Raw genomic sequence first — 118,075 nt, 5'->3', positions numbered from 1 at the left:
AGAAATGATGTTACAAAAACTATTTTTAGAAATATATTTTTTCGGTTTCAGCAATACTTCCTCTCTGTCTTTCTCAGCTTAGCCCTCTATATTAGATTCTTTACTGCCACAGTTAACCTCACTTTTCTTGACAGTTCACTTATACTGTTTACATGGACTTAGAAAACTTGGCCTTCGTAGCAAATCGCAAAAAAATCTCCATGTAAACAGTACAAGCGAACTGTCAAAAATGAGTACCCGAGTTCATTTGTAACGTCAGCGTAAAATATTCAATTAAAATATATCTTCACTATTGAGAGTGGTCGCTCACTCTGAAAGGTAAAGGTTTGTAATACACTCAGGTTAGCACCCAGCAAACGCCTGGATGAAGTCTACTTCCAGAAACATTAATTGTAATGCTCGGCGACTTTGTTAATTCTCAATTTTTTGTCTGAGAATTCGACAGCTACATTGGTCGACTTAATGTATAGAACATTATATTTCAACAACAGTCGCTCAATGAAGAAGAAAATCATTTTTTACATTGCGCACATTGCTCTTTATCAAGTTTCTGGATGTAAAATATCAGAACGACTTGTAGTGTTTTTCTTATGAAAATGTAAACATGTATGCTTGAATGATTTAAACCACAAGAATTAATATCTTCGATAGATAATTCAGCAAAAGGTTAAACGACTCAACTGATTCGATACAGATATCGATACAGATTTTTCGAAGAGTAAATACAGGTGAAAAGATTTTTTAGGACAAAAATACAGATTTAATTTTGGCAACCCTGGTTTGAAGTATTCGTCAAATATAACGCTGTTTTTCCATTTCATATAGATTAATGCACGTATGATTGTATATATCCAAACACATCAAATCGACATAGATTTTTCATTAGGGCTTAAATCGCAAATGTAAACAAACTGCGTTTTCGCTATTACGACATTATGCAACAAAAATACTACAAGATTGAGGTGAAAATTAGTTAAAATGGTTTTTAGTTCGATGTATAATTAAAGAAAACAAAACGGCGAAACATGCATTTTCTTCGAGATTTCGACTTAGGCCCTTCTTCTCATATGGAATATAAAGGCCAAACTTACATTTTTAGACAGAAGCGGGCGTACGGTTATTATTCACAAATAAAAGAATAAACGGCGATTCTGTTATATAAATGATAAGCAATATCTACTATGATCATGTCTACTCGATAGTTGTTGCACATAAACATTCGAATATTTCGATATTTTCATGAAATTTGAAGAAAAGATTCACGCGCCCTTTCTTTTACATTGGGTTTCTATGCGCCTATTTGCTGAGCCCTATTAAAAAGTATACTGTCAAGCTCGCCCATTTACCCAGCCCTACCCAGCAAGACATAGTCAGTTTAGCCCATTTACCGCGCCCTTCTGAAAATTATGTACACGGTTTAGCCCTTCCGCAAATGGTGGTTGCTGAAGGGCGAAATCACGACTGGGATGCAAATTGGGCGTAAGCATTTTTTTAGTTTCTACCCACTAAAAGCACATAGGAATTAAATTCTTTGTTATATTGTCATAAGGTTTAACGAAAAATGCTTCCGGAAAAACACGGTCATAAAGTCATTTGTACCTACAATAAAAACTACATTTAGAAAACCTTCGCCGAATATTGAAACTGATTTTTCTCCATTTGAGTACATTGCGACTTAGGCCCTAATGAAAGATCTGTGTCGAAATATGTACACGTTTCGTTGGCATCAAATAACTCAATTGATGTTTGATAACCCGGTTGTCAACGACTACTCGACAAAATGAATACTCTGTCCGACCATATCCGTGAAGATCCGATATTTCGATTATTGTATCGATTTAGTGGGCTGTTTTCGGCAAATTTAAGACTAAGAGAAACGAAAGCAATGAAATTGAAAGATAGGTATTCTAGAGCGAATCAGTTATAAACATAACACAGAAAACTAGGATTAGGCAGGCTCTTATGGTCATGATCGAAAGGAAGTGTGAAGAATCCATTGCATTCTGCTGGTAGGAGTTGGGCTTTCCACCCAATTTTACAGCATGGTCGTTGATAGTACATAACTCAACATCATGTCACAGAGAACAGACATACATGATCGAACAAAATATTCAAAAAACGTGTGTAAACATTTGAATTAATATACGATAAACACTAGCGCCGCCACACCAACCTATCCCAACTATCCGTCAAATCCATTCCGGAACCGGTTCGAAATCCTGAATGGATTCAGTATGGAATCTTGCTCAAAGAAAACAACCGATTCCGACACTATCGGTTGATGTATTTGAGCTGTAATTCATGCTGGAAGCACAGACTAACAGACATAACACTATGAGGGAATTCCCTCAAAAAACATCGATCCGACAATTTTCCTAGAACACTAGCTCCACCTTTTATTCACAGTCCCAAACACTCATATACTGGTGGGTTACCCCTCAGGTTTGCGAACAATTTTTCACTAGTGATCTATCCCCCATATGCTTGTTCATATGTCAGTGGCGCCATAATTTCAAATGTGGCCACAGTCCCAACTACAAATATATTTAAAATGACCGTTAAAGCGGGCGAAGCTTTGTTTTTGAGTGTTATGTCTGTTAGTCTGTGCTGGAAGTCCGAACCAGTTACGGACTAGTTTGACTGGGTAGAGGAATAACCGCTGTCAATTCAGGCTAACTCAGCCACAAAAAACATGACGACAGTAGCGCAACTGGCTTGGATATCCCAACTACCTTCGAAGCCGTTAGAGATTTTACACAAGTTGAATGCTGAAGATGGACGTCTGTTCTCTGTGATCATGTTTTACCGCCGACGCCGCGAATTAAAATGCACACTACATTTTCAATGTCACCGTGGTCGTGTCCTGCACACAACCCTTTCATTTTTTCCGGCTCACAGCGAGAATTTTCTTTTACGTTTCTTTTTTTCTTGCGGATTTCACACTTTTTATTTCTAACATTCACATCAAATACAAATTTGTATTTGTTCACATGTAGATGGCGCGGCAGTAGAATTTTTTTTCTCCTGCTCGTTAGACCGAAGTTGGCCATTATCACACGGTTAAATAAAACAACCTGCAGAAAAGTTGTTTTAACTTACTTTTGAGTTGTGCTTCGCTTTCGCACTTATTAGTGTTGTCAAAAACAAAAAGAGAGATTCGACTCAGTCGAGGTCTTCCGTGGAGGAAGGTACTTTTGAGTTGTTTGGGTTGAACTCAAAATTAGGTAAATTCAATTTAAATTTGAGTATAAAAAACCTATCAATGAGTTGTAATTTTTGCCGTGGTTAAATGGAAACTATCTTCAACACGGTTTACCTAATTTTAAGTTCCCCCACCATACCACGAGATTGAGTCAAAGGAACTCAATTTTAGGTAGTTTTTCGTTTCCGTGCAGGTAGTTTGATCGGGAGCGTCAACGATGTCAACAAATCCAAGTGTCATCTTAATTTCCCGATTCTTTCCAGGTATCTTTTCATACCAATATTTTTTCTAATTTATTGTTTTATTGGTTACGAAAATCTGTCAGTACAGGACTGTATATCAGGTCAAGGATATAAGTTTAGGAAATCACATCGCATTCTGACATAATAAAATTTATATTTTTAGATCCGGTTTCAACTGAAACACAAACTTCTAGGAAAATATTCCAGCATGCCGAACGTATGCTGTGCTTGTGGAGCAACCAAACCTGTAGCTAGCGATAACACGATCCATTTCTACCGTTTCCCAAAAAGTCCTGAACGATCCTATGCATGGCTCAAGCAGTTGAATTTAATTGATGTAAAGGTGAGCCTAAATCATTCACTGGTCTGTAGTCGACACTTCAGCGATGAACAGTACGAACTCAATTCAGCAGATTCGGCGAAGAGTAAGTTAATTTTTGTTATTTAGTATTATATATTAATTGTTGATACTGTTATTTTAAAGGATCTGTTGGCCGACGTTTAAAAAGTGATGCCTGCCCAGATGTCCGTGTTATTCAACTAGAAGATGAGTTTTTAAGCATTGATAAAAGTTGCATCAAAAAAGTTATGGTATGAAAAATTAGAAGTTTTGCATGTCTGTACTACTACGGCCAATATTTTTGATGTTTTATTCAGGCGCCTCCCATTGAAACGAATACGCCTGCGACAGCATCCCCGAAGAGGAATGTAGAGTTTCGATATCTAGGTGATATCAATGAAGAACGGTTAGATTGTTCAAAAGAGGTTCAAGATGCGTTCAGGGTACTCAAGAAAAGTATTCAAGACACTAAGGCGAAAATGAATAGCTGTACTGCTCGTAATGCTCGCTTATTGAAGCAAAACCTACTTCTGAAGGAAACCATTAAGCGAACTCATGGCGATGATTGTGTTTCCGGGGATATTGTGGAGGAAGTGGGTACTTGTTCATAACTTATTGGAAAATAGACAATTATTTTTTATTTTTATCTTCTGAGCAGCTTTTCGAAAAGGATTTAAAGGAGGAGCAATTAAAACCCATTGCAGACAGATTTGAGTACAAACCGAAAGTGAGTGGCCCAACGAAAAAATTAACACTAGATTGGCTTGGAAAAATTAGCTGTCGGCTGTGTTTGGGTACAAAAAGCGGCACCCAACAGAGGTCAGCATTCGGTTCATTTGCAGGAGAAAACTTTTTGTCCGATGTAATTTGGGTTTGTTTTGGAGTTGTCATCAAAGAGGATGATTTCTGCACGGAGGTCTGTGAACAGTGTTTAGTTAAGGTAGACCTAACCTGGCGGATGTTTAAAACCGTGCAATCTAACTCGCAAGCTTTAGATGTTTTCTTCCGGTGAGTGAAAGTCGCCTAATTTTACAAGTTTTTAATTTTACACATTACAGTTCATTAAAAAATGAGACTAAGCCGGTGATAGTTGAAGCAAAACCAGCGCCAAAGAAACCACCGATTTCCAAGATAGCATCAAAAGTGACTACAAAAAAATCGAGGCGCAAATTGGCATCAAAATTGACTACGGCAGAGGGTGAAAACTCAGATCAGGATGGTGATGACTCACTAGATTCTAGCAGACGGATGAGTATAGAATTCGAGACTAAGCCTGCTATAGCGGAAACAAAAGCGAGTTCTAAGATGGCATCAAGGTCAACTACAGCAGAATCGGAAGACTCAGACCAGGATATAGATGACTCACTGGGTTCTTGTAGCCGTATGAGCATAGAATCCGAACCGTTCGATAGTTCTAACGGTGATGACGACAGTTACAGTTTGCCGGAACATCCATTCTTTACTGACTTTTCCACCTCAGTATACTTATGTCACCTGTGCCCGCTCCAATTCGAGAAAGCCCAACCATTACATTTCCATCTGAGCGCCGCTCATCCAGTCGAAGACGAAAACACGCTCTGCCACTACTGTTGCAAGTTTATTCATCAGAATGCGCTGAGGAAACATCTTAAGTCCCATGAAGACCCCAAACCAGTTTGCGAGGTTTGTGCTCAGTGCTTTTCGAACGAAGCAAATCTTCGTCGCCATATGTTGATTCACACCAACGAGAAACCGTACGCTTGTATGCAATGCGAAGCCGCCTTCAACCAGTCGACGTTGTTAAAGTTGCACGTTCGAAAGGTTCATCTGGGAATTAAATTATCGTATGCGAAAAAACCTGGCAAGACTCGTAAACCGAAGAAGTTGCCGAAGAAGGATAAATCTAATATCATCGAGATTAGTGATTAATTCACTTGACACTAATGATACACAAGGTTAAATAAAAACATTAACCTGAGAGAAACAGAAATTATTGTCGCGGAATTTCGAAGAAATGTTCTGCGTTCATTTACGTGATGCATAATGTCGAGCATATATTTAGTTCTAGTCAAAAATCCAACTGACAACTTACCTTTGAATCTCAATGGCTCGATTTCCATCCGTGTTCCTTCTGTTTGTGCTTGTGAAACGAACTGGGATCCACAAAACGCCGGCTACAGTACTCACACTGGTACGGCTTTTCTCCGGTGTGCAGCCTTAAATGAACCTTGAGCGTTGGTTTCCGCTTGAAACTGAAATGGTAGCAAAGCTAGATAACTTTCTAAGATTCTGGTGTAAAAATCAGAGCTTCTTTACCTCTTGTGACAGTATTCGCAGGTGAACTGTTTCGTATCGCTGTGAACAACCTGCATATGCCGATCGTAGGTACTTTTGTACGTGAAATCCTAGATAAAGATTTTTAGATAGGTTTCAAATACTAATAAACTATTTGGACAACATACCTTATTGCAGTCTAGGCAGTGATACTCCTTTATTCCGCGATGGATATTCTCGTGATCGCGCAGTCCCAGCTTCTTGTTGAAAACTCGACCACAAAAGGAGCAGAAAAATTGCGGCTGTTTACCCTGGTGTGTATTGTAGTCGTGCTTGAGCAGCTTCGCCTCCGAGGTGAACTTTTTGTCACATTTGAGACATTGATGGAATTCCACACCCGCGTCGGCATGTTCTGATTCAACGTGAGCCAACAGTTCCTTGTTAAATTTGAATACTCTCGAACAAATCATACAATCATTGCGCTCTACTGCCGGAATCTTCCGTTGCTTCATTTCATTACTCTTTTTGTGAACTAGCCGGTGGACTCTTGCTGCTAGTAGATCAGTGAATTTTCGCGGACAAATATCGCATCTATACAGCTGTAGCTGAAAGTTGCCATGCTCACGTTCAAAGTGTTGCGCTAAGCGACAATTTTTACCGAAATCTTCATTACACATTCCACATGCCTGTGGAATAAAGCGACCCTGATTGCGACGGCTACCGATCATTGTATTGATTCCAAACATCCGTGACGATTTGCTAGCCTTGCATTCGTGCTCTTTCAAATCATGCAGGAACTTGAAATGACTAGAACACTGCGGACACTTGTAACCGAGGCAAGATTCTTGATGCGTCAACAAATCATCTTCCTGTCCGAAAAGAGATTCACAGAAAAGACAACCAAAGGGGTAATCGTGCGTTCGGTAGTGATGGTTGATAGCCAATAGATCTTCCATCCCTATCAGACATCTGTCACAATAGTAGGGCGACAACGTGCTGTGCATTTCCTTCAAATGAACATTGAGCAATTTCTCAATGCCGGTAAATTCTTTGCATATAAAGCATGTGAGCATTTTCAGATTGGATAATTTTTCATCATCGCTTGAATAGTCGGGATCCTGGAAGGAGTTATCACCTTCCTCGTGATCTTCATCTATTTCTCCACCACTGCTAGAATAGACGAGTTCCGACTCGAGTACTTCTGGCGTTCCTCTATCGAGTTCATCTTCCTGTACTGGTTCCTCTGAAATAACAATACCCATCTCATCATCCACTGCTTCTATAGGCAATACAGTTACAATCTCGATTGCTTCTTTTGTTTCATCTAAAAGGGGTATTCCTTGCGATGATCGCTTTAGCCTTAAATACAAACAGGATATTACCAATTTGTTATTTATCTAAAATTTGTTGCTACTCACTCCAGAAAGGAACGGAACAATTTATCCGAATTTCGAAATTCAGAGGAAATGTTGTACATTAGTTTAGCTTTCATCGCACATTCGTTGCACACATTAGTGTAGTCTTCTGAGTTGCTTATCTGAACAAAAAGAATCACTAATCAGTAACTTCATAGCATAGAATAGCTTATCGGATCGGAACAAACCTGAATACCAAGAAGATCCTGCAGAAGCTCGACAATTTCAGCTAAACTCAACCGTTCGTAGATGGGAAATGTTGGTGAATTAGCCGACAGGCATAGCCGGCAACTCTCCGGAACTATGTCCATTGGTTTATGCAATGAATTTTGCGATTTTGCAGCAGAATAAAATCTAAAATCCCAGAAGGCGTCACTTGGATGTTGAAAAGATGCTGTTTTGGTAGCTTTTGACGTTTCCATTACTTTTATTTTTTCTTAAACGCCCCTGCAGCAAAAGGTTTATCGAGTTTATCGCGAGCTGGGATGCCAGATGTGAAGACCTGGGACGGGACCTGCGGATTCGAGATGCATTATAGTATAGGTGTTCACATTTGTCATGTTTGAGTGTGTTGGTTTGTTACTAGTGAAATTAATCATGGCGGCCCAGGACCGCGAAGCACATAATCAACAAATCGACCAATCGAAACGAAGCTTGTAAGCACGTGGTAAAAATAAGTATGGCGTCCGGGACCGCAAAAGAGCAAATGTTTACATCACTAACCAATCAGAATGAAGTATGGGACCACGTGCTTCTGTTTTCTTCTTCGTTTCTTCTTGTTTGCCCGAAAAAAGTGACAGCTGATGCACACATAGAAAAAAATGTGTACACCTGTATACACCTCGCTGCGGATTCGTGTTTTCTTATTCTTTCTTTTTGTTTGTTATATCTTACTTCTTCGATTCACACACACTAATACTTGGTGTAGTTCAAGAAATGACATGACTTTTTTAAAGAACAAACAAGAATTGAATTTTCAAATTTATTTTGTGAATCCATTATCATGAAGTGCAAGGTCAAAAATTGCGGTCGTAGTAAAGCGAAAAATCCGGAGATGACTTCACCATTTTCCGGTGAATCCCGATTTGTGAGAACAGTGAGAGAAGTTCACAAGAATTAACGATCTCGAAATTAATGAAAGCACTATCATCTCCACTACCATTATTGATCTAATGATTAATTTATTGAAATATTTGAAAAAAAAGTTAGCATTTATTTAATTTCAAATAGAATACTCCCCATATTAATCACTCTGAGGACAGCCGGTTCAATCTGACATTTGCGTGCTGGATCAATTTGACAAGCGTTTTTTTTCTTTCCGCAGGTCCCGTCCCAGGTGAAGACATGTTTTCAGCTTGCTTTTAATTTTTAGGGCATCACCTGAAGCGAATTTTATCGAAAGATAGATCCTCGCTAGGATCCTCGTGAATGCACATGATCAAACAAAAGACATAAAACGTTCATATTTTTAGTTTGGATTATTAATTACTATTCTTTGGGCTAAGGATGTCATTCATGATGTCAGGTGATTCGCATTTAATGCTAAAAGTTCCTGACTCCTGCGATGCAGAAGACAAAGAGTTAAGTAGCCGGGAAACTCTAAGCTTGCTCATAAGACCCTATTCCACGCTTTTCTAAACTTTCTTATTTCAAATCCTAGCTCTTCCATGAGTTCTATGGCTCTTAATATTGAAAAATATGTCACACCTTAGGTTTCTTTTTTATGCGAATTTTTAAAATTATGCGTTTTTTATGCGGATTTTCAAAGTTATGCGTTTTTTATGCGGGTTTCCAAAGTTATGCGGATTTTTTATGCGGTACGTATCCCCCGCGTAAAAAAAACTTCAGTGTATTTAGGTTTTCGGGACCGTTGATTCTGACGTCGAAAATGTAAAATGCAAATTGGTCGATCCAAAATGGCGACTGTGTTGGCTAAATTTTGTTTTTTTTTTTTAATTTTGGCTTAAACCGTCTTACCGGTAACGTTTTTGGGGTCGCTTAAACCGTCTTACCGGTAACGTTTTGGGGTCGCTGATTCGAATTTTTACGTCGAAAATGTAAAATTCAAAATGGCGACTGTGTTGGCTAAATTTTATGTTTTTTTATATTGGCTTAAAACGTCTGACAAGGGGGTTTTCATGGTCGCTGATTCTGATTCTGACACCAGAATCGTGTAATCAGCGACTCCAAAAACTCTCATAAATCGAGTTTTACGCTCATTGTAACAAAATTCGCAAATTTCGAAAAAATTGCCATTGTGTAGCCGCCATTTTGAATTTTCAAATTCTGTTATCAGAATCGTAATCAGAGATCTCAAAAACCACATAATCTATTTTTATGCTAGTTCAGTTGGTTCAGTAGTTATCCCTGTCTCTCAGAATCTTTTATAGACGAACTTAATAATGAACTCCATTTTTGCATATCTTTATAATTTTTTTTTCGAAAAATTCAACAAAAAATGTATTATTTAGTTTAATGTTTGAGATACTCGTAAAAGTTTTTTTAGATCTCTAGGACTTTTAGTTCGAACACAGCAGAATATATAAAACGAAACTTTCGAGTTTTAATTGTGTATAACCACAGATAACAGACGTTTAGGCTAGAACAAAATTTCTTCAAAAACCTGTGTAAACTTTCAAATTGATATACGTTGAATATCCGTGTTTCACTATTGCCATCTGCGCAACTGTTTGCTACACGTGTTTGACAGCTGCATTCTAACTGCATTGTAGTGATCACTGCGACATCTGCAAACGTTTGCCAAACATGTTTCAGACGTCTGATTTATTCGGAATTTCAGTAGCGGGTATTTACACACGATTCAAATCGAGCCTAAACGTCTGTTATCTGTGGTATAACTAATAAGTAATTAACAAATTCACATAATTTTTGTGCTAGTTGTACTCCTTGCATCCCTAAGAGTTGATTAAAAGAATGAATTCATTCATCAACGCGCTAACTAGAAATCCAAGAAACATTTAGAAGAAGTAGGTGGGACGTATACGTCCCACTGAGTTGTAAAGGGTTAAGTACATTGCAGTCAACCAATCGAGCGCAATGAGAATCTACCTGTGATGGGATTTATTTTTCACCGTCGCTTAAATTGTAGAGCAGGTTTAACGATGCGGTATATACTCAAGTTTTTTTACGCGGGGGATACAGGCCGCGTAAATTTCAAAATCCGCGCAAATTTCAAAAACCCCTTAAACAAATACCGCTCATAAAAAACCTGAGTGTACTTGATTTAAAAGTTAACTGTCGGTGAAAAAATTGGTCGTCGAACTTGACATCGGATAATAAATATTTCACATATATCAAAGATGATAAAGCACAAGATATCCCACTGTCGAATTCCACGAACAAACCTTCGACAACATCATTTTGGTGATTCCAACACCATCTTTCGAGTTCGAGATAGGAGAACAATGAAATCCATTTTTACTTGATCGGAACTAAATTCGGAAAGTACACATGAGGCTTGCGATTGCGAGAATCATAATGTAATCAACAATATCTCGAATATTATATTCATGTTTTGTTGAGTGCAGAAATTATAATTTCCAATTACTACTTTTTTTGAGGAATATATTGTTCTAATGAAGCAAATTATAATGCTTTTACTTTGGAGAACTGTTTGTATCGTCCATGAAATCTCCGAGCACATCGTTTATAGCAATTTCTAAATGAAATTAAATCTAAAAAGGCCAAGTAGCTATTAAAGTGCTACAGATTTTGGAGGGAGCATATAATAATGGAAAGATTTCGACGTGTGGATCTTTTAGGATTTGACCGAACACTTTATTATTTTAAAAAAATAATGCGCACCCCGGCAGACTGACTAAGCCATGGATCTCTTCAATCTGTATTGGCAGCCGCACGATGCAAACGAGAACCGAAGTACTTTTCAAACCGATATTTTCAGTATACGTTTTCGAGTTGCTACCCGTCATTCTTACCGCATAACTATTGCGCTTTAGAAGGACGTGTCCCTTTCTCTTTGATGATTTCGTTTTATCTGCCATTCTCTTCGTTCTCATGTCGGTACGAACTGAACGACATTCTCAAATGCGCCGTGTGCATTGAAGCGAAGAACAGAAAAAAGGCAGCTCCCGCATATGCGCGCGCCTTGCGATACTCTACAGTAGTGTGGGTGTGTGAAAGGGGCAGATGATTAGTTCTATGTGAAGTCGTTCGATGGCGTTACTGAACTGAAGACTGAATTTTATCAAAGTGAACAGGATCTGCATATATGTCATCAATTCAATCAGGGGCCATGCATAAATGACGTAGCATTTTGGGGGGTAGGGGGTATACTGAATTTGTGACGAAGTGTGACGTGGGAGAGGGTAGGGGCAGAAGTTGTGCGACGTAGCATTAAGTTCAAATTTTTTAAGGGCATTAAAACCCATTGATTAGAGGAAACAATTTAATGTTCCTCCACTCCAAAGAGAAATAAATTTAAATTCCCCCAAGGTACTTTTCACGCGGTTTTTTATGTGGTAAATTTTACGATTCCCGGAATTGCAACCTCGCAAAAAACGAAACATTTTGCATGCGGATTCAACTTGCTACATTAGATAGCTTATGTTGCCAACTAGTTACTGGTAGCTGAAGTAAATTTTCTCTTCGAATTCAACCGTTTAGGTGAACGTATGCTTCTCAGAATCATCGTAGCTGCAGAACTTTTAACTGAGATAACTTCTCTTCATGCTCAATGAAAAAAACAAAACTATCAACACTATATTTGTCATGAAATGGGCTTATTATGCACGCATTTTGCTGTTATAATGAAAATGTTGTTGGCGTCAAACATGTTGTAAGGACATGTATTTAAAGAATTTAAAAAAACATGTAATTTTTTTCATTCCCCGGCCGCGTTGCGAACGGAGGGGAGGACGGAGGGGGGAGTGTAGGGAAATACTACGTAATTCACAAGAGGGAGGTTAGAGTTTTGTGACCAAATGCTACGAAGGTGGAGGGAGGGTTCAAAAACCGCAAAAAAGCTGCGTCATTTGTGTACGGCCCCTCACAGAGATTTCCCAGTGAGCAAATTTTCTAGCAGAGACCGCTCTGCTAGATTTCTGTGTAAGTCTTGGTTTGGCAGCCCTGTAAAATTTCTGCGCGTATCCTGTCGGGTTAGTTGAGGTAGGGCGAACTCGGTTTCGCTCGCGTTTTCCAGCAAATTTTGACAGGAACCGAGCAAAATCCTAGCATAACTCGGACATAAACTGTGCAAAGATCCTGGCAATTCCTACCTGGTAGAATTTAGCACGAATCGAGCAAAACATCTGACAAAGATGTGGCAGGAAGCGTGCAGAGATCTTGACTTGACCGTACACGGTTAAAAAAGAGCACCCATTTATTAGTTCCAATAGTACTCAGTTTCTGGTTCTATTCCAGCTCTCACGAATTGGGTACTTTTTCGAATAAGACACTGGGTCAAATATTGCCCATCTCATTATTCGAATACAGCAAGGAAAATGGGTAAAATAATACTCATAAATGGTTGAAAAACACTTAGTGGTTTTAGAATTTCGCAGAGTCGACAATTTTGGGTTGTATCTCGACAAGCACTGACTGTAGTCTAAGGACAGTAAGGTAAGTGTAAATGTTGTTTACATTTTTCATTCGCTTACCTCTGTATTCTTTCTAGCCCTAAAATGAACTTCAAGATGTTCTTCTTTGTGAGATTTGCTCGACTAGAACGACACAGTTCCCGAAATAGAGTACACCATGAAGGCATACGGTAGCAGTGCTGCTATAATGAACTTGTGTCCTATTTTAATATAATAATAAATCATTTCTATCGAGCGTGATTTCTCATTTATTAAAATCCTAATAAATTTTTCCAATAATTTTTATTTTTCTGAGTTTTTTAAATGGGTATATTTTTACTCATTTTCAGTTTCTTTCAATATATAAAATTGGGTATAAAATTACCCAGCTTTTGACGTAATCCAATTTTACTCATTTTTGGGTATGGTATGTTTACCCAAATAATGAGTTTTCCCAGTTTTGTCGGAGATGGGTAGTATAAAACTCATTATTGGGTACATTTTTTTAACCGTGTACATTTCTGACTGGATTCTGGATAAAAGTAAGCAGCATCGGTTAGTTTAACCCAGGAGGGTGTCACTCCTGTCATCCGCTATTGAGATATACAGACTTTGACAGTAGTCAACATATGTGGGCCTAGCCGGCTCTAGGCCCATGTCGCCCGTGCAATAGCATTGGGTTGTTTTGATTTCAACAAAGGCAGATGTTGGCTAGGACAAAATGGCTGCCTAGCAGGGACCTGGTTTAACCGCTTCTGTCAGAAACGGTTGTTGCATTTGAGCGAATTCGTTGCCAGAATTCTCGAACAAATCGCGCAAAATGCTCGCAGAAACTCTGCCAGCATCAATTTCGCTTAGCTCAACTTTTGCAAACTTTCTGCTTGCCGCGCTGACCGGGATTCAATTGAGAACACGCAACTTAAATTTAGAATAGTTTTGAATGAGCGTGCATATCCGCTGGCAACATTGTTCCCGGTTTGTTTTGTTTTGATTGTTCGTTCTATACAGTAGAATGTTGTGATGTGAATCAATTAAAAACTCACATAGTAATATTAGATATTATGTTATAGAAACCCATTATTGAAGTGAGAAAACTACCCACACTTCGTATCAAAAATGGTAAGAAAATTTTGAAAGCATTTTATTTAATATGATTACAAGTTAAGGTACCGTAGTTACGCGTGAGAATGGGCAAGAAAAAAATGTAATCACGCCCACAATATAGATAGAAATTGATCTCTTATTGTAAAGTATGCATTTAAATGCTGCCTTCATAGCTATCTAGAAAATAATAGATGTTTACTTTCAACTAAGAATGAATGAGCTTGTAACCATTCCCACCTCCTTTAGAGTGGGTGACAGTGGACCAAATCAATTGAAATTTTGACAAATTAATTTTTTTGTATTTGTATTTGTTTATTAACAATATTACGGTAACCTGTCGACATATGCCTTAACTCAGGTCAAGGAAGCAAGATTTTAGATTGTACATGTAGATTATTGTTTACTGGGTTGAAAAATAAATCAGATGAATAACTAAATTTTAAGAAAAAGTAGGGGTTTAAGCTAATATTAGTTCAAGTAAGTATACAGACTTTAAGCTGAGTTTTTCAGTGCTGTTTTAAAGGATGATAGAGTTGGTTTCTGCTTAATTTCTAACGGTAAGCTATTCCAATAAGAGGCTCCGTATATTAGTAGGCTTTTGCCGCTCGACGTTCTATGTGTTGGTATGGTGTTCGTTCCTGATGCCCTCGTTGCATGTGTTCCAAGATGTAATTAGGTTGATCGCCGTAGAATGCTTGCCTCATGAAGCTACCTATTCGTAGTTGGTAGTTGAACGGTAGGTCGTGCCCCATTACCGAGTTTCGAACAGCTACTGTAGAATCTCGACGACGGAGGCTGAAAACAAAGCGAACGGCGGACTTATAGCATCGATGTAGTTGCTCTTTGAGGCTGGCAGCGAGTCCGGGGTAGTAGACAACGTCAGCGTAGGTGAAAATAGGTACCACTACTGCTTGCACCAGCTTTCTTCTTGTCGTCAGGGAAAGCACAGTAGCAAACTTGCGAAGCGTACGAAGGGTGTTGTACACTTTCATTGTCACACTATTCACTTGGTGAGACCATGATAATTTGTGGTCGAGCTTTAATCCTAAATTCGTCACCATATTTGAAAGTGGTACTGTTTCTCCGCAGGACGAAATGTTGATTTGTGGAACCGTTTCTGCTTTACAAAATACTATTGCTTGTGTTTTTTTCGGGTTAGGAGATAAGCGGTTCATTCTGGCCCACGTAGCTATTGCTTCGAGATCATCGTTGATATACTGGACAAGGACGTCAATGTCGGCTGCTGGACCAGATACGTACACTTGTGGGTCGTCCGCGTAGAGGTGGTAGTTGCATCTGAGGAACAACGGCAAGCTGTTGATGTATAAACTGAAGAGCAGTGCGCTTAAACAAGAGCCTTGTGGTGTACCGTCTAGGACATGACGGTCGCTTGATATTCTATCACCTAAGCGCACTGACTGTTTTCTGTGTGCGAGAAAGGATGATATTAAGTTGCAGGCGGCTTGAGAAAAGTGGAACTCATCGCGGAGTTTTGTTTCTAAAATGCGATGATCCACACAGTTGAAGGCCAGCGAGAAGTCGACCAGCACCATGACGGTGCATTGGTTGCTGCCGAACCCGGCGTAAATGTCGTGAACGACTTTCATTAAAGCAGTGGTCGTGCTATATCCTTTTCGGTATCCAGATTGATACTTTGCTAACAGCGGAGCGTTCGGATTATCGAGATGATCTGTGATTTGCGCAAGTAGAATTTTTTCTAGAACTTTCGATAATGCTGGCAGGACGCTTATTGGTCGAAAGTCCTTAGGTTCGGTGGGGTTTGATAGCTTCGGGATCGGAGTAATTAAAACTTTCTTCCAATTTGAGGGGAAAGATCTGGTATCTATGATCGAATTGAATAAGTGAGAGAGGGCTGGGAGGATGAAAGGGCATAGCTGTTTGATGAATGAGATCGGGATTTCGTTAGAACCTGTAGCGTTGGTACCTATTTCATGAATCTTTCGGCAAATTTCATCAATATTAGTGTGGCGGAAGTTGAAATCGGGTTCTCCGTGGTGAACTGCCGTGCGGTGGGATGGTTCATTAGGCGTCCTGTGATGGCCTGCAGGTTGTAATTGTCTGTGTCCAACGCTGAAGAAGTTGTTCAATTCCTCAGCATTGATTTCTTCAACAGGTGTGTTATTTCTCGCATTGTTATGGATCCCCTCCCTTCTCAAGTTGCACCATAACTTTTTTGCAGGCAGATTGTGGTCGAAGTGTAGCTCGGCGTAACTCTTCTTAGCTGTAAAGATTAGGGAGTTGGCTCTGTCTCTCGTTCTGGTGTATTCTTGCCACTGGTTATCCCCACGCATCCTGTTCGGGTTTCGGGAGTATAAGGTATACGCTAAATTCCTGAGTTTCACAGCTCTTCTGATTTCTTCTGAAATCCAAGGTGTGTTTGTCGCGTACAGTTACATTGCGTTCTGGCGCGTGATGTTGCAGTAATTCTCTCAGCACAGAGGTCAGCTGTTCAGCTTTTGTGGTCGAATCCCCTGCAGCAAAGAACGGTCGCAGATCCTTTGATTGAAAATCAGCTTGCAATCGGAGAGGGTTGATGGAGTGTATATTTCTTACGCTAATTATTTGTGGGTTAGATCTCTGTATCCTGATGTTGGTCAGAAGATAAACCACGTCGTGATCGGAAATGGTGTTGCCGGTTGAAGTCTTCGATTTGATCACAGAGTTAGGCGAGTCTGTAATTAGCTGGTCAATTGTAGTCGAGGTGTTTTCGGTAACACGAGTGGGACCGGTTGGGAGAATCGTGAGGTTAAATGTAGAGTTGATGTGGTTAAGCGCTGCAAGGTTCGTTGTTTGGTGAAGCGTCTTAACGTTAATGTTAAAACCGCCTACGATGAACAGTCTATCGAATCCATAATCAAGCAGATCGATGAGAATTTTTTCGTACACCTGGCTGAAGTAGGGATTGGAGCATAATGGGTTGTAAAAAGTCACTACACCTAGGTTCAGGTCGTTAATTCTGATCTGGATAGCGAGAAATTCGATCCTTAGTCCGATGGGGGTTGTCGGGTCGAAGATTGATTTAAGTACTGGTGTTGCTTTTATCCCTTTTCGAACGTAAATCCCGATTCCGCCGCAGGTTTTAGTGCCACGACCTCTTCCACATGGTAGTGAATGCCTGACGAAATTGTAAGCTGGGATCCGGATTGGACCGATTGGACTAGATGGTTTATATTTGGTTTCAGTTACCGCGAAGATGTGGTATTGGTTGCTATCGAGTAATAGTTTTACGCCGTCGATGTGGCGCTCAAGCCCTCTAACGTTGTGATGGCCTATACGGAGATTTGAGAGGTTGCTTGTGGACATATTAGGTAATTAATCATCAGCGTATGGTGTGGATGATTAACGAGTTGAGGAAGTAGACAGATCAGCCGATATCGCGTCAAAAAAGATGGATGAGTCTTCGTGTTTGTTGCGTATGTTTTCAGTGAGCTTGAGAAGGTGATCAGTGTCGTTAACACGAGTGTTTCACCTGGAAGAAGGACAGCAATGGTATCGTTACGGACAAAGACTGACTCGACAGCTTTTCTTTGCTTAAGGCGAAGGGCAAGATTACGGATTCTAAAAGTCTGCACGGATAGCATTTCGTTGATAGTAAATCGGTATTCGAGATCGAGAGCATTTTTTAGGTGACATAATTTCGCGTCTTTGTGCCTGTCAAAGTATCGCTTCAGAACTTTATCCCGTGTTTGCTGATTGTCGAAAATAACAGCAATGGTTGGAGAAATTGTTCGGTCTGACCATTTCGATGGTTTCGCTTTGAAACGGAAGCAGTTCGTTACATTGGCTATACCTTCTCTGATGTCAAGGAAATCGAGCGCATTTTTTACAATGCTGCGCACGTTTTCACCTTCGCGAAACGGAATTTTATTTATAGCGAGCCTACGCTGCCTATAATCGTAAGTCAGTCCCATGTAGATAGGGAATCCCATAGAACATGGGACTGACTTGCTATTATGGGCAGTACGGCAGTTCACTGATTGAGAACAAGTAGCGGCTAGTTCTGCACCTGCTTCGAGAATTTCCAGCTTCTCTTCGATGCTGCTGTCCAAAGTGGTTTGAGCTACACATTTGGTGTCCCGCTGATTGTCATTGTTTACCTTGCACTGGATACGATCAATCTGCTTCTTGTTTGAGGACCGTAGCGTGTCGAGCTCAGCCTGAAGATTCACGATTTGCGTAGATAAATCTTGAACAGTTTTCCTCAGTAGTGATACCTCGTCACTGCCGGAAGTTGTATTCGATCCTTTCGCGATTAGCGTCCCTCGGACCGAGCAGTTTTCGCAGTAAAACGTGTAGCTCTGAACATCGTCGATCAACGAATCGTTGATCCGAACGCAGCTTAGATGATACCATGACGAGCACTTGTCACAGCAAATCCAGCCTACTTGTTGAATTTTTTTCCCTTTTTTCCCTTTACATTTTGTTGACGGTTCAACGCATCCGCATAGATTGCACTTTCCTTCCTTTACCATAGTGATAAAAACACCACGCCGACGAATTAGGGCTACGCTTTTAGTTCGAGAACATTGACAATGAGGTTATGTCAAGTTGGAAAATTGCTGATACAGTTTTTCGCGAGACGCGACACAAATTCACACAAACTCCACTTGTTTGGGAAACTTTTAAACGATACGACGAGACACAGACCGCCGGTTACCGGAAATTAACAAGAAAAACCGATAATTTAGGAAATTTTCACGAAGGGGAAATCGCGCCGCGTCGCCTGATCAGTGTTCCCAGTTTTTTTTTAATGTGAAATCGAATGATAATTAGAAAAAAATTTGGCAATATGTGCATGTGTTATGCTTTTCAGGTATAAAAATAATACTAATGTGTGTGTTTGTTAACCACCCCAACTACAGCGGTTTACAGAAAAGATATGTTTCCGCCCTTGACCTGATTATTGATTAATCCAACAAGTTACCGTGCGATTAATAAATTGCAATTACTATTCCATGTATTTGAAGACTTTTTCATTAGGTCCGATCTGCAAATGAGAGCCTCTCTTTGTTTACTTTCTCTTCTGTGAATTTCTGTAACAATGAACTAAAGTGGATAACATCCTTTAAATTCATCAACAATTAACAACGCTATAATCGTTCTAAATAATGCCAATATTTCGTGACGCGGATCGAACTCAAAATTTTGGTTCTTACACCTTGTCTCAGCCACATATAGTTGAATAATACATTTTAAATGTTATAATGAAAAGTAACTGGTAAAAGAACATCTTATGCTAAAAAGAAGGAAAATATTCAAATAATACATTCATACAAATATTGGGAACACAAGAATTCAAGATAATTCAATCACATTCAATAAATATTAGACGATCTTCATATTATTCTCTGTTACAATTATTCAGTCAAAGAAGGGCATTCGTTCAAGTAACATATTCGACAAAACAGCATTTTGCCAAACGGAATTCGATTAAATGACTTGGTAATTACTTCGGCTAAACAGCAGTCGACCAAATCCATATCAACATTTGAATAGGGCTAATAAGATTTGTAAACAAACTTTTGTTTTGCTGATTTCTCTTAATTTGTTATCATTTCAACATAGAAAACATTTGAAATTGATTCTACCAAGGGCAAAGATGTTGATTCATGTGTATTTTTCATAAAACTCAACTCTGTAGCGGAAAAATGAGCGAAATAAGTTTGTTTACAAAAGTCTCGTTAGCCCTTTTTAAGAATTACTATTGAAATAGCGTTCGTCCAAATGAGGACGACCCATTATCGCGAACCCTTAGAAATGTGAAATGTCTCATTGAAATAAAACAATTATTTCTCGTTGTATTTGCGCTTATTATCCTTTAATTATCAAATGTATATTTATGAATGAAACTGGAACATGCACTGGCAAACTGATGTAATATTTATTGCAAGAAACGAAACTCAACAATATGCTCTAACTCCCACTGGATACACGCGTCACCACCGGCAGAAGGTTGTTAGCGGAGCGCCTTAGCTAAACTAACCGCGCATGGCGCCTGGCTGGCTGCGTTTTCCGCCCCACGAATGAAAAGGGTTACGGATGACGACTTTCGGTTGTCGTGGAACACGGCCGGTTGGAAGGCTACGTTTGCCACCCCAAGGATAGAATACATGTGCGTTACTCCGTTTGCCACCCCACGAAAAGAATTTCTGCTTCGACACGTACTTGGAGTTGCGCTTTTCGATGGTTGACGTCGAATGTCGCGGATCACAGATCAGCTCCAGGTTGTTCAGTATCATCGCATTTAGAGCTGTGTCTTCGAATTGGCTTGACATACAGATATATAATTCCTTTGCACCTATGTCACAAGATGAATTAGTTAAGTGCGCAAAAGGTGAAGCGGGTGGTGCGCTGCTTTCTCGACTATTCTGTTTGTCATTTGAATCTGGAAAGATAGTAAAAAAGTGTGTAAATTGCATGCATAGCCCAATCAGTTTAGTCTACATTTGAGTCACTAGCATACCAGCTCTTTAGTCTGCAGTAAAACATAAATCTTTAATGTCGTTTTCGCTTGAAGAAGAAACTAACTCAGTTTCGGACCTAACTGCTGTCAAACCGTTTGTTTGAAGCCAGTTTCCAACCAAAGTTATGCGCCACTGAACTGAAAACCGGGTTGGGTTCCAACCTGAAATATATTTCGGGTTCGCTCACACCACCGCTGTTTGGCGAGAACCCAACTCAGTTTCATTAAAAACGTTCGTTTGAAGCAACCAACCTGGGTTAGTTTCTAGGTTCTCAATCGAAAACGACATAAGACATGAGCGCCGTAGAATATTATCTATGCAGTAATGCTATTAATAACAATTCGGTTTGAACATCCGTTAAATTCGCTTGATGGCTTTTCACTAGTCAGAGCTTTTTTAAGTGCGATAGTTTTTCTAAAGATTAGCTTATTTTTCCCCCTTTTACTCATTTTATGTATATAATTTTTATTCGATTATATTTTTTATACACTACATTTCTAATTCAATATATATGCCAAGAGAGTGAAGAGCTCAATGGATCGAAATGAAAATTGTGTCCCGTATAAATAAATACCATTCCAGAAATCTTCGGAACCATTTCCTAACTATTCATATAATACTCACCATATTGTACTATTGATACATTCCACCATTATAATTCAACTATTATACTACTATACTCATTTTAGTTACCATTTCCAATACCTTCCGTGTATCATTGGAGATTTGTATACTACATTGTACTTTTGCGCTAGAGGTTAATATTGTTCTGGTGGTCTTTGTTATTCGCATATCTGTTCACGGTGCTCCAAAAACCTGTAGTTTAACATGATCAAAAATGCTCGTCTTGCAATATTACGGCGATAGTTCAGTTGAATACCCAAGTAACATTTTAAGTTTTATAGCACACTACAAGTGTAACCTAAGTTTTAAGAGTGACTTCAAGAGTACCATAAAACCTAAATTGTTACTTGGGTAAAGCGACAGGCCAGTTAGTCTCAACCAAGCTCTCATCAGAAGATTGCGTGTAACAAAATAAATCTTAATTAATCGATAGAATTGAAATGTAAAGGGAATGAATTTTTTTTTCTCCACCTAATGTTTTATGCGTCGCTGGATCTAAAATATGCATGCCACCATAATCTGTATGGTTCTTGAAAGGTATGTTGTCAAAATGTATATGGAAAACCGCATATTTTGGTATGGTGACTGTTCTTAACAACCCGTTGTTTGTATGGTCGGTCATGGAAAAACGACACTGGTTATGTTCGATATTATACCAGGCAATGGTTAATCTATTGTTGAACGAAACATATTGAAAATGGTTTTTCGACGTTTCATACATCATTTATGGTACACATTTATGCGGGGTAGCTTCTGGTATAAATATTTCGGTAAAACTTTTTTATTTAAGATGTCAACCCTTAAACTTTATTGCACGATCATGTTACACAAAGTGTGGTTTAGTTTTAGGGATTTGCGTCAAGCCGGCGCTAATCTATTCCGACGAAAAGTTAGTGTCGGTTACTGATGAGACGAAGTCGAAACGCACCCATGTAATAAACGATAATATTGAAAATTTCATGTCTCAAACGATACATTAGATACTCTAATGAAATTCTGCACACTGATAGAATGATGTCTTATAGAAATATTACGGTACTCCGGTTGTCGTAGTCCCCTTCATTATTGGTTGATTGGGTAGTTGTTTGTGGTTTATCTGTAAGTATTAGATGAGTTTTAACTGGTTGGTTCGGCGCATGTTTTCCATAGTGGACTGTCTGGTTACAGAATTGGCATGTAGGGATCTGCCCGGGATAAGTGATCAGCATTATTTGCTTATAGGTTACGCCATCCTTCGAGGTATTGGTTTCGAAACTCGCATTCTCACAATACGAACGCCATTGGGAATACCAGTGAAAAATTTCTTCAACTTTCATTCTTAATAGATTCCACTTCTCCGCATTGCGACATAATTCTTTTGATGTAACCTGGCTTAGTGCGCTGTGCCAGATCATGGATGCGACCGTCTACCATGTCATTTTCCATATATACGGAGATCCTGGTTCTGATCTTATTAAATTCAACATCATTACAGATTGTTCTTTGCAATGAAGTTTTCTGCCTGTGCCAAATTTCTAAACGTAATCAAAACACAGTTTTTGACGTGATGTAGCTGAATGTATCCGTGAGATTAGGCTTCATTTTAACTTTAACTAGTTGTTCTACCTCCTGAACTGTGGGTATAACAAGAGTTTTCTTAAAGTCGATCGAAATTGTGTTATCTCGTAGCACGGGCACTTTTGTTTCCTTTGGCTGACTGTTTGGTTTACTGTTCGACCGGGGCTAACCATACAATACTGTTTGTGCACTGAGTATAGAACAAAGCGCTGCACAGTGGGAAAAAAGTATCAAAAACGCGACTTTACTCAAGAGCTTGATAGAAGGCTAAGTGATGTTATCAAAAAGGTATACTTCTTATGTAAAAATGTCTGGTGAATCGATTGCACGTATTTAAAATGACCGAAAAGTGCGCTATCATGCCCGTTTTGCCCCAATTCCCCTTTTTGTTTGAGTTTATGTTCAAAACTGAATATATAACTCGGAAGAAACACGAATACGGCTGACAAAAATTAGTATTTAATATGTACCAAAAGTCCAGAGAATCGATTGAAGATAATAAGAGTAATTTCACGAAATGTATACACCCATTTTACCCCAATTCTCCGCAAAACTAAAATTTAAAGTTAATCCTGGCTTTATATTTCGATAAATGGAGGCTATATGCGGCTGATCGAAAGTGGTAATTCTTATGAATAAAAGTACAGGTTATCGCTTGAATATAGTTAGACTGGGCGCCCGAAACGTGCGCATCCGTTTACCCCAATTCCTCCCATAACTCAAATATAAAGTTAAACTTGGCTCTACATTTCAGAAAGAGAAGAATGTGGATGATCAAAAGTCGTGTTTCTTATGCAAAATATTCTGGAGAATCGATTCAAGATAGTTAGAATGGCTGCACAAAACGTGTGTTCCCGTTTTACCCCAAATCTTTCCATAAGAAATCGGTTGATCAAAAGTAATTTTTTTATGCCAAATTATCCAGGAAATCGATTGAAGATAGTTCGAATGACCGGACAAAACACGTGTATCCGTTTTACCACAAATTATTCCCATAACTCAAGTGTGAAATTAAACCTGGCTGTACTTCTCGGATAAAATATTTAAAATAATCCATAAAGAATTGTTAAACGATCCATAAAAAAGTTGTTCATGTTCCCTAAAACAAAACTGAAAATCCATAAAACAGTGTGAATGATCCATAAAAAAGGGTGATTTGATCCATAGATTATGTAAAATTGAACCATGAAATAGTCGCAAAAGAGCACTAAAATAGTACTAAAAGAGCAATTAAAATCAACCAATGCCCCATAAAAATGTTGGAAATGTTTCATAAAATGTTACTTTTTGTGCCATAAATTAGCATAGAATATTAACAATGTACATTAAAACACGTCGATATGTTCCATAATATCGACAAAAATGTTCCACGGTATTACAAAATGGAGCAATAAAATGTTAGAAAAAGTTCCATAAATTTGATGAAAATGTTTGCTAAATAATTTTTCTTGGTCCATAGAAGATGAAAAAATGAACATTAGAAGTGCTATGTATTGATTCACATATCGAACGTTAAATTATGGTTCATGGATATTTACAAAACGATCCATAAGAAAAGAAAATGTAAAACGATCTATTAATATGTACCTATGCACTAGAAAAATTAAATTTAATGAATTCATGCGAAATTTTTGCTATTCGAACTAATAATAAAGTATATTACATTTGGTTGAAATTCCAAACTACAACAAACAATGCATACATTATAGTTAGAAAATTTAAGCTTCCGTATCCCACTAGTCAAGCAACTTACCTTCGCTAACTTGAAATCATTGTGGCAACTCTTTAAACGGCAGGGTATCTATGACATTAGCGCGCTGAGAGTTACTAGAACACTGATACAGGCTGGTATAAGTCGCAAATACCAACTATCTGAAGCGAAAACGGACAATATATATCACTTTAAATATATTTTTATCGGTAATTATCTAGTTTAAAGATTTTAGTGATAGAGGTCCAATTTAAATACGGATTTTTGCGATAACGGTTTATTTCAACCTAAATAAACCGAATCCGAGAGCGGAAATGTAAAATTATTAACCAAAGTATGGTAAACTGTGCTTAATAATACTCATAACAGTGATTGAACAAGTGAGCTTATACTGGGAGTTAACGTGATGCGGCTTGCCCGCATATCCGAGGCGACGGATCCGTTGGACGAGGCATTGATTAACCCGTAGCTGGAATTGCAAGCGAATCTGTGGTCTTCTCGTTTGCCCGGTTTACTTAACAGTTATGTGTCCAACAAAAAAAAACACCTTCAACAGGCCAACGAGGGTACCCGGGTACCCATAAATTGAAATGTTCATAACTATGGATTCCTTCAACCGATTTGGACACTTTTAGATATTTTAGATTCAGGAACTCGTCCACTTTTTAATTCTGTACAATAGAACCGGAATAATGGATCTGGTTATTGGTAATCCGGATTTTCCGGAGTATTGTTCCAGTACTAGGATATGATTTGTAAATTTTAATAATGTACTAGCAATATGAGTATCAAAACGCTTCAAATTGTCTCGGAAGTCTGTTTTTTTATTGTTACGGGACCCTATTGCAATTTGAAAAATGGAATTAGAATGGAATGGCCACTCATGGCCCCACGGGAACATGCTCCGGAATGTCCGTTCCGGGGTCAAATCACCAAATGGTTCCAAAACCACGAGATACAGCCCACTGCACAGTGGTCCCCCCATAGGCCAATAATACAAAAAAAATATTTCGGCGAAGGCGTGTTTTTATCTTGCGATTACATCGTTCTGGATGTATATTTTATAGTTTCATAATTAATTTTGTCAATACAGAACTGGTTTTCTTAGTATATAGAAAAATGCATAGGGTGGCTCGTTATTTACCGATAATGTAAATAATATCGATAATCGATTGCTCGCCAGAAAGATGTTTTTGTCGATCTGTAATTTTTAATATCCAAATTTTTTTCAGATAACACTACTATTAGCTTTGTATTGAATGGTAATTTTCAGTTTTTGGAGTGCCAGAAGAGCAGAAATATGGGATTATTTGTATATGTAATAGAAAAATTAACCTAAGAATTTTCAATATGACTTTAACTAACTTTGTCCCTCGATATCCTTACCGAACTTCTTTTCAAAATGGTCGTCAGACATTTCACTTCCACTTAAACTAGGGTTCAGCTGCGCATCTCTGCGCCCAGAATGCCTAGAAAATCTAAGATGGTGTACGTGTTTAACGGGATAATGCAAGACGAAAAATTTTATATCAGATTGTCAAACTATATTACGATAATAATTACTACTGATCTCGAAACTATATAGCTTAATTATTATTTTCCCAACATTTCTTATCGATCGAATCATTATACCTTGAGTTATATTGATTTATTTGACGCTTCTCTTTGAAACACATGTCACTACGGAATATTCGATGTACGAGGCAAATGTCTCACTCCACTTCGTATTACAACTACGTTCTCAAGTACGTAAATTGGCGAGATTTCCGCGTCACATATTTAAAATTCTGTAATGCAGCTAACAGTCTGCTCTTTTATGCAACGCATTCACTTTTACACGATCTTCTTAAATTAAAAACATAAAAAAGCCCAACACGATTAAGATTTACCAATAAACTTGAAATTATAAACTATTTCTCCATTTTAACCCTCTAGTGCCCAATTTTTTTTTTGGTTTGAAAAATTTTTTGGAGGATGGCTTCGTGATGAGAAAAACGAAAATAATGTTGAAAATTCATGAAAATGATGGATTTTTCATTAAAGCCTTAAAATAAGTAGGCCGCCTAGAGGCGGTGTTGGGCACCTGGACGAATAAAAATAAAAACTACGAATTCAGTTGGTTGCTTATATTTTGGACTCCATCATAACGCAAAATGCCTAAACTGTAAGGAGTATTTCTCTAGTGCTTTGGTTGTTTAATTATTGACTTCTAATTTACAGCAGGGGAGTCCAGGGTCTGCTGGCTATGGTTACACTTATCATGTTTTATGTTTTTAATTTAAGAAGATCGTGTAAAAGTGAATGCGTTGCATAAAAGAGCAGACTGTTAGCTGCATTACAGAATTTTAAAAATGTGACGCGGGAATCTCGCCAATTTACGACTATACGCACTATGATGCCACCTGGCTTTTTTTGATGATAAAGTATGGATCGCGTGAGATGCTTTTTGAATAAAACTGTAAATCAATCGAGACTTGTTATTATTTTTCAGCCTCAATGCTCCTGCATTTTAATTTCGGTGCACACTTTTTCGAAATTCTTCAGGTGAAATTCCGAAGTAAACAAACAAAAAAACAAATGTTGCTTGTGGTTACATATACGGCCAAGGAAAGTTGTTTTCGCGCTATCGAAAAATCTAGTCATTCGTGGAATAGCTTTAAACTAGCCCTAAATAACAAAAATGCTGAAACTTAAAAACTATACCTAGGGTAATGAGCCTATGTTCGCCCTAACCATGTAAAACCGTTAGTTAGAGCAGCGTTAGCCATCTTTGTTCTACGTATTGGTTCAAATGGCGATTTTTGATATCATAATGGTTCATAAGAAGAAAGCAAAGATATTGGTGCCAATTCATACGCATTGCATCAATTGTATTCCAAGTAATTAATAAAATGGTGAGGCACCCTTCCTAATACGACTATAGTAGGCCCTTCACTTTAATACGCTCGAAAACTCAATATCACTTACAACGTGTACGAAACAGAATTTAATGCAACATAAACACATTGGAGAATGGATTAAACAGTACTCGGCGTGCAGAACTAGAGACAGCACCATATGTATAATACAAAAGGAGAAAAAATATTCCGCCAGCTATCCCCAGACTCCCCTAAATATTATTAAATGATAAGAATATCCATATTCTAACAGCAACATTGACCCAAAGTTTTTAAAACATACTTCTTTTCAGCTAAAATTGCACATAATGCTAGTTTCGGTACGATAAGTAATAACTAAAGACTGAAATTTTTTTTCGCTCAGGTGCCCAAGACCGCCTCTAGGCGGGCAAAATATTTTAACAAAAAACCAAAACTTCCGAATTATTCCACTAAACGAATTCACATCTACAGTGAAATGCTAGTAACAGGCAACTCAAAAATATTTTTTTAGTTTTTGAAATTTCCAAAAATAGTTGAAATTTGTTTAATGAAGATTACCACTAAACACAAAATAATTTTTTTTCCACGTTTTCCTCGAGTTTTCAACTTTGAGCTTCAATTGCCTTTGACAGAAAGCTACGAATATTCAAATAATGTGTGTGTATGAAAGGTGTGAGCGTTGGGAAGAAATGATAGTGCGGATGACAACATACAATCATGTTTTAGTAGCTTTATTTAGATTTTTATAGAGACCGCCTAGAGGCGGTGTTGGGAACTAGAGGGTTAAAATAGCTGGTACGCGGAGTTTTTTTTTATTATGGGATAAATTTTATTGTAAGAAAACACATTTTTTATTCACGAAAACCATCATTTTAAAAGAAAAATAATACACGATTTATTTAAAATTCGAGATATTATGCTCACCGAAGACGATATCATAATATTTGCGTTCAGGTGCAAAAGCTACAATTTAGAGAACTTTCAATGATATAATGTAATGTAATAAGAAAGGCCGTCTCACACTGTTAGGTGAATATAACCGATTTTTTATTGCAAAATTTGAATTCAGCGACCCAAATTTACTATAGAAATGCAGTTTTGCATCAAAATTTCCATTAAATATATTTATGACCGCCTCTCTTAAGGAATGGAACCACTGTGCACTGATGCAATTCCAGGAATTTTGATACCCATATTCCTAGTATTCCATTGAAGTTCGCAAATAGTACCCCAGCACTGGAACCTGCTTCCGGAAACCCGGATTCCTGGGAATCGAATGAAGTAACACGATTCATTTTTACCAAGTCCAAATATGGATGAGTTCCTGAATCCAAAACGGCCAAAAGTATCGAAATCGGTTGGATATTACCTTAGTTACGGGCATTTTAGTTTTGTGGGTACCCGGGTACCCACGTCGGCCTGTTACGTAGTAAAAAAAATCAGGAGCCCCTCCTCACCATTACTATATCAACAATATTATTAACCCAAAAGCTTGACTTAGTGAAGTTCTAAGATGTCACAAAGTTTCAATTTCCAGCTATGGATAAAACATTGGAATTTAATTAATTGAAACTTAAAAAGGTACCCGGGTACCGCGTCGGACACACAACGGTTAAACATAGGGGCTATAGCTAGTTAAAAGCCGACTGAGCGGTAGCGAAGTCGGACAGTGCACTAGAAAGCGATGTAGCCACATTAGTCAGTGTTCGTATAAAGGGTCCGTTTTCGTTTCAGATAGTTGGTATTTGCGATTCATGCCAGCCTGTATCAGTGGTCTAATAACTCTCAGCGCGCTAATATCATAGATACCCTGCCGTTTAAAGAGTTGCCATAATGATTTCAGGTTAGCTAAGGTCAGTTACCTGACTAGTGGGATACAGAAGCTTAAGTTTAACTATAATGTATGCATTCCCGAGCAGAGTCTGATATCAAATTGAGAACTAAACTTGATGTTGTGATGTAGTAAATAATGATTGCTCAGGTTGTTATCGTTTTGGTCGTTTTAACTGATCACTGATAGCCCAATAGTTTTCTATTTGATGTCATAGGAAAATTTTTCTGCATTCGATTTTGATCTTTTAACCGTCAACCTGAGCAATCAGTGAACCCTGGCTATCAGTGAAAGCAAATTGAAAACTCATCGAGATGTTGAAAATTTTTAATGATAACAAAATAAGTAATCAATTTGATGTTTGCCAAAAAAGTAGAAACTAACATTTATTTCTAAAAAACACAAAGTATGTAAGCACATCAAAATGAGATCAAAATATGATGTCATATCTGAAAAAATTTAAACCGATACCAAAATAAGATTTCAATTTGATGGCTGATATCAAAATATGATGTCTGCTTGCTGTAATTATGATGTTTGACTTTGTTCGGGTTGTTTGTTGTAGTTTGACATTACAACCAAATGTAATAAACTTTATTATTAGTTCGAATAGCAACAATTTCGCACGAATTAAATTTAATTTTCTGGTGCATAAGCACATATTAACGGATTGTTTTGTAAATGTCCATGAACCATAATTTAACGTTCGATATATGAATCATTTCTAATGTTCATTTTTACTGCTTCTATGGACCAAGAAAAATTATTTAGCAAGCATTTTCATCAAATTTATGGAACTTTTTCTAACATTTTATTGCTCCATTTTGTAATACCGTGGAACATTTTTGTCGATATTATGGAACATATCGACGTGTTTTAATGTACATTGTTAATATTCCATGGATCAATGTCAGTTAATTTATGGCGCAAAAGTATCATTTTATGGAACATTTCCAATATTTTTATGGGGCATTGGTTGATTTCAATTGCTCTTTTAATACTATTTTAGTGCTCTTTTGCGACTATTTTATGGTTCAATTTTACATAATCTATGGATCAAATCACACTTTTTACATTTCTTATAAAAGAAATGTATAGAATTCGCTCAAACTTTCAAAATGTTCCCGGAAGGCCGAGTCTTATATACCAATTGACTCAGTTCGACGATTTGGGACAATGTCTGTGTTTGTATGTAACGGATCAACTCTCATTCGTGTTTATCAGCAATGACTGAACCGATCCTATCAAAACCAATTTTAAATGAAAGAACTATCAAACAGTAAGAACGCTATTAATTTGTTTTTGATTCTGATTTTTTTTATCTTAAAATACGTTTATTTAGGCCCAAATGCTGTAGCTTAACGAGGCCGATAATTCATTTTTTTTTATATTACATGTCACATGTTAGTGGGGGAAGGGAAAGCCGTATTTAGGGGCGGCTTGCTCCCCTCTTATGTAAGTAAAGGACAAAGGTAGGAAGTGGGATACATATTGTGTAATTGACATCGTCGTTTGCTGATTGATCATTGTGGCGGATATGCACACTTTGTTGTAGTGTTGTAGTTTCCAGCCTGTAATCGCAGGGGCGAGGGGAGGGTCGATATTTCGGATAATTATTGGCACTCTATATCATCTGCATGTGCGGTATGTCATGATGTTCTGGATAGACGGTTATCAAGAAGAGTGTGCACCGAAGACTCGTGAAGCAATGCCATATTGTAGATACAGGGATAGGTTGGTGAGATTCTACTGTGAATGAGAGAGGGTAAAATGTATTAAACTTGGACATCAATGGTTTTCAAAAAGATATAGATAAGAAAAATATAGGGGTGGTCACGGCTTGCCAGGACGTCCCGGACTGGCACATAGGGTGATCTACCTCGGGCCCGAAGGGAATCTATTAGTTGGGACCTGGCAACACAGTACTCTGCGCACAGCCAAACAACATGCTCGATGTCGTGATAGCCGTTCTCACAAACACAATGATTATTTTCAGCAAGCCCTATACGACGGAGATGCGCGTCAAACGAGTAATGGTTGGACATGATCCTTGACATCGTACGAATAAAGTCCCGGTTCACATCCAACCCCTTAAACCAAGCATTCGTTGATACCTTCGGGATAATGGAATGTAGCCACCGTCCCAGATGCCCATTGCTCCATGAGGTTTGCCAACTATCGAGCGTCCTCTGACGAGAGATACTGAAAAATTCGTTGAAGCAAATTGGTCTTTCGTAAGTGTCGCCTTCTAATGCGCCCACCTTGGCTAAAGAGTCCGCCTTCTCATTGCCCGCAATAGAACAATGTGACGGGACCCAAACCAAGGTAATCTGGTAAGATTTTTCAGATAAAGCACTCAGATATTCCCGTATTTTCCCCAGGAAATACGGTGAGTGCTTTCCAGGCTTCGCCGCACGGATGGCCTCAATGGAGCTGAGACTATCCGAAACGATGAAGTAATGGTCTGAGGGCAGGGTGTCAATGATCCCGAGAGTATACTGAATGGCAGCTAATTCTGCGACGTAAATTGAAGCAGGATCATTGAGTCTGAATGAGGCAGCAAGATTTTCGTTGAAGATACCGAAGCCTGTGGACCCGTCGAGAATTGATCCGTCAGTGTAGAACATTTTGGCGCAGTCGACTTGATGGTATTTGTTATAGAAAATATTTGGGACCACTTGTGGGCGAATATGATCCGGAATTCCACAAATCTCTTCCTTCATGGATGTATCGAAAAATACAGTTGGATCAGAAGTATCTAAGAGATGAGCACGGTTGACGTTATATGTAGATGAATTGATGTTCTGTGCCATGTAATCGAAGTACAAGGACATGAATCGGGTCTGAGAATTAAGCTCGACAAGCCTTTCGCAATTTGCAATCACCAATGGGTTCAGAATATCACATCGAATGAGCAATCGATATGAGAGGTCCCAGAATCGATTTTTCAGCGGAAGAACGCCCGCCAGCACTTCGAGACTCATCGTATGGGTCGAGTGCATGCAACCCAAGGCAATACGCAAGCAACGATACTGGATTCGCTCCAGTTTGATGAAGTGTATGTTCGCAGCGGAGCGAAAGCAGAAACATCCGTACTCCAACACTGATAATATCGTTGTTTGGTACAACCTGATTAGGTCTCCTGGATGGGCACCCCACCATGTTCCAGTTATTGTACGGAAAAAGTTGATCCTTTGTTGGCACTTCTGTTTCAGATACCTAATGTGACATCCCCAGGTACCTTTAGAGTCGAACCATACCCCGAGATATTTGAATGTTGAAGCCTGAGCAATAGTTTGATCCATTAATTGAAGCTGTAGTTGCGCTGGTTCACGCTTTCTAGAAAATACGACTAGCTCAGTTTTCTCCGTGGAGAACTCGATACCCAGTTGGAGAGCCCATGCAGACAAATTGTCCAAGGTATCTTGCAGTGGTCCTTGCAAGTCGACGGCTTTAGGACCTGTAATAGAGACCACACCGTCATCTGCAAGCTGCCTTAGCGTGCAGGAATTGACAAGACATTCGTCAATGTCATTCACGTAAAAATTGTAGAGGAGAGGGCTTAGACATGAGCCCTGGGGAAGGCCCATGTAGCTAAATCGTGATGTCGATAAATCGCCATGCGAGAAATGCATTTGTTTTTCAGACAACAGGTTTAGCAAAAAGTTATTTAAAATTGGCGAAAGACCATGCTGGTGCAACTTCTCATAAAGAATGTTGATCGAAACTGAATCGAAAGCCCCCTTAATATCCAAGAATACTGATGCCATCTGCTCTTTGTTAGCATATGCCATTTGAATTTCTGTTGAGAGCAACGCAAGGCAATCGTTCGTCCCTTTGCCTTTGCGGAAGCCAAATTGTGTATCTGACAGTAAGCCATTTGTTTCGACCCAATTGTCGAGCCGAAACAGGATCATTTTCTCGAACAACTTCCGGATACAGGACAGCATTGCGATCGGACGATACGAATTGTGGTCGGAGGCTGGTTTTCCTGGTTTTTGGATGGCGATGACCCTCACCTGTCTCCAGTCATGTGGGACAATGTTACCCTCAAGAAACCTATTAAATAAATTCAACAAGCGTCTTTTGGCAGAGTCTGGCAGATTCTTCAATAAGTTGAATTTAATTCTATCTGGCCCCGGGGCTTTATTGTTACATGATAAGAGAGCAAGTGAGAACTCCACCATCGTAAACGGTGTTTCGTTCGCGGTATTGTAAGGCGACGCGGCGCGGTAGATTTTCTGTGCCGGGGCGGAATCCGGACAAACCTTCTTGGCGAAATCGAATATCCAACGGTTTGAATATTCCACGCTCTCGTTAGTACTGTTTCGGTTTCGCATACGTCGGGCCGTGCCCCAAAGAGTGCTCATCGATGTTTCTCTTGTTAACCCGTCGACAAACCGGCGCCAGTAACTGCGTTTCTTAGCTTTCATTAAATTTTTCATTCGCTTTTCTAATATCGCGTACACTCGATAACTAGCAACTAACCCGTCGTTCCGGAAAGTTTTATACGCGGCAGCTTTCTCCGCGTACACGTCTGAGCACTCTTTGTCCCACCACGGGTTGGGAGAACGTTTTTGGGTGTTCACGTCGGGTACTCGTTTCGTCTGAGTTTGAATCGCGCTATCGAGAATCGAGTTGGACAAAAACTTATATTCTTCCTCCGGGGGAAGTATCTGTGTTGAATCGATAGTTTTGGATATCTCAGCAGCGTAGCTCTTCCAATCAATGTTTCGTGTGAGGTCATAGGGAACATTGATTGGTGTCGATGGTCTTGAACCAGTGGTGATTGCAATTACAATTGGTAAGTGGTCACTACCGTGGGGATCAGATATTACCTTCCACTTGCAATCTAACCGTAGTGATGTCGAGCATAAAGATATGTCCAGTGCACTTGCTTGCGCAGGTGGTCTAGGAATTCGTGTCATTTCCCCTGTGTTCAGAATTGTCATATTGAAGTTGTCACAAAGGTCTTGAATTGTCGAAGATCGATTATCGTCGTATAGACAGCCCCACCCCGTACCGTGAGAGTTAAAGTCTCCAAGAAGCAGGCGGGGCGAGGGAAGGTGTTCAATCACGTTGGAGAATCTTCGATATCCCATCATGGCCCTAGGAGGAATGTAAATAGAAGCAATGCAAAGATCTTTGCCTTTGATTGTTGTTTGACAAGCGACAACTTCAATGCCTGGCGTCGAAGGGAGGTTGATTCGATTGAAGGAGTAGCACTTTTTGATCCCTAAAAGTACCCCCCCATATGAGTCTTCTCGATCCAAGCGGATAATGTTAAAATCGTGGAAGTTGAGGTTTATATTAGAAGTTAGCCATGTTTCACATAGGGAAAATGCATCACAATGATTGTAATTTAGCAAGTGTTTTAATGAATCAATTTTGGGGATAATACTTCTGCAGTTCCACTGTAAAACAGTGATCAGATCCCTGATTCCGTCTAATAAGTTAGCCATCGAAGGATACGATCGCTGTAAGGAGGGGCCATTGTTCAGTCAACTGTTTTAAAAATGTTCTTACTGTTGGTAGAATAGCAACCAGCAAGCTTTTCATAGGATCGGTAATGTTGAAAGCTGTGAATATCCAGTCCACAATGTCAGAAAATTTAAGGAATCCCGTTTTAGGTTGAGTTTCTGACTGTAAAATTGGAGCACTTGGGATTTTTGGTGCCCCGGGGAGTGCTGGGAACTCCTGGTTGTATCTCAATTTCCCAAAACCAGGAGGTATTATCTTCGGATTTGTACCAGCCCTTCCAGTTGATGAATTATTTTTATTTTGTACCCTTGTTTGGGACAACCTAGGACCCTTACGAGGAAGTTCAGGTGAGTTTTGATTAGGTCTTTTCCTAGAGTTTCCAAGCGGAGCCAAAGAATGCCCCTCGCAAGGGTCGTTAGAGGCGTTATCGTCAGTTGGCAAGAGAGCGAATGGGTTTTCGGAGATAAGTGGAACAGCTCTTTTAAGCATTTCTGCGTAAGAGCGTCTGGAGCGATCTTTGGCGGATCGCTTCAGTTTATCCGCGCGAAGTTTGTACGTTGGGCATGTCAAAAGTGCATGCGGATTCTCCCCACAGTAAACACACTTCTCAGCAGGGCTACTGCAAGTATCATCCGCATGGCGTTCCCCACATTTACCGCACCGTTGCTTGTTGCTACAGTAGGTGGCCGTGTGACCTAGCTGCTTGCAATTGGAACAATTCATGACCCGCGGTACAAACAGGCGTACAGGTAGACGAGCTCCTCCCACTTCAACGTAGCTCGGAAGTGCAGATCCGGCGAAGGTTACGCGAAACGAGTCTGATGGATAGTAATTACCATCTTCGATGGACTTTGAGTGCAATTGCTTGCACTCCAAAATCTTAACTGATTGAAGGTTAGGGTCCTTAAAGCGGCCAGCCCCATCATTCATCAGATCATCGACAGTTAGACCCGCATCACTTACCACACCGTCGATCTCCACATCACGAGAAGGGATGTAGACGCGATACTCCAGCGTAAAGAGGCTATTTCTAACGATATCATTGGCCTGTTTCAAGTCAGTAACGACTACGCGCAGTTTGTCTGACTGAACCTTTTTAATCTCGGTTACGGCCGAGTAACGTTTTGTCAGCTCCCGTGCAACAGTTATGCTGTTTAACGGTTTATTTTTGGGCCGAAAGTATACCACCCAAGGACCAGCGGATCCATCCTGGTAAACCTTGACTCGGGGGGGCTGTGAGACATTGGGGGAAAGTGGGGGAAGTGGATCGACCATAACATTATCTGTCTCAGTATCAGATATACGTTCTTCTTCTTCATAATATTCCTCTTCGGAGGGTGATCCTTCTGTTTGTTCCATTTTGTTGCGGGAGCAACACGCTCGACCGCACTGTTTAACTTAAATCAAAATAAAAAATCAAAAGCAATAAAAAGAAAAAAAATCGATAAGAAAAGTAAAAAACGAAACACTTCACCAGTTGGTTCCTGACGAGCTGGTAGGTGAATTGATCCTTCGTTTGTTTTATTCGTCACCCGCGTGACCTTCACACATTAGAGCTGATCTAGCTCGTCTAAACAAAGCCGTCTTTCAGGCAAGAAAAATGTTTAGTAACGCACTTCACTGCACTACTTTAACTGATATCGCAGGTAACAATTATCACTCGCGGGACTGTTTATTAGTAATGCTTTACTGCAGCCTCTGCCACAGCAAGCACCTTCGTACCACCGAAAAAACTAAACCACACCGGAGAGAACAAAAAGCACTTGTTTCCCGGTACAAAGTTGGGTTACGAATGTTTTTTTTTTTTTTTTTTTTTTTGATTCTGATGTTTAGTTTCCAAGATATGAATGTTTGTAAAAATGGCGTTTTTTGCTGTTCTTTAAAATTATCAGCCGAAATTGACAACATAGATTAACACTTTATGTATTTTAGGCAGCTTCTACGAATACCTTTCGAACAAGCTATAGATTGTTGAAATCGGATTATTATCAAAAGAGATATTTAACATTAAATGCGGACGAAAGATTTTTATCATTTCCCATTTAGGGTTGTGGTACCGGTAATACCGGTACCGAAAATCCCGGGAATACCGACCCATTTTTGGTACCGTAATACCGGTACTGAACAAAACCCAGTACCGGTATTTTCGGTACTATACATTTTTTTATGACAAATATGTTAATTCTGCAGGGGATCTGTTTCAAAATATCGGTCTGCAAGATAGCGTTTATTTATTTTAATTTGCCTTCTAGATAAATCGTTGAGATAACAACTTTGTGTGGGAATAATAATTCTAGAAGTTAAAGTTTTATTAGCGACATTCTGATTGGTTTCCATTATTCACTGGGTGGCGCGTAATAAGACTATGGTCTAAGTCATGTCTGTATTTGGTTTGCTCTTAAACCTTTATCTATCAAAGAACGAACAGCGTTTTAGTAGCTAACAGTTTTAGACTTGGTGAACTGCTTCAAATGGGGCGATTTGTAATTATTGGTGATCGAAAAATTCAACAAAACTCCATTATGCATTAGAGAATAGTAAGCAAACGACATAAAAGTCGAAACCAATTTTCAGAAAAGCAAGAAAGAAAATGCGATCAACCTGCTCGGATTTACTGCCATTCTCGCTTTGATTTACTGTTGTTAATAAGGTTTCATACATTTACCATCTGTTCAAGTCGACGAAAGTCGCACCACTTAGCAGTTATCGATTTCAAAATGGCCTAGATTTCGAAATAAAAGAAGGTGCCCTATACGAAAAATATCTTCTGTGAAATGAGTCTTGCCATTCCGCAATTAAAAACAACAAACATGTTTTTTGATCAGCACAAATTAATCATCCGAGAATAAGATCATCAGTTTGAGCATTCAATTTCAGTTTGAAGCTTTTTTCGAATCAAAAAAAAAATTTGAGTACCGGTATTTTACCGGTACTACCGGTACTGAGGGCTTCAGTACCGTAGTACCGGTTCTCGCCAAAAAGGGTCGGTACTGCGAACCCCATTGCCAGAAATATGACCAAAAACATGTAATCTATTATTAACGCCAAAACGGCTTATTTTAGGTCAATAGTATCTTCGGAGAATTTAATGGAGGCAATATGCCCTTTCCTTTGGGATTGTACTGTTTCTGATTAATCCCCCTATGAGTGAGATATTTTCACAAATTTTCTTGGAAGTGATTATATCGGAATGATGCCTTCAGCAAATTTGTAGCTCTTACTTTTGCGAATAACTTTACTGAAGACTTTAAATATCTATTTTGAATACTTTAAAAGTTATGGCTTGTTGTTTGTTGATTACTCTTTGTCGCCTATTTATTGTTCAATATAGTAATAATCCCTTGAAATAAGCCAAACATTATTTCGATAAAACGAATTTTGTATTTCATTTTTCTATCTACAACAACTAGAAATAATCACCGAACACTTCAAAGTTGTTTGGATGGAACTTTATAACTGATCAGTGCACAAATGTTCATCGGATCGATCTGAAACATATCGGAAAATGAAAAGCGAAATAAATAACTCCAAGCAACGGCGTAGCCAAGAGAAGGTTTTGGGGTTTAGCACCATACAACCCTTTGCCTTTCTCATATAGAAAGGTTATGCAATCGCTCTAAAAATCGTCAATCATACCGGCCCGGAGGGAGTATATGCAGTGAGGGGTTGTTACATTAAAATTAAAACTAGTTTAAAATTTCTTAACAAGTTGAAAATTTTCAGCAGGACCCGGATCTCCCGGATCTTTCTCCATGATCCGCCGCTGGTTCAAGCGATGTTTCAGTATCACATAGTATCTCAAGATCGTGGCTGTCGATCCATTGTATGTATGTGCAAATCGTACTGAACATGTAATATTCATTTCCCCCATTGTATTGAACATAACCAGCCATGGAATTGTAGTCTGGACAAATCAGACAAGCACAATTGCACCACTAGGTGGATTAAAACAGGTTTTTATTTTGGGAATGCGTCGAGTTGAGACGAAAACGTAATATGATTAATAACGAGGATAACACTTTCCGAATGTAGAGAGAAATTTATGAAAAATGACGATTTCCATTCGACTCTAGCAGTTCCTGATCGATTTTGATGAGCATTTGATTTTTGTTGTATGACCAATTATATGTATAGGTCAAAGGTTCAAAAACAGTAATTTAAGGTCAAGATAATATCATTTTGAAACCGCCAATTTCGAAGGTTTAGTATCTTTGATGAGTTTTACAAACGTTAATCTTTGCATTATTTGATAAAATAATTTTGACGGTATATCGTCCAAGAAGTATTTATGGTGAATTTTCTCAGGTTAATGTTCATGACTACAATAAAGTCTCAACAAATTCGCTAAAGACACGAACTCTGTTACTATTTTCTGAAAAATAAATTCTGCATAATTTTAAAACTTCAAAAATTATGGTTTCGGAATTATGCCGTTTGGACAGTAAGATCGATTTTCACCAAAGCCCCACCAAACCGAATTTCTGGCTACGCCGCTTACTTCAAGTAAGTAGAAACAAAGTTGTTCTACACTCGTTCACAAGAAACTTCTTCGAATGCTGAATATCTATTATAATACATTGAAACCCCGATTTTATCAGCCAAATATGAACATATGTTTGATGGGCTCTAGCAGACGAACAAGACTGAATTCGAGTAAACCCTTTCTTGAGCATGTTATCCTTATCATGAAGATGGAAATATGCAAAAATAAAAAGTTCATCATAATCAGAAATGGTTATCAGACTACAGCCAGGGACGGGAAGAATATTTTAACAGCATCAGTTAATTACAAAGAAAAAAAATTGCCCGATTTAGTCAATGTCCCCATTTTGTCAGCCTGAAATACACCATGAGACTGATATAAATGGGTCTTTATTGTATGCATTATTCACTGTGTTTCACATTAATAGGTACATTTTTGGGGATTTTTTATTGCATCGACTACAACAATTTTAGGTAGTTTTCAAGAGGTTATTTTATAGACTTCTTCCAAAATTTGGCGAACCTATTCCAATTCGTATACCAATTAATTGGTATAATTAAGGGTTTATATGTTGCAGATAGAGAAAATACTGAAATTTTCAGCTTTTTTCCTACACAATATTACTTACAAGCTTATTAAACAATTTTTCCTAATAAGTTTGTGAAAATTATAAAGTATTTGAAATTTTTTTATGGTTTTATTTTTTATTTAACCGTGATTTTTTAATAAATAGTGACCATCACTTCACAACGTAGTCTATTTTTCATGGCTCGCGGTGAGCACGATCTTTCGAATTGCTACAGATTTAACTCGCCGCGCAGATAGCTCTGAATTAGACCCGCTGGTGCCCTAAGACGATTTCGCTAGATTTTCAGAGCACTGTGCACCCAGTGCATTAACGCAAGTGACGGAAGGTTATCGAAAAGTTTCGTGAAAATGAAAATTCCAGTAATTATGATGATTTTCCCAAGCGGTTCGTTTTCAAGAGGTTTTTATTTGTTCTTTGGCATTAGGGTTAGCGATAATAATTCAAATCAAGGATACTACTGGGAAGTCACCTTTAGAAAAAGTCGATGTCGAAGTAAAATTTGGAACTATGCACGCATGCACTTCAGAGATAGCGTGATATCAGGAGCTGCGATTTCATTTCAGCGCTTTTTTGTGAAAAGGGCGATACTTACAAATGTAAACATAAGGTTTTTTTCATATATGCGAATGAGGGCTTTGAAACGCAATAAATTAACCTAAAAATTTAGATTCTACGATATTGCTTTCCTAAACTACAGCAAAAACACAACGGTCGAAAATGTATTTTTGTTTGTTTATTTAAAGTTTCGCCCTCCACGCTCCATGCAAACAAACAGGGCGATACTTTTTTTGCTAGCAGTTTAAAGGCGAAACTATTTTTTTTTTCGTATTTCTTAGGATTATCAAGCTGATACCAGCTGTAAATAGTAACAACAATCGCTATTGAAAAAACTTGGACGAAATCGGTGGTGTAGAACGGTAGTTATTGTAAAAAACGTAAGGGCGATACTTCAATGTTGATAGGTGTGACCGAAAAGTAAACAATCGCCAAAGGGACGATACTATCATTTTGTCAATTTCAATAGCAAAAACAAATTTTAATTTAATAATTTCAAATACTTTATGATCACTGAATCATGCAATCTAGCATGTAAAAAACACAATAGTTCTTAAATAGGAAATAAAACCAAGTCTGGAAATATTCACTGTTGATTTTCTTTGAATGGTGTCACTGCTAGTATCGCTTTTTTTCAAGAAAAAGCGTTGATTTCTTAGTTCTCAGTCGCGTTGGAAATTTGAGTAAAGTATAAACTTCAAATCGATTAAAAAAATTTCGATTTTTTTTGGCTCAGTACAATATATAACCCCTTTAGGAAAATTCAGTTTTCCCACCACAAGGCATTGATTGAGGAATTTAGATATTTTATTAACAGAGCATGAGCAATAATTCGTTTGTATGTCTATTTTATGGGCCATTTTTTCGCTTTCCCATTGATTTGGTTTAAGATTTCTAGCACTGATGTTGTCCTATGCTGATTTGAGCGATTCTCTGAGTCCTGTCACTATCCCATGTAGTATGTGTTATCAAAAACATCGCGAAGCATCAAGTTCTAAATGTTCTCAAACGATATAATATCCGAAGAGAGTGATAAGAGTTATAAGAAATGTCTCATCACACTGTTAGATGGATTAAAAGTGTTTTTATAGATCATTCACACTGTTTTATGGATTTCCAGTTTTGTTTTATGGAACATGAACAACTTTTTTATGAATCGTTTTTTTAATTTTTAATGGATCATTTTTACTGTATCGATTTTGTTGGCCTTTTTTCGGCAAATTTGAGACTAAGAGAAACGAAAGTAATGAAATTGAAAGACGGATAGGTATTCTAGAGCGAATCAGTTATAAACTTAGAAAGGAAAACTAGAACTAGGCAGGCTCATATGGGCATGATCGAAAGGAAATGTGAAGAATTCTTTGTCTTCTGCAGAGTAGGAGTTGGGCGTTGCACCCAAGTCTACCGCATAGTCTATGGTAGAACATAACTCATCATCATGTTTTACCGCCGACGCCGGCAAAAAATTCTTCACAAATCCTCGCCTAGAACGACCATGCGATAATTTTTCTCCCTTTCTGCTAGCATCAAGCCGTGACGTATGCATTAAATCGACACCAAGCTATCGGTGTCGCACCGATCCTATTGTGATTGAACTACTTATTGATTTTTTCGTTCCGCACACACGGATGGCTGATAGCAATTAATGACACAGCTCAGCTAGCAGAAATCGAATTTTCATCTACTTTTTTACCAACTAGTTTATATGTTACTATGTTTTAATTGCCGCAAGGTTCTACTGTATCGATTTTGTTGGCTATTTTCGGCAAATTTGAGACTAAGAGAAACGAAATTGAAAGACGGATAGGTATTCTAGAGCGAATCAGTTATAAACTTAGAACGGGTAAGATAAAAATTCGATTTCTGCTAGCTGAGCTGTGTCATTAATTGATATCAGCCATCCGTGTGTGCGGAACGAAAAAATCAATAAGTAGTTCAATCACAATAGGATCGGTGCGACACCGATAGCTTGGTGTCGATTGAATGCATACGTCACGGCTTGATGCTAGCAGAAAGGGAGAAGAATGATCGCAAAAAAGGCCAACAAAATCGATACAGTAGAACCTTGCGGCAATTAAAACATAGTAACATGGATCATTTTTGTTGTTTTAGCGGTGCAAACTTAGGGCTGCCGTTTTACCCCAATTATTCACATAATGTATGTGTGAAGTATGTCTTACTCATCATTTCAGAAACGGCTGATTAAAAGAAACTTTTTATGTTAAATAGTCCTAGGAATCGATTGAAGATAGTTCGAATAATTGGACAAAATACGCGTACCCGTTTTACCCTAAATTTTTTACATAGCTCAAATGTGAGGTACCTGATTGTACCTCTCGCAAAGAGGCTGAATGGGGCTTATTAAAAAATTCTTATGTACGAAATGTCGGGGAATCCCGTTTTGCCTCAATTCTTCACATAATGTATGTGTGAAGTTATACCTTACTTATCATTTCAGAAACAGGCTGAACGCGAATTTTTTGTGCACAAGAATTACTATTTTTCATCAGCTGCATTCAGCCTCTTTCGGAAAAGAACAGCCAGGTTTAACTTCATACTTGAGTTATGAGAGGAACTTCGGGTAAAACGGGTACACATGTTTCGTGCGGACATTCTAGCTACCTTCAATTGATTCCCTGAAGTATTTAACATAAAACAATACTTTTCATCAGCCGCTTTCAGTCTCTTTCTGAAATGTTGGGTAAGTATAGGTTTACACTTGTATAAGGGAAAGAATCGGGGTGAAACGGGTAAACACGTTTTGTGCGGTCATTCCAAGTATTTTCAATCGATTCCGATTCGATGGTGAGCTGCTTTTATCCTCTTGCTGAAATGATGAGTGAGGTAGAACTTCACACACATTATGTGAAAAATTGGGCTAAAACGGGTATACACGTTTCGTACGGTCATTCTAACTATCTTCAGTCGATTTCCTGGAAGTTTTTACATAGGAATTGCTTTTTATCAGCCGCATTCAGCTACATTCGGAGAAGCACAGCTAGGTTTAACTGCACGCTTGAGTAATGGAAAGAATTGGGGATAAAGGATATACACTAGAGTGACAGGAAAAATCACCCCTATCGGACCACCCCTGAGTCGATTCCTAGTTCCACAAGGAGTACTTGTTCCAAATTTGAAGCGAATCGGACTAGTCTAGCTACCGGACCAACGTGTCTGAAGTTTGTATGAGATTTTTCGACAATTTACATGGAGAAAACCCCCGAACTCGCCTTTTTGCCGCTAGGTGGCACTGTATGCATCGTATTATCACTGTGAGTGAAAATAAGAAAGATAATTTAATTGTCTACAACTTTGTTGAAGACTGCTAGTCAATCCGGCTTTGTTAAAAGAAGTTATAAAACTTTTAACGAAGTGATGTCTGAGTCAGTTTTCTATGGGGCCTAGCAGTGCATGGTTGTGTATCAGTACTAGATTCCCACGAACTAAACATTTTTGGGAAATAACCGTTAGAAATAGCTCAATGGTATGTTCAGAAGAGTTGTAGTAAATAATACGAGTCATGTTTTGGTTAGAAAATTTAAGTTCCACATTGTACTGCCTAGGGGGCGCCAACACTAACTTTTCAACGGAAAGAGAGAGATATTAGGTGTCTTCTACAAAGTTGTAGAGCAGGCATATGCCTTTCATTTGAGACTAAGTTTGAAAAAGCAGTTCGGTTATCTTGGAGTAACCGATGTGAGATTGTTGGTAACATACATACACGCATACACACTCATAAGTGTGTATGTGTGTATGTATGTATGACAACATAGAGTCAGACATTTCTAAGAAACGGATGTGAATTCACTTATGGAATTAAGCCACTTTCCCAAAGCTTCCGGTTTCGCCGAAGGTGTCCAAAGCGGTCAATGTGGGTTTTATTGGGAACCAGTGAACTGAAACCATAAATTCAAGCAATTTAGAACACATTTTATGATTTTTTGCATCTCTTAGATAACATGCTGATAGCAACTTATATGGAAAGCTCATGTGTGATCACACTCTTCAACCCGTAACTCCGGAGCCGGAAGTCGGAATTGAATGAAATTCAATAGCAGGCTATGGGAACGTCGTAACTTTCATTTGAACTCGACGAACTGAGTCGTATGGTATAAGAGACTCAGCCCTGTGGGCTCGGTTAAAAAGTAGATTTTCAGTGATTGCATAGCTTTTCTATAGGATTCGACACTATTTTGTAAAACACATCTTACGAAACAGACTTGTAGTTCGACAGGTTACCCTTTCCAAAAATGTGTAACATAGGTAGATCAAATATAAATTTATGAAGGTTTCAAGCGACCAACATGTAACAAGTATAATTTTTGACCTTATTTGAACTTTTTTTTAATTTTGACTGTGATCGCTTGTAATTCTACATGTGATTATCACATATTTTATATTTCTGGGAAGAACACAACCATATCCTTTGAACGGTTTATTGATTGTATTGATCGGGTAATTTTCACACGGGAAGACCAATAACCAAAGGAAGAATAAAATTGAATATTGCGAAATAATGTTGTTTTTGAGCTCAGCAATTTAAAATGAACCTTGAAAATACTTTTTTCTAGCCACCTAATTTCTTTGGAAACTAGTATAATAAATGATACATATTTGCTGTTTTCGGAAAGGAAAAGATGTGAATAATGTGATGTATTATTAAATAATTTCTGGGAAACCTCTATTTCTAAACCTTGTCGTTACTGTAATAAAAGTTCCAGTTGAAATTTTCTACAGATTTTTCGAGCTTTTTATTTATTTTTTACTTTTATTTATTTTTAAATTTATTATTATCAGGAAACGAAAACGAAACTACGATAAAAAAATAAATCTTAAGCCTCAAAGATGGCGTAGGTCGGGACGGGTATAACTTTGTTGTTGCCTTGTACGCAGCTCACCTGGGTTCAAGTCCGAACCCCGCACATAGGGTTAGAGAGTTTTCTATCCAGAAAAAGTGGCGAATGACTAAGGTTAAAACCTCTGTAATTGAAACAAAAAGGACTTAGATGTAACAGTTCAAAATCCGCTAGGATGCAAGCTGAACGAGTTATAATTTTCTCTTGCTAAATTGCATCTGTGGCCCAGTATGCCTTGGGCTAACTAAAAAAGATCGGAGCATTGAAATTCGAAAGGTAGAGATAATTGCTCTCACAGTGTATAGTATTCCCAACTATTTTTGAAAATATGCAGTCTCACATTTCTGAAAAATGTGCTTAAACTCTGATCACTTACCACGAGTTACATATATTTTTCATAATTGGAGTATTAAGTAGAAGCAAATACAAATACAAATACAAATTTGTATTTGGTAGAAGAAACTTTTCTTAAATCAAAAGAGTTTTGATAAATTTCGTAATTGTTCGCAAATCTTTTTGTCAGAATCGAATTTCCTGTTCCAAACAACATCTACTTTTGAAATTTCGTTTCGTTTCGTATCGTTAAGAGAATACGAAAGAGTTATGCGTTTTGTTTCGTACCGCGTACACCAGAATCGCGTTTCGCGCACCCTTAGAAAATAGGAAATGCTTTCCATGATTTATAACATCTTGAGCTATCATAATTCTTTGTTCGTGCAACGTGTTATCACTCGGTAGTTTTCAACCCAATAAATATACCGTAGCGAAATTTGTCTGAATACTGTCGCAATAAATGGTGATGCAGATAAGATTAGCTCTTCTAGGCAATACTCCTACGGTCTGCTGTGTGGAGTTAAAATTGCTTTTGTTTAGAAAACATACTCTCGGTAGCCGGCTACCCAGAGTTTAAAAAGAACCAAAAACTAAACAAGATTTTTTTCTCTGTCGAGTGATCGTGTACTCGAAAACCAACTAAACTACTACCTAAGAAACCCTGCTTTAAGGTCGCATCGCTTGCTTGAAGAGAATCCTAGACCTTATATCCTTCCAAACCACCAACTTCGCGACACCTGTGGAAGAGTCTGATGAGTCGTCTACCTTCCGTTAAGTAGGTAGAGCATCAACACTTCCCGCCTATCGTATCCTTTATCCTTCCCCGTGAACGATGGAGATGGGGGCGGTAATGATGGCTATCATGCTGCTGAGGTTTTAGTATGGGTCGGATTGATATGAATTCCTACTTACCACTTCTTAAACAACTCTTATTAGATAATCAGCAAAGTCAAGTCAAACATGATGAAGTCAGTGTGCAATCCACCAGAATCATTGTCACAACGCAAGACTCAGATCTCCTTAATAGAGACGGGTTTTTTTCTTAAACACGAAAAAATATTTCAAATAAGGCCATTACAAATCTTTTTTAAAAATTATGTCCAAGTACAAATTTTTTTCTGAAGGGGGGGGGGGGCAAACAAAAAATAAATATTTATTTTAATAAACACAATTTTTTTTCTTTTTACATTTTATTTCGATTGAACAATCGTGGACGTTTCCGCAGGGTAATTTCGTATAGCCTAGTTGAGCTATTTGTTTTACTAGAAAAATTCAAACAAACATTACTGAATCAATCAATAGTGCACATAGGAAAGGGATGCTAAAGTTTTCGTTTTAAATAATTTTCCGAACAGTGCAATTTCTAAATTCCCAATAAAAGCTTGAAAGTTCTCTAGAACTTAATGTAAACATTTAAGAGTACATTAAGGTATTAACTTTTGGTTGTTTGAATAGTTTTCATTCCGTTGTGGCGGCACATGGACCGACTATACACACAAGGCATGAAAATCGGTCAAAGGTGAACCTGCTTGATAACAATGTACAGAAACAGGATTGCAACATTTCACTTATGGACTTTTGGAAAACATTCTGGAATGAATCCAAAGGTAAAGTGCGCGTCAATGGAATTATTCATCTCAGATATGGTTTTCTCTGATATTTTTTTCTATTGCGTATTTCGTATACAGTAGCCTGGTGAACGTACATCCTGTGCATACTATACTTTTTCGAACTCTAGTGGAAACATCAGCTTTGGTTTATCGCTTGTGCTTGATTTGTTTGTTTGGTACATGATAGTAATTCGGCTCGGTTCCGTGTACATCTTCGAAATCTTTGCATTTTTCTCCATCTTGTTGCGCAGTAGGTAGCCACATCAGAGAAATTCATTTGATATTCGTACGGATTTATGAAATGTATAGCAATCATCAGTTCATTTTTTGCCTTTTTCATATAAGGAAGACTGTGCAATCACTCTGAAACTCGACTTTTTAAGCTACACCCGGAGTGTCGAGTGTCATATACCACTAGATTCAGTTCGTCGATATCTGAAAATGTCTGTATGTTTTATAGTATGGTAAAATAGCTTCAAAGCTGCATTGGCCCTAGGTGGGACTCACTTTTGTGCCTAACTACTACTAACAGTCCTCACTTTTCTTGCTTCCTTTTGTTCCACGAGACTGCAAAGAAGCGTTATATCGTGGGGAGGTTGATTCAGTCTCAAGACAAAATGATACATTAGAGCGGTTTAGCTCCGAACACATATCTGGCTAATCGCAATGATGAACTTCCGTTAGCCATTTGGCTCCCGTTTCTGTGAACCATTTAGTTCCTGTTTTCGCGAGCCATCTCAATTCCACGTCGGAAGTTCTCCCGATACCGATGCCTGTTGCGCGAGTTATTTAGCTCCCAGTTTTGTCGCAATCTACTCGCATAGTCAATAAATCCTACTCAAAGGGCCAACCAGTACTTGGCGAGGACGGTTCGGCGATACCGGATGGAGCGTAGCTTCTAGTTCGCTGCTTCCGGTTCGTTGAAAGCTCGACGACCCACCGCTGGTGCTTCACTCGACCTACTCGATCTTGTCCCTGACGGTGAAACTAGTCTGCTCACATGCTTCGGTCCAGCGATTTCCGCTGGTTCGTGGTGCCCAGTACACTGGCGCCTCAAGCAAAGCTGTGGTTGCTCTCACAGCCTTCCCCTTAACATAATGTCCGATTACTTGGAACACCACATCATCCGTGAAACCGAAAATCGTTATATCTCTGGGAAGGTTCAGCTTCAATACTCCATCGTACACTGCGTTCCACAGCGTCGAGTCGAGGAACGTCAGTTGTAGTTGTGATTCCCCCTTGTCTGTCTCGTAGATCAGTGTTCGGTACTGAAAGTAGCTCTATAATATCCTGCAGAGTTACTCATGCTGTACAGCGAATGGGCGATTGCTTCCCAGCTAGTACTATTGAAGCCTTCTTCACGCCTAAGGGAACCACCACGCAAAAACGATATCCTTATCTCTGCTGTCTCCACAGCATGGATGGATTTTACTGTAGACCTGCCTATAAGGAAGCCGAATTACATGAGATGCCGTTCTCACGGTCCGTGTACTTCGTTAGCTTGTTCAGGATTACTCCTTCTCTCTAACATTACCAAGGGATATATTGACTACGCTGAAAGATTTCCATGTTGTCCCGGCATCGGAAGCAACATCAGCTTTTGTCGCTTCCAATTATCGGATCGTTTTGAACATATCCGGGCTCTCATCTATCGCTTCACTTTTATGGCTTTCGCCATCTCGATAAGCTGTTTGTTGGTAAATCGATCTTCATCTTTGTGATCATTCTCCGCACTGTACAGCGAAAATAGATTCATGTTGTGGGGAAAACCTTTCAATGGTGACCTCCATCTTTTCCGGGCACCTTTCAGGTGGTGCAGCTGAGCCTTTTATCTTTGTTATGCCAACTTTGTAGGTCTCTCCTAAGGAAATTCGCGTTGGCTTGGTGGCAAGGCTTTCTTGTACAGCTTGACTGCTTTGTTGAGAGCGGTTCTTGCAGCTCGCTTCCCTCGAGCTTTCTGACTTCTTTTTAATTTTAAATATATTTGACACGGCTCAATGCGTTAGCACAACTGAGCCGTGGAGCGCACCTTGGGGGTCATTTGGTCCGTCTTCTCTCGCGTTTTCGTTTACGTCCATGTCATCATCGGTACTGCGTTCATCTTGCTCATCGTCGGATGTTCTTATTTGTTGTTTGTGCTTACGGGTCGCTATTGTAAATCCTTCTTCATCGGTATTAGATTCCTTATTGGTGGTGTTGGATGTTGGTTTGGAAACATTTGCTGTAATCGTTGTTACTTCGATGTTGGTAATGGCAGTTGGTTTAGTGGTACTGGGGCCGATCGTTGTTGAGCTGGTGTTTGTGAAGGTCCGGTCTGCAGTCGTTGGTTTACCAGCTGGTTATGGTTTAACATACGATGATTGTATACCGGCTTTGGTCGTATCAGGTGGAATTTCTTTAGCAGTCTCTGCGCAAGGTTTCCCGTGGTGTAGCGGATGATCACAATATCGACAGGTATGAATCTGTCCTGGGTGCGTGACTAGTGTTCGTTGAGAATATTCAACACCATGAGGTGATTTGCATGTGAAAGTCAAGCAAGAGGGAATAGGCTTTGTCGGACGCATTATCACCACACGAACTCCGTTGCGGAGTCTTAGGAAGAAGTTCCTCCAACTATCTTCCTTAACACTATTTACCTCTCCGTATTTTGACAGGATTTGTTTGATAGCGAAGGAACTAGTACGTGGTGCCAGGTCATGTATCTTTATTTCAATACTGTCAACATCTATATACGTTGGGATACTGTATAAAATGTCATTACATTCGATGACGTGTTTCATGTTGTTCTGGGAAGCGAATGATTCTGCTTAACTAATGTTTTCATATTCAGTACCGCATGACGTAAATGGTGGAATTGCATCGAATAAAGTACCGCAAGCTACGTTGAACTTCAAGTTCACCTTCAACATTTGCTCCCCTTCATGAAATGATGGTATTACCGGATATTTCGTGTAGTCAACAGCAACACAGTTTGCCCGCATCGTGATATACTTTTGCTTTGCATTGTCACTCATTGTTCACGTTTCACACACTAGGCAGAAGGAATCAATTCTTGCCTTTGCAAATAGACCAAGCGTCGCGCGGGTAAATTTGATTATTTGCCCTGATATTGCAGCGGAGCGATTTCTAGCTTCTGAACTGAGCAAGATGAGAAACCGAAGTGATCTCCGACTTCTTCTCCAAGCTCGGAGGCAACTTATACGTGGATCGATAATCGTCGTATTGCACCCGGCGACCGTTTCTCGGTTTCCCATCCCTTGGTATGGTCGCATTACACGCCCTTGTTAGTAGTGCCGTGAACTCGTTCGCATTTAGGTTGAAGAGGATACCCTCAAATTCAAGTTCTTCGACGGACACGTTCCTGTGAAAAATCGCTGTTTTCCATCTTCACTCGTTTATATATCTCCTACATGTTCATATTCATGTGTAGTTCATAGTACTGTTATCAATGCTGTACCAAATCGCTTGGTGGGCGCTGTGGATATATCCTCGCACACTTTTCAGTCCATATTTCCGGTTACTCCAAGGCTACAAAAATTGACATCGATAATGGATTCCCGGTTCTTCCTGCGGTAAGTGCCGATGATACCATTATTTGTAAGATCTATGTTTAGCTTTGCTAGAGCATTCTTGATCGCTGATGGCCAGACAAAGTTCTTTTGATTCCAGCGTTTATCTCGAAAATTTCGCATGTTTCTGGTTCTTGGAATATTTCAGAATTAATGTCTCTTCGGCTTCTTGAAAAACGGCTTATTCAATTTTCACAAGCTTAGCCTTAAATGGAAGGTTTGGTAGCAGATTTTGATCTGATCAAGTTCATAAGAATCGCACATATAGCTACGGAAATACGGTATGAATACTACGATCCCATATGAAATCTATAAATGTCAAAAACCTTTCGGTAAAGCTCATGTATATTGAATATTGAATCACATATAAATCTCCAGGAGTCTGATTTGAATTCAGATTGTTTCCTTATCAAAATTATTTTCGAATGCAACGATCGATTAAGTCTCTATCGACTGTTGCGTTTAAAATGGAATCGATTCAGAAGTCGGTCTGTATTAGCCTTTCCATGAGATGTTTGTTTGATAATACACAGATGGGTCGTTTCATTTGATGTTGGACTGGATCGATGATCTCATTTAAACTTCACATTTACCCGAGAATGGTCAAAATAAAAATTATCATGGGATGGTAATTTCTAAAACTACCATAATAGTTTTCAGTTACGAAAAGCAAAACTCTATGGAAGCTATTGTTGTTCTATAACACGTGACAATTTTTTGAATTTTGTTTCATTTGGTGTTAGTCGTTGCAATACTCAATCATACGACGCATAAATACTGCAGCTTAGCCATTTTCATCTTCATTGGCGATTTGACAATCTCTCCTTTAGGGTACTAATTCGGTTTTTCAGCAAACAACTCTGGTGAATGAATAAGTAGCGCTTTAAAAGTAAGGCTTTTGCATGAAAATTCCGCCAATTTAATAATAGTAACCGAGAGAGAGTTTTAATTTTACCTAGTATTTTTATTTCAAATCCCCTCCCGCCTCCTTTCTTAATATTCAACTTTTAGTATGATTTAGGCGAAATTTAAATATCCTTTTGATTGATATCGCTTGCAGCAGATCCGTTTACAATTTCTAAGTAAAAATTAATAATTAAACATCGTCTATTAACGATGGGGTGCCCAGGGTGGGACAAAAAATAGATTCCAGCTCCGAGCAACTTTTTGGGTACTATTTGGGTCCTCGAAAATGTGTGCAAATTTTTAGCTCGATCCCTGAAACTATATTTTTGCGCCCACTGTTTAAAGTTTACATGGGATTTTATATGGGAAAACTAACTTTCACAAAATAATTCCTCCAGGAGTCGCCCATTGCTTCCTAAAAATAAACCGTTATGTGGCTTTTGTAGGAAATTTAACAAAGAAACAAAGTCTCGAAAACTACGAAACGATCTGATGCTTGAGAAAAAAGTTATTAAGCTGAAACCAATTGATGCTCTGACGATTGATAAAATATTCATTTTTTCTAGCACCGCTGCTGTTGGTTATCCAATTATATGAAATCTTGTTTTGATATTCTCTTAATGTGTCTAAATCATTTATCTATACTCTTTAGCCACTTCGCAAGTGTTTTGAGGGATAAATTGAGTCTTCTTTTGTACATAATAAAACAAAATTAAAGATTTTGTATATAATTCGACCGTCAGCAGCAGTGATGCTATGAAAAGTGAAATTTTCATTAATCTACTCCGGTGAGCAGGAACTAATCAGTTGAAATTTATCGGATAAATTATTCTTACACTATTTGTGGAGACGACGAATGTTGCAACGCATCCTGGAAAAGTTGGATTCTTCTCGCGTGAATGAGTGAGAATTGCAATGCTTGGTTATGCTGTCTAACTGTATCACTTTTTGTTTTCTTTTTAGCCTAACTGCATTTCATAAATAATAGGGAATGTTTCCTTTGGATATTGCTATACAGCTGTGAACATATAAGGGATTATTTTTTCAAATGAATGTTCCATACATCATACTGAAATATTCCATAAGCAAACTACCGTGCGCCCACTCATAGCTTGGAATGCCAGAGAACGCCCAGTAGATTGTGAAGATGTACGCGGAATACATTGTTTGCTAACTGATGCAACATAATCTGTTTTCCATGTCACCCGAAACTTGCTAGGAGTTAACCTCATCCTACATTTTAATTTTAAGTTGTTGAAATGTTTGGACAAGTGGCACTCCTTTTAACGGTTCCAAAAGTACATTCAACAACATTTCGTTTAGGTTTGAAAGGATGTGAACCAGTGTTCCACATCGATCCCGAAATTTAGACTGTACCTACCATGTGTGATATTAAAAAGCGAACATTTTAAGGTTACGGTATACTAAATGTAAGAGAACTTTTCTTTTATGTTCTTCAAAGACACTCATATCTTGATCTTATTTTTCGTTTTTGACTGGATCCCGATAGAAAATGTAGTTGTAGTATTCTGTTGGAATTGTTCACTGACCATTTTCTTCGACCTCTTCTAATCCGTTTTCCTCTGCCAATTCGTTCTCCCTAAGATGTTTGTTCCACTCATAAACGGCACACACGTCGTCTTGTATGAAAAAGATTTGCATCATATATTTCCGGTAGCGTTCCAGAAGTGCTTCGGAGATCACATTTCTTCTTGTTACCCACTCACAGCCGTTTAAAATATCGACTAATCGCCTATCACTTGTGTCCAGCTCTGAGCAACGAAATCCAACCACTGCTGCTAGCAGCGTAAACGCGAGATGTATTGATATTTTCATTGTTTATTTTTTTCCCCTAAAAACTATAAAACTGAACACAAAATCTCATATCTACCATGGAGTAGCAATGTGTCCACTGGCTTACCTGAGCGTTATCGCGTACCCTTTTATAAGCAAATTGCGGACGGAACCGAAAATCCCATTCCAACGCACAAAACATCACGCTCCGGACGGAAATCGTGCTCTGAACGATTCAATTCGCCGAACACCTTACGACCAATATTGAACTTCTCCTGGCTGGAACAATACACTCCGTTCGTATAAAGATATTATTATGTTGTCCGTTGACAGTTGACGCACTTGCCGGTTTGCTTCATTTGAATGTAAGTCAAGTTGAACCGTTTTGCTATCATCGAGAGCTGTGACAGGAAGCAGAAATTGTCCCGCTTCCTCGTGCCGCCGGATAGGGCCACGATGTGGGAGGCGAAAAATGGCCGAGATGAAAAGATTCGTGAAAGGCGTCAAAAGTCGGCAATGGTCGGTACATCTTTGAAAACGAGTGTACAATATCCTTTATGCTCAATCGACCGACTGAAGTGTGACTAATTGATGAGAAGTAGTTACTTTTCCCGTTGCTTGAATTTTAATGCATAGATAAATTCCATTTGCTCGCTTCAGGACGCTTCGAGAGCCAATCCGGATAACCGATTACGTGATGAATGTTTGTAAGTAGTTCTATGACAATTGCTGCGAATATGACGATGATCAGAGGAATCTTCATCTGCTTCCGGTTCACCAAACTTCAATGAACGAATAAGGAGACTTCATGGCAGTTTTGTCAAGGGTTATCATATTTTAAGTTGGTGGTGGTACTGAGCTTAGGTACTGGGACTCATAAGGCTCATTCGTTCGAATCTCGACCAGGTGGAGGAGGATAGTTGAACTAGCTTTAGATATTATGTACTCTATGGGCGAATAATGAATTGGTGCGTTTGTCGAAAAAAGATGGTCAAGCTTCTTAACGGGTTGTGGTACTGATGCCTCACCTTTTGTGTGGCAATATAGTTTTAAAATATGTATTGAATTTGTTGATATTTGGCCTTACAGTATTAAAGATTAGGTAAGGTTATCTGGGTTTGTTGCGGGCTGGAGTTGACGCAAATTCCGTTATATTGATTCGTCCACTATCGTTGAGGCAATCGTGTGCATTTTGTCCAATTTCAAATGTAGATGATTACGATTCAAACAAACTATTTATTTGATGTTCATTTCAGAAATTCCGTTTTTGCGGTGACGGTGACTGTCCAGACTGGGTATTGGCTGAAATCCATTCGAATTTAGCTGTGCTAAGCATAAAACAGTTACGTGAGGTTGTTCACTATGTAACCATGTGCATTTTAGGAGAAGAAGTCCCAGTATGATACTATTCACCGCAGTTGAATCATTCCAGCAATTAAGCACTTTTTATTGTTCCTTTGTTTACTTTTTTCGCAGGAAGATAATGTACGATCTATTTTCGGAATAGTTAAAGGGACAATGGACACCCCGAAAGCTGCTTTTGCATGTATTAGGTTTTTGCTGGTGAGTGCCGCTCGTTTCAATACTGACAGCTCAGTATTTGGTACCGAGCTGCAACAGTTGGGATTGCCCAAGGACCATACCACTGTTATGTGCCAAGTGCTCGACGAACACGTCAGTAAGATTCGAACCAAACTGAGTCAGTCCAGTCTCATGGTAAACGAACTGAACAGTGTTACAAGTAGCGTTCCAGCAAATACAGTTGATTGTGTGCAGTTCCAGTTTGGCATTAGGAATGAAATAGTTAATGGAGTACCTCAGCAGACAACTCACACAATTAACATCAATCGCAGTGACATCCCGGTGCTGTTGAAGGAGCTCAGAACGGCTAAAGGCATCATGGACAGATACGATTACGAATCGAAGCATAGTGATATTAAATAATATTTCTGTTTTTACGCCGTGGATATGGTTTTTGCCGTATACCGAACAAGGTATCATTTTGAAAACTTTGGCTAAATATAAAATTTCATAATCATGTCGCAGTTACGATTGAGGTGAAGATTTTTGTTATACATTAGCTTGAAGACTCCAATGAATCTCCGGTTGTCAGTGAGTTCCATTGTTCTTAGAGATTTGTACTAGAATTTGGAGTCTCCGGAATTCGGAAGCCCAACGATGCATGTTTCAGATGACAAATTCCTGACGACTGATCGTTGAACATTTGGTCAGTGTTAAGTCAGACTGGACCAGGGTTGTTAACGTTGAATTCAACTTTACCGCCGATAACGATGAATTCAGCGACATTATCGGCGTTGAATTTGGCGTTGATTTCATCTTCATCGTCAACGCACTGCGTTGAATTTAACTTTAGCGTTATCGTAAATTTTCGCGTTGATTTCTGTTTTCGACCTTTTTCGTCAGAGATATTATATAGTGTATTCATAAGAAATTTAATTTTATATTCAGCAGTGCTTATAGAAAAATATATAATTTAATTATATTTGAAATACAAGTCTGAGGTTAGTTTCTGAAGCATTTGACGAATTTTGCGCTAAATCGTATTCAGAGTTGGCAGCACCCTCTCAGATTTTAATGAAACTTCTGTATATGAAGACTTTGTCACGAAAAGCCACTTTGCATATTTAGTTTTTCCAAAAATGATCTAGACTGTTTTTTGGAAAGGGTCAAACTTTTTTTACCAATATTTTTTTCATGTGGCTATTAGGGTGGGACAAAAAATATATTCCAGCTCCGAGCAACTTTTTGGGTACCATTTGGGTCCTAGAACATCTGTGCAAATTTTCAGCTCGATCCCTGAAACTATATTTTTGCGCCCACTGTTTAAAGTTTACATGGGATTTTATATGGGAAAATTTTCTTCCCCAAAATAATTCCTCCAGGAAGCTCATTGCTTCCTAAAAATAAACCGTTATGTGGCTTTTGTAGAAAATTTAACAAAGGATTGAAGTCTCGAAAACTACGAAACGATCTGACGATTGAGAAAAAAGTTATTAAGCTGAAACCAATTGATGCTCTGACGATTGATAAAATATTAATTTTTTCTAGCACCACTGTTGTTGGTTGTCCAATTATATGCAATTTTGTTTTGAGCTTTTCTTAATATGTCTAAATCATTTTTCTATACTGTTTGGCCACTTTGCAAGAGTTTTGAGGGATGAATTGAGTCTTCTTTTGTACATAATAAGAGAAAGTTAAAGATTTTGTATATAATTCGACCGTCAGCAGCAGTGATGCTTTGAAAAGTGAAATTTTCATTAATCTTCAGGGCATCCATCGGTTTTTGCTTAATAACTTTTTCCACAAGCAACAGATCGTTTTGCAGTCTTCTAGACTTTTTTTCCTTGACAATTTTCCTATAAAAATCAGACATTTATTTATTTTCAGGAGGTAACGGGCGACTCTTGGAAGAATTAATTTGCAAAAAACGTTTTCCCCAATATAGTTTCACCGATCGAACTAAAAAGATGTTCTGGGAGCTAAATGGAACCCAAAAAGTAACTCGGAGCGAAATTTTATTTTTTTTCATATAACCATGTCCCACTCTAATGGCTATAGTCTAAAAATTACAAATCATGCAAAAAAAATGGTGTAGGAGTGATTTTCACAAAATTATTCAAATTTTTGAATAAAAATATTGAAAAAATACTTCATCGACTCCTCCACTGAAAAAATCGATTTTAAAAATTTAAAATCGATTTAAAGAAAACCCATCTTGGATGAAATTTTGTTCCAAGATAGGTAATTATGTTCCCTACCTTCCGTCAAAAATTCAAGTTGGGCACTTTGAAGGAAGAAAAGTTATTTGAAAAAAACTTTTCCTGATTTTTTGCAGTGTAACTACCAACCAATGAAAGTCATAATCATCTCAGAATCGAATAAAACTCAGTTTGTAAGAAGATATTGTCAGCTAAGTATATACTAAGAAGTACTAATTGAATATTTGTTTAATAACATGAATTATTTTCAATGGGATTCTCGAATAATAAAAATATATATTTTTATTAGTCAAGAATACCATTGAAAAGAGTTCATGTTATTACACAAATATTCCATTATTACTTCATTTGTTGTACTGTTCAGTGGATATGTAGCAGAAATTTAATTTTGTGATATTTTATCCGTTTATTCCACTGCCCAGTTGTATAACTCTCGGGAAGTTGTTATCGTATTTCCATAGTCGCGAGCAAGACTGGCTCTTTTTGACATTCGCTTGAGAGTGCCACCAATAACATCACAGGGTCCTTTTCCATGGGATGTTGCAAAACAAATGTCATTCTGCGCTTAATTCATAATTTAACTGGAATCTACACAAATTTTTCTTATTTTTGTATTGTACTGCTGCTCCATCAGACAAAACATAAATTTTAGAAAAGTTTGTCAATCGTTTCATAAAATTTATCATTTTTTAGATAAACAACTGAACTGCAGTCTTCCAGTCTTCCAGCCTTCATTCAAGTTTGTTATGAATTTATACCAAATTCGTTACTGATGCCTTTTGCATGTATCAGGCAACCAGCAGTTGGGAAATTGGATTCTGATCTGATTATGACTTTCATTGGTTTAGTTTTAGATAAAAATACACTGCAAAAAATTAGTTTGGACAAGGAAATTTTTTTCAAATTCCTTTTTATCTTCAAAGTGCCCTAATTGAATTTTTGAGGTAAGGAACATAATTACCTATCTTGGAACAAAATTTCATCCAGATCAAAGATGAGTTTTTTTTAAATCGACTTTAAATTTTTAAAGTCGATTTTTTTTAGTGTAGTAGTTGATGAAGAATTTTTTCAATATTTTATTCAAAAATTTGACTAATTTTGTGAAAATCACTCCTACAACATTTTTTGTAGGATTTGTCACTTTTAGACAATAGCCATTTGCAGAAAAATGGTAAAAACAATTTGATCCTTTCCAAAATACAGTCTAGATCATTTTTGGAAAAACAAATTATGCAAAGTGGCTTTTTGTGACAAAGTTCTCATGTACAGAAAGTTTTATTCAAATCTGGAGGAGTGCCTACAGCATTTGTTCGAGTTGGCGCGAAATTCGTAAATTTTTAAATCTCTCTAACTCTGTTTTTACTTGACTACACTATGAGGTTGTAGTAACAACTTTTTGGAGTGTATGTATTGCATGTTTTATAGAATACTAGCTAATACCCATCGCACGTTGCTGCGACTTTCAACGAAATAGGGGAAAAACAATTTGTTCCGAAGCGCCATCTGGCGGACAGATAATCCCCAACCAAGAGCACACAAACACGCTCCATAACAAATGCCTACTATGCATAAATTTTTACGGCAATCGATTAAGCCGTTTGGGAGTCTATAAATCATATACATACAAACATTGACTTTTATATAGATAGATAGATGGATGGATAGACAGATAGATAGATTATGTCCTAGAAGGAGTGTACTATTTTTAATCGCCCGTTACTCGCGCTAGTGCACTGAGTGCACAACGTTCTGAAATCCGTTAGCGTTAGCGAAATCCTCTTAGAGCAACAGCGCCTGCCCGTTCATCGAGCTTTTTTCGCGACTTCCGGAGGATTGAAAGAGAAATCAACGCAAAATTTCCGATAACGTTAACGTTATATTCATCGATATGCGTTGACGATGAACGATGAAATCAACGCAAAAATCAACGTCATTGAATTTAACGGAAAAAATATCGATTCAACGATATCGCGTTAAAACGATAACGTTGAATCCATCGGGTTAACAACCCTGGACTGGACTAAGTGGCATTGTATTGATTTCGAGAAAAACGAGTTTAAAGCTGAGGGATTCCATGAGAAACCGGCCGACCGCAAAATATGACCATGTTTGGGACCCCAAAAGGTACCAAAAAAGTACTGTGCTCGGTTGATGTGGCTATGATTACGTTTTTCCATATAACAATGCCTCACCCTAGTATTCATTCCCTGTAACTTGTTCTCAGAGAGTTTTGCTGTATAAAATACAGTAATCGAACAAAAAATTTGTGAAATACATGCACGTAGAAACGTTTACGCCCTTTTGAAAAATTGCTCTTGTATCAAAATATTCCAATTGCCAGAGAATATTATGGAGATTCATACAGTGAACACACTTGAAATTCTATATGAAATATCATTGGTACATCCGCAGTGTTGGCAATAAAAATGATTTTTGGCATTTAATTCGATGTATTGAACTTTGAACAGCTAAAACTTGGCTTAGAGACATTCTAACACCATACATTATTCGGCAAAGTTGTTCAGCATATCCTGGACTATACTTCTATATATTTGTTGGCATACTACAGAAAGAATTGTAGTCTGTAGAATTTAAAATGCAAAAATGTAGGTTTTCCCATACTAATCTCCATACAAATTTCAAACGCAATGCGCTACGCCGGGTCAACACCAATCGACCCCAAATTTTGCACAGTTGTTTGGGACCCCAAAAGGTACCAAAAAAGTGCTGTGCTGAAAAAACGATCATTTTGCCCCACCCTAATGAATACTTCTGTCTGTCAAAAATATACACTGAAAAAAATGTTGTGTTATTTTTCAAAAAAACAAAAATTTATGATAAAAATTTAAATGGCGAAAAAACCCATTTTTTAAAAAAAATTTAAATTTTGTTACCAAAAACCTAAAGAGAAAAGAAACATTTTGAATGTGATTGCATGATGGAGAATAAATCGGTAAAAAAGTTTTTCTAACAATAACTTCGTACATGTTTTTGGGGGGAAAGGGGAGGAGTTGCTTCTCTAATCTTCCGGTCATCACATCGCATGCTTTGGCATTCTTAATATGTATAACAAACATGAAGATGTGACACAAGGCGCCAAGAGCGCACTAAAATCCTGTCAATCTATTTTTCATTGGATTGTCTGCTCTAAATACATCACCAGGGGACCATTCATAAATGATGTTGGATATTGACAATAGGGGAAGAGCGTCACGCAACGAGATAAAAACTAAAAATGAATTTTAGACGTATCAGCGGATCAGGGATAAAAAAAGTACAACATTGTTTATGAATGGCCCCCAAACAAAGAATATTCCATAACGAATATCACGTAACATCGGTGACAGAGCATTGGGATCAAGGCCAAGTCCCCCCTGGGTCGTGCAAAACTAAGAAGCAACATCAATTTAGGCACAGATAGCAGACGTCCATTTATTTTCATTTTGTTTTGTCTTTTCATTTGTTCTCCTGCCATGATATGTGCCGATCGAGCGTGATGGCCAAGGAAACGGAAAGCCAGTGGCCCAAATAGATCAGGAACAGGAGGGAGGACTACGAACAAGGGAACGGACAACAGAGGAGAAATCGTTTACTTATTTATTATAACTACGATCCTAATCACAATTATTTTGCTTTTCTTGTTTCGTTTCAGCAATCCAAAATCTAAACGGACTAGCACATACGAACAGTTAGGCTTTGTAGGTTCTCCTCTTGACAGAGTCTAGATGGGCGGATGAACGTCTGCCAGGGGGCGGGCTGAGAAATGACAATGACACTGTACGAGATGGCGCTGGGCCTGTGGCCTTCGACTGGCATGGTCCATTCTCATTGATTCGGAAGTCTTCTTGGCTGGTTGGTAGATATGTGCTCCTGCTTGCAAGTTGATCAATTCGCTTGGGTGGGGGACATGGAGATCCTACTAGTTGTCGACTCTTTTGATCGTGAGTATGAGGCTAGTTCAGGAAAGGAGTGCAGGACTGGCACCTAAGAGATAGTTAATTATTCAGGATTTGTTCTTATGATTATTTAACTCGATCAAGCACACCGGCTCTCAGAAATGATAAGCAACCCTTTCGGGTTGGCGTGGTCTGTTCGAGTCGAACCAGGCGGACATTCGTTTCGAGCAAACTTTATGTGGATAAATATTGCTTACGCCTTTATTGGCAGAGATTCTTTTTAACGAAATCCTAAAATACCTTCACTGGTATAGCTACTCAGGATAATAATAATAGAAAAATTAAGGGTTTGCCTGGTCCATAATGTAATGAATATGTATATTGACTAGAACAGGGATAATCGAGTTATGTTATAAGATAGAGAAGAAACAGCACAGTTGGAGGAAAAGTATTCGCGAGTAAGGACTAATAATACTGCTAGTATATTTACCGTTTCAATTAATAGTCGATTGATCCGCTTCGGACCTAGGAGACAAAAAGGAGATTAGGAAGAGACAGAAGCGGATTCAATGCGAAATTTGCCAATATGACGTTGACCTCAAGGCGATGGTAGGATGATGTTCCATAGGATGACAGACTAGATGACACGACGTTACACGCTCTAAACTTGCGCTAAATAGTTTGTATGTATGTATGAATGTAAGCCCGTATGTATGCCTTTTTTTTACAATGGAGAAGACCTTTATGTCCTAGCCCAGTACACGTGCTATTGGTAGGGTCCAATCTACCGCACGGGGTGCACTGGGGGCGTGTCGGACTCGAATGGTGACCAGCCATTAATACCGACTAAACTCCATTGGGCTCCGCCATCATTCCTCCCAGGAACTACCTCTCGGTATTACTTCTGGGGGGATGGCTGTACTAAATGTACTCATTCACTCTCACTCACGCGTTCATACATCCTGTATGATGCTTACTTGGGTGCTCTCTCAATCGCACTTTGATTCACTCTCAAACACTCCCACATGAGGCTGACTTTTGTGCTCACCTTTTACGTTCCATGCGAGGCTGACTTGTGTGCTCACCTTACTCATTCCTTGCTAGGCTTACTTTTGTGCTCGCCCTACCCATACCATGTGAGGCTGACTTGGGTGCTCACCCTATCACCTGATTCACTCTCAATCGTGCCACACTATTGTACCTTTGTCACTCCCCCTGGCATCCCATGCGGGACATTTTTCTTAGGCCCCACTTCTGGCATACCATGCGAGGCTGACTTGTGTGCTCACCTTTTTCATTCCTTGCTAGGCTGACTTTTGTGCTAGCCTCTACCAACCTGTGAGGCTGACTTTTATGCTCACCCTTAACATGCCGTGTGAGACTGACTTGGATGCTCACCCTTTCACTCCTCTGCCACGCCATGAGGCATCGATAGCTAAGTTCCAACATACTACGCTACGACCCTCCCGTCTTGGCATGAGGCAGTCCACTTATACGCCTATACACTCACTCTTCTGTCTTGCTTCGGGGTGGCTGGGTTTACCCCTTACGCGGTTGCCATTCGCTGCGCCAAACCTGCCTCGGCATGAACAGACCATTCACTCCCTTTTTTTGCGCTTGGTCTTTTTTTTTGCTCCAGCTAACCAATCACTAGTTAGCCGTGCCCGTCGTCTGTTGCTCGGTTCGCCAGATTACCTGTAGCCTACTGGCAATCTGGATGGTAGCAGCCGAGACTGCGTTCCACTTCTCCACCGATTGACACATCCGCTGAATAAGGGTATCAGGGGTTGTGTCCCAGCCACAGACGTCAAGCATTGCTCTTCTTTCGACGTCGAACCGAGGACATACGAACAGTATGTGTTTGGCAATTTCGTTTACAACTGGGCAGTCCGGGCAGACTGGGACCTCCGCGTGCCCGAACCTGTGGAGGTACTGACGGAAACAGCCATGGCCTGACAGGAATTGTGTCAGGTGGAAGTGAACTTCCCCATGGGGTCTTCCCACCCAGCTCGATATGCTAGGTATCAGCCGGTGGGTCCACCTACCTTTCGAGGAGTTGTTCCACTCACGCTGCCATCTGGCGACCGAGGTCACCCTGGTGCGCTCGCGGGCTCCCCTATTTCCACGTAGCTCAAAGCACTCCTCATCGTCCCGAATGACCAGCCCGACTGGCATCATGCTCGCTATCACGCAGGATGCATCGTGTGATACCGTGCGGTAGGCAGATATCACTCTGAGGCACATCACGCGGTAGGTGCTCTCCAGTTTCTGTAGGTAACTGGTTACCCTCAGTGCTCTTGACCATGACGGGCCGCCGTACCTGAGGATAGATACGGCAACGCCTGCCAGTAACCTACGTCTACTGGCGCACACCTTTGAGCTGTTGGACATCATTCTCGATAGTGCCGCAACAGCAGTCGACGCTCTCTTGCACGTATAGTCGACATGGCTGCCGAAGGTCAGCTTGTCGTCTATAATGACTCCGAGAGACTTCAGACTTCGCTGTGAAGTGATCGCGACTTCTCCCACATGGATAACTGCATGTTGTGCCGACTTGCGGTTGTTGACGATAACTACCTCCATCTTATGATGAGCGAGCTCCAGGCCTCCACCGTGTTGATCGCGTGTTCTGCGGTTAGTTCTACCTCAGGGATTGACTCCCCGTAGACCTCCAAGGTTACGTCGTCGGCAAAGCCGATGATCTTGACCCCAGGAGGGAACTTCAGTCTCAGAACCCCGTCATACATGAGGTTCCATAGCACCGGGCCTAGGATCGAGCCCTGCGGGACTCCGGCGGTAATCGGAGCCCTTTTCTGACCGGCATCGGTCTCGTATAGCAGTACGCGGTTTTGGAAGTAACTTTCCAGGATCCGGTACAGACCCACCGGTAGGCTAAGCCGGTGTAACGAGAGCGCGATGGCATCCCAGCTTGCGCTGTTAAATGCGTTCTTCACATCAAGTGTCACTAACGCACAGTATCGAATACCTCGCCTTTTTCGTTGGATCGCTATCTCGGCAGTATTTATCACTGAGTTGAGAGCGTCCACTGTGGACTTACCCTTCCGAAAGCCAAACTGGTTGCTTGACAGACCGTCCGTACCTTCCGCGTACGGGGTGAGCCTGTTGAGGATGATCCTCTCAAGCAGTTTGCCAGTCGTGTCTATCAGACAGATTGGTCTGTACGCCGATGGGTCGCCTGGCGGCTTCCCGGGCTTCGGCAACAGCACCAGTTTCTGCCTTTTCCATCTATCGGGGAAACGGCACTCATCAAGGCATCTCTGCATAGCTAGCCTGAACATGTTCGGGTTGGCTATGATCGCTGCCTTGAGAGCGTTGTTTGGAACTCCATCCGGCCCTGGAGCTTTGTTCATTGCTAGGGATTTAGCCACTGCGAGTAGTTCTTCATTCGTCACTGGAGCCACCATTTCGACCGTGCCCGCACTGTCTCGTAGTGCAGGTGGCCAGGGGCTTGTGGCTCGAGACGGGAAGAGTACTTCGATAATCGTTGCCAACCGGTCCGGAGACCGTTCTGGGGGTGAGGAGCCCCCTTTGGTCTTGGCCATCACAATCCGGTAGGCGTCACCCCACGGATTCGCGTTGGCACTCTCACACAGGTTGTCGAAACACGCTCTCTTGCTGCTTTTAATAGCCTTGTTAAGGGCTAATTTCGCAGCTCGAAACACTTCACGGCGGTTCTCTCTTGCATCCTCGGTGCGAGCTCTTTGCATCCTACGTCTAGCTCTGAGGCAGGCTGACCGTAGAGCTGCAATCTCGGCACTCCACCAGTATACCGGGCATCTACCGTTTCTTGACAGTGTTTTTCTCGGCATAGTGGCGTCGCACGCGCGTGATAGAACAGCTACCAGCGTATCCCCGCTTAGACTGTCGGTGTTGGCCTCCAGTCCCAGGGCCGCGGTGGAAGCTTCGCTGTCGAAGTGATTGGACTTCCACCCGCGTACCTGACAGGGATCTCCCGCCCTCGGATGCTGCACACCATAGTTGATCTTAAAGCGGATTGCTAAATGATCGCTATGGGTGTAGCCTTCGTCTACCCTCCATTCCATGCCTGGAGCCAGACTCGGGCTGGCAAAGGTCACATCAATCCACGCCTCCACTCCGTTTCTACGGAATGTACTAGCGGAGCCATTATTAGCTAGCACAGTATCGAGTTTCGCAAGCGCTTCCATTAGCGCTTGACCCCTGCTATTTGTACAGCGGCTGCCCCACTCCACTGCCCAAGCGTTAAAGTCTCCCGCTATTACTACCGGTTTCCGGCCCACTAGGTCCGACGAGAGCCTGTCTATCATCTGGTAGAACTGTTCTATTGGCCACCTTGGTGGGGCGTAGCAGCTGCAATAGAACACACCATTGATCTTGGCAATCGCCACACCCTCGGCGGAGGGGTGTATTACCTCTTGAACCGGGAACCGTCCCGTTGTACAGATTGCCACCATTCCAGACCCGTCCGACACCCAATTGCCGTTACCGGCAGGGATGCTGTACGGGTCTGATAAGAGAGCGACATCTGTCCTCGACTCCGAGACCGACTGCCACAGCAGCTGTTGGGCTGCTGCACAATGGTTAAGATTTAGCTGTGTGACGTTCACGGCTTCTTCTTATTTAACTCACCGAAGGGACACGAAGGTCCGCCCATAGTATGTTTATGGGCTTGCTTCTTAGCGGTGCAGATAAGGCACTTGTGTGCCTTAGTGCACCCCCGCTCTTTATGTCCCTCCTCGCCGCAGCGACGACATAGTTTGCTCCTATCTATGCCTTTGCATTCGTATGCTTTGTGGCCGGAAACAAGGCACCGATAGCACCTATCCACTGAAGACGGCTGGGGTATACTAATAGGGCATACCGACCAGCCGATCTTCAGCTTCCCTTTCTCGGTTACCTTTTTGGCATCCGCATTCAGTAGCCTGAGGTAGGCTACTTGGGTGCCAGAGGGTCCATCTCTCAATCGCACAGAGGCCCGCTCGATTGTGACGTCGCAGTGCTCCTTAACGGCTGCGACGACGTCTTCTGCGGTCGTGAACTCGTCCAAGTGCTTGCACTGGAGAGTCGTTTCCGCACCTAGCGACCTGATTTGGGCGCCCTTTTTTTTTTTTTTTTTTTTTTACAATGGAGAAGACCTTTATGTCCTAGCCCAGTACACGTGCTAACGGTAGGGTCCAATCTACCACACGGGGTGCACTGGGGGCGTGTCGGACTCGAATGGTGACCAGCCATTAATACCGACTAAACTCCATTGGGCTCCGCCATCATTCCTCCCAGGAACTACCTCTCGGTATTACTTCTGGGGGGATGGCTGTACTAAATGTACTCATTCACTCTCACTCACGCGATCATACATCCTGTATGAGGCTTACTTGGGTGCTCTCTCAATCACACTTTGATTCACTCTCAAACACTCCCACATGAGGCTGACTTTTGTGCTCACCTTTTACGTTCCATGCGAGGCTGACTTGTGTGCTCACCTTACTCATTCCTTGCTAGGCTTACTTTTGTGCTCGCCCTACCCATCCATGTGAGGCTGACTTGGGTGCTCACCCTATCACCTGATTCACTCTCAATCGTGCCACTCTATTGTACCTTTGTCACTCCCTCTGGCATCCCATGTGGGACATTTTTCTTAGGCCCCACTTCTGACATACCATGCGAGGCTGACTTTTGTGCTCACCTTTTTCATTCCTTGCTAGGCTGACTTTTGTGCTAGCCTCTACCAACCTGTGAGGCTGACTTTTATGCTCACCCTTAACATGCAGTGTGAGACTGACTTGGATGCTCACCCTTTCACTCCTCTGCCACGCCATGAGGCATCGATAGCTTAGTTCCAACATACTACGCTACGACCCTCCCGTCTTGGCATGAGGCAGTCCACTTATACGCCTATACACTCACTCTTCTGTCTTGCTTCGGGGTGGCTGGGTTTACCCCTTACGCGGTTGCCATTCGCTGCGCCAAACCTGCCTCGGCATGAACAGACCATTCACTCCCTTTTTTTGCGCTTGGCCTTTTTTGCTCCAACTAACCAATCACTAGTTAGCCGTGCCCGCCGTCTGTTGCTCGGTTCGCCAGATTACCTGTAGCCTACTGGCAATCTGGATGGTAGCAGCCGAGACTGCGTTCCACTTCTCCACCGTTTGACACATCCGCTGAATAAGGGTATCCGGGGTTGTGTCCCAGCCACAGACGTCAAGCATTACTCTTCTTTCGACGTCGAACCGATGACATACGAACAGTATGTGTTCAGCAGTTTCATCTACACCTGGGCAGTCCGGGCAGACTGGGACCTCCGCGTGCCCGAACCTGTGGAGGTACTGACGGAAACAGCCATGGCCTGACAGGAATTGTGTCAGGTGGAAGTGAACTTCCCCATGGGGTCTTCCCACCCAGCTCGATATGCTAGGTATCAGCCGGTGGGTCCACCTACCTTTCGAGGAGTTGTCCCACTCACGCTGCCATCTGGCGACCGAGGTCACCCTGGTGCGCTCGCGGGCTCCCCTATTTCCACGTAGCTCAAAGCACTCCTCATCTTCCCGAATGACCAGCCCGACTGGCATCATGCTCGCTATCACGCAGGATGCATCGTGTGATACCGTGCGGTAGGCAGATATCAATCTGAGGCACATCACGCGGTAGGTGCTCTCCAGTTTCTGTAGGTAACTGGTTACCCTCAGTGCTCTTGACCATGACGGGCCGCCGTACCTGAGGATAGATACGGCAACGCCTGCCAGTAACCTACGTCTACTGGCGCACACCTTTGAGCTGTTGGACATCATACTCGATAGTGCCGCAACAGCAGTCGACGCTCTCTTGCACGTATAGTCGACATGGCTGTCGAAGGTCAGCTTGTCGTCTATGATGACTCCGAGAGACTTCAGACTTCGCTGTGAAGTGATCGCGACTTCTCCCACATGGATAACTGCATGTTGTGCCGACTTGCGGTTGTTGACGATAACTACCTCCGTCTTATGATGAGCGAGCTCCAGGCCTCTCGCGCTCATCCATTCCTCCACCGTGCTAATCGCGTGTTCTGCGGTTAGTTCTACCTCAGGGATTGACTCCCCGTAGACCTCCAAGGTTACGTCGTCAGCAAAGCCGACGATCTTGACCCCAGGAGGGAACTTCAGTCTCAGAACCCCGTCATACATGAGGTTCCATAGCACCGGGCCTAGGATCGAGCCCTGCGGGACTCCGGCGGTAATCGGAACCCTTTTCTGACCGGCATCGGTCTCGTATATCAGTACGCGGTTTTGGAAGTAACTTTCCAGGATCCGGTACAGACCCACCGGTAGGCTAAGCCGGTGTAACGAGAGCGCGATGGCATCCCAGCTTGCGCTGTTAAATGCGTTCTTCACGTCAAGTGTCACTAACGCACAGTATCGAATACCTCGCCTTTTTCGTTGGATCGCTATCTCGGCAGTATTTATCACTGAGTTGAGAGCGTCCACTGTGGACTTACCCTTCCGAAAGCCAAACTGGTTGCTTGACAGACCGTCCGTACCTTCCGCGTACGGGGTGAGCCTGTTGAGGATGATTCTCTCAAGCAGTTTGCCAGTCGTGTCTATCAGACAGATTGGTCTGTACGCCGATGGGTCGCCTGGCGGCTTCCCGGGCTTCGGCAACAGCACCAGTTTCTGCCTTTTCCATCTATCGGGGAAACGGCACTCGTCAAGGCATCTCTGCATAGCTAGCCTGAACATGTTCGGGTTCGCTATGATCGCTGCCTTGAGAGCGTTGTTTGGAACTCCATCCGGCCCTGGAGCTTTGTTCATTGCTAGGGATTTAGCCACTGCGAGTAGTTCTTCATTCGTCACTGGAGCCACCATTTCGACCGTGCCCGCACTGTCTCGTAGTGCAGGTGGCCAGGGGCTTGTGGCTCGAGACGGGAAGAGTACTTCGATAATCGTTGCCAACCGGTCCGGAGACCGTTCTGGGGGTGAGGAGCCCCCTTTGGTCTTGGCCATCACAATCCGGTAGGCGTCACCCCACGGATTCGCGTTGGCACTCTCACACAGGTTGTCGAAACACGCTCTCTTGCTGCTTTTAATAGCCTTGTTAAGGGCTAATTTCGCAGCTCGAAACACTTCACGGCGGTTCTCTCTTGCATCCTCGGTGCGAGCTCTTTGCATCCTACGTCTAGCTCTGAGGCAGGCTGACCGTAGAGCTGCAATCTCGGCACTCCACCAGTATACCGGGCATCTACCGTTTCTTGGCAGTGTTTTTCTCGGCATAGTGGCGTCGCACGCGCGTGATAGAACAGCTACCAGCGTATCCCCGCTTAGACTGTCGGTGTTGGCCTCCAGTCCCAGGGCCGCGGTGAAAGCTTCGCTGTCGAAGTGATTGGACTTCCACCCGCGTACCTGACAGGGATCTCCCGCCCTCGGATGTTGCACACCATAGTTGATCTTAAAGCGGATTGCTAAATGATCGCTATGGGTGTAGCCTTCGTCTACCCTCCATTCCATGCCTGGAGCCAGACTCGGGCTGGCAAAGGTCAAATCAATCCACGCCTCCACTCCGTTTCTACGGAATGTACTAGCGGAGCCATCATTAGCTAGCACAGTATCGAGTTTCGCAAACGCTTCCATTAGCGCTTGACCCCTGCTATTTGTACAGCGGCTGCCCCACTCCACTGTCCAAGCGTTGAAGTCTCCCGCTATTACTACCGGTTTCCGGCCCACGAGGTCCGACGAGAGCCTGTCGATCATCTGGTGGAACTGTTCTATTGGCCACCTTGGTGGGGCGTAGCAGCTGCAATAGAACACACCATTGATCTTGGCAATCGCCACACCCTCGACGGAGGGGTGTATTACCTCTTGAACCGGGAACCTTCCCGTTGTACAGATTGCCACCATTCCAGACCCGTCCGACATCCAATTGCCGTTGCCGGCAGGGATGCTGTACGGGTCTGATAAGAGGGCGACATCTGTCCTCGACTCCGAGACCGACTGCCACAGCAGCTGTTGGGCTGCTGCACAATGGTTAAGATTTAGCTGTGTGACTCTCACGGCTTCTTCTTATTTAACTCGCCGAAGGGACACGAAGGTCCGCCCATAGCATGTTTATGGGCTTGCTTCTTAGCGGTGCAGATAAGGCACTTATATGCCTTAGTGCACCCCCGCTCTTTATGCCCCTCCTCGCCGCATCGACGACATAGCTTGCTCCTGTTTATGCCTTTGCATTCGTAAGCTTTATGGCCGGATTCTAGGCACCGATAGCACCTGTCCACTGAAGGCGGCTGGGGTATACTAATAGGGCATACCGACCAGCCGATCTTCAGCTTCCCTTTCTCGGTTACCTTTTTGGCATCCGCATTCAGTAGCCTGAGGTAGGCTACTTGGGTGCCAGAGGGTCCATCCCTCAATCGCACAGAGGCCCGCTCGATTGTGACGCCGCAGTGCTCCTTGACGGCTGCGACGACGTCTTCTGCGGTCGTGAACTCGTCCAAGTGCTTGCACTGGAGAGTTGTTTCCGCACCTAGCGACCTGATTTGGGCGCCCTCACCAAGGACCTCTTGGGCCAAGGCCTTATATACTGCACTTGATTGTGCGCCTCGCTTCAGCACCAGGAGCATCTCTCCCGTGTTGGTGCGTCTTACGCTACGCACATCCTGCCCAAGGGCCGAGAGACTTTCGGCCACCTTCATCGATTTAAGGACATCGGCGTATTTGTCCTTGTCGGTTTTTAACCACAAGGCTTCGCCTCTGTCCTTGGCCTTCCTCGCAGGCCGCGGTACCTCCGGTTTCGGTGCCGGCTTTTTCTTGGTAACCAGCGTCCAGGGGTTTGAGCCCCCCTGCCCCGGTCGTGCCGGGTTGCTGGTACCATCGCTCTTCACAGCGAGGTCACTCTCGCCCTCGCTTACCTCACCCAGGCGGCGTTTGACCTTGACGGTTGCACGCCGAGTGGTGTCGGTTTTGGCACCCTCGCCTGGCGACTTCCTAGGGCGCTTCGCATTCGATGCCGTCTTGCGATTGCCCTTTCCCTTTCCCTTCGAGGGGAACTCGGTCGCCGCTCCGATCGACGTGGCTGCTCCGTAGAAGGTAAAGGCCACTGTCTGTGAACCTCTATCGACCTTCTCTCTTTCCTCCCTATTGGAGGCCACTGTCTGGGTTTCTCTGTCGGGCCTCTCCCGATATTCCACCCTCTCAACATATGCCTGCTGTTCCTGTCTTGCGACACGAACAGCTTTCCGGAGCTCCAAGAGGCTCAACTTCAACTCCTTGGCTATGTTCTGCTTTGCGCTAGCGAAGTCGATTATAGAATCGAGTTGCTTCGCTATTTTGCGCATCGCAGCTATTGGCCCCTCCGATGCGTTGGTAGGGATATTGCCTACCGCTGCTGGGGGGTCACTGGTGCTTTCGGATGCAGCACTCATCGCACCACTACTCTCCCCACGGGGGGGAGACCTCGCCAAACCACCTCTTGCGAAGGGGTTTGGCACCTCCGTCTGTTTATTTTTATTTTTATTTACCTCCATGTATAGTCCCACGAGTAGCGCGAGAAATATATGTCCGCCACGCCAGAGCTCCGCATTAGCGTGGTAAGGGACGCTTACTGTGGGGGTTGCCCAGGTACCCCACAGGCTCCGTTAACGATCGAGCATCTTTTTCACCCCCTCGATCACTCATCCCTCGGCACGGGTCGCTTCACGCCTTGGAATTGGGGTTATGCCCTACCTTGCTTTACGTGCTGATCTCGGCCCGGATCATCACAACCATCCTCCTTTACCAGGGCTTTGGACCTGTAGCTCTGGTTCTCAATAGTTCCATGTACGTATGTTATTACAGACATGCTACTATTGGGATCCGTCATTCGCTAGCGGAGTTAATTAAGTTAAGTGATTTGGGCGCCCTCACCAAGGCCGTATGTATGCCTGTATGCATGGATGTGTATAGGACCAATGTATCCCTGAGCAACATGGAAGGACACCTCTGAGCTGCCAAAACGCTCATGGGAAGCCGGGTGCGCGGTCATATGTGTGACCATAAAGCACTGCACACACTGTCAAGTGCAACGGATAGACGGTAGGTGTACAGTTAATGCACATAGGTTGCAGAAATAGGTTGTTGAGACAGCCCGATTGCACACTGATAAATAACAATAACAATAAATAACTTCGTACATGTTTTTAAATTTCATACTAATTGACATACAAAATTGTATTTTTATTACAGAATATAATTCTAAGCACCATTTAAAATCAAAATGCCTTTAACAAAAATCTTCCAAAATGCGATAGTTTTCGAGATATTTGAAATGTTGCTCCTTCAAAACAATTAATTCGTGTAATTATGCTCTTTTTAAAAGTTATTCGCGTTACCCCACCATAAAATGTGAAAAATTTAATGTTAATCGTTTTAAAGACGTAAAAGCAACTTTTTTAGTGTATTTGGATCATGGGGAAGCTTTCAATAAAAAGTTTTCCTAACAAAAATATGTCAAAAGATATTTTTATAATTCTTACTATTTGCAGTCAAAAATACAATTTTCTTTTTGAATATGGTTCTAAACGCCATTCTAAATCGAAATGCTCTTAACAAAAAATTTCTAAAATGTAGCAGTTCTCGAGATATTTTAACTTTTGCTTCAACAACACAATTATTTTGTTTTATTACAACCTTTTCATAAGTTAGTCGCATTTCCCCATCAAAAATAATATGTTTTTCAAAAGGCCCGTAAACTTTCCTGCAACTTTCTTTTTGACATGAAGGCGATATTGTAAACCATTTGAAAGTTACATGAAAGCAACCAAAATGTATTTCAACCATAGGGTCTGATGATTAAACTATATAGTTGAATCATATTTTGGTTGTTTTCATGTAACTTTCAAATGTTTCACAATATCGCCTAGATGTCAAAAAAAAGTTGCATGAAAGTTTACGGACCTTTTGAAAAACCTATTATTGTTGATGGAGGAACGCGACTAATTTATGAAAAGGTCGTAATAAAACAAAATAATTGTGTTGTTAAAACAAAAGTTAAAATATCTCGAGAACTACTACATTTTAGAAAATTTTTGTTAAAACCATTTCGATTTAAAATGGCGTTTATAATCATATTCAAAAAGAAAATTGTATTTTTGACTGCAAATAGTAAGAATTATAAAAATATGTCAAAAGTTGTTGTTAGGAAAACTTTTTTATTGAAAGCTTCTCCATGATCCAAATACACTAAAAAAGTTGCTTTTACGTCTTTAAAACGAGAAACATTAAATTTTTGACATTTTATGATGGGGTAACGCGAATAACTTTTAAAAAGAGCATAATTACACGAATTAATTGTTTTTGAAGGAGCAAAATTTCAAATATCTCGAAATCTATCGCATTTTGGAAGATTTTTACTAAATGCATTTTGATTTTATATGGTGCTTAGAATTATATTCTGTAATAAAACTACATTTTTATATGTCAATTAGTGTGAAATTTAAAGACATGTACGAAGTTATTGTTAGAAAAAAAAATTTACCGATTTTTTCTCCATCATGCAACATTCAAAATGTTTCTTTTCTCTTTAGGTTTGTGGTAACAAAATATAAAAAATTCTAAAAAATGGGTTTTTCGCAATTTAAATGTTTATCATAAATTTTTGTTTTTTTGAAAAATGACACAACATTTTTTTCAGTGTATATTTTTTCAGACAGAAGTATTCATTCCCTGTGACTCGTTCTTAGATAGTTTTGCTGTATAAAATATAGTAATCGAACAAAATTTTTTTGAAATTCATACATGTAGAAACGTTTACGCCCTTTTGAAAAGTTGCTCTTGAGTCAAAATAATCTTATTACCTGTGGAAAATATTTAGTCTTCCATGACGGTGAAACGTGCAAAGTTTCATCGGATTCTAAGATGGTCGGTCACGATTTTAATGATTTTCGGACGGATCTTCGTGGAATTCCTCAGCTTGACTCGCAGCATCCTTTACGTTATAATTCGAAAATAATTTTCGGCATAATTCTTGCTTATTAAAACGTATTTCAAATCTGGCAAGAGTCGAATGTAGCTGAAGAAATTGTTTATCCAATGCTATCATTATCTCATTTTTAAATTTTGTGTCTTAGTCCGGTCTGACTTAACACCGACCATTTGTTATCTAGATCTTGTTTCGTTGGTCATAAAATCAACCTAGATATAAAAAAAATCTGCAAAATTTAAATGAAATTGATTCATATTAACACCTGCCTTAAGCGGTAGAAGTTTTATATGAAAAGTGCATGTATTTTTCACTTATTTTTGTTGAAAATTTCGATCAAAAGCGGCCTTTCAATATTTTTGTCGATACTAGAGAGTATTGACAAAAGTATTGTACGTGTAATGGAAAAAAGTTGTATTGACGATGTGGATTTCAAACGGGACTGAAATATTGTAACAATATCGTCAATACTGGTATTGACAAAAATATTGAACGGGTAAGGGCCGCTAAATGGTGAAAGATTTCAAGAGTATTTTTTCGCTAAATCACAAAAAGACAAATTTAAAAAGAAGTTTGAATGTGTATTGATTTTCGGTACATTTGTTTTAAATTTAAGTTTTTTTTTATTTTGTTCCTATTTTTCAAGATATATTGATTATTTTCTTAAAAAAACCCAAACTTTCACCTGGCCCGAGCCACTAGTATATTACGCGTGTGTTAAGTCCCGTGTATCGTTAGTAGGGTAGACGAGCCCTTATTCATCTCATTAGTCAATATGTCACACTATTTCGTTGATAACTCGACTTAGACTGACTGGATTGCGCTTAAATAGGTGTCATCTTATTTGCTTCGTTCCTAAGATGCAGTACAGTTAAAAATTTGGCCTGGGAAATGTAAAATGCTCGCGTTTGAGCGAAGCGCAATGTCGAGTACGACGTATCCTTATTCATCCTACCATTTGAGCTAATGCGTTGAATAGAGATAGCAGATACTGCTCTAACTAATGTGTTCAAATGGGTGGGATGAATAGAGGTGCTAAGATGAATTAGGGAGCAGTAACCCAACTACAATTTTTAACCAATAATTCGAAAGCGACTTTCCCCATCGATGCCAGGAGTGCAGACTCCGAAAGAGGTGAGCGACAACGCGTCTCCACTAAAGCCAAAAGTACGAACCGTAGATAATCGTCACTTGCGTGTGCGCGAATTCAAATCGAATGAGTGCAATCGAAAATAGGTGAACGCAGTAGTGTAGTGTAGTGTGCGGCGCGCTCACCTGACGAGCCACAAACACCCGCGAAATGGAGGAACCCCCTCCCTCCTCCCGTGCTGCAGCCGCCCCTCTTTGAGTAGGATATTGCCGGGATACTTGAACTCAGACGATATAATTGACAAGCAGACCCTGCTACTGCGAGCTATAGCATCGGACGGTGACTCCGATCACCCCCCCCCCCTTCATTATTCTGAAATCGGTACGAGGTGTGTTTGGATATGATCAAACAAAGGTGGTTTCGACCTCGAAAGGGGGCAGAGGAACCCGGTACGTCTTAAGGACGACCTCTAAAAAGGCGTGCAACGCTCTGCTGAGCTCAAACAAGTTCATTGACGGGCAAAAGGTTGAAGTCGTCTCTCACCCCAAACTCAACATCGCTCAGGAGGCGGTCTCCAACATCGACATCAAAGGCGTAACCAACAACGAACTACTTGATGAGCTGAAAGGCCAAGGAGTCGTAGCGGTTCGTAGGATCACCAAGCTATACAAAGATGTAGTGAGAAATTCTCCCTGCTGGTGATATCTTGTCACTCTCCCCGAATACAATCTTGGCCTGGTACGCACTAGGCAGTTCGCCAACTCAAGATCGCCAAGCAACAACTGTACGAGGTGGCGAATGATGCGATGAAAGCTAACCCACAAACTACAGCAAAAGCAGCGCAGGAAAATACTACCAAACCAAGCACGAGTACCACAATATCAACCGGCAGCAACCCAGCTACCACAAAATAATGGCGAGACCCCAAACTTCGTGACGAACGAAAGCAGCTACGAAATAGTAGCCGATCAGGAGACGGAGACAAATTCCGAAGCCCTATTTGAAGCGTCACAGATCCAGCAATGGACAACCCGAGCGAATACTCACAGCAGACCTTCATTAGTCGGACCTTTGAACATCTCGTACACCGAAACTCCGTGCCCCAATGTCCTACTTAATATCCGACTAACTCTGTATCAACTACAGGACAGCAATTGGGGATATCAATAAACAACAAATTCAACAGCAATGTGATACAAAGTCCGCCTGTGTAGACCCTGACCAAGAATCAGTATCAATTTTACCCACCCGCAAACGTCCATCACATGCCAACCAGACAGGAACTCAGAAAATCCAGCAATCCCAAACGACGACGATCACGACCGCCTCCAGCGCCCCGAACCATGCTAGGCCACAGAGCAGGCGATCACCCCACCTGACCTCAAAAGCGATACCGGAAATAGAGCAAGCAGACAACTCTACTACAACGAGAAATGGTTTAAGTCTCCCGATACCCCTGCACCCGGCGGGCCACCGGGAAGAAATATCAGCCGGGAAACATATGCTCACCAAGAGCAACAAGTACGGCGAGACCTTAATCCGGATCCCAGTCAGTATTGGCACCCGGAACTTTTTAGACCATACAGGTATCCAATAGTCACCAATCGTGACGCCCACTCCCCGTGCCGGTCTTGACTGGGAACGTTTTCCCTTGTAGCGATGCTTCTCCGGCGGCGGATCGAAACCCTTCTGCCAGTAAATTTTTGCTCACAGGTTCAACTACCAGAACGGTTTACAGTTCAGAAGCACATAGCATACAGACCGCCATCCACCAGCTGTTGCTACATAATCTCAGTCACGACGGGAGTAACCGTGCCCTCATCGATGACTTTACCAGCTCGAATAAAAATGTGATTGGTGACAACACGAGCGCCCGCTTCACCGTGCTGGTCCCGTTCGGGGAAGTTCAGCCCGGCTGCGATGCGCCCCTGGCGGCTGCTGGTGTCAGAGACCGGCATCTCCCCGGTTAAGCTCGTAATACGGTACACTTTGCCTGGAACTGTCTGCTCTCAACGATGTCGGAGGTTATGAAAACCCCTCCTCTTCCCCCCGACAAGTCTTAAGCGGAGTAGCGGTCATTGGAGGAGGTGGCGCAGCGGACATGAACCTGAAGTCGTTTAGCCTTCACTCCACCGCCTCAATCATCAACTCAACATCACTGGCCCTTCAGTGGAACACTAATGGCTTGCTGGAAAACATCATTGCCCAGAGTCAGCCCATCTCATTGACCCTGCAGGAGACGTATCAGGGATCAGATAAACCCGACCTCATGGTCTGGACTCGTGGTATTCGTGGGACGCTGCAAGTGGGGATAACATCTACCAGACGATAGGTTTGGCCACCCGGGTCGATGTGCTATCCTGCCTGATCACCTGAAGGCACCTCAAGATGTGGGGGTCGCTGAAATAGTCGCAAACAACGACACCATTGCTCTCAACAACGATAGTTACACATTTCTCCGCGGACAGATACAATCACGCATCAATGTCACTATTTGTTCAGGTGTGCTGGTAGGATCTTGTGGATGAATTATTCTCGCCGACTCGTGCAACAGTGACCCCTTCCCTATCCAGGTTACGTATGCCCAGACACCCCCGCCAACAGGCGACGCATTGGTGGTGCCCAGAGGTCGAGAGAGCGATAAGGGCACGCCGAACTATGATGCTGGCACTGAAGAACACTTCTATGGACGTTCCGCACCGAAATCATTGCGCTGATAACTTCAGAAAGGCCAGAAACGAGACCACGAAAACGATTGAAGAGAGAAATAACTCCAGCTAGACCAGTTTTCTGTATCTCTCCAGACTCCTTGGCATCAGAGCTCTGGCGGAAAGTTAACGCCTTAAGCGGAAAGCAGTGTCACAGTGGCTATGCCATTGCCATTAATGGGTGCACTACGATCGATCCCACGGCTATCGGCAACGAGCTAGGCAGACACTTTGCTTCCCTGTCTGCAGATCCCGTCCTTCCAATCAAGCAAATAGCTGAGAACAGCCAGGTGCTCCGACTCAGGTCAAGTATACAACCAGCCTTTCACCAGAAGTGAACTTTGTGAGGCATTTGAATCGGGACACAGCAAGTCTGCCGGATTGGATGACGTTTGCTATCCTCTACTACAACATTCCCCGTCAGTAGCCAAGCGTGTGATATTGAACAGTATTAACCGCATTTGGAGTTGCGAGCCGATGCTCACACATCACAAAGCGATGCCAGGGGAATAGAATGTTGGACGATTTCTGCCCCATCAGTCTGTCCCCTCCTTCGCTGAGACGGTAGAGCGAATGATCAACAGACGCTTGATGGACCTACTAGAGGAGTGTAAGCTTTTGGATCAACGGCAGTTCGCCTTCCAACGTGGAACAGGAGCCGGCGCATACCTCGCCAGCTTCTGAGAGGTTGTACGACAATATAACCGACGGCTTGCATGTCGACATCGCTATACTCGTCGTGACAAAGGCATATAAAACCTAGTCGCGTCGCGGTGTACTACAACAGGTGGCCAACTGGGGGATCACGCGTGCCATTTCCTGAGCGACTATCTGTCCAACCGTACTTCCACGTGGGAATCGGGGCGCCCAATCCGAAGCATTTCCGAAGAGCAACGGGGTACTCCAGGGATCGGTGATCGCCGTCACGTTATTTCTGGTGGTTATGAACTCTATATTCACCAGCTTGCCGTCTGCGCCGATGACGTCGTGCTGGTCGCGATTGGAAGGACCATCAGACGAACCCGTCGTAAGCTTCAAGTTGCCGTAAGTACAGTGAGCCGATATTGCATCAGGGAGGCCGATCCTGCTGGACAGAGCGATCGTTCTCTACCGTAAGAAACCGAAGATTCTTGGTATAACCGTGGACCGTAGCTTAACTTTCGCACTACATTTTCGATGGATTAAAGTCGGTTGCGACTGATTAAAATTAAAACAATCAGCCCGGAACAAGCGCTGCAATCGTCGCACTGCACTGAACATTAGTATTATATTTTACGATATTTACGGGGTAAAGCTGACGTCCTGCAATATGGAAGGTTTCATCAATATTTTAAGCCCACTATACCACGGGAGAACTCGCACTGCTTCTGGTCTGCTTCCCAGCACGCCTGTTGAAGCAACCTGCGTGGAGGCGGGATTCTCCCGCTTCGTTGGGCGTCTGTACTCACCATTGCCAGAAGATCATGGTTTGTGGAGCGTATAGAGGAGAGTACTGCTTCCTGCTACAGACAGTCAATGAGATCTACCGGGAATACACAGTCGTGGATCTGCCACTGATTGCTCGTTTACACCGTGCTCGCGACCGAGGCTAGCACGGTCGTGGACCCAACTTGGACACAAGTTCGTCTACAAAGCTGACAACCGGCACCGTCGGTAGGGAAGCCAGAGCCAAATACAACCGGCTGATGGCCACCAGGTATAGGAATCATGTGGGGATATTCACTGGCGGCTCCAAGATCGGGGATGATGTTGGAATAGGAGTGCTATGGCTCAGAGACCGGCAGATACACCCGTTGTTGTTCTGTCGGACTCTCTGTCAGTCATTTCCGTCCTCGAGACGGGGAAATCCAGCCATCCATTCATCCAGGCTATTGAGGCCGAATATGACCCACTCACAACAATTTGCTGGGTCTTCGGTCACTGTAGCATCGACGGTAACGACCCTGCCAATCTGGCAAGGGGAAACACGTTCGCCGACGTCGCACTTGCCTCGTTCCGGCTGCTGATATTTTGGGCCAACTAAAGTCAAAGATAACCAAAGCTTTCGCGTGTCATTGGCGTGGCAGTACCGGACACCTTCAGCGCGTCCAAGGCGCGCACGACCGCTGGCAGATCGGACCGATAAAAGAGAACGACGAGCATTGTCGCGGCTCAGAGCTGGGCACACGAAAGTCTCCCATGCTCACACTGTATCGCGTGTCTCTCCACCACCCTGTGGAACCCGAACCACATATGTGGAACATATGCTCGTGAACTATCCGGAGTTCGACGACCTCCGGCAGCAGCATAAATTGCAATTTTCATCAGAGAGCAGATCCTTGTCAATTCTTGCCTTGTTGTTCTATCCATGCCCATACATTCTCTCTGAGGTTCAGTACTCCACACGAATCAGTTCCGCGATTATTATTCACCTTAGCTGGCCCGGATCTGCCTCAAATGTAGCAGTTCCACCTGTAGTAGAAGAACATCGAAGATTTTTGAAGACCACAATAAAATTACCGGCAGGTCATCTATTATATCGAAAACGATCATCCACATTTGCATTTTTATTGATCAGAGTCTCGGAATGGATCTAGTGTATGATTCACTTTCTTGTATATGCGTTTGAGATACAAGCAAAGCACATGATCTGCCCAAGTGCCATATTCCAAGTAGTACTTCACGCAGCGACGGTAGAAGTCCAATTTTAGAAGTCCAGCTTTCATCTGAAACAATATTAACTTTGAAGGCTTATTCGGTGTAGGTATTAGAAACATCATAAGTATACCTCGCAGTAGCGTATGCCATTCAGTCGTGCCGGAGTATGGTGTACGGTGTAGTAGTGTTTGAAAAGCTGGGCGGATTTCTCGAACAATATCTGTAAATTAAACAAAAATTTTCGGATTAATAACAGCCAGTACAAATAAAAGCTTTCATAATAGATACAATTTGGAGTTGTGCGTGTGAGGCAACTTAGAGCAACACTTAGCTTAGCTGTATGTTTACTGAATAATTTAAGAAAATATTGAAATCGGATACTTCTATGAAGTCTTACTCGGCAAGAGTTTCAACATCAATGTTTTTCATTCTGGTCTTCAAAATTAAAATTTAAAAGTCATAACATGTAGCATAGAACTAAATAATAAAAATTCTCATTGGATACTCCAAAAAATATGGATCACTTATTCATCTAACGACTTTAAATTCAGAGCTATGACATATAGGTTTTAATAGGTCCATCAATGTAGGCTACAATCTGTTATTTTTTTAAATGCATTGGAAATACTCCAAAAAAACATAGAAATAATTTTGATTTTGGAGCGATGGGATACTCATTCTTATACATTATTCGATTATTATTGATAAAGTCTATACTTCATAGTAAAAAACATTTTTGAAATTCTTTGGAAAACATAAAAATACGAAACTTTCTTTATTCAGCCAATAATGAGGACATACATATTTTATACATAGTGCATCTAGTGAAGTGTCGTATAATAGTGTGAAATTAAATGGACTCTGCTTTTACCGCCCATGTTTTGTTCGAGAGAAAAAAGACGCTCTGGTGCATTTTGTTGCTCAATGTTCTTAGTACATTCGTTATGCGTTCGAAATGTAGATGCTTTTGTGAATTATCATCTTTCAACTTTATTCCTATTAGCTGCTAGCTGAATCGGTAGTTGCGTTGCTGTTCGGGATTGTGATTTCGAGTATAAAATAAGCAAATGGCATTGCTGGAGACACGAGAGATTATCGTGTCCATATACCCGCCCACAAAGTTGAGATCGATGGCGTCAGTAAATATTTTGAATTTTGATTTTCGTATTGGGTGACGTTAGCCGAGTCAACTTTGCCAAATTACGCGATCTTCGACAAGATTCATCTGTGTGCCTTTTTTATGTACCGCGGGTTATGAATTGCACTAAAGGACAGCAATTGGATCACAAAGCATCCCATTGTAGCAATAAAGCCCGATATGGCAAGTGCAGAGAGATTCATAGGGATGCAATGGGTATTCTATTCTATTCTATTCTATTCTATTCTAACCCTTACACAGCCAGTATTGAAAAGCATCCTGGAAAACACTACAGTTAGCCGGTAGTATTTTTCTTGTCAATATTAATATTTGAAGCATATTTTCACATGACGCAAATATTAAAACGGCCAGGCCTACTGTGCAGAGTTGGGTTTGAAGATGTTTCAAAATTAGACGGCAATTAAAATATTCATTTAATGAATAATTTAATTAACGAATTCTTTTGAATCTAGTTTGAAGGGGATATAATAAATCGTTGGGAGTGACTTGGCTAAGAAGGTTAATGTCACTCCTTTGGTCCTTTGGGATGGGACAGAGGTATTTACACCTTGCCCTGGCTAATAAGCCTAGGTTAAAGCGCCTTTACTCGCTCTTTCATAGGGATGCAATGGGTATGCTGGAAAGTGTACATACTACGAGGAGAGTTCACATGAGCTCTCGACATGTCCCGCGTAAAAACTGCGCTATGAAAAGCATTCCCTAAAGGGGCTATAAGAACTCTTTTGCAAAAATGCTTAAGGGAGCTAAACCAATAACCATGATAAACTCTCGCTTGGGTTGGAGTTAGGAAGAGTGTCACTCTGAGGAACCCCTTACAGAGAACTAGAAACTATAGGAAGCGAAAAAATATTTCCTCGTCTGATATCCTTGTAAAGGCCAAATGTTTGCTTTAAGAGGCCTCATATCGGGGAAGCAGTAACTTCAAGCCGCAGCAAATAGTTCCTAGTCAGCAGCAGCAGAGCAGCCTAGAGAGGCCATAATGAGCACGAGCGGCGACAAACCAACTGGAAAGCTAGAATTTCAGGTGCGCACGCCGAAACCAAGCATTACCCAAGAAGGCCAGCAGTCTGGGTTACCTAAAGTGACAAAGTTGAGGCAAACCATCGAAGAACTCTACGAATTCGTAAAAAGCAAAGCCAACGTGCATGGACAGATTAAGGATCTAGTGATTAGCGTCAAATCCGCCATAGCAGCAGCCGAATGCAAACAGATGGCGTTACTACAGTGAGCTGAAAACGCCGAAAAGACGCAGAAGACCACAGCGGATGCAGAAGCCTATGAGCCGCCGAAGGATGACCGGTATTCTCGTTCTGCGAAAAGAATAAGGGAAACGCCAGGAGAGGAGGTGAAAACGAAGAAGCCCAAGAAGGTCGGTGAAGGACAGCGAAACACCCGATAATCGTAGAGTGAATGGCGAACCGTGGAAACCACAGAAGAGAGTAGGAAAAGACAGAAAGAAAATGAGGAAAAGAAGAAAAAGAAGAAATAAGACCATCGGCCACGCCAGCAGAAGCATGCTGTTCGAACTGAAGACCATTTATTAAGAGCTCGGCCTATCGGGAAGGCAGAAGCGGTGGGAGCAGAAGCGAATGTGAGAGCTTTAGTTCAGGAAGCAATGGTCGACTGCAGTAATCTGGACGATAGCACAACGGAAGACGAAGTGAGAAACGCGCTAATAGAGCAATGTAACCTGGAGAAAGAGCAGATATCAAGCAGGTTGAGGAAGGCGTACAGTGGTACACAGACAGCAGATAAGCTTATCGCCAACCGCAACCAATAAGTTTATGTCGAACAGTAAGATCAAAATCGGAGGGTCGGTGTGCTCGTTCCGATTTATCCTTAAACACCATTAAACTAAACAAATGGAGAGGTGTTTCAGGTGCCTGGGTTTCGGCCATCAGGAAAGGAACTGTAGAGGCCCGGACGGATCTGATCTGTGCAGAAAATGTGGCAAGAAGGGACACATTGCTAGAGACTGCATGAATCAACCGAAGTGCTTTCTCTGCACAAATGACCACATAAAGACCACATGACTGGAGGCTTCTTATTCTCAGCGTACAGAAAGGCGAAGGCAGGCCAATGATGATGGAGATAACCCAGCTTAATCTCAATCATTGCGCCATGACACAGCAACTGTTGTGGCAGTCAACAACAGAAACGAAGTGCGACGTTGCAATTATTGCAGAGCAGTATCCCCTAGTAAAAATTGTGGTTTTATGATAGTTTTATAGCCACTGATAAAACTTAGATTGCACTTGTAGCGTGCTATAAAACTTCAATTGTTACTTGGGTCGTGTCCCTCCCACTAACGGTAACTGGGCGGTGGACAGTGTAGGGATGGCGGTAATCCAAGTGAAGGGCGGTTTTCCTGTTCAAGCGGTGGTAGATAGCATACACGAGGGTTTAGTGAATGCCAGGATCATCGGCGTATTCGTGTGTAGCTGTTATGCTCTTCAACGGTGGACACCAGAGCAGTACAATCGGATGCTGGACGCATTAACCGACTCGTTGGTCAGGTGAACGTCGGTTGTTGTAGGAGGATATTTTAGCGCTTGGGCCGTGGAGTGGGGTAGCAGCCTGACCAACGCAAAAGGTTACAGCCTATTAGAAGCACTGGCGAAGCTGTACATAAAGCTGTGCAACGAAGGTACCGCTAGCATATTCCGAGAAGACGGCCGGGAATCTATCATCGACGTAACATTCTGTAGCGCGTCGCTGATGGAAAACATGAATTGGCGAGTTAGTGAGCAGTACACATATAGTGACAACCAAGCGATCCACTATACCATTTGTCGGCGAAATTGAACGGTAACGCCGAGAGTGAGGACTGGCGAGCGGAAGTGGAAAATAAAGGACTTCGACAACGACCTTTTTGTGGAAGCACTTCGTGCTGACAGCGTCACTCCAATTCCGAGTGCAATGAAATGTTAACATTGGAACTGCCCAGGGGAGTGGAGATCGTCGGTTTTGCAAATGATATGTTGTCCTAACGATAACGGGTAGACCCTTGAGGAGGTGGAGATGTTGACGGCAGAGCCAATAGGCATCGTGAAACATGGCTGGCTAACGTCAAGTTGCAGCTGGCTCACCACAAGACCGAGGTAGTGCTGGTCGGCAACCGTAAAAAAATCCAGCGTATCGAGATCAGCGTTGGGGGACAATCCATCCCATCGATGCGTGCGCTGAAGCACCTGGGTGTCATGGTTGACGATCGAAACGAACGACGACGAAATTACAACAGCCATGTCGACTATGTATGTGAGAAAGCTGCGAGGACAACTAACGCATTGGCAAGAATCATGCCAAATCAAGGAGGAGTAAGAGGCAGCACGAGACGTCTCTTGGCGCGTGTCTCATCCTCAATATTGAGGTATGGCGTACTGGCCTGGGCTGCTGCACTGAACTCAAAGCGGAACCGGACGAAGTTGACAAGCACGTTTCCCCTAATGGCAGTTCGTGTCGCGAGTGCGTACATAACGATATCGTCGGAGGCGGTATGCGTAATTACCGGGATGATCTCCATCTGCATCACTCTGGCTGAGGACGTGGAATGCTACCAGCGGAGAAATGCAGGTAGTGCAAGGAGACCGGTTCGAGCGGACTCGTTGGCTAAGTGGCAGCAAAAGTGGGATAACGCGGAGAATGCTTGGGTACATAGGAAGCACGGATAGGCAAACTTCTATTTCACGCAGTTTTTGTCCGGACATAGATGCTTCCGGAAATACCTACATCGGTTTGGACTCTCTTCGAAACCCCTTTGCCCGGAGTGTGTGAACCGCCGGGGCCAGTCGAGTAGTACGCGATGTAACACCGGGTTTGGACCGTCGGGGCGCCAGCGAACCGGACGTCAGGCTTCGCCGATATCGCCGGATCGATCTCGACACTTACCGGGTAGCTCGTGAGTAGGCTTGATCCACTGCCGGGGATTAGACCGAATAGACCGCGTTGAATAGCTAGAAGTGGGGCGCCAGTAAACCGGAAGCTTCCCTCCGCCTGGTATCGCTGGCTGGCCCGTTGAGTAGGTTAGGTCCATCGCCGGGGACTAGACCGAGTAGATGAAGCGGAAAGCTTAATGGTTCACAGAAACCTACATCGGTATCGGGAGCAATCTACCGCCGGGGAATTCGCGGTAGGGTAGATTCGCCGCCGTGGACTACCCGACAGAATCGTGACAAAAAGGGGAGCTAATTGGCTCACGAAACAAACGCCGGTGACGAAAGAAATTCCGTTGTCGGGGAACTCTCAGTTGGAGTAGGATAATATCTGAGTTGATCTCGATAAAGCTGGGAGCCAAATGGCTCAAGGAAGCAGGTATCGGTGTCGGGGAAAATTCCTTCGTCGGGGAACTATCGGTCGGAGTAGGGTGAGTTCACCGTTTGGCCTTATCCAAGTAGATCGTGATAAGGCCGGAAGCTAAATGACTCACGGAAACATGAGCTAAATGGCTCAAGGAATCAGCACCTAATCGGCTCACGGGGACGAGAGCTAATGACGACGTAATAGATGGAGACAAGAAGTACGAGAAGAATCGAGAGTTGAATCAAAGCTCATAGGTCGAGCCATTCCATGAACCAAGTGAGGCTCCGAGATAGAGCAGAAGAAAAAGGTGAGACGAAATCACAACGATCCCCCCACGAAATAATAGCTTGAGGTAGTTCCATGGGGAAGAAGGGCGTGAAAAGTAAGGATTGCTTTAGTGGTCATGTACAACCGTTAGTCGTGAGTCCCACATAGTGCGCTAAGTTTTTGAAGCTTTTTAAAACCTTACTACAAAAAAACTAAAAACACCAAGTCGAGAAGTCTAATGTGCTTGGATGTACTCAAGTAGACTTCTCACTCAACTCGACTTCGATGCGATTAGATTGCGCGTTGAAGGTAATTCCTGTTCCGCTCGGTAGCGATCATCTGTCGATCTAATTACAATCGCCAACGGTTTAAGACCACCAAAAACGATCAATGTTTCGTGTGTGTATTGATTAGGCTACGAAGCGGCGATTTCGGATAAAATCGAGCTCATAGCTTTCTCCGGTGGAAGAGTAGACATTTTTGGCTGAATTGATTCTCGACAGCACGACTCAACGTCAGACGAAATGCATACCAAGCAGAAACACGCACGGACGTTCGTCCTCCCTGTAGTGGAAGTGATGAGAATTGTAGGCGGAGAACACAGACAGACTTGCAGAAGTTTGACACATCCAACAAGTTCAGGAAGTACGAAACGAAGGAAACGAGAATGAAGAGTTTGATGACGCGGTTGTTAGCGCCCGATTAGTTGGCAGTTTAATGATAGAAACATCTATGGGCTCTGACTGGCTGAGGAGAGTGGAAATGAACTCTTGTTTTTTGGCCTAGGAACCAAACGCCTAGCACTAGGCAAAACTTACTTTCTTTGGATTTAGTGTTTAACTGGAGCCAAGTTGGTGCTAGTTGCTGACGAGATTAATTCGAAACACCAAATTGAAACTTTTCTAAAATAGATGTTGTTGAGATGTGAGATGTTATTCACATATTGGTTTAATCCAATTTTGTTTTCATTTAGGGCGTAAATTTTGTATATTGCGCTCGCTTTTTTCACTATATACAAATATTTAATCGTGAATATGACAAATTGACAACGATTAATAAAAAAAATATAGAAATGTCAAAATAACTCATACTGTGTGTTCAAACGCATAGGTTCGCAATAACCAAGAGTTTGTCTTATCAATTTTGCACTTATTCTATAAGTTGTACAACTAAGCGAGTAGTATAAATATATTGTCAAGTGAGGATTAGATGTTTTTATTGGTGATGTTATCGGATATGTTGAGATACGAGTAGAATGTTTACTTCTACGATAAATGGATTCGACAGAGCTTGGTGACGTAAGCACGACTCAAACTGTACACTCTCATTTCGACGCACAGTGGATATAGAATTCAGAGCTTCATTCTAATTAATCTTTTCGTGTTATCTATATCACAACACTTCTGTTTACTTACATCACAACACTTGATTTCAACCGTCGGCAACGATATAGGCCGCAGGTATTCCGTCGATACCGTTGTATACTTGAATAGCAACTCTGTGAGCAGTTCTTCAATCTCCCACACGAGCATTAGAAATTCCTTGTCACACAGATCCCACGTTTCAATTATGCTATCGTAGTGTTCCAGGAAGTATTTCGTTTCGATGATAAAATTATACACCTACAAAAGATTCCGCGGTTAGCCTAAGAGAACTACGTCACACGCTGGTTAGTGCGTACCAGTTTCCAATTGGCAACATCTTCGGGAGTCTTAGCACTCCGCCTATACATCACAGTGTCCTCCAAAATCATTTCGCTCACCGTCCGTTTCAATTCAGAATGGGAACTAAGTTTTTGCTTTATACGAAGGTCAATCCGATGTAGATGTTTCCATCAACAAATTATGTAGAGTTCGCCCCGATCGAGTCTTCCGGAAGGGGTGGTCATCGTAAAAACGAAACAGCACGATGTTGATTTTATTATAATTAGAAAAAATAGCTTAGAATATATTTTTAACCAACACGAGTTCGACATACTTTCTAATCGGTCCGATCATTCGCATTCATACAGTATTTGTTCCACCGAGGTTTGCCTACAACGTAAACGTGTCCAACGTAATTGTTATCTTTTTCAGAATCTTCTTCAGATACAGACACAGGTAACGATCGGCTTCCGTTCCGTACTGTAGGTATTCGTTTACCCTTCGGTTGAAAAAAGCAAGTTTGACTAAAGCCGATTTTAGCTGTGGGATAACATTGATTAGACAAGACAAGGACAAATAAGTATCATTCCCACTCACCTCGCAGTTGTCTGGTTCCGCTGACGTCGACTTCTTGTGTCGGCACGAGTGATGGTGCAATCGCAGATCCTTGACACTGTGGAACTCTTGCTATTGAGAAGAATTCGGGAACAAAACATTAGACAATGTAACTATTCATCTACTGGGGGATCTAAAATTATAACAACTCGCGCTTGCTTTCGGTCGGTTGGCACCAATCACAGATAATTAAAAATACTAATTTTTGTTGTAGCTTAAAATTATTCAAAAACTTGTAGCTTGTTTTCAAAAACCATACAAGTTGTTTAAGTGGAAATATGTGCCCAGTGAACGGTGCACGATTCAACAAAGACGAATAACTTACCCCGCAACATTGTAATTTAAAGAAATGTTCATGTTTGCGCCCTCCTACGCCATCCAACGACAGTGTGGTGAACTTGGATAGGAGTTGCGTCACACTTTCATGAATCTCGATAAGATAATGTAGAAAGAAATTCCCAGACAGATCCCAGTGGCTGATGATCGAGTCGAACTCGTCTAAAAAATACTTCGTTTCTGAGACAAACTTTTCGACCTGTGCAAAAATCAATAGTTATGTAATCACACTTTTGCAGTTCCATAAATCCCCGCACTACTTACGTCTTTGTTATGAGCAATCTGCTGCATTATGTCAGCCTTTCCGTTCCACCTATTTGTAAATTCAAACTATTTAATCCAACCGGAAAATTAGTTCCTTTAAAACACTGTGGATTATTTGCCGGCAAATGCGCTTGTGCTGTGAAATCGATTGGATGCATGAATCGAACTAACCAAGCTGCGCAATTTCACTATTTCAAGCCAACTTTTTCGCAGCCATTGAAAAGAGCACGATTCGCGATCGCGCATCGCTTCCGGAAACATAGGCCGTCGTGCGGATATCGATGCTAGGGAAGGCCGCAACACGCATCGTTCGCATTTTCGGAGAGAGGAAGCACATGATAGACAATTGGCAATCATCACTCGTTTATAAATTTACAAGGATTAGACAGTTTACTGTTCGTTCAATATTTTATTCGTCAAAACTTCAATGAATTGGTTATTTTCTTTAGAACTCTCTTCAGATCAATCAACAGACTGAGGGTGTACTCCTTGCCAAAATTGATATACTCATTCAACCGATGACGCATGTGATCCAGTTTTCCAAACGCTGATTTAAGCTAGAAAAAAGATAGTACACATTAAACGTTAGTAGGTATTAGACAAGCTTTCATTTTTTTTCTAGCACGATGTTTTAAATTTTTTAATAAATTTAAATAGATATATACATTTTCATATATCACAAAACAAAATTTTCCAATCGAAAGGTACAACTGCACGCATTACTTTATAGTAGATGTTCATGGTGCCAATAGCATACATGGAAAAAGATTGACCATCGACACACCCCGAAAAAGGTTTCTGTGAAAATTTTGAGCTCAATCAGTCATGCCGCGCAGAATGACCAAATTCCAAAAAAAAATAAATTAAAAAAAAATCGTTTTACTCTCCCCTAGGTTGCCGGGATGGCAAACATCATCAAGCATATTTGTGCATCAATTTTAAAGAACCTCTGACACACAACTGCTTTAAGATAGTTATTGCATTACGCCTCGATAATGGTGCATCGAGGAGACCGAGAGGGCTTACGGGCCTTTTTTATGTTTTTTGTTTTTTGCATATTCTCCATCCGCCCAAACTAATGGTCAGCCAACAGTCTATGCACACTGGACGGCGTGACCGATTGGCGGGTCACCGTGGATGGACTTTTCTGTGGGTCATGTTTGCACACATTGTTCGACAGCTTAATGGCTGTGTTTGTAAGCACGGCTTGCAATGCCCAATTGTGTGTTGATTTATCGATCGGCTTCGTCAACGTGCGCAGGCGCATTAAAAAAATATAGCAGTTGAACCGTTGGATTATTAGTTGTGTTGTGTTGTAATAATTGTAGTTTTAGTACTATTGTACAATTGATATGTGGCAGTCGTCTGTCTATCTATGAATGTGTTCATCTAAGTTTTTGTGACAGATGGGTCAGGGAATGGATGCAGAACTGGCGTATATGATAGAATAGTAGGTAATCCTTTTTGGAGTTCGTTGTTCACTTTTTACCGGTGTTCAATTCAGCATAACATGAAAATCTTCTAACGGAATGCAATTGTCATTAATGGTAAACAAGTATTATATGCTGGCATTTAGACGATTTCAAGTAGTTTGATTGAATGTTGTATGTGTTCTCTTCTTCTACTTTATTAGTCTTTTTTTGTACTTTCAGTAGTTTGCTTTTCCACTACTCATGCGTGCCAAAAAGGATATCGATCAATTTCACTTCTACTTAATTTCTTTCCTTTTTTCTTTATTCGACATCTTTTTTCTTTTTCTTTTATTGCTATTGCTTTTATTGGCCTTCGTGATAACACAAACCTGGTCACAAACGCGAACGACCGCGATCTCGCCAACATTCAAACACACTGGTAATTAAGTGAATGTTTTTGCACTTATAAATTTACAAACGTCGGTCTGAAGCATTAACCCACCGTTCGCGCAATCATGAATCGGTCACGTCCGGAGGTCTCTTCCCTCGATCCTAACATTTGGCATGCCTTCAGTTGGACCAATAGAAAAATATAGGCAACACGTTTCATGGGGGTATGATCGGGTAGTGAAATGAGAGAACTCACTCTCATCTACCATCTGAACCATACACTAAAATTTAAGTATATCCACGATTGATCTTTCTGTGAATATGCGAATGGCCACACGCTTAAAAAATAATGTATACATGCGAAGTTACATACATGCTACCACACGCGACAAACACATCAACATACAAACGCTCGAGTCCTTTGCTACATTCCACGCACACCTACGCCCACGATCACGGAAACAGGATAACATCCCGGTGATTAAGTGAACAGTATACTGCCCATGATCGCATATTTGTCTTGTTTTACATGGGATTTCCTATCTTTATGGGACTATTATGCGATCATGGGCAGTATACCCAACAAACATTAGGAGCTGAACTATAAGATTACTTGCTGATTAAAAGCAGATTAAAGGCTATTTAAGCTGAATAATACTTTTGCTGAACTATTTAAACATTAACAGTTTATTCAGCCTATTTAAACTCCAGTATTCGCCTGTTCAAACTAGGATGAACTATACTACTAACAAATGTAGTAGCGGCAATATTAATGCTTTTATTCAATCATCTTAATTAGACTGAATTACACCCAAAACTCGGCTGTAATACCTTTACGGTAATAAGAAAAAAATGCTATAATAGCAAGACATTTCATGCTAAAACGGTCACAACAAAAAGTTCCTCAAACGGCAATACCAACACATTTAAATCTTCTCTGCGTTGCACTCATGTTTCATCAATTCTTATTTAATAAATATTATCGCATCGGATTGTCTGGAAGTGTGTAGCACTTCGCTTGTCATTGTATTGCGCATCAAATGAAGCGAACACTATGTGGACAAAGACGAGGTTCGATTTTCTCTACACGACCTATTCCGTATTTGAAGATCGGCTCACACTCGGTTAGCTTCAAAGCACAGTCAGAAAAAAACGACTCGGAATAGTGGTGGGGTATTTCGGCTGGTGTTAAATTGAAATTTCTTTTCTATCGCGGACGTTAACAGCAAGGTAGCGACTGCACAAAACATGAACAGTCCTTCCCGTCATGTACGGGAAGCAAGACCTATAGTTTGGATCCACGTATCCGAACCGAGGGTCCGGATCCAGACACTTGTCTGGATCTAAGCACCAGGTCTGGTTCAGGTCCGGACTTGGTAGGGGGAAAAGGGGATGGGCTAGATCCGGGTACTGGTCCGGATCCGGAAACCGCCTAAACTTTTTATTCCATTATCCAACTTACCCAGTAAAAAATCCATAATTCTGGCTGGTTTCTGCCAATATTGGGGCAGATTCCAGCCTGAATTTGGTCAGAGATCCGCCAGGATTCCGGTTGGTTTGACTCGGTACTAATACTATCAACCGACCAAATCGACCGAATTAACCTACATCCGAACAGAGCCGAGGTTGACACATACTGAAAAAGTGTTTGATTGTGTGATGCGCACACATGAACAGCAACCGAAATTCGCCATTCCACCGTTTACTACCTTTGCGGGAATATGAGTTTAATACCGCAATGCGCAATTGCGTGGTCTGTTACCGAAAAGACAATAGAATCTTACCCAAAAGTAATAGAAACATACCCGTCGGATTTTGGGTGTACGAGTTGAATAAATGATGCTGTTACTAATACTTACCTTTAACGATTAAACTGCACTACATGTCTTCAAAAGGTTGTTTCTACCTATACATTTTCCCTTATACCACCTTCGACTTTTAGCTGAATTATGTGTTTAACAAAGTTAATTGTACCTACTCCAAAAAATTACACGATTAGCGAACCATGACGAATGGTTCGCGTCCCAATACACGCACATTATTTTTTTTTATTTTTAGGTGAAATACTTCTCACTTAGAACCCTATTCTAATTCTATTTGTTGCTTCAACGGTTTGCTCTTGTAACATTTATACAGTGTTTTTTCACAATTTCATGCAGTTAATTTGCAATTTCAATTTCGTCCAGAAAAAAAGTTTGCTAACAAAAAGAACTATCAAGTTAATTTGATGCATTAGTAAACCTAAAATATAATTCATACCAAGGACTTGCATATACGTCGTGTACACTTAGTTGAACCCAGCCAAATCCCCGCACAGTCGAGTAATAAGTAATGTTTTACACTGATATCTTGGAAAATTCTCGATATTTCGAGACAAAAAGATCGATTGTAAGAAAATCGTCAATGACAATTTTGAAACAAAAATCGATTTTACCAGATCAATTTTTTAAAGTTAACAACATCGATTTTGAAAAATTCGTTTCGGCATCGCCCATTCCTATTTCGAAGTAAGTGCTTATCTGTGGACTATAAAGTCCCTGGAATAACATATGATTATTACATTGGCGACAACTGTCCCGAGCAAACGGAAAGTCCATAATACCCCCATGCTCATGGGGCTTGACATGGGTGTTTGAAATGGGTTCAACCCATGAAAACACCATTACCATGGTCCAGTAGATCCCATTTAAAATACCATATGTTGATGTATTTATGGGTTATTGAGACCATTTTATGGTGTCTTGATATTTGGGAATTTTGGCACGGACCATGTTTAAGGTCTTTTCAAGGGGCTGTGTGGTGTTTGAATCCATGAGTATTTGCTCGGGGTACTCGTAAATCTTTCAAGCGAGAAAACAGTATGTATTCTAAGTATTTCGGTATACTTCAATCGAAATGTTTTCATATATTACGGTTTAGAAGCAATAACAATAGCAAATTTATTTTGTTGTTTTATATCTACTTAGTTTTCAGCATGTGAACCAAATGATTTACAGTTTTTCAGTGCAAAAGCTTACCAAATCATACGCGCCCTTGTTTATGTAAATTTACCTTTTAATTCAAAATGGTCTGTTTACTTATTGAACACAACAGAAAATTTTTGTTCGAACGATGCTGTAAATTGTTGATACCGGAATTGTTACCATGGACCATTTGCCAAATGGTATGGTAAATAAATCGAGGAGATTGCCACCTTAGAATTATAAATGGCCTCAATCCATCATTCAATTACCACCACTTTCATATGACACTCATTCTTACTTTCTAAAACTTTTATGACATCCGTAAGTCCTCATATTGGATACAAAAACGTCTACAATCATTAGTTTTTGAAATTAGTAAATTGTCTAATTTAAAATTTCCGAATGTTCTAAAAATTATCGCATAAAAAAATTATCGTAGGTTGGGATTCGAACCCAAGTCAACTAGATTCACTCAAATCTATAAAGGGCTAGTGTAGTCTTTGTACAGTCTCTATTAAGCCTAGACTTTTCGGTACATCGATGAAATCTTAAGCATTCGATGTATACAAGATTGGTGCAGACAGTAAGGTAAATGCTTAGTAATTTGCATTCTTGCATGAAGTCCAAAATATAAGCAACCATCTGGATTCGTTTATGTTGAAGTAACTAAAAGAATTTTTTTTTGTTTTTTGTTCGCTTATGTGCTCAACACCGCCTCTAGGCGACCTACTTATTTTAAGGCTTTAATGAAAAATCCATTACTTACAAGAATTATCAACATTATTTTCGTTTTTCTCATCACAAAGCCTACCTACAAAAGCCAAAAAAAAATTTGGGCACTATAGGATTAAGGTCGACTTTTTAAAAAGATTGGACAGGAATAATACGGAAAAAGTTTGCCATTCCAAAAATCCACGAAAAAATCTTTGTTTGGCAAGCGATCTGCTAATAGGGCAAAATAAGTAAACCCATCATCAAATCAGGTACCACCAACGACACATAGGTGAGGATGAATGCCTCCAAAACCGAGACTGGTTTTACCAAAAAATTTCGCCCTTGTGAGAAAAAAAAATGGTGTTCACCCAATTTTTCTCCTTAGGGTGAAATACAGCATAGCACTTTATAAAAGTAAGTGATAGGGGACGCGAACGAAAACAGCTGACCACCGCCTGTTGGATAGTATATTATTACAGAGATCACAAAGTAATCCACCTATCAGTGAGACAGTCGATTTCTCATTTGCTTCATTTTGATATTATACTCGTTGAGCACCGAGAGCAACGAAATTGATCTAAATCTCAGTGTTCTTGTGAAAATTTTGACTTCTTTTGCAAAATTTACGTTATACTGGTTATGGCGGAAAAATTGCCTGTTGCATAATTTATAACTAGAATGTAAGGAATCAAAATATTGCTTTAAGTATAAAAAACTAGCAAAAATGTTCGCCCTTGTGAGAGAAAAAAAAGGTGTTTACCCAATTTTTCTACTTAGGGTGAAATACAGCATAGTGCTTTCGCATAGGCCTGCTAAGCCAAGACAAGTTTTGGCTTCACTGTGTCTTATCGGCATAAACAAAACTTCTGCTCGGACGGGACATCACGCTTGACCAGTCGTTCGATTGAAACACAAAGTGTGTTTTAGTTTTTAGGGATTTAGCGTCAAGCCGGCGCTAATCAATTCCGACGAAAAGTTAGTGTCGGTTTCTGATTTATACAGTGATCCATCAGCAGGAATGCCACATCTGTGTTTCGCTCAAAAATATCAATTTTTACCATCTGTGATAACTAAAACAGGAAAAAAGTCTGTGACAAATTTTCGAAAAATCTGTGTAATAATCACAATATTTCCAAAAATCTGTAAAAAATTTTGAAATTTTCATCAAAATGCCAAAAATCTGCCATCTGTGAAAAAGAATCTGTGATCAAAAATTGTGAAAAAAAATCGGTGAAATTAAAGAAAAATTTGTGAATATGGAGGGATACCATATTCATCAGCAGTGCTATCTTTGAAAATGAACCACCTCGGTTATGCAATTTATTTTTCCCATCTTATTTTAATGCAAATAATTAGGCAGTCTTCATTTCGTTTTATTCTGAATTGCATATTTTTTGTCAGATATAATTTTAAATGTGTTTTGATTTGATGGCATTGCAATTATGTTAAAAATATGGCACCAGGAGCAGGATTCGAATCTGCAACCTTTGAAGCTCCGACCCAATGCACAAACCCTTATGGCATCCCTGGGAGATGATGACGTCCCAGAAAGAATATCAGATTATCTAATTGGCGACAGTGATCGTACCCTGCCTCCAGAACGAGACTACACACAAAACCGCAGCTGCCACCCAACACAATTGATCTAATCGATTTCCCCGCTAGATACCAAGGCCCGGGTAGCAGGCCAATGCGAAAGCACTGTACAATATTTGCCCCTAAGGAGAAACAATTGGATAAGCACCAAAATTTCTCCCTAGGTCGAAAATATTTGGTGAAACCAACTGTTTGTAGGTGAAGGGCACAAATCATATCTTAACAAAGTCATGGGTGCGTTTTGACTTTGTCTCGTCAGAAACCGACACTAATTTGTTGCCGGAATAATTTAGCGCCGGCTTGACGCCCAAAACGGAAACACGATTTGCCTGCTAAGCCACAACAAGTACCGGCTTCGCCGTGTCTCATCGGCATAAAGACAACTTCTGCTTGAACGGAATATCACGTTTGACTAGTTCTTCGATTCGAAACACAATATGTTTCCATTTTGGGGATTTAGCGTAATACGGCGCAAAGTTATTCCGGCAATAAATTTTAGTGTCGGTTTCTGACCAGACGAAGTTGAAACGCACCCATGAAAAAATTAATCACAAAGATATTTTGGTTGTGACAAACTTATTGTTGAAAGCTCTCCTATGAGTGCTCGTCAGAAAAAAAATTAAAAAAAAAAAATCAAGGCAGTTTGCGGATCTGAAGAAAAAACATTTTATACATTGGGTTGGACATGTTCAAAACCCGAGCCGGAGAATTCCAAATTTAAAAATCCCGGATCCAACCAGAGCCCGAAAGATTAAAATTTCAAAAACCCAAACCCGAGAATTTCAAATTTGCAAACCCAAAATCCGTCGAGTCAAGGTCCAAAAACCCGATCTCGACCATGTGTACTGAAGAGCAGAATCTTTTTTCCACATTCGCGGAACGCCTGCAAGCAGAGATGCCAGGTTCACAGATTAATTTGTGCTTTAACAGGATGTGCTGCACAGATATTTAATCAGGGGCCATCCATAAATAACGTAGCATTATATGGGGAAGGAGGGAGTTTTATATATTGTGATGATGTGTGACGACAAGGTGGTAGGGGGTCATGTCGTGCTACGTAGCTTTTTTAAAGGGGAATAGAAAAGAATTTTAAAAAAAATCTACGGGGACAAGGGGGGCAGGGTTACCGTCAAGCTACTTAATTACCAGGGGGGTATTTAGAGGTTTGTGACGAAATGCTACGATGGGGGAGGGGGAAGTTTAAAATCACTCAAAAAATGCTACGCAATTATGGATGGTCCCTCAACAGATTTCCATACATTTCTGTTATAATACACAGACTAGCACAGTTTTCTCTATTTTTGACCTTGTGCTTAATTTTTGACCTCACACAAAACAAAAAAAACGGTCGCGTTTTCTTGTTTTGAGACACACAGATTTGAACAGACTTTAACATATGCTGAGCACAGATTTTAAAATTTTTTACTTGGCATACCTGCTTGCAAGGCAAAGATTTCTTTTCTGTTTGTCACTAAGGTTCGGTCTTTTCCGAACTTTGTAGATGTGTAATACAAAACATGTCATAATTCTTGCTCAGGATAAATTGAAACTTGAATCGAAATGTTGGAGCGACACTTGAATTAGTTCAATCCTAACTTCCCACACTACTTTTACGGCGCATAGCCTAGAACAAAGATTCAATTGCCTACCGATCGCCAGCATCTAGTTTAACCTTTTCGGTTACTAGGTTTGTTCTACCGAATTTCCTGTTGCTGGTAACATTCCACTTGGATATATGATGTCCACTGAACGTTTTGATCTCATGAGGGTAGGAATCAATGTGCAAAATGCTACGCTACCGATTTATCGATAAGATTCATTGGGATATTGACGAATCGAAGGCAATATAGACTTTGAACCTGTAAATGGCTTTTAATTAATTTTTTTTCGAACTTTTAGAAGCGCAATAATGAGTTCAAGATAATGGATTGAGTCTTTTTTCGGATCCTATTCCCACTGTCACGATACCTAGTGACTAGTCGAAAAATCCCGAGAAGTCACTAAGTGACGCGACTGTGAGAATAGGGCCCTTCGAATACAGGTTTTGATAGATCCATCCTCAGTGCAGGATACCCAAAATCTGAGGGCCCTTGGCCCAGGCCCAGTGTAGTTGGTTATTTTTTCTTGAATTCAAAGCTTACCTCAAGTACATTTGTAAATCGAACAAATGGTTCATTATGAACTGCGCGATAGTGGCTTCTGAGGTCCCCGGCATCGTGAAATGATAGCTGCAAGACAATTTACAATATTATATGCAATCATCAATCGATCGAATCTGTGAGAGGAACGTATCATATTTTAATTTCATTTCAGTTAAAGGCCTATTTACGTCTTCATCGATGAAAATGGACGTGAACTGGATGCGTGGACATTTCCCATGTTCGTCGGGAGTGTAAACTAGAGCACTCTAGTTAGAGTGTGGCCATGAGGAAGATGAAAACACATGACGTATCCAAACGAGCATAAAAATCCGACGTATTTCTATTGTGAATACGTCAAGTTTCATGCTCCTGTAGATACGTCATATGTTTTCTTCTTCCTCATGGCCGCATTCTGACTAGAGTGCTCTAGTGCAAACGCGAAAATAGACGGTATCGATGCGGAGTGGTGAATATAAATGTCATCGCTGTTCACGGCCTTCGAATTAAGCACTATTTAGACTCTCCGTGAAAATGAACGTGAACATGTGTTGAATACCTTTCATTGTTCACGGTGGGCGTCATCGTGAACAGTCTCAGCCGCAAGCTATAATTCCATGCTCAATTTGTTTGTCAAAATGTAATCTGGTATTCGGAAACGAACATTCGCCACGAACAGCAATGATATTTATATTCACCACTCCGTCCATCGTCACGTTTACACTCTTGGTGAACAAGGGAAATGTCTACTGCGAACGTATTGTAATATTTAAAATGATCGGGGAATATAAATATTATTTCATTGATTCAATTATATCCAATAATTGTGAATAGATCCTCTAAGTATATTAATGTGCTATCGCTTAGTTCCATTTTCAACAGTTTCTATGCGCTAATAAGTGAGATATTGGGAAAAAACAATTTGGTGCGCATCAAGTTCACATTCATTTTCACCTAGGGTGTAAATAAGCCTTTACATTTTTCCGCTGAAAAAAATAGTTTCGGACTGACTTCGGCTCTGTGAAGAAGGGAGACAATATTGTGTTGAAAAGAAACGTACTCCACAACAGAACAGTTCCTTCCTTGAATTTCCTCGACCATCGTCATAGGGTGATGCTTCGAATTTCATCAAGAGCTGCTGGACTTTTGATCGAATATCGCGAAGGTAGCTATGAAATACACTCCTATACAGATCCTTATGCAGTATGATTTGATCATATTCCTCCAAAAAATGCTTCACATCCTTGCTTATTTTATCCAACTAGAAACAAGCAATAGTTTGAATCTTCCAACAATTGGCACAGATAGTTAAAAACACTCACGTTGCGATATTTGTGACTATAATTGTACACCGGTGTGTGGACGTAAGCTGTTATTCTAACCATGGCAAAATAGAAAACACCCGTTCTTGGCACTTTCCCGCTCGAAAGTGAAAGCTTCAAGCCGGGACTGGCTATGCAAAAGGGATCTGTTGGGAATAGGTTGCATACATAAATAAGCTAGCACCAACAATACTAATACGATTGAGTGCATGAATCAGATATCCGATCCTAGATATGATTTGTGTGATTTAAGAGGGACTTACACTTTGTGTACCTTTCTTGAGTATTTTTTGAAATTTATTAAGAGAACACATTGTTTGTTGGAACAATACTTTTTGTACTATGCTATATTTCTCCTTAGTGGAGAACAATTAAGGTAAAAACTATTTTGTCTCCATTAAGAAGAAAATTGTTTAACACCATCTTTGCGTGTGAAGAGCACAAAACCTATAACTAAATTAGTTGTGCAATCTACGTCCCAACTTCTTTGTAGTCCAGGAACACAGATTGTGTCTCCGTTTTTTGGAGCTAGCTTTCAATCCGGCGATAGTTTAGTCCTGTCACTAAGTTAATGTCGGATTCTGATGAGACGAAACGAGAACGCAAATTCCATAACTAATTTAGTTATAGGGTTTGTGCTGTTCACGCGCAAAGATGGTTCTAAATAGTTCTCTTTTTAATGTAGAAAAATAGTTTTTTTTATTTCGATTATAGAGGTTTTAACCTTAAGGTAATTCGCCTCTTCGGGTTAGAAAAATCTCTTACAAAAAATTTCTAACCCTAGGTGCAGGATCGGGACTCGAACCCTGATGCGCTGCGTACAAGGCAATCGATTTACCAATACGCTAAGCCCACCCCCAGAGAAAAATAGTTATTTATTTATTTATTTATTTATTTATTTATTTCTAATCTTCGGTATACACCGTACAGACATCTTTTAAAACTATATATTTCATATTAGTAATTTATATCTATGCTTGGAAATGTTAAAATCAATCAGTGAAAAGTCGCCCTTCGCTAGACAATGTACGAAAGGCTAATCGAGAGTTGAACATGATAAGGTCGGAAACGGGAAGATCGCAATCTCTATCGAACTTCTAAAAGTCGGGAGTGAATGGCTGTACTAAGCAATACATTAAGTGATCAGAATGATCTAGGTGGAAGAAGAAATTCCCTCGAAATGGCTCTGTAAGAGAAGCGTCTGGTGTAAAGTGCTCAAACCGAAGGTTATTTTGGTTTACGATTTTGAAGGCAAGGTAACAATGGATCTTTTTTGTAATGTTAAGATTTATCACTAAATATTTTCAGTCACACAGAGCCACACATACGAGCGTTCCAAGAGTAGACTCTATTTCCTGGTGGAGGAGTGCAGCGGCGAACACGATAACTCTCGATAAAATTGTCTGAGACGGGAAATTCAATACCGTATGTAAAGCTTAGATTTGTAGTTAGTCGATGAACCACAAAAAATAGACAAAAAATTCGAGTTTCGGAAAATGGCTTCATGAAAACCGAAAAATCTCATATTTTACTGTGAAATTCGTTCACTTTTCGTCGACATATTTTTTTTATTCAGTTCTATGGTTCAGTTATTTAGTTCTATGGTTCATCATCAGGCTACACATACTGTGCATTGTCATAAAAAAATCAAGTCAATTCGTTGATTAGTTTTTGAGTTATCGTGTTCGCCAATTTGAAAAACGCTGTTCCGAGAAAAACGCTGCTTAAAAAAAGAAGTTCAGCGTGGCCACCGAGATGGCGGGAGACTATTCTAGATGTTCAATACTAAATATTAAGCGGATAAAAAAGAAGTCGATTTTATTTGCCCACTTCTCTAGACGCCCCCTTAAGAAGGGCCGTAATAATTATCTAAGAATCACGATTCTCAATGCCGCCTTTGTGTCGGCGAATACCAAAACGGGCTTCAAGAAGAACGGTCAAATACGGACTAGATGTTTACCCTGCAACAAATTCTGGATAAATACAAGGACCCACCATCTGTTTGTGGGTTCCAAGGCGACATACGATTCAGTGAAACGAAACGAACTGTGGCAGATAACGCTTGAACATGGTTTTCTTACAGAACTGATTAGGCTGATTCGTATGACGATGCATGGGTCAGAATAGTTGATACAGAACACTAGATTAGGATTGTCGCTGGTGTTCCCATTGTTTTCGTCTCGGAACATGTTTGTTTTGCTTTCGGTATATATCTGTCAAGCTATCGAAAGTCTCTCTAGTAAAAGTCTTTGGTCCGCATTTTTGGTGCACGCAGAAAAATATGGCCTGTTTGTAACCACAAACCGTTTAGTTGAACTTCAAATTAGTAAAATGCAGAGTTTACCTTTTTCATTTCAGTCTCGTTTATTCTGCTCTGATTTTTATGAATTCAAAACCGAAAATGTCCAATGCATAAAGTTTGCAGCAGAATAAATAATAGGTAAACAGGAAAATGATGTGATATATGCTATGAAACAAATTTCTATGTGGCATACTATTATAATTTTATTAGTTTTCACATGGTATCTATGCGTGACAGATAATTTTTATGTTCTACTACAAATTGCAAAAAATATGTGTGAAATCAATATATTCAATATAACGAATTTTCTCGGTGTAAATTTTCGACTGTTATTGTTATGAAATCGAAGTTTGTATATACCGAACAAGGAAATGAAAATTCATCAAAATTCAGTACAGGTTTAGATAATTTGTGCATTCTAATTAGTGAAAATACATCAGCCAAGAATGGCCAATGTGTTGCTGGCTAAAAGGAACAAAAATGACTCATCGCTACGAAACGGCAATAGAGGATTTTTGTTTTGCTTTTATTTGGCCTATTTGACAGGTATATCCCGGAATCAAAACAATGATGTTACTACCACTGATGCCAGCGACAATCCTAATCTAGTGTTCTGTATCTACTGTCAGAATCAATCGTCAAAATAGCCGGAGATACATCACCCATTTGTGACGTCAGATGGTTTGTAGAGATGGTTGGGTTTGAATTTTTTCGAACCCGACCCCGACCCGAACCCGAGAGCTTGAAAATTGAAAAATCCGAACCCGAGAACAAAAATTTTGTAAAACCCAAACCCGACCCGAGCCCGACAATTTCAAAATTTAAAAACCCGAATCCGACCCGAACCAGAAAATTTATAATTTGAGAAACCCGATCTGAACCGGAATTGTTAATATGGAAAATCAATCAAAGGTCCCGAAAATTTTTAAATTTGGGTCACCCGAGGATCCAAAGCTCATGCAAAAGAATCATCCAAGGCACTTCCAAAAGAATTATAGAATCACTCGAACCCGAAGTAGCACCACTATATGCGTCGTTATATCTGCCTACGTCATAACGAATTACTGGCGGCAGGAATTGGCATTTATATTTACTATTATTGAGCGTCAAATTTGTAATGTTCTGAGGGACTTATGAATCGTCGATATCTTAACCGGAAAGTAGGATAAATCGGTTGCTGACGCATGGGAAAACAAGAGAGATTCAAACAACCTAGCCCGTCGTACTTAACCAAAATTTCAAAAAAAAAATTATTGAAAGCCAAGCCTACAAGAGTAATTTTGTATAATTTATTACATGTAATAAATTAAGCTATGTCATTTGACAATTCGTATTCGACAGTTTACACGACGTCACCCGCGTTACTGGTTGGCACGGTGAACTTTGTGTCGAAGAGTTTCAATCAAGATTCTCTGACGCGTTCTTGATGTCACATCCAAGGATGCAAAATGCCTACCTTTTCTGCGGCTGTAATTTTTCTGCCTACATTCTCATTTCTCTTTCGACGCTGCTGTCGTTTGCTAGTGCAGGACGACCAGCACTGTACGGCAGTCTGTAAGCAAAGCAGTAACATGACAAAAAAATACTGCCCCCAGTACAGCCACCAGACGCAAGCGGAACAGCTCTTTCCTTATTTTACACTTTAATATTTTTAATCTATTCAATATGTTTAATCACAAACGACGACAATGAATGCGGTTCGTTTACACCACGACCGGCATCAACGCTTTCGTGTGCGGGCTTCTCCCTTTGACTATGCAGAGAAAAGTGTACAAAGCGAGAGAACAAACTTTACTACGCCACATTCTCACCGAGCAGTCGGAGTACAGCAGCAAAACAAACATGTATTCTACTGCTGCACGGGAGAATGTACTCGGTTTGGCTACCGTTCTGGCAAGAGCTGTAGTGATGCGTCGCTTTAGCGGGCTGTACGGCTTGTGCAAATGTAAATATACCGAAAAAAATGTAGTTTACCGGTACCGTTGGCATACCTGGTCACATCATTAGCTAGTACAGTATGCGCGCCAGTAGAGAAGCTTTGACATCTCCAATGGAGTTCTCGGACCGACTGCAAACTACTACAAATTCTCTCATGGCTTGAACAGAACAAGCAATATTTTTCCGATCAATTCCTTAAAATCGTGGAAATGTACGCATTTTTCATGAAGGAATCCGGATCATGCAACAATCCAGCCCGGGGATAATCTGACAGAAAGTGCTTGTTTCGTATATGTAGCACTAACTTGATAGTGGAGCTAGTATACCATTATTTTATGAGTGCCATAGTTGATAGATTGTCTCTACCTTCCGTAGCTTTCAACTCGTTTGAACCAATATTTTCCGACAAATTTACTTTGACTTGGTTTATTGATGATTATCATGAAAATTAAATCACATAGAGATTTTAGTCGCGAAACACTTAGCAGTTTGCGAATCTGAAGAGAATAAATTTTATACATTGTAACCCGTCAGGGTAACAATTTAGCACTGGGTGGAAATATACCATTTATTGGGTATACACTCCGTAGAGTGTATTTGTTTACATGTAAAATTATGCTCACCGCTGTTTGCTACCGTTCACTTTTTCTTGTAAATTTTGTTCATTTTCGCGTATGTGAACGGTTTTATTCGTGCAGCTAGGTTAGATAATTTTTGTTTTATGTTTGTGAATAAGTAGCATAGGGATTAGATAGGTCACCGCTCTCTTTTTGCTGAAAAATGTGTGCTGATAATGCTACGGATCGGCAGTGACAGCTATGCGGCGAGGCGGTTGGTATTTGTTTTGGTCGAGTGCGAAAGGGGGCCATCGTGATATGATAGAAAGTGACGGACCACGGTTTAGAACAGACATCTGAAAAATAGTCTTTTTTTCGGGACAGTTTCACGCCACCATAACTGTGACAGTTTAGCGCGCGTGCGACAGTGAAAAGTCCTGTCGAAAAGTGCCGGCCCCGTGGTCCGGGTACTCAGTAGAGTGGTGCTGGATCGCCGAAGTGGGATAGCTAACTGCAAAGCATCCGCCCCTCTCGCTGTAGAGGATAAGCCGAACGAGCCTTGCTCTCCTCTACAGCTAACAGTCAAGGAGGTAGGACAACGGCTCCACCTGGGAAGAACATTGCGGTGTCTTCCGGGATTCCTTGCGGGGAGCAAGTGAATCCGGTGATTTGTCACCAACGTCGCTAGGGAGGTTCCAACAAAGGAGCCAAGCTCACCTTCCTAGCTAATTGTCAAGAACCGCTGCTGGAGCAGCCAACGACCAAAGGAGAACGCGGCCGTTGTTGTCCCGGCCGGTCGGAGGAAACCGCCCGCAGCAGTGAGTCACCAGCATCAGCAGTGAAGTGGAGAGTTGGAGGACAATAAAGTCGGTAAATTTAGTAGTTTATTTTGTTTTGTTTACCCTTTTTTTGTAGTTACGAAAATCCGAAATTCTGTAGAGGAACCCAGGCCGCCCTGAAAAGAAGGGTACGCCGGGCACACAAGAACCCGAGTAGTGGAAAACCCCTACTTACAACATGAATAAAAAATACAATATTTGAGCATTAGCAAATAGGACGAATTCTATAAAGCTATACAAAGGTAGTAAAATTTAGTACGGTTATATGTGTCATCCATTCGTTTCACGAAGTAAAGTTAAATACCAAAAAAGAGAACGGTGTTGTGTATAGACGTAAACAGCGTCAAGAAATGGTTTGGGATGATCTGTTCAAAACCCGAACCCGAAAGTTTAAATTTTCAAAAACCCGGACCCGACCCGAACCCGAAAAATTCAAATTTGAGAACCCGGAACCCGACCCGAGCCCGAGAAGTTTAAATTTGTAGAACCCGAACCCGACCCGAAACCCATCGGGTTCGGTTAGGGTCCGGGTTTCGGGTCCAAAAACTCGAACTCAACCATCTCTAGGAAGCAGGGCAACTCGCTAATCTATTATTCAACATAGAACTCTAAGGTGCGATAAGATCTGATGTGCAAATGAACGGAATCTCATCACGGATCTCACATGCATCTTGACTTCGAGGACGATATCGACATCATTGGTGTTGATCGAAGATCAGTGGAAAAGGCATTTGTGCTTTTTTAAAAGGGAGGCTGCAAGAATTGGACTGACTATAAACTCTGCCAAGACAAAGTACATGGTAACTGGTATAGAACAAGGCACTCCGAACGGTGTTGGTTCTGAGTTGGAGATCGATGGGGTACGAGGTTGTCGACGATACTCCTTGCTGATCGATATGTCTATGACTATAGAGTGCTCGGAATGTTTGAGAGAAGACGTCTGCTTTCAATACTCGATGGCACAGTAGAGTATGGATAATGGCGCCGACACATGAACCATGAGCTGTGTCAAGTGTACAAAGAGGCTGACATCGGAAAACTTGAACTATAGCAATAACTGTGGGCTAACATTAGGAATCAGAATATATTGGCTCGAGCAGGTATCGGAGTATATTGACTGAACAAACCAAAACAACATATTTGTACTTGTATTATTTTGCTTTAATGTTCAATGTCTTAAAATTATTTTAAAATTAACGCATTAAGTTATAGTTCATTCGTCGGACTCGTTCGTTAGTAAACCTGGGCGACTTACTTTTGCCAATAGTTTCCTCAAGTTGGCTACGATAACAGCTGAGTACTCCGACCCGCAGTTCAAGTATTCCTGTAACAGTAGTTGCATGTTTTCAAGCTTAGCCCGTCCGGATTCATACTAGTTTAAATAAAGTGAATAAATATCACCAAATGCTTTTTCATTTATGCAACGGCAGCTTACCTCGACAATCTTCGGATCCACCACACGGGGCGTATAGTGGCATTTCAGAAAGTGTTCACTAAACTCGTCGAAATCCTTGAATAGTTGCTGTTGGTTAAAACACAATTATCAGTCTGATCCATGATATTTCATTTTTCAACATCACTGTAGATACTTACCGCACAACAGAACAGCTCCTCGTATTTCTGGCTCCAGCAGCTCTGTTCGCCGAGTCGTTCGTATTTGGAAATCAACTGCCTCAGGGTGGCTTCGAGTTCTTTCAAAAGACGATGGTACCGCTGTGGAGGCACCGGTTGATTCCCAACTATTTGATGGTACTGTTCCAGGAAATGTTCTAGATCGGTGGCGAATTTGGAAAGCTTTTGAAAAAACGGAATACATTTAGTATCGTATAGGTCATCGGTAAGTTGCCACAACTAGTTTACATTTTGGTATTTTTCCAGTGCCCGTTTCCGGTAGTCGACTCTGATAAACAGTTTTGCTCTAGGTTTGATAACCATTTTTGTATGCTTGTTTCTATCACTTCTATCGCGAACCGATCGCTGAAAAGGAAAGTAACTAACTGTTCAATATTTGCAGGAAGTATCGAGCACCAAGGGTGTATTAATATTATTTCAATCCATGACGTATTTCTCACGATTAGTAGAATGGATAAAGCTATATTTAACCGTAAATAATCCTTACAACATCGAATGGATGCATCTTGTGAGAGGCTAGGGTGGTTCCATTTTCTCTACGAGCTTTGAAGATTTACAAACGGATTAACTGGTACAGTAAATTAGTTATAGGATAATTTATGTCAGATGTTGTGCTTCGACTTCGTGTCATCTTGGCCGCCAGCTAGATACTAAATCCAAGAAGTTTCAGTACTGATTTGAAATGAACAACCAAACAGCTGATCAGGATTGATGTCTCGGGAAGCAAAGAAGTTCTGGTTAAAGATTCTGTATACCGACGGATTTCAGTATGTTGAGATTTGGGAAATGGGAAAGCTATTTCCCGAGAAATCCTGATATACAATGGGGATCTTTAATTTGAGAAAAAAATTATCAATTTTTCGTATACATCTAGGAAGAACTTAAGAGTACGCTTACATTGTTTTTAAACTTCCACCAACTAACCAATTATTGGAGCCAATTTATCACTTTGGTTCTTAAAACGTACAATAATTCAACAATTTGTTCTTAAGCTCTTTCCAAATATCAAATCAATGATTGCCGTTTTTGCTCGTTTCGATCGATTGCCAAAGAAGTTAAAAGCGTTTCCATTTTTGAATAGTTTGATGAAGGCAGAAAATCTTTGTAAATAGTGGACAGCTACCTAACAGCTTTTGGTTGTGTGTACTATCCACCCTAGGGCCAATGATAATGGCTAATTGAGTTTGTCATGTGTTCTAATTATGTACCGTGTTGACTGCTATACAATCATTGCGCAGTGTTTAAGCGGAATGCTGCTGATGCTAGTATACTTTCTGTTCTGTAAACAAAAGATGTAATCAAGTTCATAGTTTCATTTGAAGCTGCTACTAGATTAAACATCCATCTAAAAATATCGATTAATTACGTGGTAAAGCCACGTCTGTTTGTTGTTTAATCCATATAACAAAAGTATGTCGTTTTCGATGTGCAAATCACCGATGGTTAGGTAATTTGTTTTTTTTGTTTTCAATTTGACTAATGGGTTTTAATGCAATAATGAGCAAAAATCTGTTGCTGGGAGTCAGCACTGAACATTTTCATATAATTAAAATTCACCATATTTGATTACTCACTTCATCAATTGTTTCAAAAAATTTCTTATTAACAACTTATATTCCATTCGTTCTGTGACTTGCGTAAGGCACAATACTAAACGTCATACTCTAGATATTGTGGGCCGTATTTTTACAGATTTAAATATTTCTTACCCTCTTAAGAGCACTATCCCAATACGCTTTCTTCCCACAGTAAAAACTTTCTTGATGTAGTTGACTGCAAAATGGCCCCTTCTTTCAGCGATTGCATCCTTCGATAACAAATTCATCGAATGAAGCCAATGATTTGTTCTACAGTGGAATTGCAAAACTTGTAAAACTTTACTAAATAACTTGAAATGCTATGAATTTGCATTATGTGAAACATAACTTACTGCAGGAATAGATTTCAACTTTCATGATTTCAATATTATTCGCTTGGATCGAGAAGACTCTTACGGAGAAGTACTTTTGGGGAGCAAAAGTGCTATTCTTTTAATCGAATCAATCTCTCCTCGACACCAGTCATTGAAGTAGTCACTTGCCAAACTAGAATTCAAGGCAAATACCATTCCATTGCTTCCTCTTACATTCACCATACAGTTGGCCACCGATGGATTTGCGATATTACGTTACGACATGGGGTTGCCTTCATGACGATAATCGATCTACCTCACTCCTCCAGCTTTGTGACAACTTCAATATTATCAATTTGAACACGTGTAAAATAGCACACATGTCGGCTCACGAAGCGCGCCCGAGCGCCTTAGACTTGTCCCTCTGCGGTTAGATTGCCTAGTGAAGGTAATCCCTGATCCCCACGACAGCGACCATCTACCAATCCTAATTACTATTGCTAACGGTTCAGGGCCACCGAACGTAATCAATGATTCGTATGACGTCACACGAAATATTGATTGGAAGAGCTACGTGTCCACGATATCCGGCATTCCTAGTTGGCTTGATTCTCGACATCGCGATTCAAGCTCAGACTAAACGCGTACCAGAGGCCATCTCTCGCGAATGGTATCCCAACCCGTGGTCGGACATAGAGTATTCAGACGTGTACGCGGAGAAGGCCGCCGCGATGACTAGCTGTCGACAGTACGCGACGTTAGAAACGCGAGTGAAGAGTTTGATGAAAGCCAAGAAACATAGTTACTGGCACCGGTTCGTTGGCGGACTAACGAGAGAAACATCGATGAGCACTCTCCGGGGCACGGTCCGACGTCTACGAAACCGAAACAGTATTAACGAGAGCGTGGAATATTCAAACCGTTGGATATCCGATGTCTCCAAGAAGGTTTGTCCGGATTCGGCCCTGGATCAGAACAGATTCCAAAGCTGTCGATTTGCAAGGACCGTTGCAAAATACCTTGGACAATTCATCTGCTTGGGCCGTCCAGCTGGGTATCGAATGCTTCACGGAGAAAGTCGTATTCTCAAAGAAGCGTGAACCAGCAAAACTACAGCTTCAATTGATGGAGGTTTTAATTTACAAATATCTCGGGGTCTGGTTGGACTCTAAAGGTACCTGGGGATGTCACATTGTTTATCTGAAACAAAAATGCCAACAATGGGTTAACTTTCTTCGTACAACAACCGGAAGATGGTGTGGTGCCCACCCAGGAGACCTGATCAGGCTGTACCAAACAACAATATTGTCGGTGATGGACTACGAGAGTTTCTGTTTCCGCTCCTCTGTGAACAGATATTTTATCAAACTGGAGCGAATCCACACCCAAAACGTACCCGATAAGAATCGCTTACATTAATGCAATAAATACGAGCGAAAATTGCAAGCGTTCTGGTAATGTGCAAAAATTGTACGAAGCTTCCTTGCATGTAATGCAAGAGCTTCCTTGCATGTAATGCAAGAAATAAAAAAAACGAATTTTGCCTATGTATTAGCAATGTATGTGTATTGGTGACTAATATGCGTTAGATAAAAAAGACAGCTGGTATTGAAAAAATGAGTCACGCACGGACAGATCACTAACCAATACATAATCCACCAAACCATGCTTTTAGATGATTTTAAGTGGATAAAAGTCATATATAAACACTTGGATAATTTCACGATTAATTAAAAAGTAAAGGACGCATCCAGATTTGAACTCACATTCATGCGCATCGTAGCACTATGACTATAAACACCGTTCTATCTTTGCATATGTGGATAGAGCGTTAAAACTCGTACAATCAGCACACCCGCAATTTGATGCTGTGACGTGTGTAATGATAAGTCACAAAACTGCGCTTGATTATGTTGGTGAGGAATGAATAGAAAGTAGACGGAAAATAAAAACTGGCCGTGCGTTGCTATAATAACAACATAGGCACGTGAATGTCGTGGTAATCCTAAACAGTGCGTTGAAGAAACGTGTGTACGTATAGCGAGAGATGAAGTGATTTTATATGCTTGCAGAAATTACAAGCGGCTTTCACTACAAAATTGTAAGCGATGCTAACATTATTTGCAAGTGATTGCAAATAATGTTGATTTGGGTGTAGTATTGTTGTTTACGTATTGCTTAAGGTTGCATGTAGTTGAACCGTATGATGTGTCGAGAGCTGCTGGCGGGCGTTCTATTGTTGAAAAATCGATTGCTCGATGCAATATCTTGAACCTGTCAGTGATTGATAATTTAGAGAGGATTGTCGAGCTCAATTTCCATACCCGTTTTATGTCCTTGTACTTCGATTACATGGCACAAAATATCAATCCTTCTTCATATTGTCCCAACCGTATTAATCCTCCTCATGCTTCTAAATCAACTGTATTCTTCGACACTTCCATGAAAGATTAGATTCGTGGAATTCCGGATCACATACGTCCGCAAGATTCGCAAATTTCAAGAAGTCGACTGCAACAAAATGTTTTACACCGACGCGTCAAATCTCAACGGCTCCACTGGCTTCGGTATAGTCAATCAAAACCTCACGGGTCCCTCTGCGGTTAGATTGCCTAGTGAAGGTAATCCCTGATCCCCACGACAGCGACCATCTACCAATCCTAATTACTATTGCTAACGGTTCAGGGCCACCGAACGTAATCAATGATTCGTATGACGTCACACGAAATATTGATTGGAAGAGCTACGTGTCCACGATATCCGGCATTCCTAGTTGGCTTGATTCTCGACATCGCGATTCAAGCTCAGACTAAACGCGTACCAGAGGCCATCTCTCGCGAATGGTATCCCAACCCGTGGTCGGACATAGAGTATTCAGACGTGTACGCGGAGAAGGCCGCCGCGATGACTAGCTGTCGACAGTACGCGACGTTAGAAACGCGAGTGAAGAGTTTGATGAAAGCCAAGAAACATAGTTACTGGCACCGGTTCGTTGGCGGACTAACGAGAGAAACATCGATGAGCACTCTCCGGGGCACGGTCCGACGTCTACGAAACCGAAACAGTATTAACGAGAGCGTGGAATATTCAAACCGTTGGATATCCGATGTCTCCAAGAAGGTTTGTCCGGATTCGGCCCTGGATCAGAACAGATTCCAAAGCTGTCGATTTGCAAGGACCGTTGCAAAATACCTTGGACAATTCATCTGCTTGGGCCGTCCAGCTGGGTATCGAATGCTTCACGGAGAAAGTCGTATTCTCAAAGAAGCGTGAACCAGCAAAACTACAGCTTCAATTGATGGAGGTTTTAATTTACAAATATCTCGGGGTCTGGTTGGACTCTAAAGGTACCTGGGGATGTCACATTGTTTATCTGAAACAAAAATGCCAACAATGGGTTAACTTTCTTCGTACAACAACCGGAAGATGGTGTGGTGCCCACCCAGGAGACCTGATCAGGCTGTACCAAACAACAATATTGTCGGTGATGGACTACGAGAGTTTCTGTTTCCGCTCCTCTGTGAACAGATATTTTATCAAACTGGAGCGAATCCACACCCAAAACGTACCCGATAAGAATCGCTTACATTAATGCAATAAATACGAGCGAAAATTGCAAGCGTTCTGGTAATGTGCAAAAATTGTACGAAGCTTCCTTGCATGTAATGCAAGAGCTTCCTTGCATGTAATGCAAGAAATAAAAAAAACGAATTTTGCCTATGTATTAGCAATGTATGTGTATTGGTGACTAATATGCGTTAGATAAAAAAGACAGCTGGTATTGAAAAAATGAGTCACGCACGGACAGATCACTAACCAATACATAATCCACCAAACCATGCTTTTAGATGATTTTAAGTGGATAAAAGTCATATATAAACACTTGGATAATTTCACGATTAATTAAAAAGTAAAGGACGCATCCAGATTTGAACTCACATTCATGCGCATCGTAGCACTATGACTATAAACACCGTTCTATCTTTGCATATGTGGATAGAGCGTTAAAACTCGTACAATCAGCACACCCGCAATTTGATGCTGTGACGTGTGTAATGATAAGTCACAAAACTGCGCTTGATTATGTTGGTGAGGAATGAATAGAAAGTAGACGGAAAATAAAAACTGGCCGTGCGTTGCTATAATAACAACATAGGCACGTGAATGTCGTGGTAATCCTAAACAGTGCGTTGAAGAAACGTGTGTACGTATAGCGAGAGATGAAGTGATTTTATATGCTTGCAGAAATTACAAGCGGCTTTCACTACAAAATTGTAAGCGATGCTAACATTATTTGCAAGTGATTGCAAATAATGTTGATTTGGGTGTAGTATTGTTGTTTACGTATTGCTTAAGGTTGCATGTAGTTGAACCGTATGATGTGTCGAGAGCTGCTGGCGGGCGTTCTATTGTTGAAAAATCGATTGCTCGATGCAATATCTTGAACCTGTCAGTGATTGATAATTTAGAGAGGATTGTCGAGCTCAATTTCCATACCCGTTTTATGTCCTTGTACTTCGATTACATGGCACAAAATATCAATCCTTCTTCATATTGTCCCAACCGTATTAATCCTCCTCATGCTTCTAAATCAACTGTATTCTTCGACACTTCCATGAAAGATTAGATTCGTGGAATTCCGGATCACATACGTCCGCAAGATTCGCAAATTTCAAGAAGTCGACTGCAACAAAATGTTTTACACCGACGCGTCAAATCTCAACGGCTCCACTGGCTTCGGTATAGACAATCAAAACCTCACGGGCTCTTGCAAAACTCAATAATCCTGCTTCATTTAACGTTGTAGAACTCGCTGCTATTCAGTATACCTTTGGGCTACTGATACTTTGCCCACCGATCATTACCTTATGGTTTCGGACAACCTAAGCCCATTCTATTATCCCGAAGGTATGAACGAAGCCTTGGTTCAGAGGAATGGATGTGGATCAAGAAATCGTTCGTATGATGTCTCGGCCCATGTCCAATCACTACACGTTAGACGCTTATTTCCGACATATTGACTCGCGAATAGTGGTATCTGTGCTTGTGACGGTGGTTATCACGATATCGAACATATTGTCTGGGCATGTGCGGAGTATCTTTCTGTCAGATCTCAACTAGTGGATTCCCTTCGGGCTCGAGGAAGGCCACCCAATGTCCCGGTTAGTGATGGCCAGCCGTGACCTCCTATATCCTTCCGGCAGTCGCGCTAGTGCACTGAGTGCACGCTGCTCTGAAAATCTAGCGAAATCGTCTTAGAGCAACTGCGGCTACTCGTTCAGTGAGCCATTTGCGCAACTTCCGGAGGGATATATGACCCTCGTATACATCTTCCTAAAAACCAACGATATACAACAAAACAATATTCGAACGTTGAGCGGACCAATGCGTAATAAAGCGCTTTAAGGTTCAAAATCGGTGGCAAAACTTAACACAAATTTTCAATTCTAACAGATGCTTAAAAAGGCAACTTGAACCTTAAGACAGTATACGTTTCTGAAGTTTTTCGCTATTATGAAGATTAGCTCAAGCTATCTTGATGCCTTATCCACGATGTATGAAATATGTGGTTTGAACGTTTGTGCTGAATCCATGATAACTCCGAGATCCTTTATGTGAGAGTTTCTTGGAATACGAAGAATTTATAGTTTAACTGAGTCGGAATGCGTTTCCGCGTGAACGTAACGATTGAGCATTTACTTCCATGAAAGGCGGAGTCCTTGTAATCTGATAATGACGTCATTAAAGTAGAGGAGGAATATTACTGGACCGAGATGGCTTCCTAGTGGGATACCGGATGTAGCGAAGAATGGTGGAGATAGACAGTCCTCAATGCTGATTTGGAGTTGCCTTCCATCAAGGTAGGAACGAACCCAGCGCAGAAGTCGTCCATGAATACCGAGTTTGTCCAACTTCGCTATTGCGATATGATTGATTTTGTCGAAGGCCGCAGATAGATCCATGTAAAGAATCCACCGAGTACATATGTTGTGAACGAGAGCAGGTTGCGCTCCAGAATATGACCATCGTCGTCGGCGAGACAAATGGTTGGCATCTGATTACAAGATGTCGGAGTAAAAGACGAAATACTGGAAGCGAATACATCAGCGCTTGAAGTGTTCGTATCAAATGTATATTTGCCTTTTGTAGCGGGTTGGAAGACCCTTTCACCCATCCCACACACAGGACCGGGACGACTGACTGCAATTGCTCGACTGTGGCAAAGGGATCGATGGCTTCCATAGTGCCAACTGTGGTGCGTCCCAGTATGCGTTGATACCCGATGGCGCGATGCGGAGTAGAGGAACCGGATGGTAGCAGCTTACAGCGAGAGTCAGACGATGAGCTAGAAGCGTGAATCAGTTCAACCGTTGTATCGCTACAATTTGTGTAATACTTGCCGAGAAAAGCGGCTTGGAAGACCCCTTCACCACCCACGCATACAGGAGCAGGACGACTACTGAACGTTGGTGGCAAGGGCTCGACTATAGCGGGGAGATCGAGGGCTCCCATAGTGCCAACTGCGTTGTGTCCCAGTTGGCGATCGGCACTGACACTCCTGCACAATGGCGGTGTAGCTTGGTGTAGTGACATTGCCCATCGTTGCTGCACAAGTCCTCTGCAGGACCATGACACTCTAGGAGCCCCTCTTAAAACTTAGCATGCACTTGTAGTGTGCTACAAAACCAGAATTGTTACTGGGGTACATGCTTCTTCTGGAGACGGAGGAAACTCAGCCGGCGGGTTTCAAATGTTCTGGGTACGGCTATCCTCAAATTCCCTGAACAGTTTACCCTGCAGCCATGTGTCAGGGTTAAGAGCTGCATGACGGTACTTTGGGTGAACTCCAACTTTGAAGGATATGAAGTTTTTTTTTTTTTTTTTTTTTTATTTCAATTATAGAGGTTTTAACCTTAAGGTCATTCGCCTCTTCGGGTTAGAAAAATCTCTTAGGAAAAATTTCTAACCCTATGTGCGGGGTCGGGACTCGAACCCAGGTGCGCTGCGTACAAGGCAATCGATTTACCAATACGCTACGCCCACTCCCAATATGAAGTTCAAAGTACTGAGTTCTATGCCGTTTTTAACAAGCGGAAGAACCTTTATCTCCTTGATGCAATTTAGTCCATCTTTGTACATTTTTCTACAGTCTCCTTGCTATCGTTGGGATGAAAGCGGGAAAGATACAGCCAGAGCAATGGCGCGGGAGGTGGAACCGTAACAATGTTGCTATTATCGACTAATTTTCGACCGCCAACAAGCCTTCCTTGCGACTACGTTTCTGAGGTGGTCGAGAGTTGGCCGGACTGGAGTAGCTGTTGAAACCTTTCTAGCAAGGCGTGAAATTTGCTGGTTATTTTTCGGATAACTCGGCCTATAGTGCAGTACAGACGTCATCCGTTTTCCCAGCAATAACACATCCAAGTAAAGAAACTGTGTCGCGAAAGCGAGCAAACTTTATCAGCTTAACACATTCATTGCACATCCAAAATAAATTTGACTTTTCCGCAAGTTTTTTTCAAAAACGGCTGGTTAAGTTGTCTCACACATTGCATGTACATATTATGCACTACATTTTTGCAAAAGCACATGAATTCGATAAAGTCATCGTCCGATTTGACGGTTTTCGCGCAGAGATTGCATGCGCTTGCCATAATGCGTGCCGATCTGAGAATGCGAACAATGAAATATAGATGACGCTGGTTTTTGCATAACACTAAATCAAACAGGAGATACACTGCACAATAACAACGATAAAAACAAAATTCTCAGTCGAATGATGCGGAAAACAACGATAAACCTTCACAAATCTCGTCAAAAATTAAAAAAATAGTTGAATCGATTGAACAACTAATCGGTAAGAATACACTGAACCAAAAAAATAATCGAATAATCCTTCTGCTAAAAAATCCTAAACTGTATTGCTATAAAAATAGAACTAAATGACAAAAATTATATAATCCCCTCTTGTGTATGTATAAGGTAGCTGTCAAATTTTCTTAGTTTCAGCATGAAAAAAAATTTAAGTGTGATCCTCTAGCGTTAAGAAATTTAAACTGTGAAACAGAAAAATTGGCTCTTTTAAGCCAACGCAAACGTGCCTTATCAAATAAAAGAATTGAAAAAAAATTCTACGTGCATTAAGCTCTGTTACTTTTCAGCGTTGCAGGTTGTAGTAGCAATATCTTGGTCAAACATAAGAAGTCTGGCTGATTATTGAGTTGAATTTTCGAACAAAAATACTCCGCAGTCTTATCTTAAGTGTATTCCCTTAGTTTTTGTTGGATAAAAAAGGGTTCCAGTATTTCACTAATGGTAATAAGAGCTATATTATCTGTTTATCGCTTTATTTTCTTAACTAATTAACTAGTTTTATTGCACGATACTCCCTCCACTTGTATATTAAGTAATCCGGTTTATCTTCATGATCTTTTTTTGCCAGTTCGTCCACCAGCATGGTATGATTAAGGCGATTCAATAGTTTCTTTAAGTTTACCAACAATACCGCAGAGCACTCCGTACCATAGTGTAAATACTCTTCCAGGCGACATCGGAAATGTTCCAACTTCCCATGACCTGACTCCAGCTGCAAAACAGTCAACAACACTATTATCTTGCGTGATAAGATTACTAATTATCTTACCTCTACAATATTTGGATGAACCAAGCGAGGCGTGTAATGAAATCGAAAATAGTGTTCCCTCAAGTCTACGCAATCTTCGAATAAAACCTACAATTAAAATTTTTGAATTAGGATGACGTTACGAATTCCTCTTAGTATTCGCTTACCCCACAGCAAAACAATTGCTTGAATAGTTGATTGCGATTATCTTCCTGGTCGATTTGTTCAAACTTAGACTTCAACAGTTCCAGATTGCTTTGGATTTCTTTGAGATGACGGTGGTACTTCGTCCGGTACACGCTCCGGTACTCGACAATTTTATCGAATTCTTCCAGAAAATGTTCAACATCGGTGGTAAATTTTTCGAGCTAAAAGTAAATGAAAGAAAATTTACTGTTTACTCTGTCACCATTACTTTGTTTTCATTAATACATTCCGATATTTGTCACTAAAGTCCAACGTCCGTTTTCGATAAAATGCATTGCATTGAACCATTTTTATCCAAATGCTTGTTGGTGCTATTCTTTTCGATCACTGATGGCCAAAGTGGTTGTGATTATTTATAAAATTTGTTTATTCCTCCACGGGACAAAGGAATTATTTCCGTTGTGCACGTTTTGACCCTGTTTCGGATAACCTGTGTTTTGGCATTCGTAGCAATTTCATTCAGCTTACGTATTTTGAACATGTGTTCAATTGGTGTATGTCTGTTAACAGAGCATCATGGCATTTCAGACCGATGACAACTATTTGTTTTTAATAGTTGCTCTTGGTGATGAGCGGCGAAAAATAAATTAAGGGATGGTGGGGGG

General features: G+C 40.9%; 8 protein-coding genes across 11 annotated transcripts; 2 read left to right on the top strand and 6 right to left on the bottom strand.

Moving 5' to 3' along the window:
- Nucleotides 1–3,394: 3,394 nt before the first annotated feature.
- LOC131683985 (putative zinc finger protein 286B) lies at nucleotides 3,395–5,825 on the top strand. Of its 2 annotated transcripts, none has more exons than XM_058966420.1 (6): nucleotides 3,395–3,465; nucleotides 3,608–3,869; nucleotides 3,929–4,035; nucleotides 4,102–4,377; nucleotides 4,443–4,792; nucleotides 4,843–5,825. In XM_058966420.1, the coding sequence occupies exons 2-6, from the start codon at nucleotides 3,653–3,655 to the stop codon at nucleotides 5,690–5,692; spliced, it is 1,800 nt and encodes a 599-aa protein (XP_058822403.1). In that variant the 5' UTR covers nucleotides 3,395–3,465; nucleotides 3,608–3,652; the 3' UTR covers nucleotides 5,693–5,825. The 2 variants fall into 2 exon arrangements, with proteins under 2 accessions (XP_058822403.1, XP_058822402.1); XM_058966419.1 differs by having other exon boundaries at nucleotides 3,413–3,545.
- On the bottom strand, nucleotides 5,792–7,916 carry LOC131683986 (zinc finger protein 491-like). The gene is made up of 5 exons (XM_058966422.1): nucleotides 7,641–7,916; nucleotides 7,456–7,574; nucleotides 6,226–7,396; nucleotides 6,080–6,168; nucleotides 5,792–6,015 (listed from the first exon to the last, which is right to left on the bottom strand). The coding sequence occupies exons 1-5, from the start codon at nucleotides 7,872–7,874 to the stop codon at nucleotides 5,865–5,867; spliced, it is 1,764 nt and encodes a 587-aa protein (XP_058822405.1). The 5' UTR covers nucleotides 7,875–7,916; the 3' UTR covers nucleotides 5,792–5,864.
- Nucleotides 7,917–13,974: 6,058 nt separating this feature from the next.
- On the top strand, nucleotides 13,975–55,436 carry LOC131683982 (COMM domain-containing protein 4). Its single transcript, XM_058966414.1, has 3 exons — nucleotides 13,975–14,126; nucleotides 54,631–54,771; nucleotides 54,851–55,436. Exons 1-3 carry the CDS (start codon nucleotides 14,124–14,126, stop codon nucleotides 55,316–55,318), a joined length of 612 nt encoding a protein of 203 aa, XP_058822397.1. The 5' UTR covers nucleotides 13,975–14,123; the 3' UTR covers nucleotides 55,319–55,436.
- Nucleotides 19,932–53,485, bottom strand: LOC131683981 (leucokinins-like). Its single transcript, XM_058966413.1, has 2 exons — nucleotides 53,131–53,485; nucleotides 19,932–20,517 (listed from the first exon to the last, which is right to left on the bottom strand). The coding sequence occupies exons 1-2, from the start codon at nucleotides 53,414–53,416 to the stop codon at nucleotides 20,111–20,113; spliced, it is 693 nt and encodes a 230-aa protein (XP_058822396.1). The 5' UTR covers nucleotides 53,417–53,485; the 3' UTR covers nucleotides 19,932–20,110.
- A 24,823-nt stretch (nucleotides 55,437–80,259) lies between the features above and the next one.
- LOC131683983 (uncharacterized) lies at nucleotides 80,260–89,121 on the bottom strand. 3 transcript variants are annotated; one of them, XM_058966415.1, is made up of 7 exons: nucleotides 88,947–89,121; nucleotides 88,672–88,881; nucleotides 88,329–88,418; nucleotides 87,770–88,271; nucleotides 87,504–87,710; nucleotides 80,494–80,583; nucleotides 80,260–80,431 (listed from the first exon to the last, which is right to left on the bottom strand). In XM_058966415.1, the coding sequence occupies exons 4-7, from the start codon at nucleotides 87,839–87,841 to the stop codon at nucleotides 80,273–80,275; spliced, it is 528 nt and encodes a 175-aa protein (XP_058822398.1). In that variant the 5' UTR covers nucleotides 87,842–88,271; nucleotides 88,329–88,418; nucleotides 88,672–88,881; nucleotides 88,947–89,121; the 3' UTR covers nucleotides 80,260–80,272. The 3 variants fall into 3 exon arrangements, with proteins under 3 accessions (XP_058822398.1, XP_058822399.1, XP_058822400.1); XM_058966416.1 differs by having other exon boundaries at nucleotides 88,672–88,844; XM_058966417.1 differs by lacking the exons at nucleotides 80,260–80,431; nucleotides 80,494–80,583; nucleotides 87,504–87,710 and having other exon boundaries at nucleotides 88,000–88,271; nucleotides 88,947–89,119.
- Nucleotides 89,122–89,327: 206 nt separating this feature from the next.
- On the bottom strand, nucleotides 89,328–99,617 carry LOC131683984 (uncharacterized). The gene is made up of 4 exons (XM_058966418.1): nucleotides 99,482–99,617; nucleotides 99,220–99,420; nucleotides 98,163–98,249; nucleotides 89,328–89,503 (listed from the first exon to the last, which is right to left on the bottom strand). Exons 1-4 carry the CDS (start codon nucleotides 99,542–99,544, stop codon nucleotides 89,363–89,365), a joined length of 492 nt encoding a protein of 163 aa, XP_058822401.1. The 5' UTR covers nucleotides 99,545–99,617; the 3' UTR covers nucleotides 89,328–89,362.
- Nucleotides 99,618–106,256: 6,639 nt separating this feature from the next.
- On the bottom strand, nucleotides 106,257–107,136 carry LOC131681344 (uncharacterized). The gene is made up of 4 exons (XM_058962100.1): nucleotides 106,978–107,136; nucleotides 106,711–106,911; nucleotides 106,553–106,639; nucleotides 106,257–106,489 (listed from the first exon to the last, which is right to left on the bottom strand). Exons 1-4 carry the CDS (start codon nucleotides 107,050–107,052, stop codon nucleotides 106,331–106,333), a joined length of 522 nt encoding a protein of 173 aa, XP_058818083.1. The 5' UTR covers nucleotides 107,053–107,136; the 3' UTR covers nucleotides 106,257–106,330.
- Nucleotides 107,137–116,971: 9,835 nt separating this feature from the next.
- Nucleotides 116,972–117,829, bottom strand: LOC131681343 (uncharacterized). Its single transcript, XM_058962099.1, has 4 exons — nucleotides 117,696–117,829; nucleotides 117,431–117,631; nucleotides 117,285–117,371; nucleotides 116,972–117,227 (listed from the first exon to the last, which is right to left on the bottom strand). The coding sequence occupies exons 1-4, from the start codon at nucleotides 117,756–117,758 to the stop codon at nucleotides 117,000–117,002; spliced, it is 579 nt and encodes a 192-aa protein (XP_058818082.1). The 5' UTR covers nucleotides 117,759–117,829; the 3' UTR covers nucleotides 116,972–116,999.
- Between the last annotated feature and the right edge of the window lie 246 nt (nucleotides 117,830–118,075).

The sequence above is a fragment of the Topomyia yanbarensis genome, chromosome 2, assembly GCF_030247195.1.
Source record: "Topomyia yanbarensis strain Yona2022 chromosome 2, ASM3024719v1, whole genome shotgun sequence".
Classification (NCBI taxonomy): domain Eukaryota; kingdom Metazoa; phylum Arthropoda; class Insecta; order Diptera; family Culicidae; genus Topomyia; species Topomyia yanbarensis.
This window is presented reverse-complemented; position numbering and strand designations above follow the sequence as displayed.

Bases quoted from the DNA above. Each gene is read 5' to 3' on its own strand.
- LOC131683985 (XM_058966420.1), top strand. From the start codon at position 3,653: ATGCCGAACGTATGCTGTGCTTGTGGAGCAACCAAACCTGTAGCTAGC. The intron at 4,036-4,101 runs GTATGAAAAATT...TGTTTTATTCAG, and splicing joins GTTGCATCAAAAAAGTTATG to GCGCCTCCCATTGAAACGAA. The intron at 4,793-4,842 runs GTGAGTGAAAGT...TACACATTACAG, and splicing joins GCTTTAGATGTTTTCTTCCG to TTCATTAAAAAATGAGACTA.
- LOC131683986 (XM_058966422.1), bottom strand. From the start codon at position 7,874: ATGGAAACGTCAAAAGCTACCAAAACAGCATCTTTTCAACATCCAAGT. The intron at 7,575-7,640 runs GTTTGTTCCGAT...CTTTTTGTTCAG, and splicing joins AGGATCTTCTTGGTATTCAG to ATAAGCAACTCAGAAGACTA. The intron at 6,016-6,079 runs GTAAAGAAGCTC...CTACCATTTCAG, and splicing joins TGCGAATACTGTCACAAGAG to TTTCAAGCGGAAACCAACGC.
- LOC131683982 (XM_058966414.1), top strand. The intron at 54,772-54,850 runs GTATGATACTAT...CTTTTTTCGCAG, and splicing joins TTTTAGGAGAAGAAGTCCCA to GAAGATAATGTACGATCTAT.
- LOC131683981 (XM_058966413.1), bottom strand. From the start codon at position 53,416: ATGAAAATATCAATACATCTCGCGTTTACGCTGCTAGCAGCAGTGGTT. The intron at 20,518-53,130 runs GTCAGTGAACAA...CTATCTTTCCAG, and splicing joins AGAAGAGGTCGAAGAAAATG to ATTCAAATGACAAACAGAAT.
- LOC131683983 (XM_058966415.1), bottom strand. From the start codon at position 87,841: ATGATTTTGGAGGACACTGTGATGTATAGGCGGAGTGCTAAGACTCCC. The intron at 87,711-87,769 runs GTACGCACTAAC...AATCTTTTGTAG, and splicing joins ATGTTGCCAATTGGAAACTG to GTGTATAATTTTATCATCGA. The intron at 80,584-87,503 runs GTAAGTAAACAG...TTTAATTTACAG, and splicing joins TTGAAATCAAGTGTTGTGAT to ATATTGTTCGAGAAATCCGC.
- LOC131683984 (XM_058966418.1), bottom strand. From the start codon at position 99,544: ATGGTTAGAATAACAGCTTACGTCCACACACCGGTGTACAATTATAGT. The intron at 99,421-99,481 runs GTGAGTGTTTTT...GCTTGTTTCTAG, and splicing joins ATAGTCACAAATATCGCAAC to TTGGATAAAATAAGCAAGGA. The intron at 89,504-98,162 runs GTAAGCTTTGAA...TCTTTTTTCTAG, and splicing joins GATTTACAAATGTACTTGAG to CTTAAATCAGCGTTTGGAAA.
- LOC131681344 (XM_058962100.1), bottom strand. From the start codon at position 107,052: ATGGTTATCAAACCTAGAGCAAAACTGTTTATCAGAGTCGACTACCGG. The intron at 106,912-106,977 runs GTAAACTAGTTG...TTTTTTCAAAAG, and splicing joins CACTGGAAAAATACCAAAAT to CTTTCCAAATTCGCCACCGA. The intron at 106,490-106,552 runs GTAAGCTGCCGT...TATTTAAACTAG, and splicing joins TGGATCCGAAGATTGTCGAG to TATGAATCCGGACGGGCTAA.
- LOC131681343 (XM_058962099.1), bottom strand. From the start codon at position 117,758: ATGGTTCAATGCAATGCATTTTATCGAAAACGGACGTTGGACTTTAGT. The intron at 117,632-117,695 runs GTATTAATGAAA...ATTTACTTTTAG, and splicing joins TTAGTGACAAATATCGGAAT to CTCGAAAAATTTACCACCGA. The intron at 117,228-117,284 runs GTAAGATAATTA...ACTGTTTTGCAG, and splicing joins TTCATCCAAATATTGTAGAG to CTGGAGTCAGGTCATGGGAA.